The 144,179-nt window shown below is 38.4% G+C and overlaps 9 protein-coding genes and 4 long non-coding RNA genes across 16 annotated transcripts; 7 read left to right on the top strand and 6 right to left on the bottom strand.

Annotated features, from left to right (window-relative positions):
• The first annotated feature begins 7,987 nt into the window (after positions 1-7,987).
• Positions 7,988-16,794, top strand: LOC146463001 (peroxidasin-like). Its single transcript, XM_085084943.1, has 8 exons — positions 7,988-8,107; positions 9,307-9,352; positions 10,016-10,592; positions 11,426-11,651; positions 12,687-12,868; positions 13,627-13,928; positions 14,472-15,025; positions 15,421-16,794. The coding sequence occupies exons 2-8, from the start codon at positions 9,339-9,341 to the stop codon at positions 15,438-15,440; spliced, it is 1,875 nt and encodes a 624-aa protein (XP_084941069.1). The 5' UTR covers positions 7,988-8,107; positions 9,307-9,338; the 3' UTR covers positions 15,441-16,794.
• A 10,694-nt stretch (positions 16,795-27,488) lies between these two features.
• On the top strand, positions 27,489-39,966 carry LOC146463000 (peroxidasin-like). Its single transcript, XM_085084952.1, has 8 exons — positions 27,489-27,599; positions 29,350-29,393; positions 30,444-31,035; positions 32,349-32,574; positions 32,972-33,153; positions 35,076-35,371; positions 36,946-37,511; positions 38,836-39,966. Exons 2-8 carry the CDS (start codon positions 29,380-29,382, stop codon positions 38,895-38,897), a joined length of 1,938 nt encoding a protein of 645 aa, XP_084941078.1. The 5' UTR covers positions 27,489-27,599; positions 29,350-29,379; the 3' UTR covers positions 38,898-39,966.
• A 6,525-nt stretch (positions 39,967-46,491) lies between these two features.
• LOC146462999 (salivary peroxidase/catechol oxidase-like) lies at positions 46,492-48,252 on the top strand. The gene is made up of 2 exons (XM_085084991.1): positions 46,492-46,936; positions 47,771-48,252. Exons 1-2 carry the CDS (start codon positions 46,492-46,494, stop codon positions 48,250-48,252), a joined length of 927 nt encoding a protein of 308 aa, XP_084941117.1.
• Positions 48,253-55,118: 6,866 nt separating this feature from the next.
• On the top strand, positions 55,119-60,151 carry LOC146462998 (thyroid peroxidase-like). The gene is made up of 3 exons (XM_085084990.1): positions 55,119-55,455; positions 57,428-57,817; positions 58,119-60,151. Exons 1-3 carry the CDS (start codon positions 55,258-55,260, stop codon positions 58,665-58,667), a joined length of 1,137 nt encoding a protein of 378 aa, XP_084941116.1. The 5' UTR covers positions 55,119-55,257; the 3' UTR covers positions 58,668-60,151.
• Positions 60,152-66,029: 5,878 nt separating this feature from the next.
• LOC146462997 (uncharacterized) lies at positions 66,030-68,195 on the top strand. The gene is made up of 2 exons (XR_014857013.1): positions 66,030-66,324; positions 67,239-68,195. It is a non-coding gene; the product is annotated as an uncharacterized LOC146462997 (long non-coding RNA).
• A 14,383-nt stretch (positions 68,196-82,578) lies between these two features.
• Positions 82,579-98,109, top strand: LOC146462996 (immunomodulatory peroxidase-like). 2 transcript variants are annotated; one of them, XM_085084985.1, is made up of 8 exons: positions 82,579-82,693; positions 87,014-87,506; positions 88,238-89,007; positions 91,034-91,212; positions 91,710-92,029; positions 93,211-93,467; positions 94,597-94,930; positions 96,776-98,109. In XM_085084985.1, the coding sequence occupies exons 2-8, from the start codon at positions 87,019-87,021 to the stop codon at positions 96,801-96,803; spliced, it is 2,376 nt and encodes a 791-aa protein (XP_084941111.1). In that variant the 5' UTR covers positions 82,579-82,693; positions 87,014-87,018; the 3' UTR covers positions 96,804-98,109. The 2 variants fall into 2 exon arrangements, with proteins under 2 accessions (XP_084941111.1, XP_084941110.1); XM_085084984.1 differs by lacking the exon at positions 82,579-82,693 and having other exon boundaries at positions 87,004-87,506.
• On the bottom strand, positions 89,875-111,446 carry LOC146462993 (uncharacterized). 3 transcript variants are annotated; one of them, XR_014857017.1, is made up of 4 exons: positions 111,371-111,446; positions 111,033-111,272; positions 96,000-96,048; positions 90,008-90,096 (listed from the first exon to the last, which is right to left on the bottom strand). It is a non-coding gene; the product is annotated as an uncharacterized LOC146462993 (long non-coding RNA). The 3 variants fall into 3 exon arrangements; XR_014857015.1 differs by lacking the exons at positions 111,033-111,272; positions 111,371-111,446 and adding an exon at positions 96,715-96,871 and having other exon boundaries at positions 89,875-90,096; XR_014857016.1 differs by lacking the exon at positions 90,008-90,096 and having other exon boundaries at positions 94,937-96,048.
• Positions 100,824-103,258, bottom strand: LOC146462995 (low density lipoprotein receptor adapter protein 1-like). Its single transcript, XM_085084948.1, has one exon. The coding sequence runs from the start codon at positions 102,574-102,576 to the stop codon at positions 101,581-101,583; it is 996 nt and encodes a 331-aa protein (XP_084941074.1). The 5' UTR covers positions 102,577-103,258; the 3' UTR covers positions 100,824-101,580.
• On the bottom strand, positions 105,316-107,210 carry LOC146462994 (uncharacterized). The gene has a single exon (XM_085084977.1). It carries the CDS (start codon positions 107,123-107,125, stop codon positions 106,031-106,033), a length of 1,095 nt encoding a protein of 364 aa, XP_084941103.1. The 5' UTR covers positions 107,126-107,210; the 3' UTR covers positions 105,316-106,030.
• Positions 111,447-111,975: 529 nt separating the features above from the next.
• On the bottom strand, positions 111,976-124,843 carry LOC146462992 (DGAT1/2-independent enzyme synthesizing storage lipids-like). The gene is made up of 8 exons (XM_085084951.1): positions 123,826-124,843; positions 120,794-120,961; positions 118,659-118,732; positions 117,641-117,763; positions 116,853-116,916; positions 116,132-116,207; positions 115,214-115,277; positions 111,976-114,321 (listed from the first exon to the last, which is right to left on the bottom strand). Exons 1-8 carry the CDS (start codon positions 124,034-124,036, stop codon positions 114,220-114,222), a joined length of 882 nt encoding a protein of 293 aa, XP_084941077.1. The 5' UTR covers positions 124,037-124,843; the 3' UTR covers positions 111,976-114,219.
• Positions 124,844-128,712: 3,869 nt separating this feature from the next.
• Positions 128,713-133,638, top strand: LOC146462991 (uncharacterized). Its single transcript, XM_085084944.1, has one exon. It carries the CDS (start codon positions 129,305-129,307, stop codon positions 130,916-130,918), a length of 1,614 nt encoding a protein of 537 aa, XP_084941070.1. The 5' UTR covers positions 128,713-129,304; the 3' UTR covers positions 130,919-133,638.
• Positions 133,639-136,734: 3,096 nt separating this feature from the next.
• LOC146462990 (uncharacterized) lies at positions 136,735-139,716 on the bottom strand. Its single transcript, XR_014857009.1, has 3 exons — positions 139,324-139,716; positions 137,475-137,686; positions 136,735-136,951 (listed from the first exon to the last, which is right to left on the bottom strand). It is a non-coding gene; the product is annotated as an uncharacterized LOC146462990 (long non-coding RNA).
• Positions 139,717-139,993: 277 nt separating this feature from the next.
• Positions 139,994-142,347, bottom strand: LOC146462989 (uncharacterized). The gene is made up of 3 exons (XR_014857010.1): positions 142,219-142,347; positions 140,938-141,236; positions 139,994-140,229 (listed from the first exon to the last, which is right to left on the bottom strand). It is a non-coding gene; the product is annotated as an uncharacterized LOC146462989 (long non-coding RNA).
• Positions 142,348-144,179: the final 1,832 nt, after the last annotated feature.

The raw sequence follows: 144,179 nt of genomic DNA, 5'->3' as shown, positions 1-144,179 counted from the left end.
CCCGCGTGAATACAAGCAAATGTGCGTGGGGCTACTACCTTTTATGTGACACGGAAAGCAGCTGAGAGAAAATTCACTAAAGATAAAAAAGTCCTTTCCTGTCTGAGTACATTTGAACGGGTAGAAAAAAATTAAATTTCTCCGCGCGCGATCCTGGCCGTTAACACGCATGCGCGTACGCGCGTATGGCGTAATTCTTTTCTAAAAATAGATTTTTTTGGTACAACACATGGGGACAGGCCCACAAGTCAAAATGGCATCTCGTTACGGTCTCCATCCCTGATTATGGCTCCTGGTAAATGACACTTGATAGAAAATCCGCCTCTGCTGAGGGAGATCTACAAAGACCCTTCCTTACTTACTTTCGTACAGAAAAGGGAGATCTTTGAAAGACGTACTCGTAAGAGCAAATTAACTTTGAAGGTCATATTCTTCCTATCTCGACAAGTAGGAGCCGTGTTTGGCCTGTCTTTATTATTTTACCAAACAAGCTCTTCCATGTCAGAATTCATCTTTCCCACCATTTTGAATCTTGCTGAGTAAAAACAACAGCCGCTGACCACGAAAATCTACTTTCTCATTTCAGCTTTAATTAAGTTCGACTTCAGTTAGGTTCGACGTCTGAACCAGCTGCCGAACTTAATTATTTGGGTCGACCTTAATAGGTATTAGGTTCGGCTCATGTAAAGTTCGACGTATGAACCGGGCCTGAAATCGACTAGTTGATTAATTATTTTGATAGTACCTTTCGATATCTGACTGCGATTGTAGTCAGTTTCGTCTGTTGTGATTGTTTAAAATTCTGATGCAGCTTTTAATAGTATATTCCCGAAATTGATTTAGAAGTCGAAGTTTAGAAAACAGATCCTGATCAGTTGCCGAGAAGGGACAATAAATCAACTTCAAATCAATGTTGATTCTTGGATGAAAATTACTCCCGTTGTTACTAACAAATGACAAGAACCAAAGATCCCTGAGAACATGTCTTTACAAAATTTAAATTTAACACCCCGCAAGTTTACAAATAATGAGACGACGTCCCTCGAAAATAAAAATTATGTCTCTGCTCGTCCTCTATGATTCTCAACACACGTGCGAAATTGGAATTCGAATATAAAGTAAGAGCATTCAGTTTCCTGTATGAATTAATTCGTGAGGAATGGTTTTTGTTTTTCTAATGAGAATAATGCTGCTGAATGCAAACATTTTCAAAACACAAACACTCCCGGGAACAATGTCAAGTAGAGTAACGTCATTATGTGGTAAATTAAGTCGCAGTCCCGCGACATTTTTTTAAAGGAAAAACCGGGCATGTATATGTTTCCCCGAAAAAAGTGGTTTTCAAAAATTTTAGACAAGTTTTATTCTTAATATCGGTTTGTACACGTATCAAACTCTTAAAACCGAGAAAAAAAAATTTGTTTCATAACACATTAATACATTAACACCGAAACTGTGGTCAGAATAAAAGGTTCGGATAATGGGAGATATTGATGGGAGATATTATTTATGTTGGTTAAGCACTCTTGTTAGAGATTCAAACAAAGAACCATATTTATTAAAATAAGTTAAATCTAGTGACCAATGCTATTTTGATCATCTTATTACGTCACGCATTGCGTCATTTCAGCCTATAACCAAATTGTGGTCAGAAAAAAAAAGGTTTGGAAAAATGGGAGATATTATCAGTTATGTTGGCTAAGAGTTATTGATAGGGCTTCAAAAAAAAAAAAAAATTTATTAAAGTAAGGTAAATAGTAGTGACCAATGCTATTTTGATCATCGTCATTTCAACAAAACGAGAACGTTATTGAGGCGTTATAGGAAGAACGACCAATATTAGACAAAACCACTTTGGTTATATCAGTTGTGAACTAAGTATCGATAGCTCTCCCAGGTGGGTCTATAATTAACTTGCTCAGTTAAGTCAATCGCAAAACAAAGAAAGTATAAGTGAGTAGACAGTATATTTTTTATGATTATAGTTTTTACCTTGTACGCGTATTGTGAAGTACTCTTACTTATGAAGCGAAGTGAAATAAAGCTTATGTTATGTTACGTTTATGTTAGTAATTCGGCTAGACTGAAGAACTGTGGTTCAGTGACCACACATAAATTTTTGAACTCGACTTTCGGTGGACTGGAGAAATTTCAAAACTGGTTAACGGAAATATTTCCGTTAGCTGCGTGGCACTCGTACTTGTAAATAGTCAAAGGTAAAATATAGTTCTCGAATACGAGTGTTGAGTGCCATTATGTTGAAATAATTCCAGACGTTTCGGGCTTAGCCCTTCATCAGTGGAAAAGTCATGGAGAAATTTCATTTTGAGTAAAGGTGTAATTTGATGGCTGATTCGAATTAATATGCCAAAAGCAGCGACTACCTACCTAAAGGCATCTAATTCCCAAAAGAAACGGTCTTTTAAGACGCTTAAAAGCGTACGCAGCTTGTATAACAAAACCAGTGTACATGTAGGTATGAAGTTAATAGATGAATGTTATGTTGAAACAATGGAAACTGTCATAGCGAAAAGCATAGCACAAATTTCGCAGGGAGATCGTTTCACGTCATGTTCGATTTTATCTGGAATGGATTGATTCCGTATGTATGTTTAAGCTTGCCAAAATGTCAGTATGAAGTAAAGTTGTTGAATTTGAAAGTTATGAGGTTTATTTCTCTTGGAAACGTCAGTATCAGGAAAAGGAATTACCGACTTAATCCCATCTCAGTTCATTCAGCTAAATATCAATAAATTTGCTGAATACCAATCATGACTATTAAAATAAAATTTCAGTTGACGAATATTCTGAAAACAGTCGAACCTGTATTAAGCAGTCATCCTCGGGGAATGGCTAAGAGACCGCTTAATACAGGTTGTACAGAATACGCGTCAAACACAATAAAAATGGTTTTGTTAACATTTGACTGATATAACCGGCTTTTGTGAACAGTTTATTCTCAAAAGCACCCACGAAATCACTCACTTGGCTCAGTAAAAAACTGCAGCGATAAAATGGTATGACAAAGAAGAACATGGTGTAGAAACGGACTAATCAGAATCATTGATACCAAGATCCTACAGTTAGGATTACAGGTCGAGCTAGAAATTCAAATGCCTGGCAGGCTGTTTGTTAACATTAATTCGAGACAGTGGTTTCCTTTTAAGAAAGTGGCCGTTTAAATGTACAATTCAAGACAACAGAAACAGTCCTTTTAGACCAAGACCGCTTGCCGACTACATCCTGCTCACAAAATTTATCAGTTTGTGTCAACAAGGTTGTATGGGGCTCTGGGGCTCTTTCAATCAGGTCAATGCAATAATAGATCAGAGTTGAGAGTTGTAATCAAGGGCACCATGCGTGATAATAACCATGTTTGTTTGAGTTACGATAATATTCTATTTTTATTTCCGCTGATCTAAGAGCTCGTTAATACGGAATAAGGGAAATGAAGCTATGATTATGAGATATAACGACGACTTACTTCGACTGTGACATACAGCCATATCCTTGTGCGGTCTGCTACAGCCGTGTTTCTTCATGAAGCCCTGAGGCATCCAACACCTAGCTCGTTTCACGAGTTATCATCTCCGGTTTTAATTTCGCCTCAGAAATTTAGATGTAGTAGCTTTTAGTCGTGAAGAAAATTAATTCCGCCTTTTATTTTCGAGGGGACGAGAAATCAGGCTGCTCAGCTGGGATAATGCCTGAGGTATTTTGTCTAAGGAAATAACACAGTATTGTAGCCGGACCTGACCTCGCCGCCAACCGACGACCCATCTGATGTAAAGTCCGACGACCACTTTCGCCGCCGGCGCCACCACTAAGAGAACGAGAACTTTACTAGTAGCGTTGCCAAAGGTCTTTAACAGATTACCAAACGGTTTGAGCTGACTCCTTTCTTATAAACTGACTTCTAGTAAGAAAAACTTTAATATTTCGCTTTGCATCTAGATCAGTGTAACTTTTATCTTCCAAAAATTCACACTTAAGGTGGGGGTAAACGTAAATTTGGATGTAATTTTAAGAGGTTTAAAGAAGGGATGAAAGAAAGAAAATTATTTTTGGACCAACAGACAGTTGCCCCCAACCCAAGAGCACACCAGGTTGGTAGGGGATTGTTTGGGTGTCCACATATCAATTTTTAACTTCAAATTCTATTTTTTAAACTACATCAAATCTTAGCTATTTCTTATTTCTCCCATTTTGACTCCTTTTGAGAAAAACTATCTCCTTCAAAAAATACCTAAAAATCCCCCCAAAATTTACAAAATGCCTCAAAACGTTGATTTGTGTTATGAGCTAAGGGTTTTTGTATTGCTTGAAACGCGAGATATTTCCGTTAAACCGATTTTAAGCAGCGTGAAAACGGCTTTCAGGCGTACCCGTGCCTTAATATGACGGATTCAATTTACGATTTCTTCGGACCAAACTCTGGCGCTTGAAAAGAGTACAATTCATTAATTTTAGCTAACTTTGTTTTTCAGTAAGTAGTTTGAATTGTGTGCGTATGTGTGTACGGTTTGTAGTTCTTGTAGTCTAATCTATTTTTAGCAATAATAGCCAATGACGCAAATGTCAAATGCTGATCATCCATTTGGTTTAACCTACAGTAAAAAACACGCGAGTAAGAACCTTAGTTTTAAGAACCTGTTAGGCTAAAATTTCTAATTTAGGCATCCTTTAAATAAGAACCTGTTAAGCTTTAAATCTAAATCAGGTTCTTATTCTACAGAAGTTATTTTAAAGAATTAGAACTTATAAGTAAAATAAACTCTCAGGGATTAGTTATAGCATACATGGGGAGCAGGGTTGGCGCAGTTGTTGAGCACTCGCCTTCCACCAATGTGGCCCGGGTTCGATTCCCGGACTTGGCGTCATAAGTGGGCTGAGTTTGTTGGTTCTCTACTCTGCACCGAGAGGTTTTTCTCCGGGTACTCCGGTTTTCCCCTCTCCTCAAAAACCAACATCTGATTTGATTTGATTTGTAATTATTTGATTTGTGAATATTAGCTTTCTTGGATTGTAAAGCGCCTTTGATCATTTAGATGTTAAAGGGCGCTATATTTTTATAGTAAATTCAAAACTACTTGATACCACTATATAACAATACTGTGTCAGTAGAGACTGGACTGTTCAAAGTGCCATGTTGTTTTCGCACTGTACTGGAGAGTACATGTATATTGTTATCAAGAAAATAAGAACCTGTTTATGAACCTATATAGCCTACATTTCTGTTAAGCACCACAGTTTATATAAGAACCTGTTGAGCCTAACTTGAAAAAATAAAGGTTCTTAATCGTGGGATTCAGTACTGTGTTCTGGATGACTTATTACTTAAATCATGGTCTTAGTATAAAATTTGTAAGAAGGCCATATGCAACGTGTAAGTTTCAAGTACAAGCTGGGAAGACTTGTCGGCTTAACTTGACGTTCTAAACCGAAAAGCGGATTTCACGCACCTATTGTGCACGTGAACAACTTTACATACACTAGCTCCCAAAAAAAAAAAACACTGAAAAACACACACAACTGACTGACGTACACTCTGTTTTTTTTTATAGGAACGTCTAATTTTGGAGCCATGGCTGAACGTTCTTATATGTTTTTTGCGATTTGAGGCTGAAAACGTTCTTAAGATGTTTTTAAATTACACGGTATACACTACATGTATTCAGTAAATCAATGCGGACGTGCTGAGATATGGAATCAAGAACTGCTGATTATGACAAACCGAGATGTGTGTCACCATTGTTAAAGTTATACAAAACATTGCCTTAAGTACTTTAGCTAAGTTACATTTGTTACCTTGATTTTATATACAGATTAGCAAGATAAAAACGTTCTTAATCGAGTCTCAGCCCGAGGAAAGTTCTTAATACGTTCTTAAAATTTTGGTTAATCTCAGCCTCAACGTTCTTACAAAAAAGGTTCTTATAAAAAAAACAGAGTGTATTGAAACAAGCCATTTAATGAACCGCTATTCCCCTATATAGTCCGCTAAAAACAACTACAGTTACAAAGAGTGACCATGCATGCATGTTTCACGGGTAAATGCAATATCCAGACATTTACTGACTACAATACAACAATTATTTACTCTCAGTTTGTTTGCAAAGCAATATTCTGTTTATTTCATGACGTCACCGTACAGCTCCATGAGGTCACAGAAAGCCAAAACGCATTATTGATAATATTGGCAATTAGCCATGTTAGCAATGTCAGCTTAAAAATGGTGTTTTGTTAATATACATGTTTTAAAACATATCGGATGATATGATAATGATGTTGGATACATCAACCCGTCGAATAACGTTACTCTTAATTTTTCTTGTTTTTAAAAAACATATCATTGCATTTGAGCTAAATCTCTTCGTATACAGTGGATCTAATTGCACCGACAATTTAAACAGTTCTTGTTATTATGGGCTTCTTAACACACACCCCACACACACAAAAAACCAGTAAAATACAAAATCCAGTGCCTAAAAACTTCCCAGATGAACTATAATATACTAGCAAGCAATAATCAGACGCAGGCACGTGGTATAACTTTGAAAGTCTGTCGTATCTTCGGTATTACACCGGTAGTCACTAATTTTTTCACGACCATAAAATTCAATGCTAATGTTACTTATAACAAGGTACCTTAAAATGTTTGCAGACTTTGGACGTTCTCTGAAACTTGACGTATTGGCAATTTCACCGTTTTTTAGAAACAAAGAAGGAAAATTAAGTCCTGTTCGTCATAAAACAAACAAAACATTCGACGTTTTATGGAATTTGTCCGGTTCCAGCAATATTACCCAGCTATTAATTTCCCTTTAATTCGACTTGAAACTAACAGGAAAAATTAAGCCGCCTTGTTTCGTCATGAGAAACAATATTGCTTTCAAGAGTTCTCTCCGACGTGCGTCAGAATCTGAACTGAAATACTCCGCTGCCGCCATAAATAAATGCAGATATCAGCCTCAAGATTACACTGAATGAGTTTGTTATGTAAAAACTTTGCCGTTAATCATTGACACGTGCCGGGAGACTTCAGTACCACACTTGATAATATTGGCAATTAGCCATGTTAGCAATGTCAGCTTAAAAATGGTGTTTTGTTAATATACATGTTTTAAAACATATCGGATGATATGATAATGATGTTGGATACATCAACCCGTCGAATAACGTTACTCTTAATTTTTCTTGTTTTTAAAAAACATATCATTGCATTTGAGCTAACTGATCTCTTCGTATACAGTGGATCTAATTGCACCGACAATTTAAACAGTTCTTGTTATTGTGGGCTTCTTAACACACACCCCCCCCCCCCCCCCCACACAAAAAACCAGTAAAATACAAAATCCAGTGCCTAAAAACTTCCCAGATGAACTATAATATACTAGCAAGCAAGAATCAGACGCAGGCACGTGGTATAACTTTGAAAGTCTGTCGTATCTTCGGTATTACACCGGTAGTCACTAATTTTTTCACGACCATAAAACTCAATGCTAATGTTACTTATAACAAGGTACCTTAAGATGTTTGCAGACTTTGGACGTCCTCTGAAACTTGACGTATTGGCAATTTCACCGTTTTTTAGAAACAAAGAAGGAAAATTAAGTCCTGTTCGTCATAAAACAAACAAAACATTCGACGTTTTATGGAATTTGTCCGGTTCCAGCAATATTACCCAGCTATTAATTTCCCTTTAATTCGACTTGAAACTAACAGGAAAAATTAAGCCGCCTTGTTTCGTCATGAGAAACAATATTGCTTTCAAGAGTTCTCTCCGACGTGCGTCAGACTGAATCTGAAAATACTCCGCTGCCGCCATAAATAAATGCAGATATCAGCCTCAAGATTACAAATGAGTTTGTTATGTAAAAACTTTGCCGTTAATCATTGACACGTGCCGAGAGACTTTGTACCCACACTTGCACCATCTGAATAACATCAGCCGCTAACAAACCGTATAAAAAGGAGCAACTTTACTTCGGTTTCTTCATTGCGGCCAAGAAGGCTCTCCGCGAAAGGCATACTGCACACCGGCCAGCTCAGGAAATCGTTTTCGTCGTGTGTTGGATTCTCGACTCAAATCTACAGCTTTGTTAAGGTACAGGCTTTTTTCTTTTACATTCGAAGTATATATCGCCCATCAGTCTCACTTTATTTTTCTAAGATGAGTTTAAACTGCGGTTTTCAGCAGTTAATCCAAGTTTTCATGTTGTTATTTATTAGACTGAGCTTCTTTATTTTCCTGTTTTAAACGCGTAACGATGAACATACGTTAGCCAAAGAATGACAGAAAAGGCCTTCCCTGTTTTCATCTTTAGAAACGAGGTGGTTTTTAAGTTGCAAGCGAAGTTCTTCTTCAAGCGAAGACAATTTAAATATCTTTTTTAAGTGTGTAGCTCTTTTTGGAACCTTTCTTTAACAAACCATTGCCATTACTTCAAGTACATTTTATGTGTATACCGAGCTATGTCATTTCACTGTAACCTGCTATAACTTTAAATGTTCAAAGTTTGCTGTACGGGACGAACTTTGTGTGTGAGCTACAAGATAAAGTAAAGTTATCGGTCTGTTGTAAACCTTCACTTAAGATTAAAGACATGTTAAAAACATATTAATGGCGACGATCATGAAGTACCTGGCTGGTCAAAATTCACTTTTATCCGGATTTGAGTTTACTAAATCGATGTACTCAAAAAGTTTCAGCCAAACTTTCAGTTTAAAATGAAGTATGTAGAATTTGATTGGCTCTCTGTCTATGTTTACTGTTGGAATGTGCGATACTCGGAGAAACGATTCACCTAATGGCTCCCTTAAACTTTTTAGCGAATCAAAAAACCTACCGAAACTCAGTCACAGACTCACAAACTAAAATATATCATATTTTAGCTGTCAAAGTAAAAACCTTATCTATAACAGTCTTTTTCTCATTTTTTGCGTTGACGGCAGTTAAATGAGACAGTTTTTTCTTAGGGTGCGTTCGATCGACCCTTCTGATTTAGGAATAGAGATACATACAATGATTACTATAGAAATCCCTCATTTGAGGTTTTTGTAGTCGCTCGAGTAAAAAATCGCTTTTACATTATCGTGACTGTCAGCGAAAGTTTGCAGAAATGGCTTCCCAAATTTACTTAAAAAGATAAATCAAACAACTACTTTCTAATATTCTTATTCTGGAATACGGTTAATCGAACGCAACCTTAGCTGGGCTAATATTCTTATTCTGGAATACGGTCGATCGAACGCAACCTTAGCTGGGCTTTCTAACGGCATTTTAATCTTATATCATTCAACCAGGTGTAAAGTGAGAGGGGATAACCACGAACAGCATGAAGGCAACAAGGTTTGCGGAACTCTTTACTTTCTAGTAATCCATATTTATTAAATTGCCAATTAATATTTCTCGTGTTTGTACTCCTGAGGCCAGATCACACGAAGCCCTTCCAAGTGAACATGTATATTGAGGATTGTTTCTTAATAACAATAGACTTTTGTAACATATACTGAACAGTATACCGCTCATTGCAATACCGAATGAATGCAAAATATTGATTCTGTGTGTATTTTTACACTTACTATAATATTAATGCTTCGTATTAACTAAATCTGACCTTTTTCTGGTTTTCCTAATTCTTTAGCATTACCTGACAATTCAATTTTAACTGCAAACCGCGAAATTTCAGTCAACTCATGCATGTTTTATCGTGTTGGCATTCGTGAGAAGAGATTATTTTTTACTGTCATTGATTTCTGCCTGTTCCTGGCAGTACTAACAAAACGTCTGAAGAAGAGCTTAAAGCCCCTTTCTTTTAAAAGGATGGTTTACGTTTTATTTTTTTAAACTCCCATTTCGTGTAGTCAAGGATATTCATTGTTACGGGGAATCTCTGTTCAGAGCTTCTTTTAATGCCCTGTAACAACCCATGCAGTTGGAAATTGGCTGTCCAGTTTAGTAGTCTAGTGAAGGGAGAATTGACTTGGTTTTTCACTTGTTTTCCTTGTTTAGCTTTCTTCTCCGTATTGCAGTAATTCTTGCTGCGTATGAAGTGCATCAGGCCAGTTCTACAGCTTTCCGGGATTTATTGAACACGCTCAAATTGAAAAACTGTGATGCCTTTAATAAACGCTTACTATGTGCCCAGCTGCCGTACCGCACGTTTGATGGCACATGCAATAACCTTTGTAACATAAATCGTGGAGGCATCTTTCAACCACTGGAACGTTTGGACACCCTGAAGAAACCTACTGCTTACGAACCGGGTTTCAAACCTCGACGTTCTGTCACAGGCAAAGAACTCCCAAACGCGAGGAGAGTAAGCGTGGGGGCGTTTAGATCCGACAATGGAAACATCAACGGGGCTCCAGATTTTACCCACCTGGTTATGACGTGGGGACAATTTCTAGATCACGACATCACCTTGACTGAGATGGAGGAAGCAGAATGTGGTAGCAATGTTAAGCCGTGCCCACAAAGACCAGGATGCATTGGAATCGATATCCTCAAAGGAAATGAACTCGGAGTTGACAAAACTTTTCAGTGTATTCCTCTTAGGAGGTCATTCCAAAACAAGTTTGGCAATCAGGTTGGTTGTGTTATGTTACAAATTGTAGATTGAAATAGTAATAATTTTTTCAACGCATGGCACTTCTTTAAAATTACATGACCAGGTTTTAGCGCGACCTTCAGAATACTAGTAGAAAAAGATCATTGTGAAAAAACCTGAGTAACTGGTTATTTTTCCTAAAGGGAAGGGAGAGTTGGGAAGAGAGGAAGGGTTTTCGTTTCGTCCCCATCCCCCCTCGCCCCTTCCCGAAAAGCCCCCGGTCAATTGGGTATAACACTGGATAAGCCAACCTTAAAGTTTGCAATCATCGATTTAATATGATCATTTATTATTCTGGCCCAAACAAAAGCTCCTACAGTTCCTTACATTAACACTTCGTTAATCTCACTAACCTGTTAATGCAACAAATTTTCTTCTATACGTTGATATCAACACTCGAAATGCCTGGTGGTTCAAATGAAAAAGCTAAGGAACATTGTCTTCTTTTTACTGTATTTGATAACAGCTCTAAAAATTGCGGTTGTCTTCCAATTTATGCTACCATCCTCTGTTATTGTTGTTGTAACTGCTATCTTTGGCTTTCTGAAATTTTTGAAGCCAACATGCACCCAATCCGTTAACACGACCAAACATGATTGAGAGACCCAACCTTTGTCGAATTCATGGCGTACGTTTTTTTCCCCAAGAGGGAGTGGATAGTATGATATATGTATATATACATATATCCATGTGCATGGGTGAGACCAATATTGGCAGTTATTTCAAATTTAGGTCGGTTTTACACAATTTCTTTTTCTTTTGTTATATTTGAAAATAAAACATTCCTGCATCATATCATTTTTCTTTATCAGATAAACATAATAACTTCCTATATTGATGCATCAAACGTGTATGGATCGACCAAGGAGTTAGCTAACAGGCTTCGTGCCAAAGGGGGCCTTTTGGATGTTCGTTTCTTCAATAACTCTAGAGATCAGCCTGTTCTTCCACCGGATGATGAAACTTTCTGCAGATCTGTTAACCGGGAAGAGGAACCTTGCTTTCTAGCTGGTGACGTTCGAGCAAACGAAAATCACGGTAAGCCGCGATAGCGGGGGCGGATTGATATCTGCATGTGTTTTGATCGGGGCCAGATTAACAAAGGCCTTCCAAAGTTAAAGTGCTTCTTACCCCCAAATGTCTTCCTCTTTGCACCTGTTGGAAACATATTGCGCTATTTGGCGCCTTTTACAGCCAAAACTTGACTTTTTATAGACTGTAAAAGTTACGAAATCTAGCTGCCATCATCTGTCCCGTGACCAAGCTAGTAAGAGGCATGGGTCTATTCCTTACTTGACGTCACAAACTGATTAGCATTGTATTAAGTCTTTGTGAAAATGCATGCAAAGCAGTTTGTGACGTCATGTAAGGAATAGACCCATGCCCCTTACTAGCTCGGTCATGGGACAGATGATGGATAGATTTCGTAACTTTTACAGCCTATAAAATGTCAAGATTTAGTTGAAAAAAGGCGCAAAAAGGCCCAATGCGTTTCGAACAGGTGCAAAGATTTATTTAAGCCAAAACAAATTTGGGGGTTAGGTGCACTTTAAGATGTACCCAATATATGTATTGTTTACTCACAATAGTCTGCTGGTATTCTATTTTCAAGAAAGGATACTTAGGACAAATCTTAACTTAGGAGGGTGCTTCCTGAACTGTAAGACGTTTGAGAATCTTCATTTAATCTCCTCTTTTAAGCTGACGCAAATTCACTGGTTTAGTGATATTTATCGGAGTAAATGGCAAATTCTTTTCTTCTTTGCTGTTCGAGAACTAAAGAATACAAAATACAAAACCAAACCGATACATTTTTAAAACAACTAAAAGAAAACCAAAAAATCCCACTTTTAGTACTGTCATACGAAATACATTGACACGACATCCTCAGTCTTCTTATTGTTATTATTATTATTATTATTATTATTATTATTATTATTATTATTATTATTATTAGATCATGTGAAAGAGTTCGTGTTTCTGTTACCAGTTACCCGGTTTGCAAAAGCTAGATACAAATGGGTTGTTGTCCTTTGTAACTGCCAACTAACGGTGCTTCTTCCCCATTGGCAGCTCTGACGACAATGCATGTTGTTTGGGTTCGCGAACACAATCGTATAGTCACAGTTCTGCGTACACTGAATCCCCACTGGAGTGACGAGAAGCTGTTCCAGGAGGCGCGTAAGATTGTAGGTGCTGAGATGCAACACATTACCTACAATGAGTGGCTTACAGTGTTCTTCAGTAAGAGTGTGGTAAGATCTGTGATATTCTTACATTAAATTGACTCATGCAATTTATTCTATGAAACTGATAACGTTTAGAGCGGTTTCCAACTGAGTGTCGTAAAACCAAAACCAAAGTAATTGCTCGGGCTATTCGCAAGAGATGTGAAAAAAACACTGACGAGCCAATCAGAATTCGAAGCAAATACATGTAACTGGCACCAGCTGCGGGAAAACGAGCACAGCAAAAACACGATTGGTTTTGCTTCTCACTGGTTGAGAAGTAGCGTGAGTCTTTCTAACCAATCACAGCGCGTGGTAAAGCAAAACCAAACCAAACGCGAAAATTTCTTTCGACACTCAATTGAAAACCGCTCTAAATTGTAGTCTAAAGGAATTTGCGAGAGATTTCTTTGTTGCAAATTTATAGGCGAGCTACCTGCATAAGATCTAAATAAAAATTTATTCTACAGGGTTGGAGAAGGGGACACAAAAAAGTTATGTTCGGAGAGATATTGGGAAGGTTGAATCTTACACATTCACAAAGTATAACTTTACCAGAATAGTTCCCCTCAGAGACCCGGGGAGAGATACCGAGATATAGCAAGAGAAGATCCTCTCCTGGATATAGAGAAAGAGAGAAAAACAACAACAACAAGCAACAGACAGACAAACAGACAGACAGGCAGAACTTAATCGAGCAAATCAGAGTAATATACTCAACATTTCACGATTAACCACTGATCCGGTACTTAACCATTTCTGTCACTCTTTATTCTTTTCTATAGTTACAAAGAGAAGGCCTTTTGTTGGAGCCAAAGGGGAAGTTTTATACCCAATACGACCCTACAGCGAGTTCACAAATGCTCAACAGCTTCTCTACGGCTGCACTGCGAATGGGCCATACTCTGGTTCGGAACAGATTTGACCTGCGCGACCAAAATTTCAGACGAGGAGGCTTTGGTCGAACGGGATTTGCAATTCCTACTGCAGATTTTTATATTCCAGCCCCATTTTTCGAGGAAGGAAACAACCCATTTGGAGGAATTTTGCTAGGGCTGGTTCTTTTCAGAGCTCAACAAATTGATAGGTCAGTATTTAATAGGAGCAGACAAAAAAATTACAGGCCAATTTAAAAAAAGAGAGAGAGAAAAGTGAGAGAGCGAGTACAATGTAACTGAGTGTGTAACTCTTTATTTACCCTCGATGTCTCAACCAGTAACCCTTGGTAACTGTGCTTTTCATGGAATTGAACCGAGCATTAAATTAAACACGCGAGGAAGTATATGAAATGTTAGAGCGGTTTCCAAATTAAAGTAATTAAGTGTCGTAAAACCAAACCCAAAGTAATTACCCTGGCCAATTTCAACAGATATGATGTAAAAAACACAATGAGCCAATAAGGATTCGAAGCAAATACATGTAGCTGGCCATGGCGCCAAGCGCGGGAAAACGCGTTCGGTGAAAACACGATTGGTTTTTGTTTGAATTCCGATTGGTTGAGAAATAGGCGAGAGTTTTGTAAACCAATCACAGAGAGTAGTAATGCAAAATCGAAGCAAACTGGCAAAATTACTTTAGACACTCAATTGAAAACCGCGCTAGCCTTACGAATGCCTTAATGTCTTTACAGGGTATTTGTTGACGCCATAAGAGAGAGACTTAATTTTGAGGGACCGGAATTTAATGGAACATTCGGCGATCTACCTGCCATAAATATTCAGCGTGGCCGAGACCATGGTTTGCCAGGATACATCAAATACAGAGAGGCTTTCGGAAGAAAGCCAGCTAAAAGCTTTGATGACCTTGCAGACACCATACTTATTGACGACCGGAGAAGACTTGAACAAATTTACAACGGTAAAGTTGAGGATGTGGACTTATTCACGGCCGGCATTGTTGAGATCCCTGATAAAGGAAGCACGTTTGGTCCCACCTTCACTGGTATTCTAACGAAGCAGTTCCAAAATATTCGTGAGGGCGACCGCTTCTGGTACGAAAGAGAACCAGTCTTCACACTCCCTCAACTGAAGGAGATAAAAAAAGCGACAATCTCTCGAATAATATGTGACAACGCAGATGGTGTATCCAGAATTCAGAGGGATGGGTTCCGTCCGGCAACCTCCGGCAACCCAAGGGTTTCCTGCCAAGATTTGGAATTCGTCGACTTGCTTGCCTTTAAAGAAGGTAACACTACATTTCTTTAATTAAACAAAATGCAATAGGCTGGAATTAGCCGACGCGCTGGCCACACAGGGAATCCTTTTCCGTTTTCTTCAGTTTCTCTAGTGCACGCCATCCTGTTACGAAAAGTCACTTTTAGCAGGGAAGGCAATTTTTAAGCGATAGCAGGACACAGGAGCTATGTTTTTGAAAAGAAAATTTTAAATGAGTCATTTTCAGTTGCACCAGTTGTTTTTTCAACAACTTCTAGATTATAACTGGCGATGATGCGTGCACTAAATGATAAAACCATTGACCTGTCTAAATCGAATTCTCGCAATTTTCAGAGTGGGGGGGGAGGGTTAAACAAAAAGCGGTGTACCGTTATTAATAGTATGCTATAACGTTTTGTTTTCTAGGTTCTGGTGAATCAGATTGAGCCGTGGAAGGTGGTGTGCTGAATGCTTCTGTTGGTGCCTAGAACCTGTAGGGACATACAAGCTGATTTTACCATTTACCATTTACCATTTCAAGACGCATTTAATTCTGTAATCGTTTTCACCTAAGCCGCTTTAATCTTGTATACTTTGCACATTAAGATTTACAAACAGCAATATATAATTTTATCGTTATTCCTGGCTGCTACTGGCCATTGTAAGTTTACAGCTGATGTGAAAAAAGAAAATGAAATGAAATTTGATCAAATCTGTGGCCTACCCGCCATTTCAGCTTTCTTGGCCTGTTAGCAGTTGTCAATGGTTTTGTAACAATGCTCGGGGTCATTGAGATTGAAGATAGTGTAGTTCTAGAGAGCTCTGGCTATTGTTTAACAATTGGTTCATACGTAAGCGTGCGTATATCGAGTCATGATGCCGAATGCTCCTGGCAAGTTTGGATAGCACAAAAGAAGCGTAAGCTTCTTGAGAGTTTTCCACACTTTCAAAAGTGCATCATAACTCAATATACACACAGCTGACTGCGTAAGCCAACACACCGTACGGAAAAAAAGACGGCTTTTGTACATTTTACCACAATACCTTGCAAACCTAACATAGGTAATAGGCATAGAAAGCCTTATTTATTTATTTTTTTCGAAATTCGTTCCTGTAATAGCAACATTGTGTGCGTTAGAATTGAAGTACGTTTTTGTACGTCTTTAGGAGCGTTTTTATGGCTTTTGTACGCTAAGAAAACCGAGATAGTTAAATGTACCGATCGTCATATTTTTCGGTACGGTGAATAGGCCATATCCGAGCTGCTGTGAACTTCACTATAACATATCAAAACGAGTTTTGTTTGCATATGAATGAAAACTAATTTTCATAACAAAAAATTTGCACTTAGCCTCGCTTTCATGAGGCTCAAAGCAACTCGGAAATGGTCTATTGTTTTATGGCGTTGCCAGTGCAGACTGAAATGAGCGCAGACCTACGGCGAACAACTTGTTAAAAGCAGGGGGAAAAGTCGAAAAAAGAAAAACATTCACACAAAGTAACTGCTATGAAATGAAAAAGGTTTGAGCTTCTTTTGTGAGATAGGTTTTTTGTGCTTATAACATTTAATTCTTTGTCCATTTTCTCGCCCTAGCTAGTCCATCAGCGCAAGAAAAAATATTCTGTCAAACAAGAAACAGGTCCGCTCACTGTTCGCTTACGCTATCAGCGTCGTTCAACAAGATTATAATGTGCGCTTACGTGTTTTAAATTTCATTTTTTAGATTCGCTAGTTATGTAACAAGTTATATTAATCAAGTAACGTTTATGCTGTTTGAAATAAATTTGCTGAGAAAATAACTGTCTCCAGTCAGTTTGACTTTGCCTGAACACGTGACACTTGAATTTCTTAAGATCTAATTCACATTTCAGTTTGCGTTCATTCAAATCATTACAGCTAAAACTCTTTGTCAGAAATGTAGGTTAACAATAAGTTTCTCACACACGCCAGAGTACGTACCACTGCAACTGAAATGACAGATAATTAGGTGGTATAATAAGACCGTATACATCACGAATATTTAACAATTATTCCACGAGCGCGCGTTGGATATGAGATGATAGATAGCCAACGAGGAGCGTAGCGCCGAGTCGGCTATAATTATCTCACATCCAACAAGCGCGAGGGGAATAATTGTTTTATTGAAAACAATCGAGAAATGTTGCTAGATCCTACTGATTTTGCTTTGCAAGAACAACCAGAAGACAATTTAATGGTCGCTATTTCTTGGGCATAATGGCTCATATAATGGCTCATTATGGCATAATGGCTCATATACCATGGCTACTAAGCCAATTAAATCTTTGGAATTGCATTATACAATGATTAGGACTGTGTAGTGACCAGTACACGTTTACACACTAGCGACATAATGGCATAACGAAAAGATAAGTTTTATCTCTATGTTGTCATGTTTCAGTGCTACGTAATTATGTTATGTTGTCAAACTTGTATCATGGCCATCGCCCAGAATGCCGCGACACATCCGACATAAATTTTCATTTGCATTTGCGTGACTTCGCCCTTATATTATGAGTAGCGAGGAAGTGCGAAGGAAAGCGAAGACTGAGGTCATAAGGACCTGAAAAGAGGTGGTGGCTATGGCGATGAATTGATTGGCCATATGCTACAAATGAAGAAAGATGAGATCCCGCGTTCCGCCGTCGACTGCAGCTCCAGCTTTCAATGGAATCGTTAAAATAATGGTAGAGTTTTGTTTACAATAACCCTACTAGTGCACAGAAACTAGTATTATTTTTATATTTGGCTGCGGATGGCTAGGATGGAATTAAATTGCAACTTGAAAAAAATCGGCCAACCTTTTCAAATTTTTCCTGTGTATTTTAGAAAGGTTTCGGCTAAAAAATGCATTGACGTTAAAAAACTTGACGTTAAAAAACAGGTTCTTTGTCAAATATTTGAGCATTTTTGATAAAAAAAGGCAAAATCGTCGTGACAGTAAAAGGTCACCCTCCATTAAGCGGTCAGTTATTAAAGTCCGTAAAATAACATCCCTCAATTACTGTAATATTGGCCTCCATTGAGCGGTCACCTGTATTAAGCGGTCCCGGTCACCCCGCTTTGCCAAGTCTCAACAAGTTGTTTCCATTGTCTTCACCTGTATTAAACGGCCATGTTCTGAAAAAGAAACCAATCAAATATGGTAACAAATAACCTGCCGGGCGACCTGTAATCCTGAATGTAGGATCATGGTATCAATGATTCTGATTAGTCCGTTTCTATACCATGTTTTCGTTTGTCATACCATTTTATCGCTGCAGTGTCTTAACCAAGTAAGCGATTTTGTCGGAGCTTTTGTGCAGTTCGCTACTATAAGGGAGTGTTCACTACTGATCAGCAGGAGTGGAGGAGGGGGGGGGGGGGGGGGGAGAGAGAGCTGGTGAATGTGCATGTGAAAAGCCAATGTAAATTTTTTCGTACTCCCCTTGACAATATAGGAAAACTTTCTCTCCCCCCCCCCCTCCCCTGTTAAGATCATTCATAAATTTTTGCACACCTCGCCCCCTCTCCCCCTTCCCCACCCACCCACTGCATAAGAATTACTCTAGATCATAAACGTATTACTACCATCATCATTTGGGAATGCCGAGAAGTCTTTGAATTATAATTATTCTTGACTATTATAACCCTCTTCAAACTTTTGTATATCATAATATAAAGTGAATGTATGAAAATGTATACATTTTAATTGCAGAAGAAAGAATGGATAAGTGAATGATCACCGCAGCTATATACACAACTTAAGCAGTACGTTGCGAAAAGAAAGCCTGAAAAAAAAAATCAGGCTTGAATGTATTCATAATATAACTAAGAAGGGTATTGCAATAATGGCTTCTGTAGCAACACGTTTAACTTATATGATCTCAATGTCTTTAAGAGGTGCTCGGAGCTCCACACAAGTGCGCTAGTAAGGCGATCAGAAGACGATAAACAGTGTTCGTAAAGTCTCGAAAGAGTTGGAATCGCTCCAAAGCTCTTTGGACATCTTCGGATGATACTCGACACACTGTTCGTCTGATAAGAGGGACATCTTTGATACGTCGACACAGAATGAGAAGTAAAAATTAAACGCGATGCAGCATTGATAGCTGAGAAATGGCCGAAAGTTTAGTTGATAGCGGAGAAGCGGTTTAATTTTGACTGATAGCTGAGATTTCAGCACCCGCATTCAGATCCTTTAACCAGAAATTAACAAAGATAAGTCGTATATAGCGCAAGCAAGTGTGGATGAATAATTTTGACTTTCATTAATTTTTTGCTGATACATTTATCTTTTACAGAAAAGGAATGCTACCAACAAATTAAAGCAATTGCAATCAAAATCTTTTAATTGTTGTGAGAGTATAACAGCTGCCGCCAATCATTATCCACTGATGTTGACTAAGAATTCTAAATTGTGTTGTTAGACCAAATCGGTCACTTTCTTACAAGCTCTTCTTTAAAATGTGACCAAAATTCTATTTTAATCATCTCATTACGTCAACTCCATGTCGTTAACCTATAACGAGAAAGCCTAAACAGGAAATGATGTCACATAAAACCGATAAGTACAGTACAGTAAAATCCCGTAAGCCCCCGGCTTGCCTGTAATAAACTTTTGAAAGGTTTATATGCCGCCATTGATGCTTCAGCGTATTACATAATTGAAAACAGACTCAAATAAATATTATTTATTTTACCTCGAGATATCTTGTTCACCTTGTATTTATTACTGATAAGTAACTGAATAAGAAAATGGAATAATTTAAAACAAAATGCAAGGTAAGGCGAGGGAACTGTGTAATCTGACCAGGAGAACTCGTGGAATGGTGCGTTTAAATGGCGTCAATCGGAAATTCATGAGAATTAAAATAACGATAATCAACAAACCCTCACATATATTGAGGATTTAGGTTCACTTTATAGTGCAAAATGCAAATGTATACTATTATAAAGTACAATCAGTTGTTCATCGGCAAGGGCTACCACAAAGAAAATACAGAGTGAGCAATAACTGTTCTGTTTTTGTCCGCTCAAAACGGATCAGCGTATTGTCCAACTCTTTCTGGTCCGTTACTGCAAAACATCTCTTAATCAGTTTCGGTTTCTAGCTAGAGAACATTTCCTCTTCGTTGCAGAAGTATTATAATAGCTTACGATTAAAGCATGGAGACAATTTTTTAAAACAATTTTTAAATTTTTTAATTTTTTAATAATTTCTTAACAAGGTCACGTACTAGTGAGCAGCACACAGCAACAAAATCTTGTTGACTCAAGGTTTATTCTCCGACCGGTTTCGTCTGATAACCACAGACTTCATCAGGAAGTTTGGAACAATATTATTTATACATAACTTTTACAATACAAATCACGTTCCCGTAAGGGTGTGAACAACAAAACACCCACAAGAAATACGTGCAGGATATGACTCACTAAAATCCTACGTAATTTTGTGGCTCACTGATTTAACGTTAAATCTGTGAGCCCAGACGAAACCGGTCGGAGAATAAACCTTGCGTCAACAAGATTTCGTTGCTGTGTGCTGCTCACTAGTGCCTTGTTAGAAAATAACTGTACATGTCAGGACAAAATCGGATATCTTCGGATTTCTAAAAAAAAAAATATAGTATAGCAGAGACACTACACTGCGAAATTTCAACAATATCGTTTAAAAAAATGTACAAAAAAGCCGCTGTCTGACTCGATTCTAGTTAGATAATAGTTGAAATCGTTTTATGTACTTTCCTCTCCAAAAATTAAGTGTGGGAGAAGGCTGCTTAACTATTAAAATTAACGTGACTCGTTCCCTTTTAAACTTTTCAGGAACCCCATGAATTTCGTGAACTTTTAAAATATATTTCAAAATGAATTTCAACCGACACATTAATTCATCTCCAAGCGGGCATGTCAAATCGCAAGCGTATACCAAGAGAAGGCTAAAAGGTTTACTTATACCCGCTATGTATAATATACTGTATAATATACTTTGTTACGTGGTCATAGCAGTTAATTACTAGTAAGCCCAGTTTGTTTGCTGTTTTCTTTTTAAAATGGTATAGCGACTGGATCATCCAATCATATTTAAAAAAGCTGCATTTACACATGTAACTAGTGAGAAACGGGTTGGGAGGGAAGGGTAGTAGGGGCACCAATTGCAAAGAGAACATATTTTTAACCTTGGTAAGTTTTGCACAATGGACGGAAACTGGGTATATGCTGACAGAGCTGTTTTGGTCTGCAAAAATGAAAAAAAATTTAGGGCTTCGGCTCGAATGTGGGAATATGAACAACCTTATATTTTAATTTGTAATGGTAGTAACCTTGTTATGTTAACGTTAGCTTATGTTTTGCGTAATGGACTGATACGGGGTATAATGGAAACACTGAGACGTTTTGGTCTGCCGGGAAGGGAAACGATTTCAGTGCTTTGGCTCGAAGCTGGGAATATGAACAATCTTATATTTTAATTTGAAATGGTAGTAAGCTTTTGAGTTGGTAATTATCATAATAGGTATTTCATGCAAATGACATGTTGTGTAAAATTGATTGTTGTATTTCTAAATCAGTCGGATAACTGGTAAGTATTGCTTTTTTCATTTGTCGATACATCAGTGACGTGATGAAATAAACAGAATATTGCTTATCTCCATTCAAAGCTAATTCTAGAAAAACAATTTTATTCAAGTGTCTGGACATTTAAACCTGCTAATGGAACTAATTGTTGATTTGTAATGCTTAACTGAACGCGGAATTTGATCATCCTTCTAGCACGTATTAGAAATTGCGTCAGCTCCTCGACTTCTTCGGGTAATAGTTTGTTTGTTCTCTGTCTATCAATCTGCATGTTCTAGGTTTGGTGAATGGTCCAGCTAATAAACTTTTTAGGGCCTCTACAGACGAGGCAAATTGTCATCGACGACTTTTTTCAATCGACATCTATTAGTGTTCGGAAATGCGTTTCCACTCACGAAAAGTTAAGTTGTCGATAACTTGTATGTTTTGAGGGAGCCTGCATGGAAACTTGCTTGTTATGCGAAAGTGTACATCCGCGTGCATGTCGCTGCAAAAAGACTTTAGTAATCGATGACTTACTCACAGACCGAAGAAAGTGGCAGAAGTGGGTTGTCGATAACAAAACTACCGCGTGTGTTATCGACAAATGAAATAGTTTTCCTTTATGAAAAGGAAAACAACTTAATTTGTTGTCGACGACTTTATTTTTAACCATATGTAGTCGATAACTTGATTCACACATGAAAACGAGATGTCGATATCTTTTTGCGGTTATCGACAACTAAAAAGTTATCCGTTTGCCTCCGGCTTCTGTGGAGGCCCTTAATTTTTTGATTGAGATGGGCTTGGACTGAGATGATTGTTATATAACTTGGTATTCCACCGCTTTATCACAATATTTCAGATTGTTTTATGAAAACAATGTGGTCAGTCCAATACTTTATAAAAGGTTTAATTCCCCCCAGCTTTGAGAATACAAAAGATACTGATCATATTAGTAACTATAATAAGAACGGGACTGTTCAAGCGCAAAAGAGTAAAAGTACTGAGCAAACGGCGGCCTTTTGTGGTGACCATAAGGACGTGTAATAGTTTGTTTGTTTTCTGTTTATCAGCGTGTATTTCCCAGCTAATGAAACAAAACAGTGATTGGCTCGATGATAGTTATATAATTTGGTATTCTACCGTTTCACTATCACAATATTTTAGAATATTGTCAGAATATTGTCAGTCCAATACCGTTTAATAGGTTTCCCCCAAGCTTCGAAACTTTACAAAAGATACTTATCATATTAGTAACTCATGATAATAAGAACCTTACCGTTTAAGCACGAAAGATTAGAAATACTGAACAAAGAGCGGCCATTTTTGTGACCATAGAGTCCGGCAAAGATTGCAGTCCGGCTCTGTTCACAAAATGACTGATGTCGGCAGTGCTTGTTTTAGGCATGTAGCTAGTGTCGCCAGGGCAATAAAAAATGTTGTTGGTGTTGTGCATTGATGTTTTTCTAATTTAAAGTTGTGGATGGAGCCACAAAGAGATACTTTCGAGCACAGCCCGGCAAAGAAATATGTTCCCGTGACTGCTCTCATTAATTGCTGTGGCGAAAAAGTTGTGGGAGCTAATAACGACCAGTACTTCCTGCAGAACGAAGGCCAAACGCTTAGTTGATATACAAAAATTGAGGAAAAATTTTACCGTTAAATGTAAGCAGTAACAAACAATATCAATCTATAAATACAAAAGAAAGGCACAAAAACAACATCAATGTTTGTTTTGTCACTGATTGAAAGCACGACGAGAATATGATTGAGAAATTGAAAGGATTACAAAACATTTCAAAACTTTCAACGTGGCTTACTGGCATGAAGTCAGTAAAAGAAAGAAGCAACTTCTATGAAAACATAAATGGATAACAGGTTTAGTCTCTAAAGAAACTGCATGTGTTGCTGCGTCGGTGGGGAGTGGAAACGAATGCTTGGTTTTATCAACAGAGTTGATGAGATAATTTGGCTGGCCACCGTAACGAGATTCTAGTGCTGACGATTCGAGCGTTAGCCCTTCGTCAGAGCGAATCCTCTGACGACCGGCTAACTCGAAACAAATGTAAGTATTCGAATCTCTTTAAGGTGGCCATTATCCTTATCAAGGATAGATGAAACTAACCATTCTCTTTCATTCTTCAAAACAATTCGTGTTTGAATCTAATTTCTACGCAATCATCGCGGCCTCGTTCACAAGAAAGTGTTTTCAAAAATTTTCTTTTCTCAAGAGTATGAGTTTTCATATGAGAACGGACAGAAGTTCTTCACGTATGCGCCCCATTTTTGTGTTAACTTTCCATTCAACCTTTCCACACCAAAACGGATCACATCACATGCAGGTTCATCTAAAGGCTGGTTTCCATATGATCGCGGATCGCAGATCGCAGATCGCAATAAGGTCTGCGATTGTCTGCGATCATATGGAAACTACTTCTGCGATCGTCTGCGATCCTGCGATCGCGATCGCAGACGATCGCAGAAGATAAAACCATGTTCTATCTAAAGGCTGGTTTCCATATGATCGCAGACGATCGCAGACCTTATTGCGTTCTGCGATCTGCGATCTGCGATCCACGATCATATGGAAACGAGCCTTAACTTTCCTCCCTTCATAAAACGAATGTACAAGATTTTATTGAAATAATTCTGATTTGTTTATGCCGCGGTACGCAGCACTCTTTTGTATTTATCAGTTTTCGAGGTGACCTCTTTATATAAGCCCGATGTTTTCTTGAGGTCTCCTCGTCATATCTTTACTGCTACTGTTGTATTAGATTATTATGTTTTATGGCAAATAAAGAAAAAGAATTACTGTATTATTGCATATTTAACATTATAACATAGCGCGCGTGCTTTCTAATCTAATTCCTATTGGCGTCATCATGGTACATTTCTCAACATACGCACAGCCGTGCGTCCATCCGATGACGTGTGCAAGTCAGATGGAAAAGCATGCGCGTGCTAGAGTTGCTTTCTGTTGCTTTCGGCTACACTTCGAGCAACTCTTACGCTACTCTGGTGCTCTCCAAACTTCCCGCGTGCATCCATAACTCGATATACGCACGCTAAGCATGAAGCAAGTCTTAAAGTTTGAGAGTCTTGATTTTTTAAAATAGCGATGTTACCCAACCGCAAATCACATCACACATCAAATTTATCTACCCACCCACTCACCCACTCACTGTTCGCAAAGAGTAGGGGACGTAGTTCCCTGCGTTGTGGTCTGGTCTTTGTGTGTATACTCTCATGGTTGGGTGGGGGAAATGCTCGGAGATATTAGCTGCATAAGCTACTCTTAAAATAAAGGTGATGTGATGTGTGATGTGAAATAATTTTACGAGCTCGCGTTGGATACAAGATAACAGATCTAGCTACAATCGTCACGTATATCCAACAAAGCGAGTGGAATAATTGTTTTATTGAAAACAACCGCGAAAAATCGCTAAATCTAGCTGATTTCCCACTGACGCGAACTCTTACCATATTTAGTTCAGTTGGAGGGCATGTTAAAATCAGTGGCTCACATACTATGAACGCTCAACCAATCAAAACGCTAGAACTGAGTTATCCAATGAACCAGTTTTTAATAAATACCAGTATGCATGACCGTCATGAATTAAGACGTTGCAAAGAACTTAATTTTCTCGGAAGTTCACCAAGTTGCTGCTGCATCTTAAAAATTCTATCTTCCGTCAGCCGGAAGACCAGAGATGGAACGGAGTGAAATACATGTGTCATTCCACTTAAACATAATTCTCTTCGCTTAACTAGGAATATTTATAATTAGGCTTCATTTGTGCGGAGTAACTCATGGAGCACTCCCAAACTCGGCTCATAAATACAAGGTTGTAATCCATCTATCTCTAAAACTAACGAATGCTTGGTATTATCAACAGAGTTGATGAGATATATAGCCACCGTAAAGAGATTCGAGTGCTAACGTTTCGAGCGTTAGTCCTTCAGTCTTATAAGGGCTCCAAGTGTGTTAGTATATTGGACACCTCATCATCAGCCATCAAAATGAAAACATTAAAGTAACGACAAAAGCAAACCAAGATTAAGCCAGAAATACGGCTTTCTAAAATCTGTAACGAAAAAAAAATATTGAATGAAATTCGAGGATTTTTTTTAGATAAAAATATTTATTGGAATATAATGATCGGTGTTGCAGTGTGCCTAACACGAAAATTAAGCAAATATAGCTTTTCAATCTATAATACCAGGATAATTTTTCTTGATGATAAGATAAAACCGGATCGCCGATATTTTGTTAAGTGACAACTTAACTTATCAGAGCCAAAAAGCGAGCAAAAGATATCCTAATTACTGACTTAGTAAAGGAATTCATATATACAAACTACAAAATAATACCACTCCTTCATTTTTTTTCTTTATGGCCATGAAAACCCTATTATGCTCCACTTCTTCCTTCCCTAGAGGGCAAAAGACAGTTGAGAACACACTTTCTAGAGAGCGAGACTCAAAATAAAAGTGAGAGGTTTATTCTAAATCATATTAAAGTTTGAAATCACGACAAACGTCTGTAAAACTGTCTAGTAAACAGACCAGCTGAAACATTACAATATAGCGTTGTGGATCGCAAATATGGTGTCATTTATAGATTGCTTTAAATATTTTCTTTGAATTTAAAGTCCGTTTTAAGAGTTTTGTGTACAAATATCATGAGTTCAGCCACTAAGGCTTCATAACATATCAGGAAAATAAAAAAACAAGAATTAAGGAACCACAGTGTAATGAGTTGTCACACGTTGGGAACTGGTAGTACACAACGTGATAAAGGTAAACATCATTCACCCCGGGAGAGAAATGTTAAAACGCATTTTGGTATCGTCAAAACTGCTAATGATACTCGAATATTGTGATAAGTTCTGGGCAAAGCATTGTTGAAACGGAAGTTCATTTGTTTCTACAGTAACAATGAAGTATTTCAACAAGAAAATTAACGATAGTAAAACAGCATGACGTTTCGACGACTTCATGTCGTCATTGTCAAATGAGTAAAATGGAAATAACGGAAAGGCATAATTATAGGTATAGAACGTGAGAAAATAAATTAGCATGAAAGTATTCAGGTAAAGAGTTTCGCGCGAATGGAATCCGCTTGCGTGTTCAGTTTCGGTCTTTTGTTCTTGATCCACAGCATTTCGTAGACCAAACATTCAAATTTGTCACGGCATTTCTTTATGACTTTTAAGTAGTCCAAATTAAGGCACGGAACGTCATCCTTGGCCAACCTTCGTCATCATTTCACTGTCATTTACCGCGTATTACACCAAATGTCCTTGAAATAGATATATTTTGTGAAGTAATATTAACCACCGGTAGCATTGTGCACGATACAGGAAGTTATCAACAACTGAATTCATAAGAAGTAAGAGTATTGCAACTGAAGCTAAAGTATCACCCGCGAGAAGTATACACACTAAATATAAGAAAACCAATAAACAGAAAATGAAACGCTTGTTTAATTGTTTTGTAATATAAAATCACAAAGACTTTTACCGTTCTAATTTATCCTTCGTGACCCTATGCTCACAGCCATAAACCCTATTATATTGTTGATGTGAAAAAGAACAAAGAACCCTGAGACATTAACCCTTCTCTGTAATACATCGTTTCATCGTTTCAGCAATATCGATTTCCCTTTTGTTTTGAGACCGGCAAAGAAAATTAATCTGTACTTTCGTCATAAAACAAACAAAACAAACAATATTGTTTTGAGGTTATAAACCGCTCCGTGTGAGTACCTGAAAATAAACAGAAACACAATTAGGAGTAGATATCCGCCTTAGAATTAAATTACATTTGTTATATTGCAACTAATTACCAGCACACGCGATAGGAGACTTTGCCCCAGCATTTGAGAATTTCATCCGCTCCTGGATGATATAAAAGAGGGAATGATGCTGATGTTTTTCACTACAGCCAGCAAGGCTCGCCAGGCCATAGCAGAGATTACCGCAGACTTGAAGGCATCGTTCCGTCTTGTCTTGGAATTTGGACTAAAATCTACAGCTTTGATAAGGTACGAAGTTTGTTTGGTTGTTGCTACATCTTTTTTTATCAGCACAGATTCTTAGTTTTCTTGTTCGTGCTTGATTTAAATGAATATTTTTCTGTCACTGTTGGTTATTTTTTATATTTTCCGCTGTATTTACTATCAACGCTAGCGTTCTAATTTGAAATTAATACATACGCGTTAATACTATTTTTGTATATGCACAATAGTTTTCAGTATCACGTTAAAAAAATATAAGTAAATAAAAAGTTCAAGCGGAAAAATTTTTCCCCGCTTTCCTTTAAAAGTTACGTTTGTTAATAAGACATAATAGTAATACCATGTTGTCCTGAAGCAAATGACTAACTCTAGAAGTATCTCTATAACTGTGGAGTAGTCCGGTATTTTGCGCTTCAGCCAAAAGTGTGGCGATCAACTCTTGATCGCTACTAAGTGACACTTGATTTTTGCTGTGTCCTGCAAGAGGAACACTGCCACTTTCAATCCCACCAGTGGTGATGAACCGTTTTCTTTTGTTTTGTTTATTTTTTGTTGTTTTTCTTTTTTTTTTGGTGATAAATCAGTTATCTATTTACGAATTTATTTTGCCACACACAAGTTACAAAAAGTACCAAGCGGGAAAGGAAAACTAAAGAGAAGGTGGCGAGGAAACCTTAGGAGAAACTGTAGCGGCTTATGTTGACGTTTGCTCAGCTAGTGAACAATTTTAAGGGAACACCTTACAAACTGCAATGGCGTGACTGCTGCAAGCGATGTGCGTCAACAAGACTGGCATTTCAACCACGCGGAGCGGCAGCGCTCCTGTTGTCTTTATTCAACAGAAATCAGCGCCAGACGATGCTAACCTAACCATGCTAACGTTCTAACCATGCTAATCTTTTAGTTATCAAACGCAAGTCCTCGTATAATCTTAGATCCAACTCAGCCACCTAGGGCTAAAATGCTGGCAACCCTTGGTGAGCGTACATTTCTGGCGGTTGCGCCACATCTGTGGAACGAGCTCCCATTGCAATTACGCACTATTGGATCTGTAGAAACTTTTGAGAATTCAATTAAGACTTCCGACCTTGGGCAATCTTTTCAGTAGTTGTGGTCAACGGCACGAATTTATACAGCTTATTCCAACTGTAATATATCATTATATTTGAATTGGTCGAGATTTTAGTATTTAGAGACATTGATTGTAAAGCGCTATTGATCTGTCATTGTGAATAGCCTTTTAAGAAAAAAATTATTATTATTATTATCATTATCATTATGCGCAGTAAAACTATCTGTATGCACAGTAAAAGAAAGCACCACAGGGCGCGTAGCGTAACCTGTGAGCCAAGCGAAACTTAAAATAGCACGTGAATAAATCAATAAATTATATATACATATATAAAAAATATTATTATTATTATTATTATTATTATTATTATTATTATTATTATTATTATTATTATCATCATTATTATTATTATTATTATTATTATTATTATTATTATTATTTTAATTAACCTGTAACTGGGTTCGCTAAAAGTTACTAAGAAATTACAGCAAATACATTGTTCACATAAAATAACTAAAGAGGGGCTGGTAACTATTTTTTCTCCTCTGGAAAAACGTAAGGTAGTGACCGTCGACAGCACTGGCTTAATTTTGTAAAATAGCAATCTTATGGCAGTTGCAGAGTAGGAATTGAGGAAAAGTAGCACAGAATGTGATGAATATCGAGAGAACTTGCCTCTTAGTTTACTTTCTATTAACTCAACAGGTGTGAAGTGAGAAGCGATCCAAGAGGAAAATGAAAGCAACGAGGTAAATATCTTCTTTGATTTTTAAACCTGTCAAAACTCTTAAATTTATTCTCAACTGACTCTCAAACCGATCGCAGTATAGGACAGGACTACGTAATACCTTTTGTTTAGCACTTATGTCGAGAAAAGCACCAAACCCTGAATTTTTTGTACTTCATATATCAGTTCATGTTTGACAGAATTATGTGTATTTTTCGTGAGATTTAAGGATAGGGGACACCTTGTGATGTCTATCATACAGTTCATAAATCTCATTAGCGTGCATTTCTGGACAAGTTGAGCTTGTTGAACGGTCACACGTTTTTCAAACTTTACCATGCGCTTTATAGTTGGAACCCCGTTCACACAAATAACTGGCGCTGAACGACAGAGGTTTAAAGGAACTATGTCACCCTAGACGCATGCGCGCGTTGATGAGAAGCACTTTGAAATCGTTGACCCAACTTCTTCAAATAACGTCGGAGAGTTCAAGAAGCTGTTTTCATCTGTTTGAATCGCGCTTTTCTTCGGAAAGTTCACTGAATATTTTATTTACAAACGCCTTTCAGTAATTACAGAAGCTGTTCTTTGAGACAGTTTTGAAAGCTTACTGAATGGCGGAAAAACAAAAATCCCGCAATGAGTTGTATGTAAATTAGTCTCAACCGGGCTCTACTTCGCATGTGCCCCAGCTGAGATAGTCTCTTTTAGCTCTGAGTGATGATTATCAATTTCGGCGCTCGAATGGTCGATTGGAAAAATTACCAAAAAGCAATAAAAGGCTATTTGACCTCTGCCAAACAATCATGTCCATGCTTTGTTATATTTTGTTAAGTTCTGCTCTTTCATGTCATGTTATGTTATCAGTTGTATCATGCCATGCCATGTTATGTTAGTCTATGTTGAGTAATGTTATGTCGTGTTGTTGTGCTGTGTTATTTTGTTTTATGTTCTTTTCAATGTCATTTTAAACTAAGTTATGTTTTATCTTTCTTTATCTGCAATAGTTGGAAACGGTGGTTATTAATGAAGGGAGCACTGACTTGGTTCTTCATTTGTTTTCTCTATTTAGCTTCCTTCTCGGAATTCTAGTGATTATTGGTGCGCATGAGGTGCGTCAAGTGTCTTCTACATCCAGAGATTTGCTAGAAACGCTTCGGTTACCAGATAGTCATAACTGTGACGCCTTCAATGCTCGGGTGGCGTGCGCCCTGATGCCATACCGCACGTTTGATGGCACATGCAATAACCTGTGTAATATCACTCGTGGAGCAATCTTTCATCCATTGCAACGTTTGGAAACCCTAGAAGAACCCACTGCTTATGAACCAGGCTTCGAACCTCGAAATAGATCTTTTTCACACGGACCACTTCCTAATGCCAGAACAGTAAGCCGGGGAGTGTTTGAATCCAATAGTACTCAGAATATCAACAATAATGCTCCAGATTTCACTCACCTGACAATGACCTGGGGACAGTTCTTAGATCACGACATCACCTTAACTGAGGTGGAAGAAGCAGAGTGTGGCACCAACGACGAAGTCTGCCCAATAAGACCTGAATGCATTGGGATCAATATCCTCCCCGGGGATGAACTTGAAGTCAACCAAACCTTTAAGTGCATTCCTACTCCGAGGTCATTCAGAGACAAAAATGGTGAACAGGTCAGTTGACTTCACTTTGTCTTTTTCTACCAGCAGCCATCTTTTATCAAAATCAAAAACTTTATCGGTAATCAAGTGTATTTAACAATTAATAGTCATTATTCCACGAGCGCGCGTTGCATATGAGATGATAGATAACAAACGAGGCACGAAGCGCCGAGTTAGCTCTATATATAATCAAGAAATATTGCTAGATATTGCTGATTTCGCTTTGCAAGTACAACCAGAAGACAATTTAATGGTCGCTCAATTTCTCGGGCATGGTATAATGGCTCATATACCATATATACATATACTTTATTCGCCCCAAGAAACCTTACGCTAAGCCAATCAAATCCCTGGAGTTTTTAATCTATATGAGATTTGAGGGCGTGTGTATTGGGTTGGACCGGTCATAGAAGGGCAAAGAAGCGTCAACCTCTAGCTTTCTCTTGGAACCGTTCAGCCTCAATTCATTCATAAAACACTTCATATGAGGAGACCGACACGATTATTTTTAAAAGTGAAATATATGAAAATCACATGATAATTTGAACTATGGATGAAAGAATTGATAAAAGAGAGAGCACTGCAGTTATACACCAACTTAAAGGGAAAGTATCACGCAAATTTGCTGTCATTTCAAAACCCAAAAATGTTTGTCTGTCAGCAGAAACAACGACATAATTGTCAAGTTTGGTTATAAACTTTCACCTCAGTGCAATAAAACTGTCGTTTAGTGCCTCTGGCCAGAGACAGAGTAGGTCGAAATGGATTGAAACTTGAAAAATTTTAGGCTAATGTTTTTCAAGTTCTCGCATTTTTGTTTCTAAAATGCCGCTAGAACAGATCACTAGTTGTTCCTTTCAAGAATTGAGTTGATGTCTCTCGTCATTCTAGAATTATGTGGCAGCTGGTTGAAGATCTCATTTCATCATTTTTAACAAAAGATGTAAAAAAAACCCATGATACCCATGAACCCTTTAAGCAGCAAGGAAAAAAAGCCTACACAGGATTCGAACCCATGACCTCTGAAACAGTTTGTACGGTGATGTACCTACTGCGCCTTCCAGCTAAATGGGAACTGGTTATATTGTAAAATCGTAGTTTACCTGAGAAGACGTTAAGAGTTAACATTTGAGCTGTGTGCATGAAAGAATGATAAACGAGAGACAATCGCAGTTATGTGCCCAACTTTGTTATAAAGCAGCTGCTAAGAGAAGGCCTGAAATATAGTAACAATTGTTTTTGCTTGATATCCGCACTTAGAAAACAACGTGCTTTTAAATTATGCTGCCTTTTAAACCTAACTCGTTTCAATTTTTCCATGACAGATAAACATAATAACTTCTTATATCGATGGGTCACAAGTGTACGGGTCTACCCTCGAAGTAGCAAACAGGCTTCGTGGCCCATCTGGACTTTTAGATGTTCGCCCATTCAGAGACTTTGGTAATGACGAGGTTCTTCCGCCTGATGATGAAACGTTCTGCAGATCTGTTAGAAGGGAAACGGAACCTTGCTTCCTTGCTGGTGACATTAGATCGAATGAAAATCACGGTAAGAGATATTACTCTCGATGACTGTCTCCAACTAATAATACTGCCCCAATGTTTCATCGGATTGTCAACCCTGACTTTGTAAACGGATCTTTAAAAGCAAACAAACAACAACAGTATACCACAGTCCAACCCAAAGGGCTCTGCTGGTCTCGGAGTGACTGTAAAAAGCAGGGTGTTCAGGATCCACAACAAAACTTCGGCGTTCAGGTGGTACCGGCCAGGGAACCCGTGAACCGGTGAAAAATATTGTCGCTTCTTATTTCCCTAACCTTTTCGTTTTTGTCTAATGGGACGTTATTTTGACACTGGGTATTACAGTTTCATTTTAAGGGTTTCAATAAAAGTTCTTTTCAGAGGTACCATCTTATAATCTGAGTGATCCTTTTTATTGGCAGCTTTGACCACGATGCACGTTGTATGGGTTCGCGAGCACAATCGTATAGTTAGAGCTTTGCGGTCGTTGAATCCGCAATGGAGTGACGAAACACTGTTCCAAGTGGCGCGTAAAATCGTGGGCGCTGAGCTACAACATATCACCTACAATGAGTGGCTTACAGTGTTTTTCGATGAAGATTTGGTAAGATCTCTGACGTGACAAGTGTCTTTATATTCAATAGATTCACACAGGAGAGATGCGTGTTATACAAGAATCCTTTGCGGCCTTAGAATTGGCAAGATGTCAGAGATGTCTGTTATTTTTAACTTCAAATTCTATGTAATTAATGCGCTAACCCGAGGAAAGTAATCAAGCTTTTTGGACATGATTACCGCATCGCTTATTTTCTGAGTTACTTGTTCAAGTAATTAGCTAAGGAAGTAAATATATTGGTGTTTCAATGTCCATAACTTCATTCATCCTTGAACTTGGATACATTGGAGTGCTCTCAGAAATTTATATTTAATAATAAAGAGAATTTAAAAGTTAATTCTTTGGCAAAATGACAGCTCAAAATTTTGTAACACTTGAAAACTAATGCCTTTCTTCTTAGAAGGGGCAAATATGTCATAAACAAAGCTCAAAAAGTGTCAGCTAGCATTTTAGGGAACCAACAACAGCCGACTAAATACTTAATTGAAAGCCGCCCTAGAAGCAAGAGTAGTAGTTGCTATTGCACATTGTCGTAGCTAAACTTCGACCTTTGACAGTTTTTGAGAATTTTTAAAATCTCTTCGGAAACTGCCGATCCTCCAATGTAAAGAATTTCCACTTTAAGGGGTAAACCTCAGAAAAATATTATTAGTATTTATTTTACTTATAATTGTTTCCTAAATTGCCATGTATGCCAGTAAGAGTAAGTATGCCATCAAGAGAGGATGAAGGTACCTTCATCCTCTCTTGATGCCATTTATACTGATGTTATAGATAAACCTGTTGAACAGGGGCACCCAATGGATCGTTTCGGTAAAGTATCTGTTCGGAAGGCCCTTATCCCCTACGCTTTTCTAAAGAGAATTTTCACCTCGAACTTTCGTGGTATGGGAAATTCAAGGCCTGGTGTTTTCGGATTGATAAGAATGTCGTTTCGGGTACCGAAAAAAGGTCAGCTAAGATTTTCGGAACGGAAATAAAATTTAAGGTTTTCGGGAAAGGGACAAACGATGACCTAGTAATTTCGAAAAGACTCAAGTTGCCCTAGAATGACCGAACAGATAAAAATATTATAGCGCGGCCTAAAATGAATCTACAGAGCTTTAAAGGCACTCCAGATAGCCTGAAATAGCGTTTCAAAGGATCTGAGAGAAAACTGTCTTTAGGTGCCCCTGTTGAAAGTCCTGAACTAGTGAATTGAAAAAGAAACCATTTTTTCAGAAACGGCATTTTCAAGTAACATAATGTATTTGGCAGCTTTCTTCAGTTGATATCCTTTTAGAATTGATCCATGAGAATTCGCGTTCCATAGTTCCTGCGATTTGACTGGATGGTTGAAGTCTTTGGAGAAATTAGAACCTCTCAGAAAGATGTGGAGCAAATTGTGTAAAACTTAGCAAGGTGACCTTGTACCCCAAAAAGGGATACTGCCTGATGTAAATGAACTGATTACGATTGTAGTAGTGAAAGATGTAAAGACTGAGAAGATCATTCAAATCATAGTTAATTGAGGGACTGGTTATGAAACTTTGGCATGACAACAATGGTGCTGAAATTTATGTTGGAGGAGCCTCGACCGAGCACAATTCCTCGTTTTAACGTTCACATCTCAGCTGAATATCTTAACAGGAACGTTTTTGTTGGTCAGTTGTTCCAACATATTTCACAATCTATTGTGGAATGTGCACAGTCAAGGCCAACCTTGTTCCCAGGGTCTCTCTTATTCACGTCCCACGGAGGTGAACGGGAGAGATCCTCGAAGCGAGGTTGGGTCAAGGCCAAAATGCCAACAGAAACGTATAAAAGCAAACAAGTTTGTCAGGCTTCATAATCATTGCCCTTTATGAACTATTTTTGAGCCTTGTTCAAGAAGTTAATCAATATAAATTGTATCTACCTTTCCATTTCAGAGAAGGAGATCAGGCTTGCTGTTAGAGGAAGACGGCCAGTTCTTTGAAGGGTATGACCCAAGGGAAAACGCAGAGATGATAAACAGCTTCTCCACAGCTGCCCTGCGAATGGGCCACTCTCTTGTTCGAAACGAGTTTATCCTGAGGGATACGTTATTCAGGTCAAGAGGATTTCCCGAGCCTGAAATACCTGTAAAGGATTTCTATGACCCGGCACCATTTTTCAGAGAGGGAAACAACGCGTTCGGAGGAATTGTGAATGGTTTGGTGCTGGCAAGGGCCCGCCAAGTTGATCAGTAAGTACCAGACGAAGAAGTTTGCGATTAACTGATACCTACTAAGAAATTTGAAAACGATACTGTTCTTCTTTTGCGTGCATGTGTTTGTGAGAGTGTGCGAGTGCGGTGTGGTTTGTTGTTGGTGTTGTTGCGTATGTCAGTTCATTCAGGGGGGAAGCGTTTTAGTTGTTTTCTCATATCAAGAGAGGATGACCATCCTCTCTTGCTCATATCTAAACCATCTCCAAAGTCAGAAATGTCTTTGCACAACCACGGACTGGCAGTTTTCTACCTTTGCTCTATTCATTTTCCATTTCTCGTTCTTATATTTTGATTTTGAGGATTTTCGAAAGCTGATAATACTCATGCTTGAGCGGAGCAACAGAGAAAAAGCTCAAATTTTCATGGAACATGTGTTCATAACAGTGACTGCCGACATTAATAAGCTGAAAAGTCGCCAGTAGAGGACGGTGTCTCCTATTAAATTAATAAAGAGGTATTTTTGCGCATTTTAAGCAAAAATTATTCTAAAAAGCTTTCAATACAAGACATTGTTAGGAATCTTTTCAAACTGAAGCCAAATTATCTCTTGAAAATGCTTTCTTTTTTTAACGCGCGAAACAAGTATGAATATGACACGATATTCGTATAGTTAGTTGTTTGTGCTTTAAGAAAGCAGTTTTCTAACGCACGCGCGCTGATCTTGTTAAAGTTTTTGTTATTTTTTTCTTTGCTCTGATTTATCTGAAAAACCTACGTTGGAAAATAAATTTCTTATTAGATATTGGTGTATAGAACTCGTTGTTTGTGTTTTGACTCGCTCCGTGGGCTCGTCAAAATACGGCACACTAACTCTTGAAAATACAATATACAACGATACTGCACACACCAAAACATTTTATTAACCGTTGCTAAGGTCTTGTTTTCTCGCATAGTCATAAACCGCGCAAAATCATGTACCTTTGAAGTAGTAAGCACCATCCTTTATAAAACAGTTCTCGGACAATCAGGAGATGCACAGAATGAATAGGCAGAAGGAAAAGGAGGTTCCGTCCTTAAATTGATACAGACGAATTGCAAAATACGAAGGGAAAACGAAACGGTGAATGACAAAGTGGGTTCGAGCACTTGCCCCAACAAGTATGGTCCGGGTTCGATTCCCTCTGACTGCCGTCATATGTGGGTTGAGTTCGGAGTACCCAAGAGATTTTTCTTCGGGTACTCAGGTTTTTCCCTCTCCTCAAAGACCAACATTTCCAACATTGACACTTAATCAAGTAATTATTATTATATTTTGAAAAGATGTCCTCAAAACGCGAGCGAGGGTAGCGGCGATTTAATGGAATGGAAGGCAACAGGAGGAGCGCCTAGCTGTGGTTAGGATAGCCCTACTTTTGAAAAATGAAATGTGCGTCTGGCTAAGAACGTTTTACCACATAAAAGGTTAACAATTGTTGCTGACAGCAATAATAATGATAAATGCATTGATTACAATAAAGATCACGCTATTAACAACGACGACGATAATGATAAGGTAATAATATTGATAACGACGATGAAAACGACAATAATATTATTTGTATTATTTGCAGTATCTTTGCTCCAGCCTTACGAGAATTCCTCAATTTTGACGGACCTGGGTTTAATGGTTCTTTCGGCGATCTGATGGCCCTAAATATAAATCGTGGCCGAGACCATGGTTTGCCACCATACGTCAAATTCCGAGAGGCTTGCGGAGCAAGAGCAGCCCACAGGTTCTCCGACCTTAGTGACACAACTTCTCAGGAGGCGATAAACAGGTTAAAGAACGTTTACAACAGTGTAAAGGACATCGACTTATTTGCCGGAGCCATGAATGAGGATCCCACCCAAGGAAGCGTGTTGGGTTTCACCTTCACGTGCATTATGACACTTCAGTTCGGGAAACTTCGCAAAGCTGACCGCTTCTTTTACGAGAGACGTCATGACTTAGGATTCACTCTCTCCCAGCTGACCGAAATACGTAAAGTATCAATGGGCCGAGTGTTGTGCGACAACGTCGATCTTACGGAATTCGTTCCACAAAAAGCTTTCGAAGTGCAACTGACTGCACAAGGTCGTCGGAGATTCATTAGCTGCGGTAGTCTACCTGTTATGAACTTGGCAGTGTTTGGAGAAGGTATGAGTCCTTTCTATCCAATAACTGTATCACAATTATGTGAACGCAACTTTGTTAAGAAAAAATAAAATAAACCTTTAGAAATATTTAGAGCGGGAGCAGAAACGTCTTTTCTCTTAGTGATTTGCATACTAGACTCTATGCAACTGGTATGGCATTCACGGTTTGCTATTGTCAGTGATCATGAAGGTTAATATTTTTCGGTCCATCACAAAACACATGCATAAAATAAGAAGACATCCTGAGAAGATAGTGTGTTTGAGGTATTACGGATATACATACAGTAATAGCTTAGTCAAATTATTAATAGAGACATATATGGGGAAAAGTGAGATTAGACTTCCCAGGCCTATGTCATGTATTTGATGGCTTAAGGACAAAGGACGTTATAAGAGCCGTGTGAATTGGTTCATTTTAAAGGGTTTAAGTATGAATGGGTTCTCTAAACAATTAGTTTTTCTTTCGAGGAACACGAAAGTATTGTGGCATTAAGTGGGTTGTCAAAGTAGATCCAACAACTTTAATGTGACGCAATGATGGCGAACAAGAAAACAGCGATAGACTTGCTCTTTCATTTTCTATTAGCTAAGATTGCATTCTAAGTAATTAAAAAAAAAAAAAGCTGTAACAACGGAGTGATCTGGCTGAAGAAGCACGTTTCAACAGGACGTGCAACAAAACGATTCGCTGAAACAGCTGGAATGTGGTGACTGAAGAACGGGTTCTACTATAATAATAAACAATTATTTCACGAACGCACTTTGGATATGAGATGATAGACAGCGTTGGCGATAGTCATCCCATATCTGCCAAGCTTGATTGGAATAAATGTTTTATTAAAAACAACCAAGAACTATTCCTAGATCTTGCTGATTCCATTTTACAAGAAGGACCAAAGGACTGTTTAATGGTCGCTTTTTCTCGAGCTCATGGTAATGGTTCTTATTAAAAACTGAATCATTGTATAAGAATGAGGGATTTGATTGGCTTAGCGGCCATGGTATATGAGCCATTATACCATGGCCGAGAAATGGCGGCCATTAAATTGTCTGCTGGTTATTCTTGCACAGCGAAATCAGTTAGATCTAGCAATATTTCTTGATTGTTTTTAATAAAACAATTATTCCACTTGCGCTTGTTGGATATGGGATGATTATAGCCAACTCGGCGCTACGCGCCTCGTTGGCTATCTATCATCTCATATCCAACGCGCGCTCGTGGAATAATTGTTAAATATACCATAGCCGCTAAACCAATCAAAACTATGGAATTATATAGTTTTTAATGATATGCTATAATGTTATGGTCTATTTTCCCTTCATAGAGTCTGGAGCTGGTGAATCAGAGGCCGGAGAAGGTGAATCGAATGCTCCTGTTGGCGCCTAGACATTGGGACACACTAGCTTATTCTAGGTCTAACAAATTTGTGCATCACATTTCACTGACAGCTGCGAGTAATAATTAATTTTACAGATAGGAATCTAATCTTCTCAAAGCTAATGTATAACTCGTTGCTTGTGTGGCTATTGGACTCATTACTTACATAGCTTGTGTAGCTGGTGGGGTTTTCCGCGTTCAAATACGAAATTTTGATAGCCTTCAGAACAGGCATCAATGTTTTGGGTTTTTCAGGCAAGGGGAGAAGAGCACCAGGCTAACGCAGAGCTACGTGAAGGGAACGCCCCCCCCTGTCGCGCGTGACTCGCGCTTGCCTCCGCTCGCCTGAAAAACGCAAAAAATAACGCCTGTTCTGCAGGCCGTAACATTTTGACGGCGTAAACCATGAAGAAATCGCCTCCTCCCCATTCCGCTCACCGTCAAACTTCGCCCTGGCTCAAATAGTCCCACCAGCTACGCAGACTATCACTAACACTATTTTCGTCGGTATTTTCAGTTATTCTCAGTGGTTTGAATTTCATTCAGAGGTGACTGAAATTTGACCATCACATCTAGCTTTTCGTCTAGAGGACCCGTGCAACCTAACCAAATCAACTTTGTCAGTAGTGCACCAGCAACAAGCCACTGCACTTTTATTTCCCCTGTGATGTAAGCCAGTGTACAACTTTCTGGTCGCCATTTTGAAAACGTACCGAATGTGGTTGTTTTAGGGTTTGGAGATTCAAATCGTCAGCTTTGATCGGAAAAGACCATTTCGTTAGTTTAAAAATGTTAACCCATGTCACTAGAAAAGGATTAAGTTTAGTTTTCTAATCACTGTCGAAAAATGTAAAATGTAATGACGGAAATTCAAACATCTGTCTTAAAGGCTGCGGACAGCCAAAATTGTGGAAAAGCTTCGCATTTGGTGCTATTATATCAGTATTTCCTAAACGTAGAAGTTTTCTTTAATTTTTACCAGGGTTATCATATATTCCTGTATACTTTTGTTATTTCAAACAGTAATAATCAATGTAACATTTTATGTTGTTTGAAATAAAGTTAAAAAATTAATTTCAAAACAGAGCATCACTTTCCTTTAAAAAAATTAAATGGGTCATTGGGACAACAAGAAACAGATTAAAGTTTCGTTGTTGGATTTTTTCAGCTTCAGTTAATTAGCTCATATTTTTTTCAAACTAATATTAAAATCTCATAATTAATAACAATGCGTATATATAAAGAAACGAGCATGAGCGCGCGTTGGATATGAGATGGCAGATAACCAACGAGGCGCGTTGCACCGAGTTGGCTATAATTATCTCATATCCAACAAGTGTGAGTGGAATAATTGTTTTATTAAAAACAATCAAGTAATATCAGGGGCACCCAACGACAGTTTTCTCTCAGATCCTTTAAAACGCTATTCCAGGCTATCTAGAGTGCCTTTAAAGCTCTGTAGGTTCATTTTAGGCCGCGCTATAATATTGTTATCTGTTCGGTCATTCTAAGGGAACTTGAGTCTTTTCGAAATTACTAGGTCATCGTTTGTCCTTCCCCGAAAACCTTAGGTCTTTTTTCCGTTCCGAAAATCTTAGCTGACCTTTTTTCGCTACCCCAAACGACATTTTTATCAATCCGAAAATACAAGGCCTTAATTTTTCCATACCACGAAATTTGGAGGTGAAAATTCCCTTTCGAAAAGTGTAGAGGATTAAGGGCCTTCCAAACAGATGCTTCACCGAAACGATCCGTTGGGTGCCCGTGTAATATTGTTAGGTTTTGCTGATTTTGCTTTGCAAGAACAACCATGAGAGAAATTAATGGTGGCTATTTTCAGGGCATGGTATAATGGACGCCAAGTCAATCAAATTGCTCGAATTGCATTATACAATGATCCATTATATGTGGCCTTGTTAACGCCATTACCGACCGCAAAGTCTACTCTTCAAAACCAGTCAGAATTCACAATTTGGGGAGAAAAGCAAAGACGGGGTTTTGAGCCTTTTGTCGCTCGTCAGTTATAATTAAAATTGGCACAAATATCAGTTATCAGTAAAATATCAAGCTGATGAGTTAAAATTTAAACCATTAGTCAGTTGTCTGTACAATTACCCCTGACAGACGCTCCATTGATGGCGTTGTTTGGTGTTCTACCAAAGGAATCAGCCTGACTCTTCTTACGAAAATGCCTTTGGCTCGTGTTTACTTGACTATTCCCAGTCCCCTATTTTTCCGTAGGATTGTCGTGAACTGCCCGCGTCTTGGTTTATAATCGTCAACGCAACGTTCCCCTCCCCCCAACTCCCACCCCATCCTGTCCCTCGGAGAGATCGGGGTCAAACATAAAAAAAATAAGAAACGGCCATTACAGTTAAGATTTTTACTTCGAGAGCTCAGTGATTGTAAAGTTTTTGAGTCTGTGATTTTACTGAATCCTTTTTACGATGTACTAAGAAAGTTTCAAGTTTTTAAAATAAATAAAGTGCTGTGTAATGTGGAAACCATCGGCGCTCTGCGCTTTTGTTTTCTATTTGAATGTACGACATTCGGAAAATCGATCCATCTGATGGTTCTTGAAACTTTTGTTGTAAAATGATTTGGTTAACTTATAGGCTCACCAAAAACGTATCACCTTTGAGCTCTCACCATGAAAATATTATCTTTAACGTTTGATGATTCAAGAAACACAACCGAAAGTACTCTACTTTACTCGAGTTGGTGCACGTCTTACTAGAAAGCAGAGATAATAAATTGATTGGGGAAAAGGAAAAACGTACATGCTCTAAGAATTCATGAAATGCTCTTTGCAGTTGAAATGAACGATGAATTAATAATAAAAATAATAAAATGCATTCTCGACTGGGTTGGTGCACGTATTTTTAAAAAACAGTGAAGATCAGTTATTAGCCGGGAAAAGGATAAAAGTGCATCCTTTAAGAATTAAACAAGTGCTCTTTGCTGTTGAAATGGGCGATGCTTTTTATGCAACCCAAAAAATAAAATACACACTCCGATCGGGTTGGTACATGTCTTTTTTAAAAAAACAGAGAAGATTAATTAATTGGAGAAAACGAACAAGTGCATGCGTTGAGAATTCACAAAATGCTCTGTGATTTTTTTAAATGGACGATGAGTTTGACGCAACCAAAAGTAAAAAGGAATTTCTTCGAAGGTTGGTTCACTACTTTTTAGATGACACTCGAGATAATTAGTAAGAGATCCTTTTTAATCCAGCTATTAGCATCTGAGCACTTGCTATTCCTCTTAAGTTGGGAATCGAAAAGGTTTGAAGCTATACACATTTATCTACAGCCTACCTAGGGTACTTACAAAACACATCTACAGAAAAAAAGAGGTAAAGAACTGAGAAAGAAACCGTAAAGAAGCTAATATTTTTTTCTGCTTCTCTTTCTACAGTCCAGTAATCTAGTTGTTGTCACCTCGCTTTGGATGAAAATCTCAACTTCACTGAGCATATTATGAACAAAATAAGAAAACTAAACCTTGTTGACATTTTAATTAATAACAGCAATTGCTGTGATCTTTGTAGTCATTAGAATCATTCGGTTTAGTTTTTAAATTTTAATTTTATCTTGTACATAAGCTATACAGGATGTCCCATATTCGTTAATTTTAATCACTTTCTTGTAAATATCTAACTTTTACTAGTTAAGTACGATATTTTATTAGTGTCCTCAATTAGTCTACCTAGGCTAAATATGTCTACACTTTAATAAAGGTTTTACTTACTTACTTACTTTCGCAATTTCCATGGCATTGAGAGGAGACGGAAGAACCTCTTTTGCTCTACTTTGTGACAGCATCGCTCTGTTTCTCAGCATAGATCATTTTCTCAGGCAAAAATTCATGCAGTTTTCCTTTTTCTATAATTACTTAATTTCTTCTGCTTTCTAAAAAATTCGTGTACCAGCCTGAGTAGAGCGTGCATTTTGCTTTTCTGGCATAAAAATAATCGCTCTGTTTCACAGCAAACAGCATTTTGTCAGTTGAAAGATCATGTTATTTTCCCTTTTCCTAATTACTTTATTTCATATATTGGCTTTTGCAAAAGCCGTGTACTAATCGCCGTGGGGAGTGCCTTTTACTTTCCTGAATTAAAATATATATAATCGCTCTATGTCTCAGCAAAGGGCTGGAGCATTTTGTCAGTTTAAAGATCATGTCATTTTTCTTTTTCCTTAATTACCTCGAAAACGCCGTGAACCAGCCTCCGTAGAGCATGCGTTTTGCTTTCCTGGCATAAAAATACTCGCTCCGTTTCACAGCAAATAGCATTTTGTCATTTAAGGTCACTGATGTAATTTTCCCTTTTGCCTGATCACTTTATTTCTCTGGCTTTCGAGAAAGCCGTGAACCAGCCTCCGTAGAACGTTCGTTTTGCTTTTCTACAATAAAAATAATCAGGATAATCGCTCCGTAAGAATGGTCGACTCAACACCATATCTTTTCTGGAATCATTTTTTTTTTTCATTTTAGCATAAATTTCTAGCTAATCACCGCGTGGTGATACATAGTGCCAAATTGTTGGTTGCCAGTTTATCGAACTCTCGACTAATGTTTTTACAGGTCATACAGACGAGAAACTGCTTGACAAAAAACAAACAAAAAAAAAAAAAAAACAAAACGCCAAAGTGACTTCTTCAGAGAAAAGGCCGACCATCTTAAATTACAGCGGTTACCAATAACACGCGACCTATCGCCTTCAAAAGACTCCGATAAAGTTGCGTTTTGGTGGACGTCAATCATAGAAAAGCCGTTGAAATTATTTTGAATTCGGAGACCATTTCAAGGTAACAGAACCAAGAAATTGAAAGTTTTATCCGCTGACAGATGGTAAACTTTATGAAAGTTTATTTCCAAGCAAGATTATCTAAAAAAATGGGCATTGTTTAGACGAAGCAGTTTTTTTTATGAAACATTTGAAATCGCTACACCTGATAATAAATCAGCGATGCGTGCAAGTGAGTATATTATCACGTGCAGTGAAAATTGAACTTTTTAATTCAAAAATACCTTTTATTTGCGCTTGATCTGGCTCGAGAATCAATTTAAATAAAGTTTACTTTCTCTTAGTGAGGTAAAATTGTTAGTTTCTTGCCGGGTTACCTTGCAATCTTGTCAGAATTCAAAATAATTTCAACGGTTTTTGTTTGATTGACGTCCACCAAAAAGCAACTTTATCCGACTCTTTTGAATGCCGTAGGTCGCGTGTTTTTTGGTAACCGCTGTAAAAGCAAACTTGAGTAATACACAGGCAAGTGAAAACTAACGATATAATGTTCTGACGTTTCGGCGACGTCATGACTCCATTCTCAAGAAATGAATAACACAAGCGAGGTAAACAGAGTAAGATCTTAGTTTTGCATGACGTCATGACGTCGCCGAATGTTGAAAGCTGCAAATTATATAACGGCTTTTTTGAAACATGTATTTATATAGCGTCGTTTGTTGGCACTGAGTTATATTTTATATACGGTGTTTTTTTGTTATACTACTAGCCTTTTTTATATAAGGGTCTGTGCCCAGCTACTGATAATGATCCCACGTAGTGTAACGTTAGTTTTTTGTTTACTTACTCCTTCTAAGTTATTATATTTTTATTGTTCACATTTTTTTTAATTTATGTAATGTTTCACATTGTAAGCTATGGGTGCATTCGATTGACCCTCTTCCGGAATAGTAGTAAATACAATGATACGGCAAGAAATCCCTCATAAGTGGACGTTTTTGGAGTTATTGGAGTTCAAAAGCGCTCTTAAGTCCATGTGTCTGCGAAAGTTTGCAGTTCTAAATGTCTTCCCAAATGTACTTAAAGAACGAAATCTAATAGCTATTCCGCTTATTCTTATCCTGGAATACAGTAATCGAACGCGACCTATATTTGAATTAAAGAGAATCTTTTAAAAAATGACTATATCGGCCAAGAGTCTTCCAGGCCGGGCCACCATCTTTTGCTAGCAAATTGATACAGTCCTTGCTTGCTGATAATCTTGGTGTATCAATTTAGAGCGGGTACCAACAAACGTCCTAATTATGAATAGAGTTTCATTTTGGAACTATCAAACGATACCGTCTGCGGCGCGAATTTAATGCAATAAATATTATTTACACAATTAATATACAACCAGGCAGCTGCAAAGCTTCGTTTAAAAAGAGCTACAATGATGAGTATCGGTTTGCAATTAAAAGACAATACGGACTTGATCGGCTCGGGCGGACATCGTTTGAGAATGAAGGATATACCTGACCATTGAGGCTTATAGACATTGATCAGTGAAAATAAAATTGATAACCGACCTGCAGTTAGTTATCAGAGAAATCAAATCCACACTAAAGAAGGTATGTTGCCTTTTTGAAATTATTTCTTGTAGAATCACACCCTGGCCAGTTTGTGGAACCGATCCCGTTACTTTGGGAACTTAATATTAGCATACAAGGAAAGAGAAAGCTCGGTTTAAGTCGTTCATGTTCTCGAGATTTTTTCAAGCCTTTTTAAAATACGTTCACGATATTTAGAGACTGGAATGCAAGTTAAATAAGTTGAAACGGCGTTTATAATTTTTTGACCGTTCCTCTCTTGTTAAAATGATCAACAAGTATATAAAACTGAGAAGCCAAACTAACAGGGTCATTCTGGTTCCTAGGTTCAAACAAATCGTCTTCCATTGACCTCTTGATGGTCGGCAGAGGCAATCAAAGAAACTTTTGATAGACAAGTCATTTTTAAGTGTGTACACTAAAGGCTGATTCACACGTACCAATTTATAATTATCGGCCCTATTAGGAGGTCCAATCACATGGGCCAATTTACACATTACAATTTGTCGGCCAATTTCTTTTTCTGTTGGTGTAGCGACGGGGTGAAAAAAATCTGTAGCACTGTCACAGATTTTGTAAATCGGGCCGCTTTTCCGGCGTCCGCTCACTTGTTTTCTTTGTCAAATTGGGCCAAATCGGCCTGGTCAATGGGTACTTGTATATTAGCCTTAAAGAAGACGAGATGACCTTCCATCGAGAACAGTTTTGTCTCCTAATCATGTACACAAAGAAACTCGTTACAACGACAGTCTATATTGATTTAGTCTGATTGGTTTATTTTTAATTTAGTGAAGAAATATACCCCTAATAAAGAAAATCAAGGGGACAAGCGCAGTTTAAGGGGACAATCCTTTCCTTCTCAATTCAAACTAGCTTGAACCACCAGACGAAACGCCCCAGAGGCTTATTTTTACTTGCCTACGGTAGTTGTTACGGAGGTAACTGCTACAAGTTCCCTTCACACTGGATTGGCCTTTACACGGCATTCACGATTTCCGCGCGGATCTTTCTCACTTGTGTAAGGTATTATAAATCAATTCAATTCAACATATTGAGAGGCTTTGGGATCCAGATTAATTACTGGAATTCATTATTGTAATGTTTATCACCATAAGTAATCACCACAAAAATCGTGAACTTCATGGTATAATATCACGTTCCTGTTCAAGGTGCTATTGACGCAACCAAGATGATGAAGTGTTGTTGCTTGGCTGTGTCCCTACTTCTTTCAGTGATAGCTACAGTGACTGCGAAAAGAGAAATGGGCAAAAGGGAAATGAGTCTGAAAGCATATTTGGAGGCTCAGGAGCGGAAAGTCTTACCAGTTGAAGACAAAATACGGCAGAGAAACGACGGCACCCTCGAGACAAAACCGGAACAACACCAACTCAGAAAAGAGAGCAGCGAGAAAACTGGGCAGGTTACTCAAGAAGCAAACAGCAACGACGCCCCATACTGCGACAACACGTCCCGCTACCAAACCTTGGATGGTACGTGTAACAACCTTAACAACCCAGTCCTTGGCTCCGCTAACACTGCCTTCATTCGTTTACCGGGAGCTAAGCCAGATTATGCAGACGGCTTATCCACACCCAGACAGGCCAAGGACGGAAACGAACTTCCAAACGCTCGCCGTCTTAGCTTCAAATTGTTTACAAACAAAGAGCAGCCTTCCGCGATAATGAGTCACATGGCCATGACGTGGGGTGAGTTGCTCTGGTTTATTTTATTTTTTATTATTATTTTCACTGAGTAAATTTCAGTTTAAGACTCTTCGCGATGTAGTGTATAGCTAATGTCCTCCTACCAGAGAGGCCAAGATTGAAGACCCTGGCCGCTCATTTGCGGGAGCCGCGCCCGTTCTATAGAATACGAGTAATTGGTTTTATTATTCAACACATTGTAACACTGCCAAAATGTGGTCATGGTGCAATGGTGTACTGAATATTCGTCGTCCGTAGTCAACAGATATCCTGCGATATACGTAATTTCTTATGTCGGCGAGAAATAATGCAAAATAAAGATCATCTCCAGCTTTTCTGCAATGAAACTGTTCTTTCTTACCAATGTGTTGAATAATAAAGCAATTATCCTGCTCAATCTTGCGGAACATCCCCTGATTTTAGCCAACTCAGCCTACAGCCTCGTCGGCTAAGTAAGTTGGGTAAATAACTGCAAGGATCTTTCTTCTATTTAATTTTTCATCCGCAAGTTCAAACATGTTTCATATATTCAAATTTATTCATTTGTTTCTTTTGACACATTCATGGTCAGAAAAATATGTATGGGAGGGCAATACTTATTTCAGTTCCTCTCTTTACTTATAATTATAATTGTAAATATAGTTTTTACTCTTTTAGACTTATTTATGTATATATTTATAGTTCTTTCTCTTTAATGATATGTATTTTTGGTCACTTAATTTTTGTTACACAATTTTAATTTGAGGGCCACCAGTTATTCAGTTGAAGTACTGTCCCGTGTTACCCCCTTTAAATAAAGTTGATTGATTGATTGATTGATTGATTGACTTGTTACAGGTCAGTACCTGGACCATGATATCACACAAGCTGCTAGCCAGTCCGTTGACTGTAGTGGAACGTGTAATGACTTAACACGAGAATGCGCTGGCATTCCAATCCCAAATGACGATCCACACTTTCTCACAGTCGGCGTCGGCTGCATCTCCCTTAAAAGGGACGCCCCTGCGGCTCCATTGGGTCCGGCCACACCACGCGAGCACATCAACGTTTTAACCAGCTTTGTAGACGCATCTTTAGTGTATGGAAGCGACAGGAATACTTTAGACGTGCTAAGGGACACCACTAATGAAGAGGGACTCATGAAGGAGATACCCCACCCCTCTAGTTCGCTACTGCACGGATTGCTTCCGACAACGACCGAGGGGTTCTGCCGTAGTCCAGACTCGGTACATCAGCCATGTTTTCAGGCCGCTGATAAAAGAGCCAACGTAAATCCAGGTAACCGTTGTAAAATGCTTCAATCACAGACATATTTTTAAATACTTCCGGAAAGTGTTTTTATAATGGATAACTTTTCAGATAGAAGAGCCTTTATATAAACGAAAAGAGTGACCGAGTCATAGCTAGGGCAGCTTTGTTATGCCTTTTGTCGACCCTACTTAGCGTACATGAGGATTACGAAGGAAACTTGTACACGTTTTATTTACACAGTAAACGGCAAAGCACCACTGGTTGACCGTTGCCTTCTGCCGCACAGCAAACATTGCGGTGATCAGACAAACACATAATATGCGATTGCTTCAATATACAGAACGAGTAAAAATTCGCCAACTTTGCAATATGTAAATAAACAACTTATCTATTACAGATCAAAACCTCGCCGTTGTACAACGGCGAGGTAAATGCCTATGTATATAAAAGGCACTAACATCTCGCCGTTGTACAACGGCGAGGTAAATCCCTATGTATATAAAAGACACTAACATCTCGCCGTTGTACAACGGCGAGGTAAATCCCTATATAAAAGACGCTAACATCTCGCCGTTGTACAACGGCCAAGTGAATGCCTATGTATATAAAGGACACAAAAATCTCGCCGTTGTACAACGGCGACGTAAATGCCTATGTATATAAAGGACGCACTAACATCTCACCGTTGTACAACGGCGAGGTAAATGCCTATGAATATAAAGAACACTAAAATCTCTCCGTTGTACAACGGCGAGGTAAATGCCTATGTATATGAAGGACACAAAAATCTCGCCGTTGTACAACGACGAGGTAAATGCCTATGTATATAAAGGACACTAACATCTCGCCGTTGTACAACGGCGAAGTGAATGCCTATGTATATAAAGGACACTAACATCTCGCCGTTGTACAACGGCGAGGTAAATGCCTATGTATATAAAGGACGCACTAACATCTCGCCGTTGTACAACGGCGAGGTAAATGCCTATGTATATAAAGGACACTAAAATCTCGCCGTTGTACAACGGCGAGGTAAATGCCTATGAATATGAAGGACACTAACATCTCGCCGTTGTACAACGGCGAAGTGAATGACTATGTATATAAAGGACACAAAAATCTCGCCGTTGTACAACGAGGAGGTAAATGCCTATGTATATAAAGGACACTAACATCTCGCCGTTGTACAACGGCGAGGTAAATGCCTATGTATAAAAAGGACAATAACATCTCGCCGTTGCACAACGGCGAGGTAAATGCCTATGAATATAAAGGACACTAACATCTCACCGTTGTACAACGGCGAAATGAATCAGTGCTTCGGTATCAAAGGACACTAAAATGTCGCCGTTGTACGACGGCGAGGTAAATGCCTCTCTATTTAAAGGACACCAAAATCTCGCCGTTGTACAACGGCGGGGTAAATGCTTTGGTAAATGCCTATGTATATAAAGGACACTAACATCTCGCCGTTGTACAACGGCGAGGTAAATGCCTATGTATATAAAAGACTCTAACATCTCGCCGTTGTACAACGGCGAAGTGAATGCCTATGTATATAAAGGACACAAAAATCTCGCCGTTGTACAACGGCGAGGTAAATGCCTATGTATATAAAGGACGCACTAACATCTCGCCGTTGTACAACGGCGAAATGAATGCCTATGTATATAAAGGACACTAACATCTCGCCGTTGTACAACGGCGAGGTAAATGCCTATGTATATAAAGGACACTAACATCTCGCCGTTGTACAACGGCGAGGTAAATGCCTATGTATATAAAGGACACTAACATCTCGCCGTTGTACGACGGCGAGGTAAATGCCTATGTATATAAAGGACACTAACATCTCGCCGTTGTACAACGGCGAAGTGAATGCCTATGTATATAAAGGACACTAACATCTCGCCGTTGTACAACGGCGAGGTAAATGCCTATGTATATAAAGGACACTAACATCTCGCCGTTGTACAACGGCGAAAGGAATCAGTGCTTCGGTATCAAAGGACACTAAAATGTCGCCGTTGTACGACGGCGAGGTAAATGCCTATCTATTTAAAGGACACCAAAATCTCGCCGTTGTACAACGGCGGGGTAAATGCTTTGGTAAATGCCTATGTATATAAAAGACACTAACATCTCGCCGTTGTGCAACGGCAAGGTAAATGCCTATGTATATAAAGGACACAAAAATCTCGCCGTTGTACAACGGCGAGGTAAATGCCTATGTATATAAAGGACACTAAAATCTCGCCGTTGTACAACGGCGAGGTAAATGCCTATGTATATAAAGGACACTAACATCTCGCCGTTGTACGACGGCGAGGTAAATGCCTATGTATATAAAGGACACTAACATCTCGCCGTTGTACAACGGCGAAGTGAATGCCTATGTATATAAAGGACACAAAAATCTCGCCGTTGTACAACGGCGAGGTAAATGCCTATGTATATAAAGGACACTAACATCTCGCCGTTGTACAACGGCGAAGTGAATGCCTATGTATATAAAGGACACAAAAATCTCGCCGTTGTACAACGGCGAGGTAAATGCCTATGTATATAAAGGACACTAAAATCTCGCCGTTGTACAACGGCGAGGTAAATGCCTATGTATATAAAAGACACTAACATCTCGCCGTTGTACAACGGCGAGGTAAATGCCTATGTATATAAAGGACACTAACATCTCGCCGTTGTACAACGGCGAAGGGAATGCCTATGTATATAAAGGACACAAAAATCTCGCCGTTGTACAACGGCGAAATGAATGCTTCGGTATTAAAGGACACAAAAATCTCGCCGTTGTACAACGGCGAGGTAAATGCCTCTCTATTTAAAGGACACCAAAATCTCGCCGTTGTACAACGGCGGGGTAAATGCTTTGGTATATAAAGGACACTAAAATCTCGACGTTGTACAACGGCGAAGTGAATGCTTCTGTATATAAAGGACACTAACATTTCGCCCCCCGGGGGGGGGGGGGGGGGTTACTTCCTTATAAGAGGCTAATGGGGATGTGCTGCTGGATGGGGTCGCATTTTCACGACTGGATTGACTAGTCCAAAATTGAACTTTTGATAAGTTATTACCCCAATTTAAAAGCCTGAGGACAGTCATTCATACGTGAACTGCGGAATATTTTAAACTACATCGGAAACGCTGTTTTATTTATCTGTATAAATTATATAAATAAAAGTATCTACTGTTTTTTGTATTGCCTCATTCGTGAGATGCTATTCATACGCAAATTGAAACCAGAACTGAACGTGCAAACTGATTCAATTCGCGCTAAAGTATTTGTTTAACCATCTATCAATATGTTAATTTTCAGCTCTAGCCTATTTAAATATCCGCGTTCACAAACTGATTTTTTCTCTTGATAATGGAGTCAAGATGACTCCGAAACGTCGAGCCTTAAATCTCTCTGTAATTTTTGCATGTCTTTGCTTCAGCAAATCCCTTTTAATCAAAAGTTTTTCGTATTAACAGTTAAATTACTGGGGCGCTTATTCGAAGGCTAATTCGTACTTCATAATTTCGGCCTCAAAATGACATCACTTTTCATTCAAATAAGCAAAAGCTGTACCATGTAACAGAAAACTGTAACGTATCTGTCAGTGCAAACCCATATTTGTGAGTGTGTATGTGGGTTTTAAAAGTCATAAAAGTCAAACATCCTGGTCTTCTACGGATGTCAGCCATTCCTGGTCTCCGTCTTCGAGGTTATTCCAGGCAACAGTGGTGCCCTTTATCCAGTCCAGGTATTCGATAGTGCCATTGCCATTTTCACGGTTGAATTCAACTTCAACTTTACGTCCAATAAGAGCATTTCGTGGTGAACACAATGCAGAAATTCTATCAAATATGTGGCCGCCTTAGTGCTGCACAGATTTTAGTAAGCTTACTGGCCATAGGTTAGAGTCTACTTCATGCGTAATCCTAAAACGGACGACATTGCTAAGAATCAAGCATTTGTTGTGTATGGAGATAATGACAAGGCTTGCTATGTAGGACAACGGGTTATGTCAGGGAAATAGGATTCCTACCAACTAATTAGTCAATGGTCTACAAAATTTTTCCTCAAAAAAGAACATCTGATTCGTTGCCCCTGTAGGGATTTTAAATCCCCAGGAGGCGTCCGTGATTTGGCCGAAAGTCCCGAGGAGGCGCTCTTGATTTCAAAGCGTATGGCAAAACGACTGTCGATTTGCCTGATCAGGCTAAATGAAAAACATGTAATGGAACATGGGAAATCTTCGGGAAATCTTGCTTATGACTTTACTTCGCCGATGATCAACGGCGAGATATCGATGTCTTCTATTATACAGACGGTTGGCTTCGCCGATGATCAACGGCGAGATATCGATGTCTTCTATTATACAGACGGTTGGCTTCGCCGATGATCAACGGCGAGATACCGATGCCTTCTATTATACAGACGGTTGGCTTCGCCGATGATCAACGGCGAGAAATCGATGCCTTCTATTATACGGACGGTTCGCTTTGCCGTTGATCAACGGCCAGATATTGATGCCTTCTATTATACAGACGGTTGGCTTCGCCGATGATCAACGGCGAGATATCGATGCCTTCTATTATACAGACGGTTGGCTTCGCCGATGATCAACGGCGAGATACCGATGCCTTCTATTATGCAGACGGTTTATTTCGCCGTTGTACAACGGCGAGATTTCAGTCACTTTCATAAACAGAGGCATTCACTTCGCCGTTGTACAAAGGTGAAGTTTCGATCTGTAATATATAATTTTTTTTACTGTAATTTACATATTGCAAAGTTGGCGAATTTTTACCCGTTCTGTATATTGAAACAATCACATAATATGTGAAAGTATGTACACCCCAAACATTGGATCCAAACAAACCCGCTTAGCATCATTCACTCCACACCACTCTACGGTTTCTCATGTTTAAAACCATTGTTATATGAGGGTCTCAATGCAAGGGCTTTTGACGGTTGACGGTTACCAAGGGGAAATTTCTTCCTCTAGTTAAGGTTAATTATATTAACTTTTGTATTTTTTTTTTTTAATATTAACAATTGTTTTCTAGAGGTTGTTTTGTGGTCAGAGATACGTTATCGATGTATGTGCGTCATTAATATTTTCAAACCGGAAGTAATTTCAGACGAAAGTTAGTTGTGATGTCAATTTAGACGCAAATGTAAGTGGAAAAGACCATACAGTGAGTATAGTTGGGAAAGTGGAAACTGGTTTATTAGTTGGAACAATTCTTTGAGAGCCAGAATTCCGGGATAAGCAGCTGAAATTGTGATATTTGAAAGACCTTGAAACTGTACAGGCCCACAAATGATCCCCGGACCGGAAATGATCCCCAATTTGAACAGCAAATGATCCCCGGACGGGAAATGATCCCCGATCGCCTGACCATAAATATAGAATGGAATGGACTCAAATTTGGACAGTGGATTTAAATTTTATACACTTCGTTTTTTTTTTCCTTAATAACACCAGTCCAATATGCATGCAAATTTCACAACTTTAAAAATTTCAATGTAGCAGCTCAGTGCAACAGAACAATTAACTGTATATAAACTGAAACATACATGCCAGTTGTTCTCTCAGGAGTACTCTCCGCCGGAATTCTCTCGACAGCCGGAAATACGTCTACGTTCGCAGGCTATCAGGTGTGTCGCCTGTGAACAATAAGTAATTGGGTGCGTCGCCTTTGCTTCGAGAGCCGGCTAACTCCAATATATTTTTAATAGAAATTTCTTTAGAGGGAGATTTTGAACTCGGCCGTTCTTATCTTGGGTGTATCACCAGTAAAGGACGAGCAATCGGGTGTGTCGCCTTTGCTTTGCCGTGTTTAATACTTGCTGGCTGCACATCAACGATAACTTTATTTTACTCCGGATTTTTTAATTGTTCGGAGGTTTTTGACTGAACCGGAAATAATCGACTGCACGCAGTGAGTGAATGTTGCTTGCGTGAACTTTTTTTTTTACAGTGGGATGGGTGAGAATCGTATTGCACCGAAAATGTGGTTTTAAACTATCAACAGCACTCCCGTAAACAATAAAACCAGTTAAATTTGGTCGACGTCTTATAATAATCTCTACAGGGATCTTGCTCCATAAGATAGATCCTCTGTAATACCCACAACAAGCTACTGGCAAGCTGTTTCCACCGCTGAGTTGAGTTAGACAGAACTGACAGTTTGATATTTTGCCAGGAACCATTAACAAGCTAACTTTGTCCGAAATGTGCATGTGCTCGCTGAGCTGTCCTGAGGGATTTTACGTTCCAACAGACAAAACTGAAAATAGGAGAAAACAGGATTTGCATTCTACATCCGTCCTCCATCAGCAAATAGGCAGCGTACCACTGAGCTAATCAGATCCTGGTCATCTAACGGTGTTTTAAAACCAGTTAAATTTGGTTGACGTCTTATAATAATCTCTACAGGGATCTTGCTCCATAAGATAGATCTTCTGTAATATACAGGTTGCCTTTTGCAGCATCGGTTCTTGGTCTAGCGACCATTGTGGACTGCCCTCTATTTGGCGCGATCTTCACCACTGAAACGTGTTACATGTTTGGTCGAGACGACAAAAGAACAAACAGCAGAACAATGTTTCCAGGGCCGTACATAGCGATGGGGGGGGGGGGGGGGGGCAGAGGGGGCAGCTGCCCCCGCCAGGAAAACTCTTTTTCTTTTCTAACATAGTGTTTGAGTCATGATAGTTAAGACATAAAGCATCAGTGTTTTTTTTTTACGTTAAAAGGTCTTAGAGGCAGCTCTCCGCGTAGGGGTGACAACAAAACGTTCAATTAGAAAGCCTGTCTGTATACGGAAGACCCCTGTGAGGGGTGTGCGGAGTTTGCCGCCCCCCCCCCCCCCCGACAAAAAATCCTAGGTACGACCCTGGTTTCCAGCCCTAAAAAAACAATGCAGCTGCAGGTTATCAGGGTCCAGTGAAAATAGAGCTTTTGACAGGTGTAGGTCTACGGCTCTGTTTGGGTTGGAGACTTGTTCAGGGGTTTATCAGTTGAGTACCAAGTTTTGTCTTTCATTTAGGTTTGACAATGATGCACGTTATTGCGATTCGTGGGCACAACCGTATTGCCCGAAAACTTAAAGCTATAAATCAACACTGGAGCGGAGAAACAATATTCCAAGAGACGAGAAAGATCATGGCAGCCATTCATCAGCACATCACATACAATGAATATTTACCAGAAATTTTAGATTATAGATACGTAAGTATACGCTTCCTTCTTTTTGCCGAGACCTAAAAGTATACGCCAGTAATTTTTGATAACTCTTGACACAGTGTGAAAACACTCTAACTCTTCCACAACCCCTCACTGATTATTTGAAGAGAAGTTTCTCATGTAGTGCAGCTCAGTTGTGGGACAGTTTACCCCTATAATTATGCCAAGCAACTTTCTTGAACGATTTTAAGGCTAAATTGAATCCCCACAGTCTTAGCTAAGATTTTAAACACGACCTCCAAGAAAAGCAACATTTATTGTTTTAATTTTTTTCTTTTACTTTTATAATTGTAGTTAGGTAGATAGATAGTTAGTTGATAATGATAATTATGTAGCTGATGGAATTACCGTGTGTTAATAAAGTTATCGTATCGTATCGTATCGTATACCTAGGAAGCCTACTCCGGCACAGACGCTTGTTGTCTATCCCGTCCCAGGGGGGAGGGGGGGGGTGTTGGGAGTTCTTCCTATTGATAATGGACTATACGGGGAGACTGCTCTGAAAGAGGTACCTTTTTCAGGTTCGAGGTATATGAAATGGTAGGAATTTTACGGGTTGAAGTATAGAAAAGAATAGGGAAGAACATTATAAAGAAAACATAGGGGCAAGATAGGAGAAATTGTTCTTTGATATTGGGGATTAAAGGGTTAAGTGGGGACTTGACCTAAATTTGAATGAAATTTGAAGAGTTTTAAGAAGGAATAGAGGAAAGAATGATTTTTGAAACACTTCACTAAATCTTCAATATTTCTTATTTCTCTTAATTTTACCAATCCTTCTAGAAAAACTATCTCCTCCCAAATATACCCAAAAATCACCCAAAAATTCACCCCACGACATAGATTCACGGGATGAGCAGAGAGTTTTGGATCGCTTGAAACGTGAACGAGATACTTCCATTAAACCGACTTTAAACGGCGTGAAAACGGCTTTCAGGTTTACCCCCGCCTTAAAGTAAGAAAAAAAGGCCAGCTAGCATTATGGGAAAGCCAACAGTAGCTCGCAAATTCGGGGAATAAGATCCCCTTCCCTTAAATTTTTTGCGATTTGAGTTTTCAGATAAAAAAAACCCAACAGATCAAACTGTAGTCGATAGCACACACAAATATGCCCTTAGAAAGGTCATAGAACGATCTGCTTTAAAGGGGCAGTGTCACCTATTTTACGCGTAACTATGGATAGTCAAAAAACGTATTTGTTTCAATGGAATCGTCAAAATAATGGTTTAGTTTTGTTAACAATAACCCTACGAGTGCACAGAAACTACTATTAAATATGCTTGGCTGCTGATGGCTAGGATGGAAGTGGATTGCAACTTGAATAAATTGGCAGTTCTCTTGGTGTATTTTAGAGAAGTCGCTAAAGACTGGTTATGGTTTGTTTTTCCTGCGAGGAAAACGTTGATATTTTATTCTCGATGTTGTAAAAGCAATTTCATGTTACAAAAAAGATTCTTTGCGGTCAAATACTTGAGCAGTTTTGACCAAAATACAGCAAAATACACGTGACAGTGCTCCTTTAAAATTGAGTGTTGGAACCTCATGACCAGCAGGACCAGGTGGTGGATTTATATCACCGGCTATCAGGTTGAATGACACTGCCAACATAGATGATTCAGCCAGTGTAAGACATTTCATTGCTTTGTGAGAACCAGAAATCTGAACTGAAAATCTAAAAAATTGAAAACAGCTTCTTATTTTCTATAATCATATTAGTACATTACAGCTGTAGTGCAAGAATCCTATTTGAAGAAAAAAGCAGATTCTCATTACTGTAAAACTGAGGGGTTTTTTTTAAATAAAAAAGAGTGCAAGACATTATGGAAACAGAAAAAAGGCCAATAACCATCTTGTTTTGCAGCTGAGTTTTATTTGCTCTTCTCCAGAATTAAGAACCTATTTTAAGAACACAAGTAGTCTAAAATTGTGTTAACTACCATTTATATACTGAACTTATTTAGACTACTTCCCAAAAATGTAGGTTCTTAGTTGCAGGTTTTTACTGTATTCCTGCCATGGTATGTTCTTTCATTGCGAGACAAATAAACTTGAACTTGTTTTTCAGATTGAAAAATTCGGACTCAAGTTAGAGAACGATGGATTCTACCACGGCTACGACAGCAGCATCGACCCTTCAATAGGCAGTAGTTTCTCAGCTGCAGCTTACAGGTTTGGTCATAGTCAAATACGAGATCTGATGAGTCGATATGGCGAAAGATACACAAAGAAGCACGCTCCTGTCCACACAGACAACTTCTTTGACCCTGCGCCGATTTACGACTTGTCACAAGGAGGAGTGGATGGCCTCATCCGAGGACTTGCAAAAGACCACTCGCAAAAAATTGACGGGTGTGTACAAAACAAAGATACTGTATTTATAGTTTAAAAAGCAGCAATAACCATATTACATACCAATCGTGGAAAGATAGGTGAAAGGGTCTTATCAAAATGTTATCCAAAGTTTTTGCTTCCTCCATCCTTGAAGCTCGCTTCTAAATCAAACGGTGAGATCTGTGCGCATGAGAAACGTGCGGCCAAACCGCAGCGTCATACTGACAGGTACTCTTTAAAATAAGCAAGAACAAACTAGGCGTTCAACTGAAGGAAATAAAGTACGTGGGTTGAGAGAATAAAGAATATCAAATGTGATTTACCGGTAATTTTCTTGTTGTTACAGGAGTTTTGCGAAAGCCGTGCAAGAGAAGCTCATCCGGGGTCCTGGTGATGTCAGTGATCTAGCCGCCATCAACATTCAGCGAGGACGCGAGCGCGGCTTGCCAGGCTATAACATATTCCGCTCTTTCTGTGGCTTACAAAAGGCTACCTCGTTTGATCAATTTAAAGGCGAAATTCCCTCCGCCGACGTTGAGAAAATGGCGCAAATCTACCAGAACCCAGATGATGTAGACTTGTTTGTTGGAGGTCTCCTAGAAAACCACGAGGGCACTGGGGCTCTGGGACCAACCTTTGCTTGTCTAATTGCCGAACAGTTCCAGCGCCTGCGCAGTGGGGATCGTTTTTGGTATGAGAACAACGGCGAGGTTGGATTTACCGCTGACCAGCTCAACGAGTTAAGGAAGGTCTCCCTAGCACGCATGCTATGTGATAATAGCGATAGCATAAAGATAATTTCAAGAAGCGTTTTGTCGGTGAAGTCTGTTCAGGTGGATTGTACCGCTATACCGAGCATGGATCTCAATAAATGGAAGATTAAAAACTAACACTTCTATAAGCACTGGGATGTTACTAGAATGAATACTCCAAAATAATTTAAAGCTTAAGGTTGGAAACCTTCGGATGTTTACACAAGAGAAATCTTATTTCAAACTTAACAGTAAAAGAAGTTAAATCAAAATTGTGTACGCCTCAAACCCGGGTCATTTGCTTCATATCTACTATCCATATCCACTACACCAACGAGGGCCAGTTGAAGAAAATGGTGATTTTTAACTTATTTCAGAGAAAAAGTTAGCCATAACAACAAATGATAGCTATAATCGTTCAAATCCGTGCCTAGGCCTAGTAAATAGTGTAGATCTACGCTAAATCCCCAAAACGAATGATCTCTGACTAATGGAACTCTATTCACTCAGTTCTCTGCCCAGCAAATGGCTTTCTGTTCTCTTCTACGTCAGGGCTACTAAGATTAAGAATACTGCATTATGTAGAAACCATTAAGGTGTCCAGCCTTGGTTTGGAGCATTCATTCTAATAACAACCATAAGCACTGAGCAATGTGATGTGTTACACAAGGTGGTTTTCAGTAGGGCACGTTTTTAAGGGACGGAATAATAAACTAACTCAATAACTTAATCAGAAGCTTAATATTTGTCAGGTCGAAGATAATGAGATAATTACCGAAATAAATGGATGGTTGAACCGGATAACTAAGCTTATTTTTTAGAGAGAAAGGAACAAACACAGTGATGTATGAAACGTAACTTTATATGTTGATGGCCGTAATGGTTAGACATTCATCCTCGCTCCTCAAAACGTTCTTGTAAGCAAAAAGGTCCATAACTCAATTCTCTGTTCATGCAGGTTCCAGTTTGTTAAAAGTATTCCCCACAACGGCGGGGAGACTGGTACGAGTGAGGGATTATGGGATCGTTTAGGTAGGCGGATGGAAATTGCACTGATGAATAAGTACATTTCTTAGCAGTCGGTTGTAGGGGAAATTTACTCCTTTAGGAACTTTTTAACAAGTGCTGCATTGTTACTCAGAAAATGCCGATTAACTCGCAGTTTTTGGAATAGAGAATTGCGTTAGGGTAAAAAATTTCGTAAAAGCTCGCCCAGAATCCCTATCATTCTCGCGACATTTACTTACAGTAAATCAAATATCTTAGGTCTGTCATATTGCCCATTATTATTCAAATACGCATAGGTCATTGGTTGACATAAACGCAGGTTGTCCTCCGCAGGGAGGCTCATTGAGTTACTCAGGGCAGATCATAGAAACAATGAACCCAGAGGGCTATTGTGTTCGCTTTTGTTTGAGCTATTTGCCCCTTCTAATGCGAATTTACTGCTTTATAAACTACACAACTGTCGGGCAAAAAAGAAATGTGAGAGTTTGCTATTGAATCTTACAGAAAGAAAACAACTTGCGTGCCCTTAATCTACTCGCCGCGCATGAGCAAAATATGAGCAAATACTATTGTCCGCAAAACTGTTGTACTAAATGTGTGCTAACAGTGTCCCGTTGCACAAGTTATAATAATAATAATAATAATAATAATAATAATAATAATAATAATAATAATAATAGATAAATAAACATTCAGTGAGCATCGGTATGTTCTATTTTGGCCCTTGTAAAAATTTCGATGTGATCTCGCCATGATCGCCGTTATCTCTGTGAGATTTTTAGAGGGCATCGAGATCTCGGCGAAATTAGAATCTCGGCCGCCAAAGACGCAGCGAAATCCGTGTTGTCCGCTGTAAGGCAATCCGGACTCCAGAATCCAGGAAATATTTTGTTCTGGAATCCGGAATCCAACCAAATGGAATCCAGATTTGCGGAAAATCTCCATTAAAAAGATAAGAAATGACATCAAAGAATACTACCTTACAGCCGATTAAAATATTTCGACATCTAGCTAATCGTTACTCGTGTCTGGGGCGGGAATTACAACAGGTTTGTAAAAAAGATGATTCTTGCACGTTGATTGTTCATAAATCATAATGTTCCTTGGCGTGACGGCACACTTTACCTTTTTCAACGAAGGCGTTGTTCGATTGGTCCCTTTTCTTTTCCCTTTCGATTTATTGCGTGGCTGATCAAAAACGGCTCCATCTCTCAAGCCTTTGTTTTGGTCAAGAATTTCGCCCATTAATTGAACAATCACATCATCAGAAGAATGTTTTATTCCAGCCGCCAAGCTGTTGCCCTCGTTCCGGCTTAGATTCGCCGCTCTTATCAGCACAGTTTTCCGGAATAATTCTCCGTTTATAACCATGCGAAGCCATGTTTATAGTTGACGGGAATGTAACAGTAATCTGATCGCCCTAAACTTGAGCATTTACAAAAAGGTTTACCCTCCTAGAAAGGTAACCCTAGCAAGCCGATTGGGTTACCCTAGGCCTCCTCCTTGGGTGATCCAACCAACGAAAACGAGGAGGGATGGGGGAGAGAAAAGAGCCCCCCTCGTTTTCGTCCCCTCGCCCTCTCTTCGCGCGTCTCTCTAGGAGCCTGGAACAGGCTACACATGTAAACGAAACCGGGAAAAAACAATAGGAGGATTAAAGACGCTACGTCTATGTTCAATCTTTTATCCAAGCGACACAAGCGTCTGGAAGATATGATTCAATAACACAACCTGACTGGTTAAAAACTTTGTGGTGTGCTAATAAATTTAAATCTCCCTTATACTATAATTTACATTTTGATGTATGTAGTAAAGAAGCCTCGACTGTGTTCTGTTGTAAAGCACGCGGGAAGCGGCTAGAGCACGAAAGAAGTGTAGGAGCAAACACGAGACGTAGTCGAATGTTTCTACCTACTTCTTGAGTACTCTAGCCGCTTCTCAAGTGCATTAAAACAGAACAGAGCACAGTCGAGGCTTCTTTATTTGTTTTATGATAAAGAATCATTTTATTTCCCCACGTATTCACTCTCATTTTCAAAACAAACTTCATTTTCCAAAGGGACAAGTCGCGTCAGCGTGCATCTGTACTCTGATAAAGCATGCTAAAATAAGCCAATCACAATCGTTGTTTGAATGGCTCGAATAATTTGATTGGTTGAACAAGGCGAAAGCTGTCAAACATGTCAAAGCGAAGCATCAAAGTTAACAAACTTTGCATAGTTCGAATGTAACGCCAGCACTTCTTCATAGGATACTCTTATTAGGGTACTACTAACAAAGGCTTTAATACCGTATTTTCTCGATTAAACACCGGCTTCGTATAAACGCCGGGTCAAAACTGCCGATCTTTAAATAAACGCAGGGTGCGTTTAATCGGGGCCCCGGCGTTTGATCGGAGTCCCGGCGTTTATTAGGGGGCGAGGTCACAAGGACCGGTTACAAGTAAATAGTAACCTCTTGAACGGCACTGTTACGACATACCAAGTACGGTATGCCGTTTTGGTATTTTAATAAACGTTCAAAGGAAAAATACCGGCGTAACATAACTGGATAGTTGCTGCACAGCGAAATAAAATATAGTAATGTATCTGTGTTCGTGTTGTATTATTGACGCACTTTCTTTCTCGTGTTGTAGTGCTCACTGTCGTTTGAATCGCGAGGATCCCTCCAACGTTTGTTTATAAGTTGTTTCAGTCTTTTCATGAGTTGTCTTTTCTGGGAGGAAATTGTGCATTGCACAGTGATAGGGACTTCAAGGCCATCTTGTTTCAAATTGCTTGCTCGATAGTTTTTCTGTATCACTTTAGCTGAAATATTCCTTCCATGTTTGACGAAGAAGCGAAGAGTCGATGACAATTCGATAGCTATATGCCCGACATTTATCCTTTCGTTACCAGGTCCATGCTCACGATAAACAGCCATTGCACATGGGCCGCACTTGCTCGGGTAATCCAGGGAAAAATCGTCCAGAACTGACAAACTGCCCCTGGTTTCCGAGGATCGGTAATAATAAATCAACTCTTGAAAAGTGCAGGGATCACTTGTACAAACAGCAGCAAAGTGTAGCCGGATCTTTGTGTAGATCAGGATCAGCAATGTTGAATAAAACGTAAAATCACATCTCAACTTTTCATTTATATCGTCTTTAAATATTGTAACCGTTTATTTCCAATTTTTACTCAGCTTTTTGCCGCCCCTGAAGAAGGTTAGTATTGTCTAACCGAACTATTGGGCAATAAAATTATTTTAGCTGTCTGATCAGCCTTGCATTTAATATTACGTTTAATAATAAATCAACCTGGAAAATGGCTGAAAATCGCATTTTATTAATAAACGCCGAACCCCGATTAAACGCCGGGGGCGTTTAATCAAGAAAATATGGTAAGTCCACTGAGTCTAGTACCCTAATAACAATAATTATTTAGGTTTTTGGCAGGTCCTCCTCACACCACCATTTTTTGGCTGCCTCCAACCCTAATCCAACCCTCACTCAACTCCTAAGCCTAGGCCCATCCATCACAGGTCCATCACAGGATGGAAGAGTAAAATGTTCAGTAGAATCCGGTGGATTTGTGGCTCATGAAAATCTGGACGTTATTAACATGGCAATTCGAAAACAAACTGCTTAAAGCTTGTGGCTAGTATTAAACCAACTGCTGCGCTGTGTTTTGTGAATGAACAACAGTCGAATTTACGGGAGCAAGAGGAGTGCTCGAACTGTTCAGACACGGTTAGGTAAACTGGGGTGCTGTGACTGCTGTGGCCTCCCACTCAATGCTCCGGAGAGGATATCTGAACAAGCTGTTAGTTGACCACTTGAAGGGCGAGCGTTATAATTTCTGAGGCTTGCTTTAGTACAGCGAGCGGAGGTGGCCGTGATGGAACTTACGCGGAAAATGTTAGGATCTTAAAAGCTTATATGTGTGTATTCGCTAGCTAATTGAATTTTCTTTTTCTGTATTTTTTTTGTTTGATTTTTCTACATGAAAATATAGCTAACGAGCGTTTACTGTATCTTTTAACACCGTACAAAAGGTGGCCGAATACAGTTTCCTAGTGTTCAGGTGTTAGAAGACGTTATTGGAAACTATGTTCTTCTGGACGTCCAAAATTGGCAAGGTGTAACTAACTAAGAAGGAGTGTATTTTGGTACGTCTTGTTGAGCTAAAAACTGTTTCCATGGCAACGCAGCGAACTATCAAACGTCCATATTAAATACTAGATTTCCTTTATTTTAAGAAAATGCACTCATTAGTTTTTTTCCATTTAATTTGTATCCAGAAAAACTCACAAAACACTGACACAGTTGCACTACTTTCATGTAATTTTAACAGAGAGATCTCCTGTAAATATTCATTTTGCATTTTAATGTTTTATGAAGATACCCTCTGTTAGATTTAGGTTTCTCTTTGTAGGCGAGTTACGCTTTTAGGGAACTATTTTCATGCCAAATGAAAGAAAAGAAATAGAGTTCAGAAACGAGAAACTTAGTTATTTAAGAACAAAACTTTACTTTATTATCCATTTCACGTGAAATTGAGAGATCGCTTTATCGACCACCGTATTTGCGTACCACAACCCAAGCGCGCGCTTTAAAATATTGTCACCAACTGAAACCGGCGAAAACTGTATTCAGACACTTTAAGCTTATGACATTTTTACATCTTTCGTTCAAAAACTTGAGCTGCCCATTTTATGCTATCTTTGGTGTTTTTCGTCTCTGCCTTCGTTCTGCTTTCGTCAGTTTCGGCGGTTGACATGTTTGCAAATCTCTGTTTGTTTATGTTTCTATTTGGCTCTGTGTTTAATTTATATTGCATGGCTGTTGTATAAATGTTGCGTGCTAGGCTAAAGCTAAGTACACTCGTTGGAACAGCTGCGAGTTTTTTGAACGGCTTCATAAACATTCCTGGAAAAGTGTGTGTCAATAGAGTTCGTAACTATTATGCTTTTGTGAACGTTGGAAATTGTCATACGAAAAAACACCGCATACTAATGAGGAGTGTTTTGTCAGCTGATAAAGCACCGCACACTAATAAGGAGGAGGTTTATCAAGTAAAGTCACTGCACGTGATGTATTATCGACCATTTGACAGGATAAGAAAATTCGTCTTTACAGGTCAGTTTAAGAAACAACTAATGTTGACTATTCCATAAGGTTTATATCTACAACCGAGGTTCTCAGCTGTTCTCAGGGAACGCACTCCCTAATCTTTGATTATTACTAGTTTTATGGTTACAGTGTCTTGTGATCGAAAACTGTTTCTGATTCAGTTTTCCGTCCACCATCGTCGTAAATCGCTCCTTTTTTGGAGAGAGAGATTCTTCCCTAAGACTGATTGAATTCGAGCGCTGCGTGCTAAGTCATTTGTTAATAAAAAACGCCAGAAGAGAAAATAATCTTTATTTAATTAAGGAAAACGGACTTTTCTTTGTCATAAATTGGAATTAAATTTGCCACGTTAACTAGTGATTTAAGGCTGGCGGTTTTAGTATTCCCTCAGGTTAATTCTCCTTTATGCAGCGTTTCTGTTTTGGTTTCAATAGAAAGTAAAAATTTCCATAAAGTAATCTTAAGAAAAAGATAAATATTTTCAGTTAAAAAAGTGTGTGTCAATAGAGTACATAACAATTATGCTTTTGTGAACGACGAGAAAAACGCCGCAAACTGATGAGGGGTGTTTTATCAGTTGATAAAATACCGCATACTAATGAGGAGTGTTCAGTATCAGCTGATAAAATACCGCATAGTAATAAGGAGGAGGTTTGTCGATATAAAGTCACTGAAAGAGATGAAAGAAGTACCTGGCTCAAATACAGAACATAGCATTACGCAAAGGATCTTGATCCAGTAAGGTTACGATAAGAAAATCCGTCTTTACAGGTCAGTATAACAAACAACTAATGTTGACTACGTCATAAACGTAAACAGTGCTATTCCGTAAGGTTTATATCTCCGTGCTTCAATTTACAACCGAGGTTCTCAGCCTATTCTCAGGAAACGCACTCCCAAATCTTTGATTATTACTAGTTTTATGAGTGCGCTCGACACCTTATATTGTAGAAATTCAGCTATGGTGGACCCTTTCCAGAGTCGTTTCAGGGGCCGACTTATTTCGTTTTGTAACAAACAGTAATCAAAGATTATACGAGTGTTTTCGACTCCTCAAATTTTATAAATTCGTCTATGGTGGACCTTTTCTTGCTCGTTTCAACTGGACGTATTTCATGTAATGTTATGGTGCTAAAATTATCATGTTTACGGAACATTTAAAGTTTTTTCTCCAAATTCTGCCGCAGCTAGCCTAGCCTCGTGCACAGAGCCGCCAGCTTACCGAGAAAAAGCCTACATTGACGGCATGCACTGGCTACGTCTAGCCAAGTTTTAATCTCGTACCCCGATCTCAGTCGTCGGTTCGGGAATGTCGAAATGTGAGATCTGGTAAAGTTCGATACAACGCCATTTCTGGTTGGTTACCAAAATTAAGAATGCCTCATTCTAATCTGCTCTGTGATTGGCTCTTTCCTTCTGTGTTTGGTTTTCGCTCAGTTCGGGGAAGAAACAAAAACACGGAAAAGTTTTCGCTCCGATTAAGATTGTCATGCGACGTTTTAATACATACATGCCCTTTGTGTGGGGAGAGAACAGTGAGAAATTGTTTTTTCGGAAGACAACAGCGACTTTAGCCGAAAAGAGTTTGCAGTAACGTTCAAACGGCCTTGCCAAATTACACAAGTTTCCAACACGATGGATGTAAGCTTGCTTACTTTTGGGGATAAAATGGAGGTAGGTCATATATTTTTTTTTTGGTATTTCTTGACAAAAAATGATTTTTTTTAAAATGATTATTTATTTAGTAAACGCAAATTAATTTCCCCAAAATACTTTACCTTGAGTTCCTGAACACGCGCGCCGCATTTGCTAGCATATTTTCAGTTTTTGTCTTCTGCTAAAAGACTATTTTCCTTCTATAAATTGAACTGGACTTTGAGTAAGAGACTTCATAATATAATATTAGTCCTTTCAGACCAGTGTGCTTATTCCTTCAAGATCCATACAACATCTCTCATAGGACTTTGGAGAAATTGATAGAGTGTCCACACAATATTATTATTCATCTGCTGGTGAGATCAATATCCCTCCCACCCCTCAGCTAAGAGAAATGAAAAATGTCCGACTTATGACCGCCAAAATAATAGTAATGAAACCCGTACTACAACAGAGAACACCTTGTCTGAACCGATTAGGGCTCTTTATGTAAGTGTAGTTAGTTTAATTTTATCCCCTTTCTCCCACCTACTGAGTTAAAAAAAATTTGGATCCAAAATATAAAACTAGCCTTCCTCTGAAATAAAAATGGGGACATTGGTTTACATGTCTGCACCACCTAATGTTTTGCAGGTCTATGCTTGTGATAGGCTTTAGAAAAGAAGTAGTTTTAAAAGGAGGACATGCCTCTTTGGATTTGACATCACTTATAGTTTTTAGAATCTTTTTGCCATTGTTCTTTTCTTCAAGATAGGGGAATTTCTCCATTATTTTATCATTAGTATGGAGTCCTTGAAGTACTAAACACACTTCATTTACTACTTCCATTGTTAATCCTTAGCACATTCTCTGATACAAATAGTTATCACTGGCCTCAGTTTCTCCTTTATTTCTTGTTAACTCTGCCTTAATTTCTTCCACCTGATTTCTAGGGAGAAGCAAGTTCCTAAAGTTCCTATCAGTGATGTGAATATCTTCAAGGGCTAAAACAGCTGGACACAGCTCAACACATAATTAAGAGCAATGACAGTCATTTCAGACAACAGATATCACAACAGCTGCATTTCTTACACAAAAGCCAAAACCAAAGTGGTTATAAGCAAAAATTTTCTCCTGCACAGATTTCTGGGGTATTTACACTAATCTGTCATGATGGGTTGCATTTCTTCAATATTTGCACCGATATGATTGTTGTTAAAGTAAAGTTTTGATGTAGCAGGCTTCCCATCTCTTCCACTTTCTTGGAAAAAACTTTCCATGGTTTGCGGAAGACCAAAATGAATAAATTATTATCCTTCCAACACAATGAGAATCAAACCCCATTCCCAAAGATTGTGGCAAATAATATTCATTGTCAGTCTGTAGAGAATGAGACTGAGCCAAAAGTGCATTTTGAGGAATTTGGGGAGTAAGGTAGAACTGGTGATCCCCAAGCTTTCCACCCAAAAAGGCACCCCCAAATCCACACAGTACTAATGATGAGTAAATGATAGGCTGACAGGCTTAATTTTTGACATTGGTGGTGATAAGTTCATCTGCTATGGGCGAAAATATGTAATCAAACTGGTCAACATTACTTTGTGTTAAGATAGGAGGGCCTTTGTAGTACTCCATAAATCTTTCATATTCAAACTTTGTATGATTGCAGTTTGGTTGTTTTTCTGTTGCTGTTGTGTTCATGATAACAATCTTCGCTGTAGGGAATACTGAGGAAAGTGTTCCTCGTTTGCTGTACTCTGAAGTTGTGCCCCCTGAACAAAGATGCAATTAATTAAGAAAAAACTGTAGTCATTCACTGGGATGTTGTTATTCTTTCCATTAGAATAAGACAATATAATTACCAGAAAATGGATAATGAGAAGGCTGAATAAAAAGGGATTCTCAAGTAACTAAGCCCTTTTTGACGCATGGGGTGGTGGAAGGACGAAGCATAAAATAAGCTGCGATAATCACCAACAATATGGCTCTGTATTTATTAGCTTTTAACCTTTAAACCTCAGTGTCAACATACAGTTTCTCCTTACTGGTCTCTACATGTCCATTTTTCATAGTAGCATTATAGGGAGGTTGTTGAAATATCAAGAAATTTCACCACTGGTGATCTCATGACCTCTCCTTGATTGTGTATTGATAAATATTAGGAGAAATTTTGATACTGATCACTACTGGGGCTTAAAGGTTCAAGGTTCACTGTTCTGATATTTTTTGTGTACTTGTGTGAAAAGTCCTTGAACATAATTTTGTGTTGCTGGTCTTAATATTAAGAAAAGTTAGGACCTGACATGGGTGCAAATATCAATACAAGAAAATTTTTTTTGCTCAAGGAATTGGCATCAACAAGGAATTTTCATCCAAGACAGACACTGTTTTCAAAGTTTCTTTTCCCCACCACTTCTCTGCAGTGGGTTTGTGTCTGACAGTTTGATTAAATGTTGTTTCCTGGCTATGGAAGGCCATAGTTAAGGAATACTTAGGAATTCATGGTTACTGAAGATCAGCTTACTTTGAGAGCTGTTGTTTTGCTGCAGAAATGGGTGACAGTTCATTAGAACACACAGACATGCACAGGCAAACAAATAGTGGAAATATTTTTTTTTCTATTTATCTGCCATTTGCTACTTTTATGAGCCCAAAAGACCTTCACACCTTCCTATTATTATTGTTATTATTTTTTTTTTGCTCAAATCAAGGATCCCATCAGCGGTGAGTGTCCAAGCACCAAGATAGCTGCTTTGGACATAAAGAACCTTGTATTATTGTTAGTGTATCATCCTCTATGCATGTACAAATAATGCAATGCTCAGTACAACAATGATTATTTAAGCAGCTCATTGTGCCTTGCAAATCAAATGCAGATAATGACCTTTGTTCTTCATATCAAGAGTCAAATATTATGGGACTTGTGTATTATGTGGTTCTAATTTTCGAGTCTGTGGACTCCTACATGTATGTGTAAAATTATAACCTTTATTAACTTGTCATCAAAGAAGCAGTCGAGGGGGCATGTCCCCTAAACTTAACATAAATTTCAGGTGAAAACTTTTCAAGTGTTATGTGATAAAGGTGAATCAAGAACCACTGAAATGGAAAGCTCATCACTACCAAATAAAACTCTAATGGGAAACTCATAGGGACTTGCTCTGTTTACTCACATGTTGCAAGTAACCAAACATTCTTCAGATCCCAAATCCAGATGTGGTACCTCCATTTCCCAAAAGAAATTCAAACTTCCATTTTTGAGAAAAAAAAAACCCTTTAAAACAGCAAGGGTGTACTCGGTATTTTAATGTTGGACATAATTGGGCGCCTACCATTTACACCGACAGGTCTTTCTGGTTTGCTGGTATATAACCAAGACAGTAGCATGGTGTTAGGGCTAGGATGGTTCATGGTTCATTTATTTCACACTATTTACACAACATTAACATAGAAAGAAAAGTATTACAATAAATGATTACAAGATAAAAATAAATACAGTACAAATTATAAAATGTGTGTGGTGGTCAAAGTAGCAAAGGCTTTCTAGCTGACCACCACCTACTTTTAAGTAAACAAAGAAATGACACGGAGCTTTATTGAGATATTAGAAAATGTAGGAAATGTTTGTAGAGCCTAGGATGTACAAGAGAGATTTACATTTGTGTAAATTAAGGTATGTTCGAGATATACTGAACCGAGCAAGAAATCTAAACAGGACAAGCTTAATAAAAGAAGAACAAAACAATAAATAAATAAACACAAAAAAAAAAAAAGCAAAAAAACAACATACAAACAAACAAACAACAACAACAACAAACAAAAAGAAAGGAAAAGGACAACACATCATCAGCAGCAACAGCAGCGACAACAAAGATCAAAATATAAGCAGACAATTATTATTATTATTATTATTATTATTATTATTATTATTTTTAACTCTATTATTATTATTAGATAGTTACATACTATTATATTTGATCATTAAACAGAACATATATTATTTGATTGACAAGAGATCAGGTGGGCCTTATAAAGTTTCTTAAACCTGTTAAAAGTTTTTTTTTTTTTTTAATGCCATGGGGACAGTTTCCCATATGACAGAAGCAGAGTACTTAAAAGTAAATTTGCCTATGTTAGTTCTTACTTGTGGTCGGTGGAAATTAAGCTTGGCAGAATTTCTGGTGTTATAGGAATGGACAGTTGTTGTAGGTAGGAGGAGGCCCTGTTTAGCTGGTTCATATAAAATTATATTATTACAGTGACCTTGAGTTGTGTCCTTTGGCCTGTAAAAGAAACCTGCCGCATTTACACAATCCATTTGGTTTGGAAATTTAAACCATTAACTTATGGAAGAAGGAGAATTTGTGTGACCAAATCAGCTGAAAGACTACAAAGAGAAGAAATAATTTTTACGTATCACTGGTAGACCACAATTTCTGAAACTTTGCAAATGAAAATATGACATGAACCATTTGACTTTCCAATGCGAAATTTAACACCAAGATGCCAATCAGTAACTCTATTGTGCCTCATCTACAACAACGACCACAAAATTTTTCTGATAAAGCTTCGACAACAAAAACTCTCTGCACTGTCTGTTGCTACCTTTACCTTGGGGTGCACAAAAATTATGTGACATTTCCCTCCCTGTAAATTACAGTATCTTCAATACAGTTACCATCTAAGGCGAAAACTGGTACAGCTTACTCCGGTTGACTTAAGTCTTTTTAATTGATCGTCGATAAGCACGTTGATCTTGAGTGGAGAAAGCACAGTTACGATGGATTTGTTCTTGGAACAGTTTTCATTACAAAGATGGTCTAGATGGTCACAAAGGGTAGGAACTAATCTTAGTAAAAAAGTGATTTACCGCGCTTGTTGATTGCAATCTCTCCTGTTGCCTTTTTCGTTTTGGCTTAAGTTTCAAGTTTTGATGTCCTCTCGACCGAAGAACGTTCCGAAGAGCACCCTCGAAAGCGAAAACCTCACCAGGAATGATCACAGTTACGAGCAGCACGGTGGACAAAGGATGATGGGCAGGCCCGTATTCCGGGCCTCAAATCGAACTTTACCAGATCTCCCCTCCGCCTGACCGTAGGAGATCTGGGTACGAGATTAGCCAAGTTTATCATGCTGTAATTTCCGTAAAAATATAGGACCAAAATGCACAGACAGAAATGCAAACTAAACTTAATTCGAAGAGAGTTATCTTAATTTCTAGTATTATATGGAACAACAGTGTCTTGTGATCGAAAACTGTTTCTGATTCAGTTTTCCATCATCTTCGTAAATCGCTCCTTTTTTGGAGAGATTCTCAGTATGTTCTCTAAGACTTATTGAAGAGAAAATCAAGAGATGAAAGAGAAATTAATCTATATTTAAGGAAAACGGACTTTTCTCTGTCATAAATTGGAGTTAAATTTGCCATATTAACTAGCGATTTGAGGTTGGCGGTTTAAGTATTCTTTCAGGTTAATTCTGCGTCAGTGTTTGTGTTTTGGTTTCAGTAGAAAGTAAAAATTTCCATCAAGTAATACTTGATGGAAATGTTTTAATTTATTTTTTTTATTTTTTTTTTTTTAGAAAAAGATAAATATTTTCAGCCATTTACTTTCCGTGGACAATTTTGCATAGTAGTATATTTAATTAGAAACCTTACCTAAGAGATGATGATTAGACAATTCTGTTAATGGAAAAAGTAAAAAAAAATGGAGGTAAATTGCATGTGAACATCAAAAGCTGTTGTTTGCAATTTTTGGTTCCTTGTTATTGTTAATTCTGCAATTATTGGAGCAAGAATGACCTTCCTCAACAATCGGATGTCGGATCAGTGGTCTTCACAGACCGCTCATCTTTACAGACACACCTTATTTGTTTTGGATAAAAATTGTGCATAAAACGAACCGTAACGATTGAAAGACGTACTTTAACAGCAAAATCCACTATTGAAAAAGGTTAACGGAAAAAAAGTATGCAAAGATAGTGGTTGACACCAGAAACTAAAATTGGAATCCAGCCATTTTTCAATCGGAATCCAGACAGTGGAATCCCGAATCCACTGCGTAGAATCCGGAATCCAAGACTTTCTTGGATTACCTTATACGGGGTATATAGTGGCGAGATTTCGCAGGTCGTCGTAAATTTTTACAGGGGAATAAATTTATAGAAGAAAAGGAGGGGGGTGAATAGGTCTACGGTTCGGCGGATTTCGTAAATATTTAGCCCTGATTCTGGATTCAGAACGAAATTTTAACGGATCTGCGGATCCTATGATCACAGCGGATTGCGGTTTTATCCAGTTTTGGGGCCCGGATTTTGGATTTTGGTTGTTAAGAAGTTCAAGTTTGCTCTTTTTTCTCGTATCTGCGAGATTTTGTCTCAGTACAGACATTGGTTACATAAATATTTCGTTGATAGTCATCCTCAGCGCTAAAACACAATATCACGCAAGGCAACTCCAACAACTGAAGTCGCTTTGAATCTCGCGTATCATCTAACTTGCGGATTCGGATTAAGTTGATTTTTCGAGCGGATCGACGGATTCAGCTATTAATTTTAGCGGATCGGCGGATTTACATACCCCTATTCACCCCCCTCGAAAAGGGTCAGCGAGTGGACTGTTTTGCCATACAAGTTCATAAACAGAAGTGTCTCCAATCATTTGAAGACGAAATTTGAGATCACAGGAGTCAACATAAGGACGAGTGATATAAAACAGAAGTGGATTGATCGGGGATTCAATGAGCTCTGAAAAGAGCTCCCGATCCAGCGCACTTATGTCTTCCTTGTTCATCATCACTCCTCGCTTTGAAAACTCGTCAAGCCGAGCTGATTTATGAAATTTCAAAGTTGACTGGCCACTGATCAATTTAACGACTGAGTGATTTCCTGAATACGCATTGTAATGCTTCGGCAGCCATTTTTATGCATTCGTGTGCTTCGAGCAATGGCTTACTCAGCAAAGACGCGCCATATTTGAACGCACTGGGGAGAGTGCCTAAACTACGGTGGGGAGCGGAGTGTTCAATGTACCTTGACTAGGGCCCCCCTCGGTAGTTGAAGCACTCTCCCCAGGTTGCGCTCGCATTTACACGCGGGATTTCGATACGTACGAGTCTCGAAAATTTAACAGAAAAATAGTGGACTGTGAACAGTCTAGGAGTCTATAGAAAAGCAAAAAATGCTTGAACTTAAAGATGATCCCTATGGAAATTGGAAGTATGGTCAACTGCACCTTACAGAACTACATTATCATTATAATACAGTGTAGTCTTAAGAATGTTCTTCTCACCATTTTATTTAGTTGCACCCATCGCTTTATTATTAATATTATTATCATTATTATTACTATTATTATTATTATTATTATCATTAGTGTTATTATTATTATTAGTATTATTATTAGTATTAGTATTAGTATTAGTATTATCATCATCATTATTATTATTATTATTATTATTATTATTATTATTATTATTATTATTATTATTATTATTAGTATTAGTATTAGTATTAGTATTAGTATTAGTATTAGTATTAGTATTATCATCATTATTATTATTATTATTATTATTATTATTATTTTAGCTATAATTAAAACCTTCAAATATACCTTACAACACTGACAACAAGGGTCTCCCCTGGTGTATCTAAAAAGCCGTAAGCCAAGTGTGCTCTAAAGTTTGGCATGAATATCACTTATGGTTTATGATTATAAACAACATGGCTACAGTTGCCAGAAACCTCTTTTTTCGTGGATGATTGAGCAAATGCAGAACGTGACGCATTTGCATATTTTGTGAGACAGACACAACATGATATCGTTGATATACGTCCATGTTGTGAACGATGCATTGTGTATCAAGTTCTTTTGTTTGGTGTTCATGGCAAAGTTGTTGTTTATTACAAAAACAAGATGATAAAGAACGCTACAAGTCATTGATTGAATTGAATAACTTGTGCATATGAACTCGCCTTCATTCATTCGATGGATCTTTACTACTTAAAATAGGCTGAGTAAGTCAAATGACTTTGTTATTAAATTTTGAGACAATAAGTTCAATGATATCAGGTCAACCCTGATTCCCTAGAAAAAAATTCGGTTTGACCTGACACTCAAGCGTGGAAAGTGCAGTTAGACCGACAGCGCTCGGCGCGGCCATAATTCCTCCCGATCTCTATTCATGCCAGTGTGAACTACTACAAACTGCCTATAACACTCACTTAAATCCGATGGTGGATCAGTTGTATAGAATAACTGAATGCAAAGAACTACTTATTCGTAAAAAACGAAATGTTGTCACTGTATGTAACCACTAAATTAGTAGTTATTTCGGGCGCCTTTGAGCGACAGATCACACCAAACAATATATTGGTTTTGAAACACAATCAATTAATTACCCTGATATTTGATTAACGGGGGATATTGGTGGCGTCACGCACGTGCAGACGCGGAAAAAATTAAATCAGCTATTTGATATTTTTCCGTTTTCAGCACAATAGATGTTAAGTAAAACCTTGGAAATAAGCACGAAAGAATAAAGCAAAATGAACTGCGGGTCTATTTTCAAATTTTCGTGGATTCTTTTTTTTGCGGCTCAGGGTTGGAGCAGGTCGGCCATTTTATTACGAGAGCACTTACGGATTAGTAAGAATTACACGTTTAATTGTTCTTTAAAGCCGCTATCTGAGTGTGCCTCTTTTTTTAGTTGGCTATGCTATTCTGATGAGCCATAACAAGAGCGAAACCGCTGTCCATTTGGCTGCCCAAGGATACACACTTAAAAGACTGTACGCATGAGTGAATGGCCTCTAGTGCATGTACTGTTGGCAGTGCCTTGTCGCTTAACATCAACACGTTTTCATATTGTTTCCAACTTGGTGCAACAAATGCGTTAAATAAAGCAGTGAAAATGAGTCCAAGCCATCACTTGTTCTTACTTTATTTGCGTTCTATTATGTTGCTAAATCATCTTATAGCGAGTAAAAATAAGTAATTAAATTGTTAAATTGTTGATGTAATAAACACTTCTCTGGGTGTGATGATATAGCGGTTCTCGGCGGCGTCGGGAATGTTGAAAGACAAGAAGCTTTCATTGCCATCGTCTTTCTCTTCCCAGGGGTAGATATGTTTAAAAGCGAAACGGTTACGAAATGTTGCATGCGGAGGTAATCCTGCATAAAAAGAAAACTAGTTTCCCATACAGGAAGGAGTAGTACAATGTTCCTAACCGCTTAACGCTACGCTACTAAGGGGTCAATCGGTTCACGTGATCTGCTATATCGGACAAGACTTCCACTGTTTTACAAATTTTAAAAAGATACTGAATGGACTCGTGACTTTGATTAATTGCTTATTGTTTTATATTTCAAACATTCTAGGAATTTTAGATATAAAACGACCATTTTCAATTTCACAGACATGTTTCGGCGGAAAGTTCTGCCTTCTTCAGAGAAAAGGGCAGAAGATACAAATTTGAATATATCTATTTATATTCAAATTTGCATCTTCTGAAACATTTGCCTACTGAATAAGGCAGAAGCTTTTGCCGAAATATGTCTGTGAAATTAAAAATCGTCGTTTTATACCTGAACCTCATTGCATGTGACTTTCCTGCTGTCTTGAGACCTTTTGGTAATATTCTAGGAATTCCAGCACGGTAGAAACGTCACAATTAGTCAGCAACTGAGATTAATACGCCCTCCTACACAATTAAATGACTCTCGCTTTAGCAAGCATTAAAACTGAAGAAAAAAAAATGACAGTGACTCCGGTTTAACTCCAGTGAACATTAAAGATGAGAAGACTTCAGATTGACCAAAGTGGAATATGTCAATAGAAATATTAAAAGAACCAGGCATACAAAACCACACGTGAAAAATTGAGAGCCGATTAATTGGTGGTCAAACGTTTTGTCATATATCCCACACAATCCGTCAGTGATTTTTAAGTGACGTCAGCGTGTGGTGGGCTGCCGGCTGCAGTATTACATAACCTCTAGACGTCAGTTATCGTAAAAAAAATCCCACTCTTTCACACAGATTATCATTTATCACGGCAATTAACAATATAAATCAGGGCCAGATATCGAAGAACCATTGACACGGTTGGAAAGAGAGTCTTGTCGAAGATAGCAGTCTCGTTCAGTCTGAAGATTTTATAGACGTTTGTACGGAGACGAGCAAATTTTGCTCGTGCACGATTCCGGCGATACAAGCCTGCAGAAATTGTTTGAATTTGCGGAACTACATTATCGCTATTTTAAAATATAACTTTCTCAAACTTCATTTGGCCTTTTCACTAATTTCAATAACACTAACAATAGGGCTTCGTTGGAAAACATGTACGTGATTAAAATACAAAAAGTGTTTATTGCAAAGTTCCGTCACGTTAGTGATAAATTTAACCAAAAAATATAATCAAATCGATAAATTACAGTTAAAAATCGCCCTGAGTGGATAATGTAGGAAGCTTCTTTTTGAACTTTGAGGATAAAGGCTCTCTGTTATTATTATTATTATTATTATTATTATTATTATTAGTAGTAGTAGTAGTAGTAGTAGTAGTAGTAGTAGTAGTAGTAGTAGTAGTAGTAGTAGTAGTAGTAGTAGTAGTAGTAGTAGTAGTAGTAGTAGTAGTAGTAGTAGTAGTAGTAGTAGTAGTAGTAGTAGTAGTAGTATCATTATTATTATATTATTACTTCTGAAGTTCGTAATGAAAGTTTTCAACGCTGGTATGATGGTACTTCTCGCTGTCCGACGTCTCTCATGCCTCAATCTCCGACAGAGAACACGTTCCTCAATATACAGACTATCGGAAACACTACCAACTTCTGCAACATCTTGATCTTGGCTTTGATTCCGAGCTGTTCCAAAAATGCTTTCAGCTTTTTCGGCAAAAACGGAAATTATATTTCGATACGTTAAGACCTTCTTCCATGAGAAAATCAAAGAATACATACCGGAAGGTGGGAATTTTTTACAAACTAGTTTTTAAAAATGGTGACATAACCAAAAATAACTGCGAGGATCTTTCTTCTATTTGATAACAACATCAGTCAAAATCACGTTCTACAAGCATTTTCGCCTGCATGGACAGCTCAACAATACGGTATGAAAAAGGCTTTGAAAGTTTGTGTGTACTTTATAAAAATGTATTTTAAAATGAAGAAATAACGGAAAAACGTGTACGCGTAGACGGTGCAGTTGTGTTTCTACGAAAACTCGGTCAGAAAAGAAATGACCAATTCTGAAGAGGAGTAAAAAGGTGTGCAAGGTGTACTCCGATCTTCACCAAAAAAAAAAACCCACAACAACGACAACAAAAAGAGAGAAGGAGCGATTTATTTTGTTTTCTCTCATAAAATGTGGCTTTGTCCTAAATTATAGGCAATCTGCTTAAAATAACGATATGGATCGTTTATACATGAAAAATAAATGCGCTAAAGTTTGCGCCTTCTTCGGACACGCGAAAGGTCGTCATCTCGGAATCTATAATCTCCCTCGCAGCCGTTTTTAGTGTCGTCACGCAACGCTCCTCCCCACTAGTGGTTAGTGAGAAGGAGCGTTGCGTGACGACACTAAAAACACTAAAAACGGCTGCGAGGGAGACTACGGAATCAAGGGCTATCCCGCAATATTATGAATTAAGGGACCGATCGTTTATTACGTCCTAGGGGGGGGGCGGTGGTTTTCTAAAACATCGAGTGTTTGAAAATTTTACCCCCCCAAAATTTTTTTAAACAAAAGTTCTACCCCCCACTACAATGACAGTTTGAAAATTTTACCCCCCCCCCCCCCCCCCCCAATGGTTGGCCTTGTGGTTGAATTGTTGAGAGGTTCCTGGGCACAACGCTTGGTTACATGCGAGTCGCTAGCTCTCTGAATCTGAACTGGCAAGAGAAACAATCAGAAGTTAGGCGAAATTCGAGTAAGGAAATGTACCTTAGAATATCTCTTGAATGTCTTGATAATGACGATGTTTTGTTATTGCTGGAGTCTATTCTTCACTCGTCAAAAGAAGGTACACAGAAGGTCAAAGCAGCTCGGGGTTTGAGAGCAGTACAGGAGCATTCGATGTATGGATGTGGATATATGGATTTTGAAGAAGCCTACCATCTCTATTCGTCTTTTAGTCAATTTTTTTGCCCAGATAAACAAGCCTTCACAGATAAACTGCTTGATGAAATACACGGTTTGCATGTCCATGTCATTACTCAACCTATTACGTGCAAGATCTTTGTCGCTCTGAAGAATAGTAGCGATATGGAGAAGTTTCTAGTCGATTTTACCAACTCTATGATTGATGAGAATGATTGCTAAATACATTTAGTTGGTACCTTTTGTATGTCTTAAAATTTTACCCCCCTCACTTTTCGTACAAGGTAAAAAATTACCCCCCCAAAAAGAGCTCATTTAAAAAAATTAGCCCCCCCTCAAAAAACACCGCCTCCCCCTAGGACGTAATAAACGATCGGTCCCTAATCAGTCTTGCCGTTCTTCTTTTTAATGGCAACTAACATCACTGTCAGTCTACGAAGCAAATTGAGTTCATTGCATGCAAAAGAGTTGGCTTCATCACTGTAATGATCAAAACAATCGAAACACGTACTGACGTATCCACAGTATCTACACTGAACAAATCTGAGAAGGTGCAGACTGTGAAGTTTATTAAGAGATATTTTGAAGTTCATTGAAAGAATGATTTTTAATTGACTTTCAAAATATATTCACGTTTACTTTTGTTGTGTCTTTTTTGTCGCTCGATGATTTTGATTAATTAACTTAACTTCGTTTCAGGGTTCCAAATACAGTAAAATGTTATATTAGACATGATCACTAGCTAGCCGTTCTCACATCTGATCAGATTGAAGTTTCTCTCCTCTACAGCTTTCAGTGCATGCAATCTTTCTTTTTACTATTCCGAGCACACAAATGCATTACGCAAAGTAAAAAAACATTAATTCATCACACTTGCTGCATGAGCATTAAACCTAACGCACTATATCCTTCATTTTGTAATTGACGAGTCATTCTTTATTTGTTATGCAGCTCCCACTCACGTTTCGTAAGCTTCTTAGTCACGTTCGAGCAAGTCTTGACCTGAAACCCTGTAAAACTTCGTTCAAAGAGAAGAGAAGAGAAGAGAAGATAAGATCAGAATGTAAAGCCAACTTATTTTAGTTCGGAATTGGTAGCACCCTTTGTAGCTTAAACTACGCGAATTTTGTCAGAGAATTTTGACAAAATGTCAGAGTATTTTTTCTTTCTTTTTACCTTCAGTTACGCTCCGTCGATAACGCATAAAGCAAAAGTCAGTAACCTTGACAACAAAGAAAACAAATCCGGTCCGCACTTACGCAGGCTTATATTCTAACAAAGAACGCTAAAGTGGGCAATTTCTTTTTGAAAACTGATCGCAGTTCCACGAACTAAATTATCAGTGTTTACTTGTACCTCTGTACATAATTAGTTGTTTTCTTTTGGCTATTTTGCCAGTTGAGTTTTACATTCCTTCAGTAGCTGCCTTGCTCTTCAGAATCCCGACTGATTAAGAGCATAACTACCAAAGCCGTCGGATGCAGCCAATTAATTTTTTAGACCCTGAGGCACTTGGAAGAGGAAAGCGGAAAAAGAGAGAACGAACTAAACATTAACAGACCAACCTCTCTTAAGCCAGAACCACATTTCAGTTTCGAAGGAAAGAGCTCTCTTATAAAGCGGCCAGGCAATCACAACAGGTTTCACCTCCCCCGGTTTGGCTCCGTTTGAAAAATTCTAGCATTGAAGTGCACGTGTTCGGTTAACATTAATTGCTGTAAGGGATTTTTGTTAGAAGCAGAACTGCACTTAAAAATTTCGCTTGAGTGAGGTCAAACCACAATTATAATGAAAGACCCACGAGGTGTCAAATTTGTCGTCAAAGCATGCACCGCACTATTCGCCCTCCAAGCTGAAATAAATAAACGGTTTTCACCAAAGGTGTTGTATTGTGCTTATAGCTAAAGATCGGCCAACGGACTTCGGGGTGCAGTAAAGGTAAAGCTTAATGTTATGCCACTTGAGGAAGTTTACAAACTGTAAAATCGATGACGCTTTTCTGCCCGGAAAACGTGCCTCCCTTTTAAGGGGTTAGCTTTGGAGCGATCCCACGTACCTTAAGTGAAAAACTACTGCATTAATTTCAACGAACATTTATTTGGCAACGGTTTTAACAGATTAAGCTCATTCAGTTTGTTTTTAAGTGCTCAAGGGTAAAATATTTAAAACAATTATGGCTTTTAATTGCGGTATTTCAAGTGTTGTTGAAACAGGAAAAAATTCCGGACAACCAGCGGCGCTTTTATGGAACAAATACAGTGTAGCCGGCTTTGTAATTTTAGCATGACCGTAAAAGCGATACATTCTCGTTAGACGGATGTTCTAAAATTCATTTGACTCAGAGCTCTATTTTTTTTCCCTTCTTCCCGTTACTGAAGTTTATAGGAAGGAAGGGGGTGGAGAATAGACAAAAACATGAGCCCTTTGAATTGCGTCGTCCTATTGATAAGTTAAATCTTTTGCACTGAAAAAATATATATTTAAAATCTTTTGTTCATGGCGTTTGTTTGGTACATAACTAATCACTTCTGTAGTAAAAACAAAAAGAGAAAGAAAAAAGTTTGACTCCAACACAATGGGCCTGTGTAGTGTGTTTGTTCGAATCACTTATTCAAGATGTATCGACCACTCAATAAAGATAGCAATCAGGCTCAAATTGTATAATCAGCCATCAAATATTGGTAAGTGGAAGGCTGAATAGAACACGCCAGAGTCGAAACATTCAAGTTAATATCCAATAGCTACAAAACAGTAAAGAGTATCTTTAGTCAATTGAGTTTGTGAACAAAACAATACGCGTGGGCTGCTCTTTACAGCAGCACACCAAGGCTGATATCGACGATTGTAAAACAGATATGAAAATCAACATAAACCTAAACAATATCATTGTGAATAAAACCGGTCTACTGAAAGGAGTATCTATTGTCAATTGAGGTGTTTAGCTGTTTTTGTGAGCAAACGAATACCCGTGCACTAATCTTTTCAGCAGCACATCAAGGCTGATATCGACGTAATCCAAAACCAACGTAATCCTAAATAATATTGAACAAAACCGGCCCACTCAGAAACTAAGCAGTATCTTTTGTCAGTTGAGGTGTTTGGCTGGTTTGCCTGTGTGAGCAAAAGAAAAAAACTTGCTAAATGTGCACTAATATTTACAGCAGCATGCCAAGTGGATATTGACGTTTTGATATAGATGTGAAAACAAGACATTAACGGGACGATATTCGAACAAAACCGGCCTCAGATTGATGCTAGCAGTCCCTGATAAGTCGCGATAATCCAACATTTTGTACGGAGGAAAAATGACGTGATTTCTACTCACTTGATATTGAAGGACTCCAACTAAAAATTATTCAATTATTCATGTAACTTTTTCCGTTTTCACTACTGATTTACGCAAGTACCACTCAACCAAAACGCCCCAACGTTTAAAGACCTTATTAGAATTTTAGAATACTCAAATGTAATTACATTTATGGATTCCGACACGAAACTAATTTAACTAAAATTTAAAGGAAAACTACCCAACCGCTTTACTTAAAGTTAAAATCCAGGATTGCATTATTTAAAACTGGGTCAAAAAATGACATGGGCATGAACTGGACAATCAAAACATTGCCTGATCTAAAAGAATTCCAAAAGGCTGCCACAATCAAGCTGTTTTAGTACGTCAACAACGCACTTTCATCGCGGAAAAACTAGCCAACTAGAACAACCACAAAAAGACGACAAACAAACATTAAAATGCCCCCGCAGAAAATGGCACCATGGCTTTGATAACATTCTATATTGCAGAGGTTTTAACGAAAATTTAGGAAAAGCGTCAAGGAAATGGCTTAGACATTAGAAAAGTTAATAACTACTTTTTGATTGTGAGTGGAGGAGGCTAACTTGCTTTATAACCGGACCATGACAAATTGTATCCGTCTTATATCATGCATACAGCTGGTTATTTTCGTAGTGATAAACAGAAGCTATGATTTATTTGTACAAAGACATGTCCGAGGGTTTAAGATGTGTTGGCACAAAAACAGTAAAGGAAGTTGGTATTTAAAAACAAAAAACTATTTTTACCTTTAACAAATTGCGTGCCACCGATTGAGCATGCATTATTGGCTTGCATCATTCTCACGTAATTGCTCTATTCAATTTGTTATGTGGGTACTACAATGAGCCGACTATAATGGCCCAAAATTTTCCGGGTTCCAGGTATAAATTTCGCAGCTGAAAGCCAGTTGGGCTAAAAACAGTGGCTAAATCAACGGAGACGCATTCAGTGTACGGTGTTCTCTTCGAAGGTTTGCAGGTAAGATTAGACTAAACCAGGCTGTTCTTGTTGCACGATACAATCAACGCGTACTTAAATACACATTTGTTGCCAGGACTGAAGGAAAAGCGCGCGTAACTTTTATTTTTTCCCGTTAAAAACGAGCTTTTTAGCAACAGGAAAAGTTCCGAGTCATCGAATCTACTTAAATGCGAATTTCGTGATTTTGCCATTTCAGTTTGCTGGAGACAACCATCCGACTTTTTTACTTTGAGTGAACTTAAAATAGTTCTAAGCACAAATTTAAAGAATTTCAGGACGAAAAAAGTGGAGAGTTCGCAGCTCGAGAGCTCGCTAAAGATATCCGTAGTAACGAAGGCAGCGCCTGCTACAACTGCCTCACGCGAGTAAATGTTCAGCGTAAAATCCTTGACAACACGAAATATGTGATTTTAGAAAAACTAAAACTTAAACCATCATCATTTTTAGGGAAAGGAGTCCACCAAGTTGTTAAGGACGTTTCGGGCTTAGCTCCTCTCCAGAAGTTTTGTTCATACTGCCGGGAACAGGCGTAAATTATTGACAGTAAAAAATTACCTCTGCCCACAATTGTCAAGACGATAACAGAATTAACTGAAATCTCGCGGTTTGCAGTAAAAACTGAATTGTCAGGTAATGCTAAAAAGTTAGGAAAACTAGAAAAAGGCCAGAACTAATTATTATGAAACACTAATATTATAATATTATAGTGCTAATATTATAGTAAACATGAAAATACACAAAGAATCAATATTTTGCATTCATTCGGCATTGCAATTAAAAGTACTGTTATAAATTTCGTTTCCAATGTTAAAGAGGCTGTATTTAGAGCTTCGCAGCAATTATCAATGTTTTATTGATAGTTCGAGCGCGGACATAGGTCGTTCTGAGCTAGTGGCAATTTGAGCAATATATACTGATCTGACAAGCCAAACTACAGAATAAAGTAGGCAAATCGTTACATGTCGCTTTGGATTAAAATGTGTCCTGTGTAGTTTCGAGTAATGTTAGGCCGATATCAAGGTCGGAGTTAATTGCTAAAAGTAAATTAAAGGGCAAGTTTCACCCAGCAACTCATTTTCAAACTGACTCGAAGTTTGGCATAAAAATCAATCCAGACCTACTATGAATGTACGTCTCAATAACGCACAAGCATAGCCTTTTTCTGAAAACCAATCGTTCAGACCTTATCACCCTTAGAATGTATCAACTCCACAAAATCACCAAAGCGCTTCAGAAATGGCATTCGTGAGGTGAGCGGTAGACACTGTGAACAAAAGTCAAATGAACCCCAGTCGGGGAGGGGACAAGGTGTTTTAATCATTTCAAGGTTTCTTACAAGAACTACCCGGTGGGGCCAAAATTGTCACATCCCAGCCTTAATTAAGGCTTTGTCCTCGCGCGCAATGACGTGTGACCATTAATTCAAATGAAACGCGTTGAATCGCGCTTTTATGTGATGCTGTTTGTTTCATTCAGAACACACTCTAGATTAAAAGGTGCTTTAGAATGCAGCATTAACGGCCACTAGTTTTTCCGTAACAGTCTAGGTACTGTATCGAAGTTACCTCAGTACTGAATATTGGCAGTTTAAACTCGGCTGTCAGCACTCTCTTGATATGCTCACTTGACAGCAGCCTAGCATGACAAGATGGAAAATAGTTCGTCAAACATTACTTACCTTACGAACAGCATTTCCGTATCACTTTCAACAACCATTCTTTTGCTTTGCGTCCATGAATTTCCCCCAGTCAACCTATTATTTCCCAGAAAAGTTAACCGAGGAAAAGGGTGCGCAATATCAGCCGAGATCAACATGACGTAACAACTACGTCATGTCCCTGGTAACAGATAGACATCATTACCCGATATTGTAGAATTGATTTTTAATTATCCTGCGTCAAAATGAACCTAAAATACTTTAGGCGAAATTCCGAGTAGATTGATACTACTATTTTGAGTCTTATTGTCACTCTGGCTCACGGCGGAAACAAATTTTAAAAATAATTGCTGATAAACGAAACGAACTAAAGAGGTTTAAGATTTTAAAAGGAATTCATGTGACTTCGTGTCACTTAAGGGACGTCTGCATGGTGGAAGGGAGCGATGCCGTCACTTCGAGTTGACTAATAGTTTTTTTTATATATAAGGACGTCTAATTTTGGGACTTAGGGTGAAAGTTCTTATGTTTCAGATGTCAGTTTGAGCCTGAAAATGTTTTTGCCATGTTTTAAGGGACACTGTTACAGAGATTTAGCTGGATGTCGGTCAAAACTAAGGAAATATTTGACAAAGAACCTTCTCTTCAATAGAAAACTGCTCTTAGAGTACCGTGAGAAATATATTAAGTGATTTCACCAAGGAAGTTTCAAGTTTTCAAGTTCAAGTTTCAAGTTTATTTAAAAATGTTTAACATAAAATTCCAAGACAACACTAACCCGCAAGTAGCTAGAACTAATCTAGGCGGGTAGTGAAAAGACTAATTTACAAGAATTAATTACAGTTTACAGAAATCTATATACAATTTGTCAGTGAGCCATACAAACATTGAAAAAAGGAGAAAGAAAAGAAAAGAAGTGAACATATGAAGAAGAAGAAGAAGAAGAAGAAGAAGAAGAAGAAGAAGAAGAAGAAGAAGAAGAAGAAGAAGAAGAAGAAGAAGAAGAAACTATTAATAAGTTTAAGAATAAACTATTAATAAACTTTATCTAGTGGTTTCTCCAAAATACACTGTAAGAACTTAGTGCAATCCATTTCCATCCTAGCCATCCGCAGCCAAAAATAATTTGTATTATTTTTGCGCACAAGTAGGGTTATTGTTAACAAAACTGAATCATTATTTTAACATTTCCACCTATACAAATATATTTTCTTGTTATTCAAAATGACACTAAAAATGGGTAACATTGCCTCTTTAAGTTCACGTGCGACCATGCATTACCAAAGGACAGTGATGCGTACAAGATTTAGCTGATTTGGGATAATTGACCTGTATAGACTTTTAAAGTCTTACATTTTATTTAACCGGTATTTCATTCAATAAGAGGAATGGTAAATTAAAATAAAAACGCTCTCAACCTGGCTGTTCTTAAAATCTCGACTTTTCTTAGCCGCAACATTCTCACAAAAAAAGCAAACAAACAAACAAAACAAAACAAAAAAACGGTCTTTTAAAATAAAAAAAAAGTGGAATATAATTTTTATATTTAACCTGTCGCGCTCACAACGGAATACGTAACACCATTCCTTTTTGTAACCACATTACACGCGATAAAAGCTCTATCATTTTCTATTGTTATTACTTCTAGTTTGGTGGGAACGGACCCTCATGTAAATCTTTTTTTATTATTTTTAGCCTTTCACAACACCACCATTTACAATAATAAACACTACATAGACTACTTATAATAATTACGATATTGACGTAACGACACTTACTATTTGTACTGACTATAACCCCAGTATACTTTCAATATTAACAGTACTGATTACAAAGCTCACAAATGACATACAATACTTATACGTACACTGCTGATGGACTCTACTACCAATATTTACAATACTTACAAAGTTCTGCATGTCTAATTAGCTTGCACGAAGACTAATAAATGCAATAATAAAGTTTTGATATTACCTGACGGGCTGACAAACGCTATGTATTACAAGAAGTGATTAACGATAAACAACCAACACAATGCAGAAAAAGGAAAGCTAAGGGCTCACGGAATCCTGGACGTGAGGCGGCACTGTGGATAATTTATTTTTTTTAGTAGAATTTTAAACGCTAGGAAGCTGAGAGGTTCATTTTCCTTGGAAGCGGTGTAGATATAGAAACGTGCCACTATCAAGCAAAAATTAAAAGTGCGATTATCATCATGTATCTGATCATCGTTGTGATTGGATCTTAATTCCTCTTTAAATACTATTGCAAAATTATTATGCAGTGTAAAACGTAAAAAGGCTAATCATGAACCACATAGGGCGCACAGCGTAAGCTATGCGGAACTAAACTGCTCTATAAAATTATTTCATACCTGCAAAATTACTAAAAATCTAACTCCAAATAACTTGGCGATAAAACGATGCAAAAAAAAGTAAAATAGAAAAAAAATTAAAATGAGAAAATAATTTGAGTGGAAAGGCGCGCTTCATTTATCGAATCAAAACCACTTATTATGTATTATTATTGTTATTATTATTATTATTATTATTATTATTATTATTATTATTATTATTATTATCATAATCATCATCGTTAAGTTCACAGGGTTTTAATTTAAAACTCAATAGATAAATAGTCTTTATTCACTATGTTTTCAGGCAACATGGCAAGCCGCTTAATATGTAGCTTAATACTTTGCTTGGCCCTTGGCATGGCATCGACATACATCATCGAGGACAGCTACCAAGATAAAACCACAATGGAAGACATGGAAAGAGCCCAACTCGAGAAACTGGCGAGTAATATGCTCAAACAGGCGGACAAAGACACAACCCACTTGGCCAAAGAGGAAGAACTGCATCTGCATGAAGACATTCAAGAAGACGCGCATTCCTTTCTCGAAGAGGTGGCTAAAAACCTCACCATTGAATGCAACACCACCCATGTAAAGAAAATCTCTCATGAGAAAGAGAAACGAGAAGCCTGTAAAAAGTATTATCAGGCCTATCAGCACGGTGATAAAAGTACCGCAAGTGACGAAAAGTTGAACAAGGCAATGAAGAGTGAAGTATGCGCTGCCTGTGTCTTGGAAAAAATGTGTGCAAGGAGAGACGTTCGAGACGAATTAGGAATTGGCGCGAACTTGAATGAGTAAGTACACTATGATATCTTTTTTAGGGGGGGGGGGGGGGGGATACAGTGGTTTCAACTACGTTAAGAATATATAGGCTGCTCACATTTGCCTTCACCAAAAATTGGATACAACTCAAAATATAAAAGTTTGAACGAGCCTTCTTTGTACGAAAAGATAAGACACAAGATTATCGAAGCAGTTTTGTCGAGCTTATCACTGAAAACCCTTAGAAGAATGTATAGAATGCGAAGGAAAAAAAGGGAAACGAAACTACAGTACTGCTTTGTAATACCGTTCCAACTTAACAATGGAGTAAAGTTCCCTTCAAGGGGAAAAATACTACTAAATGACACAATTTCTATGTCATTTCGTTTCAAAGCCAGTACTGAAGTAGCCCTTACATTATAAGGCATGTCCACATTTGTGCGTTTTTTAAAGATTCCTGTTTCAAAAGGTGCCAATGTTAATTTTTTCCAAAAGGTTACATCTTCAAAGGTATTCGTACAGAAGATCAGTGAAAACAGAAATAAGATTTTCTATTTTGAAAGGGAAACTCACTGATTTATGTCGACAGGGCCTCAACGATTCAAATAAAAGCTTTTCAGAAGTACTTTCCTGAGATGATTCAATTTTTGTTTTTTTCGGTATTGTCAACACGATAAATGCGGAATAAAAAGGACAAGGAATACGTGCTTAACAGTTTATCTTATCGAGTTTCCATTGTCTAATATATACTGTCTTCGTACAGGAGACAACAAGAAAGGATATGCAAACGGAGAGTTCTTAGAATGGGGATTCAAGTTGAAGAAGGAGAGGTACGGAACATAACATGTGATCCAAACGCCAGATTTCGTACAATCGATGGAACGTGTAACAACCTCAGAAATCCTTTATGGGGAGCAGCTGACACTGAGTTTCTACGACTCTTACCGTCTGATTATGGCGACTGCATCTCCTCACTTCGTGCAGCCAGGAGTGGCAACCCGCTTCCAAACGCGCGGAACGTAAGTCTGCTCGTCCATGGCAGGGATTCAGGCTCAAACCGCGCAGATTCCCCATTACTGAGCTATTTAGCTATGAACTGGGGACAGTTCATGGACCATGACCTTTCGCTGGCAGAAGCACAGGGCATTGACTGTGAAGAAGAAGAAGAAAATCCAGAATGTATCAACATTCATATTCCCGAGGGCGATGAAGCATTTAGATCCAGGTACATCGATTTTATTGAATTGGAGAGAGATGCCCCAAGTAACCCATCATCGAACTGCCAACTGCAAGTCCGAGAGCACCCTAACACAATAACCGCTTACATCGACGCATCGAACGTCTATGGTTCAGACGACGAGCTTGCGATTTCAATTCGCGCCCCAGGTGGATTGATGAAAACTATGAAGCACCCGATGGGCTGTCCCTTGAAAGATCTGCTGCCTCCCCAGCCTCCTGAAATATTCTGTCCATCAAAGGATCCCAACAGACAATGCTTCTTGTCAGGAGATGAGAGAAACAACGAGAATCAAGGTGAGTCAAATCAAAAGCAAACTCAAACTCTAAATATACATTCCTGCAAATCAAAAGCGACATCATACTTCTCGCTGTACCTGAAAAAGATTGGTACATTTTCAGCAGAATGGGTAGCCTCCCACGCAATCGTTTTTAGGGAAGAGGTGAAGAGGTGAAGTTTGTAACACAACTTTCCAAAAGGTGACTACGTGGGAGGCTATAGAATGTATAGCAAATAGTTATCAGTGTAAGGCAACGGCTCCACCCCTGGTAACTTAGTTAGAAATTGACCTTAGGCATATAGCAGTGACTTTATTTTAAATGAAAAATAAAAGCACGTAACTTATCCTTGTACTTTTAAAAGGGACACTGTCACCTAAGCACATGGGCCAACTCCTCAAATCGAAACTTGAGTTCAGGCTGAATTTTTCAAGTTTGAAGTGCCAATTTCAAAATGTCGTCGACTAGTGGCGGAGAAGAGATCGAGCTGGGAAAGATGTCATAAGAGAATATTTAGGAATGAAAGTATATTTAGTCGTGCTTTGAGGTATAAACACATCTCACAAGATACTGATTTGCAGGAATTTGTGGCCGGTGATTGACATCGCTAGCGCTTGCGCAATTTGTGAGAACGTGTACACGGTGTGTACGCGGTAAATGAGGCTTTGCTCCTCATTTGTCCCCTTCACAATTCTTTCCTGACTTTAAGTTGTTTACTGTGGTAAAGAAGACAGTTAGGGGAAACGAATTTAACAAAGATTCGAAGGTTACCAGCGAAATTACTCGAGAATCGCACTTCAAACCGATGGTAACTGAGTGGAATAGGACAAAATGTTTGGTCAATTTGTTTGGCTCTTGACCTCCAAATCGTCGTTTGCAGATAGATCTACAGTCCCTTAGCGATCAAATAGTGTATTGAGCGTTTAGCAATCCGTTGAGATATTTTGAAGAAAACAATATTTGTGCGAAAGGTTAGCACGGCTAGCACAGTGTACTAAAAATATACTTACACTGAACCCGCTGAACTAAATCATCGCCTTCACAGATGAATTCTCTATTTTCGGAGCTTTCAAATGGCGTCTCAAACTTAACAATCTTTTGAGATATCTTGGAGAAAAAATATTTATGTCAGACGTTTGCAATGAACCGCGAATGTAACTACTAACGTCTCAAAATCGGTCCCCGTTGCGTAACAACAACAATTTATTCGGTATTCCCACATGAGTACATGGTATAACCAATAAAAAAATAGAGCTAATATAGTTTAATCCAATCACAATGAACCAAATGGTAAGTGAAACGGCATGATTATTGCCCTTTTTAACGTCGCCTTTGCCCTCCAAATCTTCGCATAGGAATGAAATTACATTCTTTTAGCTTTCAAATTACCTACTAACCTTAGCAATTTGTGGAGACTATAAGGGAAAATAATTTATTTGAGTCTCATATATGTGAGAGGTTAGCAAATCATTTGTGTCAATACCGACACTGTATGAGTACCGGCGCTGGATCGTGTTGCAACCCAACGGTGACTGACTGAAACACGGCGTAGTTTCTGGGATGTTTCACTTCTCTTGACCTCCAAACCATCGATTGCCGAGTAAATCCTTTCGGCGACTAACATAAAAACGCAGTTCTAGAGAGTTTAAGAGGGAGAGCAGTACTGCGCATGGTATTGATAGGAGGGAAATGTCAGTCTAGCTCTGTCCATATAAGCTCCGGCAACGCAAGTGAAGTCATTCGTAGTGATTATCGCGACCCAACGAGTAGCGAGCGTTTGCATTGCATGTAATCATTTCCTTTTAGGAATTTCACGTGCGCTGGTCTTAGCAATAAAGACCCTGAAACCCACAGTGAGTTGTTGTGTATTTTAGCACATTTACCAATAACCTTTCATTTTCTTGCCTTCCGGAATAGACCCATTTACAGGCTCTTGTTTGGACAAGGAGTTTGCTCCCGCAAGCTACTTGGCTATATACTATTTTCACTCGGTTATAATAATCCTTGATTTTCATTTTTGTGATTGTGATTTCTGATCCAACAGGTCTCAATTCTGTCCATACGTTATTCGTGCGACACCACAACCGAATCGCTAAGTATTTTGGCCAAATGACCAAATGGAGCGGCGAAAGGATTTATCAAGAGACTAGAAAAATTGTCGGGGCACAGCTGCAAGTGATAACGTACGGCGAGTTCCTGACACTGATTCTGAGTGAAGAGACAGTAAGTTTCCTCAAATAAAACAGATATATTTAATTTGCACTTGCAAACATGAACAACAGACAATAAATGATTTCATATCACGACTTTGCACTCTAACTTTAGCTGTGGGCGGCCATTACGTTCCTTTCTCGTACTGGCTTTTTCTTCTGGTGTACCGCATTCGCAACTTTTCCCAAATCTCCTGGCAAATTCGACCTTCACGAAACAGGCATCGAACAACTGACCGCCTACTAAAATTTCCTTTGCAAAACTACCCTTCAAATGTAAAAGAGATTGAAAGCAGTATCCCACGGTGTGATCCGGCGGGGATTGATTGATAAGTTTATTCAATGTCACTTCAAGGTTTAATTTGGCTGCAGCCGTGCCATTTTCGCGATCGAATGTATTTCCCCTCGCTCTTGGAATTACAGTTGTGCCGTACTGTTCACAATATTATATCTAGGAGATCCCAGCTGGTTTTGATAAACTTTTCTTCTTTTCTTTTTGCCCAAATTCAGAGAGAGAGGTTTGGTCTCAATTTGCTTAAGGGAACAGAATATTTTAATGGTTACAACAAGAGAGTGAACAGTCAAATAAGCAACGCCTTCTCTGTGGCTGGTTACCGCTTCGGTCACAGCTTGGTTCGAAACCAGTTTGACCGGTTATCTCAAAGCTCATTCGAACACAAATGCAACCAGTGCCATGGCAAGGATACAAAGTTCCTCCCCATACCAGTACTTGATTTTGGTAACCCACAATACTTATACGACAAAGGTAACGGGGGAGTTGACAGCATTACAAGAGGCTTGCTTAAAACACCGGCGTCCAAGGCTGATGGGTAAGTTAACACCGCTATTTAAAAAAAAAAAAACAAGACTCTCAAACCTTGCCGTTTTACTAATTTTAAGTTGCTGTGTACAGCAGTGTCAATCGTTTAACGTTACCTGCCTACATAAAAATTTTATGTTATTGTGATTTTTGTACCTTTGTGAAATTTTGCTTGTCGAAGCCAAGAAAGTGTTACTCAACATCATAGTGATAAGGAAAAATCTCATTTGCATTTACTTTCAACACACTTCTACATTCGCGACTACAAAGCTAGTTTCGTCAATAGACCTCGTCAGTTGGTAGCCACAGTTTTTATTGAAATTTAAATTTTAATTGAAAACTGTGGCTACCAACTGACGATGCCTATTGTCGAAACTAGTTTTGTAGTCGCGAATGTAAAAGTGTGTTGAAAGTAAATGCAAATGAGATTTTTCCTTATCACTATGATGATATTTGTATCTAATCGTACCTTTTCTGGTACGCTTCGATGGCGTATCAGGAGAGTTTGGTCGAGCCATGGTTCTATCTTGGCGAGACGCAATCGAGCCAAAATACTCAAGTGCCGAAGTGTACCAAAAAGGTGCGATAAGGTATTTACCGTACCCAAATTCAGCCAAAAATCCTCCACAAACTCGCCGGCCCTGTTCAAGCTACGCTTGTCAGGTACGTAGTGCAAATTGTGTTGACCTGCTTCTATTGTAACGTTTCTGGTCTTCAGCACTTTATCAAGTTCCTCTTTCTGACTCTTTCATTTTCAGAATTTTCAAAATCCAAATTTAGCGAAAACTTTGGGAACTCCGACTCCATTGTTTCGGTACTTGTCGGCAAACATCGTGTAGTTGATGGGCGCCTTCTAGTTTAGTTTTGATGGGAAAATTTTTACTCTTTTTTCGACCGGAAAACACCAGCTAAATCTGAAATTACGAGGTTTCTATTTTATTGGAAAAATCTCTTTTCAGGACAGTAGACTAGGCTTCTGATTGGCTAATTGCGAATTTGGGTACAGTAAAGGAAAATATCAGTTTGCGTCACTTTACCCAAATACTACTACAACTATTCATAAATGAAATCCCATGGGCCTTAGTCGATAAAAGTTTTGGCTGTCGCTTCTAACTAGAGTAACCAAAAATGTTCAACAGAAGCAATTATCTGGAAAAGGGGTCACGTTTTTATGCTCTTTTTTTTTTTTAGGGAATTTTCCGCTTCTGTACAAGAAAACCTAGCCCGAGGCGAGGGCGATATAGCTGATCTTATCGCCATCAACATTAAAAGAGGTCATGACCGTGGACTTCCCTCGTACGCGGCATTTCGTAACAGCAGACTTTGTAACCTGACAAGGGTTAGATCGTTCGACGATTTTGTAACAGTTGCTGGCATTCCCGAAGCATTCGTTGAAAAGATGAGGTCTCAATATGAATCATTCCAGGATGTGGATCTTTTCTCTGCAGGTGCTAATTTAGTAATTTTTAATAGTCGTAAGGTTGAGCAATTTATCGCGTTTAAAGCGGTTTATAGTTGACTGTCGAAAGTAATTGCTTGTCTGGTTTGCAATTGGTCTTGCTTTACAACGCTCTATGATTGGTTGAAAAAACTCGCGCCAAATTTGTTAACTGGAAGCAAAACTAAAACTAATCGTAGTTAAGTCGCATGTGTTTTCCCGCGCTTGGCACCAGTTACACATGCATTTGCTTCGAATCAGTTCTGATTGGTCCATTGCGCTGTTTGGTTTTTGGATGATGGACTTGCGGTGACGTCTGTGATTGGCTAGAGTAATTATTTTGGCTTTAGTTTTACGACACTCAACTACCTCCAAAAGTAGTATTCGGGCACCGTTCCGGGGCACGGGCACTGGTGTGAACAGGATTTTGTCACTTCCACGTTTTTTCCTCATGCCTCCTTACGATACAGCAAACAAAATGGCGGGCGCTAAATTGACGAAGAAGAACACGATTGCTCCTTGGGCACCAAGGAGTCTGAACAACGTCCTTTTTAGTGCCCGGGCACAGAGCTCTGGCACGGGCACCTAGTCTGAACAGGGCCTTATATCCAAATTTACGAGATGTCGCTGGCTATTCGAAAATCAAGGATTGCTGACCTTAATTCGCAGTTTGAGCCAGATATATACCCATCTGAAAACAAAGGAATTATTATTATTTTTTTTTTACGAAATTTTTCAACTTCTGTTTTAGATTTTCTTAAAAGCTAATCCAAAATTCTGAGGCGATTAAGGCCTCTCAAACAGAAAGGAACCGTTGGGTGCATCTAATAAATAGCGCCATTAGCAGTTAAACATACATCGGAACCATCTTGTGTTCGTATAGCGTAATAAACAGGGCACAACACGGCACTGCTATTCCATTTGAAAGCGACACCTTATCCACAGACACGACAATTACAACAGATTATGTAAATAAAAACAAATATGGGAGACGTAAGACGGCCTCATGAAGTGACAAAAAAACCCCTTGGAAAACAGCCTGTCAGTAGTTAATGCAAACTGGCTAAGATCTTCATATACCAGAACCCGCCCGTTCATGTCGGGTCAGTCGTGACCACCAATTGTTGTTGTCTTCCTAGGAATGCTTGAGCCGCGAGACCCACGTGGCGGAGTCCTTGGTTCCACTTTTCAGTGTATACTAGGTGAGCAGTTCGGACGTCTCTTCAAGGGAGACCGCCTCTGGCATGAAAATGCACCCAACGCTGCTATGAACACGGATAGGACAGCCTTCACACGTTGCCAGTTAAGAGAACTCCGAAAGACACTCCTATCCAGGATAATCTGCGACAACGGCGATGAGATAACTGCTGTTCAGAGGCGTGCTTTAGAGCAGAGTGACATAAAGGTTCCTTGCAACAAGCTGCCAAAGGTGAACTATGAGCCATGGTTGCCCAACTACCAGTGTGATATTAGGTAAGTGATAAGCTGTCGCTGACATAAATTTAACTCGTTAGAGATCCTCCCAACACCGGATCTCTAAGGCTAGGGCTTGAGAAAGATGGTCCAATATCGTTGGAATCACATCATCATCATCATCATCATCATCATCATCATCATCACCATCATCATTTATTTGCATTATTAAATAAAAAGAAATGATTCAATTTACAATAATGGCGAGGAGACCTCAAGAAACCACCAGGCTTATAAGAGAGGCCACCTCGACTGTCATTAATAAATAGAAAATATGGTGCTGCGTAAGTTCGGCTTGGTCATTCATGATTTTATGGATAAAACTGCGACATTTTTGCCTTAAAGGTGAAAAAAATAGATGAAGAAGTAACTGATATTAGGAGAGAGATCCATATTTTGGGACCTTGGAGCATCTTACATCTTAGCGAATGACAAAGGCCCTTCTCACTATTGAGTCTGGTAGGCTGCATGGTGGGATGTTCCTGTAGAAATGGTTCCAAAATTTGAATTTATAGAATTTTTATCACGCTAGTTATCAACCAATTGTATTTGGTAAACACTGAAAAATTGGCAAAAAAAAAAACCCGTTGGGATCAGCTACAGGTTTATTTCCCAGTGAAATTAGCCGGAATTGCGGTCAAAATTTTCAGGGTATCACTCCTTTAAAAGGAAGTTTTGGTTTCAAGTAACACGTTAAAGGGGAAGTATCACGCAAACTTGCTGTCATTTCAAAACACAAAAATGTTTGTTTGTCAGCAGAAGCAACGAAATAATTGTCAAGTTTGTTATAGATTATCACTCCAGTGCCATAAATTAAAACTGTCGGTTAGTGCCTCTGGCCAGAGACAGAGTAGGCCGGTTATGGATTGAAACTTGAAAAATGTTAGGCTAATGTTTTTTCAAGTTCTCGCATTTGTTTCCAAAATGCGTTAGAACAGATCACGAGTTGTTCCTTTCAAGAATTGAGTTGATTTCTTTCCTCTCGTAATTCTAGAATTATATGGCAGCTGATTGAAGGTCTTATTTCATCATTTTTAACAAAAGATATCAAAAACCCCATGATACTTACCCTTTAATTTCGTACGACACGCAGCTCCTAGAGCAGCTCACAGGATTGCCTGAAAAAGACAATAACTGACAAATGAACAAAACATCAGAAACAATGGACAATTAAACAATAGGGTTGCATGATATACAGGTCCTTCGGATGATGATGATGATGATGATGATGATGATGATGATGATGATGATGATGATGGTGGTGGTGGTGGTCTAGACGTACGGGAAACAAATGTGTCCGTTTTACTTTACTTTATTTTGCTGAGAAATACGACTGGAGTTCAACGTATATAGGCGCCGATGGCTGCCGCTATCATTCCATTGGTTGGTCCCAACCCCTTTTGATGATTGTGAAACAGGATAAAGTGAATGAACAAACTTGAGATAGTCCTCTTTGAGTGGTTACTGCCAGAGATTTGTTACGCCCCTAGTGGTTGTTTTTAGTCCCACAAGAGTGATCAGTGATAGTGCTGTAAGCCGGGGCCTGCGTGCTCTTTGCAGTTTCGTAGTGAGAGTAGTATGGCTCCCTCTCTAGTACTCTCAGCACCCCATTACTATTTCTACCATTAGTTTTCATATGCTCATTTACACCTTGATGGAGAGACAATGTAGACGAGAGTGTATTGAATAGAGAGGATTCACAATAGCAGAATATCCACTGCATAAGGGTTCTGGTTCAATATACCAGGAAGGCTTCGCAAACACTTCTACTTTACGAAATGTACCTGGCCTAAAAGTTGTCTTAATGAACACATGCACAATCCTTTTTTTTCCTGTCTGTTGCAGTGCTGATGAAGGCGATGCTGAATGGTAAACTGAAAGAAGTAATGAGGACACCGAGAGGAAGATATGAACACGTCTTTCACAAACTTGATAACACATGGATTTGTAAACGTTTTTTTTTTTTTCTAGCTTGCACGCAGTAGTAGTTGTAATTGGGTAAAATAGCAGGGTGAATGAGTCATTAAACTTAAAACTAAAAGATGTTGTACCAGAAGTTCTAATACAAAGAGGACCGGCCTTGATGCAAGCTCTCTTTGTTAACAAACTTACCAACTGAAAAAGTAGGCAAAAAATTGAACGCGCTATTTTATTTGCGTTTGCTATCGAAAGAATTCCCACAACGAACGGAACCCTGGTAGGTTTGTTTTAAGCTTTGGGACTTTTGGATGAACATTCCGTTTTGATTTAATTGTTACGTATCAAAGTAGTTCCAGGACATTTATACTTGACCTGGGGTGGCTCCCTTAGCAATATCCATTTTACTTGAGACATTGGTGCAGAAAGCATAGTTGTTAAAAATTCTTCAAGACTCGCACACCTGGGAAAGCTGAGTTGCCGTTACCGTCCTGCCCACATTGAACTGACTTCATGGGAGGTCGTTTTGAACCTGGTGGACACATAACTTACTCTAGCGAGGATGAATGTCGCCAAAAGTGCCCTCGGCTTCTTCAGGCCAGTAAGCGAGTCTTTTAATTTTAGGTGTATTTTGACATTTTCAACCAGATTGTATCCCAAGTGTCGAAATAGACACAAAAGGCGTAATTAGGAAAGCACCAGTAGAATGAAGCCATATAATCGATTCCATAGCTATCGTTTGTACATGGTAAGCAGACTGCGAGAACCTTGTCTTCCAATATTGATCACCATAGGAAACAGAGTTCCAGGCGCGCGGAACTGATAGGCGTGTCTTTGCAACTACTTAATAAGATAAGAACCCATTACTCGGAATATACAACTACCATGCTAGGCCGTTGCTACAGCGTTTTCACAGATAAGTCTATTTTTAGTCACCTATGGAAACACTATTTAAATTCCGTATCGCATGAGAATTATGCAAAGCTTGAGACTGGCTAGAGAGGCTCCCCGACATGGGAGATCGGATTTGTGTGAACTTCAATCTAAAAATATATAGGTCGGTGAAAGCGTTGTGACATGACAAATAGCTGTCGTTTGCTCCTAGTAATGAACTCCTCATTGTTTCTCTCATAAGTGATCCATAGGTGGTCAGAGGTATACATACATTACATAATACCTAGTAACTGCCCGCAGTGTAATATGTTACGAAAATCAGGTAAATAAATAACTTGAAAAAATAAAATTGATTGAGTAGAGTCTCATTGGAGCGTTTCGTTTCTCTCTTCAATCTTGCATTGCATATTTACACAAACAGAAAATAAAGGCGTCCAATAGGTTAAATTGAATAGTCTCTTATTAATATTTCATCCACGGACTGAAAAGTTACAAACACACAGTAGAGTTCAGGCATTACCTTTTACAGCACATTTAACAGCCCCACAATTGCTAGCGAAATCCGCCGTTGAAACGAAACCTCGCTCGCTTATATCTCGAAAGCTCTTGTCGTATAAACATAAAACTTGGCATTCAAGTTTTTTTACCAATTTATTTTTTTAATGAGGAAATCGTCGGAATCTAGAAACATTACTTTATCCCCCAGTGCTACCTTGATAAATCTGAATAGTCACACGTTAGAAGTCCGATAATCAGAAGTTACAACCACCCAGGGAGTCTGGTGAGCTTATTTTCTCTTGATATGCTTTTTATTTTTATTTACTTTTTTTTATCAGTCTTAAACTGAGAACGTCTAATTTGGGCTTTTTTATTTTTGGCAATTTGAGCCTGAAAACGTTCTTAAGATGTTTTTAAGTTAAGTATACAATCTCATTGGTATATCAAACAACTTACGTGATGGCGCAATGGTCGCACAAGAAGATAACAAAGTGATAATGAAAGTTTAGTGTAAATGGAACTAATTTCCGTTCCGTTTGTTGCGAAAATTTGTTCGTTTGATCCGCGCGGGTAATTTGTTTTTCAACCAGCAGTATAGAACCGAAAATTTTGACTATATGGAAAGTGCCCCTGGGGCCTGTTTCTCGAAAGTCCCGGTAACTTACCGGGCCCGACAAATGTCTTTGGCGAAAAATGTTACTTAACAGAAGTCAATTTTTTTTAGCTTTGAATACCAAATTTCAAAATCTTATAATTCTATAAACACATTGGCCAAGTACCATGTCCGTAATCACAGTGTAATCGGCGAAAAAAACATTTAAAAATATACTTACCGGGCTCGGTAACTTACGGGGACTTTCGAGAAACGGGTCCCTGGTCCCAACTGTGTCTACCTTGAAAGGAACTGAACGTAATTTAGTTTTTAGGCATTAGCTCGCGACCGAACTAAAGGATTACATGGATTATTAGTTCCTCGCTTACCATCACTCACAACAGTATTCACTGCGTTCTTTCACCAGAAAATCTGTACGGATAAGAACTCGTTTACCTCAGAAAGGTTCGCCTTCTTCTTGCAAGACAGTTTCCGGTCTTTCAAATACTAGATAGCCTTTAAAAGTAAGAGTAATGAGAGGATCTTCGACCTCGACCACTCGAGGCAAGCAACCATCTTTTATTCCAACTCTTAAATTTATTTTTGTGGCGCTCTCTCATGATTGAGGCACATATTTAGCACGGCTGTGAAAACTAAAAGCCTGTCAGTGAAAACACGAGACGTGCATGCAAATGGACAGGAATTTCCTTTCCGAACGTCCCAACCGAGAACTCAAAAGTTTCGTTTCTCCCGGAAAATTTCCACTGGGACGACCCATGAAGATTTACATCCCAACCCGAATTTTCGGACATATTTTATCAGGGGTAAACAACCCGTTTTCATTTCAGATTAGCGCAGGAAGCAGACTGCATACCCTATTTTATACCAAACTGGTTCGCTCAGCTCCAAATCCCTTCCCTTGCAGTCGCGTACCGCAGATTCTCGAATTAGCGCCCGGGGCGCTTATTTAGATTTCTGGGTCGAGAAGGGGGAGCTAATTCGAAAGGGGGGCGCTCATTTGTAGCAGGCGCTTATTTCGCTTTTTTAAATGTCGCCCTCAGACTAATTTTTTTTTCTTTATTTCAAGTAAACACGACCTGTAACAAAAAGGAAGAAAACTGAAACGAATCTGTAAGGAAAAACACAAATCTGTGTGTTTTACTTTAAAATTGTCTAAGATGTGTACTGTTTGCATGGTTTATTCATTAAAGATGGCTGTACTACATATCCAGTATGTTCTTTAATTTTTTCCCCTGGGGAGGGGTGGGTCGGGGGGGGGCGCTTATTAACATTTTTAGCCTCAAGGGGTCGCTAATTCGTAGGGGGCGCTTGTTTGAAGGGGGCGCTAATTCGAGCATTTACGGTATATAGCTTAGTAGCTTCGTACTGACGTATGCCTCAGAAGGCGGGAGGTTAACCACGCCTCTCCCATCCGTTCTCTGCACAATATCTTACTAAGATATTGTCGTGATCACTTTCACGTATTTTAAGTATCATGACAGTCCATTTAACAAAGTTGAGCTTACAGTTCAACGCATTTTAATGACTAATCACCGATGAGATGTCAGGTCAAACCTGGTGAAAAAAAAAAGCGGTATAAGAAAATCTCATTATGCTGATTATTTCCCATTCAGACTAATCCCTCTTTACCGCATTTTTTAAGTGAAAAATACGTGAAGCACAGTTCATACGGGGTCAGTTGAAAAATAAAAATTCCACAATTTTAGCCTCTAGATGGGCGCTTGTGAAGCCCTAATCGTTTATGTTTACGTATTTTTCAGTGGAGCAGAACATTTTGAGAACGACTGTATAGGTATATAGATCTGCATAAAATATGTAATGAACATCTGCATACAATAATACATACATACATTCATCTACATAAAATAATGAACTGATTTTGGTTCCATTTGGTAGTATATACGGGTCAGACAAAATATTGTTGAACGAAAAGGCTTAATCATTAAAGAGGAGAGGACTTCAAATGCAGCCTTGGCGCACACCTCTACTGTATTGAAAAGATCGCGTTTGACTATTTCCAATTCTAACAGAACACGTAGAATTCGAGTATAAACTTTGATAACTTTATAAACTGAGTTTCCTATGAGTACTACGGTATATCTATATAGTCGTGATGACTATATGAGAATGACTATGAGTGCTACGCTATTTCTCTTGAGGCGGGAAGAAACGTTTGGAGGCCGTTAGTTAGCCTCATTATTGAGCTTTTTTACCCCCGAAAATCTGTCCAGTATAACCGGAGTCCTAACCTTTTTCTTTGTAAGCAGTCTGTTCGACATCTGTTAGCATTCCAAAGTAATAAACCTAAGAGTGTTTAATCAATCAATCAATCAATCAATCAATCAATCAATCATTTTTTTCAGTTTACACCATCATAAATTACAACAGAGTACTCGAAAAGTGACAGGAGTCCAAAAGAAGCAGAGCTTGTAACGTGGAGCCCAGGAATAATAACAAAAGTGTAAAAATACATGATTAGCTTGAAATAAATAAATAGTTATCGTTCACGGAGGGAAAAATGAAATAAAATATTTAAAATCAATAATCATTAACCATTGTAATCAAAACAATCATTTTAACAGTAGTATTTTATAAAATTTGGTGTGTGAAAAAATGACTTAAAGTCATACATAAAAATTGCTCAGAATCAATTATGCTAGTAAAAAGACTAGATACTGTCAGTTAAGTTAATGTAAGGTCATGAATGCAGTCTTCAAACTAAGCTAAGTCAGCCATAACGAATAGGATGGCTGTCGGCGACATTCAAGGTACTCGATCGCATCCTCAGCTCGGCGAATTCAGTAAACTCCGCGTCTTCTATCTCAGCATCCACGTCGTTGTTGGGCCCGGAAGCGCGAGTATTCGAGGTGGCAGCTAGAGACGGCTTTGTTTTGCCAAACTGGGTAGGATCCGAGACACTCCGGATACGACTGTTACAATCCGCCACTTGCAGCAGAGTTTTGTTTTGAATGGGCTGTGTACGTGGAAGGGCCAGGATTCTTTCCTGACTTGGATCAAAGTCGTTCAGAATCGGAGAAAATGATTCTTTTCGCAAAGGCATTACGCTGTTACATTGAAACTGTTCACTTTGTTGCGAACTTCCTTTTGTAGGCTTCATCTCATACCCAGCTTCCACCAAGCCGTCAAAATAAGTGTTATCGCTTTCGTTGCTGCTGTCGGGGAAGCTGCCACCGTCTCCTCCTTTCCCGTTTAGCGCAGCTCGGGTCAGAGACGCTTGGTAGCATTCGTAGTTGATAATGAAAGCCAGCGATAGCGCCTTGTAAGCTTCTATTGCCTTGGTTTTGCTTTCGCAGGTAAACACAAAAGCTTTGAAAGGATTCTCAGGTTTGTCGCGGGCAACAAACACAAATGCTCTGTCGTAGATGTTGTCGATGTTACAAAATGTTATTTTAGAAATAGGGAAACTGGCGACCAGCTTGCCCTCATCGCTGACGCCGAGGTTCTTCGAACACACTGCCACTATTAGTTCTCTCAGCGTTTGTCTGTTGGCGTTTTTCCTGTGCAGGTCAAATACTTGAGCTACGGGTTTTGCAGTATTCCCGCCGCCTGTTCCGTTCATGCCCGCTACTTCCGTGGATCCAATATAGTACACTGTAAATCTAACGCCGGCTATGATACGGTCTCTCTCATCCATATCACTGCCTGTGATCTGGTGGTGTTCTTTGCGAGCAAAACGTGGGCTTGCTTTTAGTTTCAAAAACATTCCTTAACTTAAAATTTCCGCTGTGCTTCAGACGGGTTGACCGATGACCCTCTGAACTGGTGGAACGAGTGAGCCCGGACAAATCTCACGCATGTAACAAGAGATTTTTGGGCTATCCAAACGTTTAGGCTTTGAGATGCACTGGCGATGCGCCAAGGTAAACGATACAGCTACGGTGCTGTTGAACAGAAAAACGCTGGGGAAAAGCTTCGGAGACCACTCAAACTTGCTGCGTGGCACTCGTTGCGGGATGCCAATAAGATACAGGGTCGTTATGAACCCAGCGTAGCGCGTTACGGACGACCGGGGTAATTCTGGTAATTCAGTAGTTCGGTGATTGTACAAGCTGCTGTTCTGCAAGCCTTTCAACTAAAATTAGTTTTACAGCCGAGCAACTAGGACAGCTGATAACACTAACAGTTGGTTATAGGATATTGCGCTGGAAATGTACAAATATTGTATACTACTTCCTGGATAAAACCATGTTTACGGAAAGTCGATCAGAAGGGGAAAATCTAAGGACGGCCGTATTAAACAACTTTATAACGCAATAACGATCGAAACTTTCGCGCTACGCTAACAAGCTGCGCCCGACTGATCTAAGTAATATTCCAAAACACCTCACGAGCACGTCTGAATAAACATTCAGTATCGACCATCAATTCACATTTAAAGATTGCCAATTTCCTAGAACACTAAACTGAAAATTCTTTTTCGCGGATTTTTAAGAGCTTGAGTTCCTTTTTAAGATAACAGAGAAATAAATAGTCGTAGTTCTTGAGCATACGATAACCACAAAAAAAAAAGACTACAACAACAACAATAACAACAACAACAAAAACAACATACATTGCCGACCCTACATTAAGTGTTGCTCTCGGTAGTTATATTGTTGTTAGGAAGCATGCAAAATATACAAAGATTTATTTGCTTTAATCAGAGCCAGTTTTCTTTCCTTGCTGTGCCTTGAGCACTCACACAACGACCTTCTGCTCCTCGATAAGGACGGAAAGCTCTGACTATTTTTTCCCTAACACAGTGAGCACATCGTGAGCCACCATAAGCACTGCTAACAGTATTTTGAGGCTTGGATAAAGGCATCAGCTTTTTTGGCTGGAGTGCTGGCAACCCTAGGAGGTTAGTTTTGCAGTCCTCACATCTTGGAACCTTGCCTGTTTTTTGGTGTAGAGATAAACCAACTTGCCTCCAGGAGGACAAGAAGTGACGATCCGAAGCTCTTTCGTCTAAAGCAGGGGTTTCGTTAACTACCATGTGAACCGGGTGGTCCGGGAACTACCGGACGTTGCACGCCAATTTTTTGTGTGAAAATCGGTTTGTTTTACATTCATTGATCAAAGATACAGTTGCCTATTTTGCTTACTTATGTAACGCATACAATCGGAAAAAAAGAGATAATTCATATTTAATAAAATCATATATCATCATTCCCCATCCCCCCTCACCCCTTCCCCCTCCCCTTCCCCCCTCCCCTCTCATCTGTAAACCATATCCGGGATTATCCCACACTCTTTCCGATTGGAAGCCGTTTTGGAATCTACTAAAAAACGGACAACTACGCACAAACTGTTGATTATAATTCCCAAATCAAATATTCCACTTTCTTTTGAGCATTTTTTTTTAATGCCTTAAAAAAAATCTACCCGGCTAACCAATTCCGGTCCAGGGAATGCAGGAAATTGCATTTTAGAGAGTCCAATTTTAGGGAGTCCCCTAGAATTTCGTGCCTCCGGCACTCAACGTTCGCCCTTTGGCGCTCAAGTCGGAAGTCCACCCGTGTAAGCTCTGAATCCGGTACTTTAAAATGCTACCGAAAACCCTGCTAAAGTCAAAATTTCATCATCTTAATTATGACCTTTAAATAGAATTGGGCCCGACCCTGAATTGCGGAAAAATCACATTGCCGAAACCTTAAACGTAAGATAGAGTAAAGTCGAACTTGAGCCTGAGTGGCCCCCACGGACGGAGCTTAAACCGGTTTCTGTGGCATAAATCAACTAGCAGTACAGGTGCAGTGCTAGCTGGATGGGATGCTAGTCCCTCACAGGGTTACCCCCACAGTATGTCACCGGTAGGCATTTATACACCTGGGTGAAGCGAGACAATATTGATCAAAGTTTCCTGTGTCATGTTACGGTACATCTTTCAGTAAAAATAGATTTCACTCAGTTTAGGAAATATCGGAGCCTTTCAAGTAAAACACATAGGTGTTGAACACCTGCTGTTCTTTCGAATAGGAAATGAGCTTCAGTTTGTAAAGGCGCGAAAACTAATTTCTTTAGAATTTCCTCCATTTGCCAAGCTTACGCAAGTGAAATTGCGTTGTCGAAATACTATTGGTTACAGGTCTTATATGACAAATGTTCTTTATACAGTAAAAGCTTTTCAGTTCTGCCTGTGAGAGAATGAATCAAGATCTGCAATAAACGCTATGTTCCTATGAAGATCTGGTCCACTTGATGTAAAAGATCCTGGTAGGTAGCAGGGCACCTCTCGCTTAGCCACAGAGCTAAAATCTCCCAAAAGCTCCTGCAACGAAGAAACGAAGAGACCAACCAAGCTCCGAATCACCGACATGACCGACCCTCCGATCGTGCAAGCGAAAGATCGAAAGTCCGAAGCGCTTACCAATAGACCGCCCAGCTCCCCAGCAACGTACATAAGTGCAAATATTGGGTAATCATTTTTGTAGACTCGATTTATATGGAAGGAAACTTCTCATAATATAATTGGTTTTTCATTTGAATCGACAACGTTTTCCCTACTGTCACGATTTTATACCATATATGGTTCAGTCTTCTCTTCAACTTCTTTATAAAAATAGCCAAGCCCCGACGCGACTTGCAAAGGTTAAAAAAAAATAATGTCACATGAATTTGACACTTCAACAAGAGTACTTAAAATGCTTATCTCGCAGTGTCATGCAAAACGTGTCACCTGGGGGTCGTCTGAAGGCTTAGCGAGTGAAATAAGGCTAAAAGAAACCACTCTAACAACCACTACAAACAGAATTCTAGGAAAGGAAAACGGCAAGTGTGAGCAAGGACAGAGATTAAAAAAAAAGTCTGGATCCTCGCAGTTTCTTGCGCGTTATGACGCTTATGTTGGTTGGCGTCGCTTTTGTTAAGATGAACCCAGATGACCTGTATTTGAATGGAACAATTCCATATGATATTTTATTTAAGGTGCTAATTATTTCACGTCCTTACGGGTTAATTTTCTCGCATTTTTGAAGTGCATAATGAAACCCTCTTCAAAAGAATAGAGGAACTGAATACAGTACTTACAACATTGGATATCCTTCACCTTCAAGCGTTGGCAGACTAATCCTTACTTGTTTACTTTAAAGTCTTAAATTCTGTCTCACATTTACTTTACATTAAATAGTTTGTTAGCATTCCTAAATACAATAAACAAAAAAAAAATAATAGAGATTTTAGTAAATTGGAGGGCAAGCTTTCTGAAAGTCTCCCCAAATATTCGGGATGCCAAAACGCTGGATATCTTCCCGAACACTTCCGGGATGCCCCTCGTAAACCACCGCCGAAGAACTCGATCGGCATTTCGATCTCAGCTCGGCGAATTCAGTAAACTCTGGGTCATCCACCTCAACAGCCACGTTGTTCTTCGGTGCCGCGGTTTGAGGTGCGGGTGTAACTGTTAAAAGAGGTGATGGAATACGGCTTGGGTTAGTCGTTTTTCCAAACTGTGTAGGATCCGAGAAGCTCCTTACATGCCTGCGACAATCGGCGACTTGTAGCAGGCTTTTGTTTTGAATGGGCCGTGCTGGTGGTGGAGTTGAGATTCTCTCTAGAGTAGGCCGGAATCCATTCACAACAGGCGGGCAAGAATCTTTTCGCAAAGGCATTGCATCGCTGCAGTGTAATAATAGTTCACCCTTCTTCGAATTTCCCTGTGCTGACTCTATTTCACACCCAGCTTCAGTCACGCCGTTGAAAAACGTGTTTTCCGGTTCGCGGCTGTTGAGGGCGCTGCCACCTTCTCCTGCTTTCCCGTTTAGTGCAGCTCGGGTCAGAGATGCTTGGTAGCATTCGTAGTTGATAATGAAAGCCAGCGATAGCGCCTTGAAAGCTTCCTTTGCCTTGGTTTTGCTTTCGCAGGTAAAAACAAACGCTTTGAAAGGATTCTCCGGTTTGTCACGAGCAACAAACACAAATGCCTTCTCGTAGAAGATGTCGATGTTACAGAATGTTATTTTAGAAATAGGGAAACTGGCGACCAGCTTACCACGAGCCTCATCGCTGACGGTAACATTCTTCGAGCACAAGGTCAATACCATTTTCTTATGAGTTTTTCCGTTAGCGCTTTTTCTCTGCTGGTCAAATACCTGAGCCACGGGTTTTTCAGTCTTTCCGCTGCCCGTTCCGTTCGCGCAGGCCACTTCTGTGGATCCAATGTAGCGCACAATGAACTGAACGCCGGCTATTATGCGGTCCTTGTCATCTGCCTCGCTGCCTGTTATCTGCTGGTGTCCTTTACGGGCAAAAATCGGGCTTGGTTTCGAAAACATCTTGTCACTTGCACGTTCTGCCTTCGGGTGCAGTAGTATGTAGCTGATGACGCTAATCGAATGAATAAGATTCACCGCGTGCTCATCGACCTTTTATATTGACAAGATAAGTACTTTGTTTTTATTTCCGGCTGAAATTACGTAATGTGAAAGAAATGACATGCGCAAGGCTGCTGTCAAGATTAATGCTCAATACGATCAAATGATTACCATTGACGACAAACGCTCTCGATCTTTAATGCTAAGTTAAAAAGTACATCAACTGGCGATAAGCAACCATCGAAAGAAGCAAAGTTCATGGAGAAATGAACTGACCAAAGTCTAAAGAAATGGTTTCTATTGTGTGCAATACAACGAGTGATATATAAAAAAAATTGTGTCAATTAAAAATATGATAAACACGCGTCGACAGAGAATCCCGTGGGTGTCTCATGCGTCAAATCACGCCACAAACGTGACAAAGACGTCAAACCCGCAATTTTTATGTCCCTTTACGTGAAATGGGTATCCGCCAAATTCATGTGAAAACTGCTCTTAATAAAAGGCACAGTTCTCAGAAAGTAGACAATGTACTAGACAGAACAAAACTACTGAGAGATTTGTAAACAGTCCAGTCAGTCTAAGAAAATGAAAGGCAATACTCGTCATCGCTTTTTTTCTATTTCGTTTTCTAGGAAAGATCGAACCTTTGTATTTTTTTTCTCAGAAAGATCCCCTTTCGCGATAAGGTTTCTAGGAAAGATCGCGTCCCTTGTGGGCCTCTTTATTTTTAATTGGATTTTTTCATCAGTTTTCTATTATAGGAAAGGTCGAAGGTTCGACGATTTTAATATATTTTACCGATGAATGTATACTTGTGTATGACAAGCGTGTACTTGAAGAAAGCGATCGAAGGAGGGATGGAGAAAATCGGCTTTATGTCGTAGAAAAATATCCTCGCGACAGGAGCTCATTAGGAAAGATTGAAGGTGCATGTCATCGTCAACAAAAAGCACACGTAACCCCGTGCAACCGAGGAAATGATGATTTAATTTGCGTCTTTCTTTCTGACCTTTGAATTAATGGATGTAGGCGAACAATGGTATTTATTATTTTCTTGCACTAGCAGAAAGTATAGAATACAGCAATGGGCCTGTATAGAACAGGAAACTCGATGAAATGATGCTCTGTGTGCTGTGGCTTGAACCTTGCACGGTATTTTCCGTGATCAGGTCGGAGCCTTTGTTCCAAAAGACGTAGCTGGTGATCTTAAAAATCGTCCGGCTTCGAACAGCCATTTTACGTGCACAATGTCATGACCAGAAATTCGTTTTTTTTTTTTTTTATTATTATTTTGAAATCTAAACCCTGAAAGCTTTACAATATTAAGAAACAGATCGGGCTGGTTTATCAAAAGCTACAAGCAACTAGAGAATAAAATTTAAAAATACTTCTAGGGTCCAAAAGCTCTTCGAAAGTTTTGAGAAACGGGCGCCTGAGCACAAGTTGAAGGTCAATAGTCAAACTTTATTGCTAAGCCGGACAGAGGAACTCCTAAAGTTCCAATCACATTACGGCACTTATGCAATTAGAAGTTTTTCCTTACAGTTTTTTTTAATAAGAACCTTTTTGTAAGATTGTTGAGGCTGAAGTTTTAAACCAAAATTTTAAGAACATGCTAAGAAAATAACCCAGAGTCACTTAAGAAAGCTTTTATTTTAACCATTCGTTTTCTAAAATGAGATACAGGTAAAATAAAATTTTAACCTTTGGTCTTTGCAGTCCAATTAACCCAAATGCCAAGAGTTGGTGGGCGCGATATATCGGCGCTGAAAACCGCACAAGCATGTACGCGGCATGCAACTTAACACATTACAGGAAATAACGCTCTTCAGATCGTTCCTGGTCTCACGTGAGCTTAAAACCGCGGATAAACGATCCAACATTGTTTTACAAAATTGATAATGTTAAAGGAGTGGTTAAATGTCATTTAACATCACTCTAAGCATTCATCATGTAACACGGGGTTTCATAAGACGATCCAACATTGTTCAATATTGGAAGGTTTAGCTGCGGCGTAAATACCGTTTCAGGCTTAAATTGCCCAAAAAATAAGAACGTTCAACGTCAACCCCCAAATTAGGTGTTCTTATAAAAAAGAGCGTACTCGAAGGATTTCGTTTGACAGCAATTGTTAACGCCATGAGAATTTTGACCTTGAACGATACTTTGTGCCCTTGTCAAAGGTTTTTATAAAAGGGAATAAGAAGTTTGGATACAGACGTCATTCACACAAACACGAAACGCACGACAAGTCAGGATCGAGTGTGAATACCACACATACAGCGATTAAAACGGAATATGGAGGTTTCTAGAAAGGTGCTTCTGCTGACCGAACAACTGGAAAGAGATACCCATCGATTAGCAGATCCCGTAAAGGCCCAGGCGTTGACTTGCGGTACTTTTGTGTAATTTTGTCAATCAACGCAAGACTGGCTGGTTTTAGTAATGGATTGTATTCTTAGTACAACATTTTGTTTCAACCGCGCCTAGTTTTAGATTTCATCCTCCTCGTGGTCGCGCAATCAACGATGGTTGTCCTCATAGCCCAACTAGAGTGTTTTTGTCTGGGTTGTACACAATCGGCTTTGATGTAAAGACTGTGAGATTAATGTGTGCTTTGGAAATAATCTTGGCACAGCACTTGGGAATTCAAAATAGCTATTTGTGGGCTTTTGGGTATTCAGAATATTTGGTAGACATGGCTGGCAGCTGAAAACTGAGGAAAATTCCTGATGAGCTCTCATTCTTATTTGTCAGTTGATGAAATCAAGCATATCAAATGCAGAAGATAACCCGAGTTATTTTTTCCGGCCTGTGCGTGTGGTTATGAAATCAGATGTAACGTTGGTAGATTCAGGTATCTGTGCTCAGTAAATGGCAGGGGCACCCAACGGATCGTTTCGGTAAAGTATCTGTTCGGAAGGCCCTTAATCCCCTACACTTTTCTAAAGAGAATTTTCACCTCGAACTTTCGTGCTATGGGAAATTTAAGGCCTGGTGTTTTCGGACTGATAAAAATGTCGTTTCGGGTACCGAAAAAAGGTCAGCTAAGGTTTTCGGATAGGAAATAAGACTTGAGGTTTTCGGGAAAGGGACAAACGATGACCTAGTAATTTCGAAAAGACTCAAGTTCCCCTAGAATGACCGAACAGATAAAAATATTATAGCGCGGCCTAAAATGAACCTACAGAGCTTTAAAGGCACTCCAGATAGCCTGAAATAGCGTTTCAAAGGATCTGAGGGAAAACTGTCGTTGGGTGCCCCTGAAATGGTACACCGCTAAAAACAAACAACAACAACAACAACAAAGTAAAAGAAAGGGTAGCCCTTTCATAAACCGTCCAAATGGTACCTCTTTCACATAACTACCTGTTGGGTATTTTCGATGCATTTCACAGGCCCTTTTAAATAAGGCAGTTTTACCTAGCCTTTTCTATACTCCGGGTATACTTCAACTCGTGAAATTTTAAACACGGTCTCCAAGAAAAGCAGCATTTCTTTTACTTTTATATAGTAACTGAGTTAGGTAGATAGATAGTTAGTTGATAGTGATAATTATGTAGCTGAAGGAATTGCCGTGTCTAAATAAAGTTAACGTTTGAACGTATCGTATCGTATACATCCAGCCTGGTGCCCCTTTCATGCGGAGCTTCCCCGTATAGTCCATTATAGGGCGTACGCACCCCCCCCCCCCCCTCCCCGGGGCCTGGAAAGATGCGCCTGTGACCCTTGTGACCTCTCTACCCAAGGGAGAGCCTTGAAAAACAATCACAACACCATTTTACAGGCATTTTAGAATTATTCCTCCACTTTTGATAGTGAAGCCTAACGTTTTTTAAGTATGTAAAGAAAGATTAATTCTCACCTTGAAGTTGTCTCCGCTAGAAGCTTTTTAAAATTCTCTTTCATAACATAACTTTCCTGCGGAATTCTACTCCAGTTTCACACAGCGCCTTTTAAACGAATAAATCCGGCCATTTAAGCCTTAAAATTGAATGGCATCGCCAGAAAAAAAAACCCTGGATAGCCCGGCTGACTAAAGACACAACTCGCCGTGTCGTTTGAAGAACCAGGTTTCTGCGTGTGTTGAGCAGTTTTCTGTGACCTAAAGACAAGCAAAGAATGACTTCTACATAACAAACCATCTAAAATGAGGGAATATGAAAGTCTGAAATAGAAAGGAATTACTTCAACGGAAAATACCTCTGAATCTTTTCACCATCAGCAAAAACAATATACAGCACGTACGATAGCAAGGTCGATAAAACACGCTTCTCGCAGGGGGTGCCAAGTCTTAAAAACCGCGGGAAATCAATCTCGTACCATGCCACCACGTGCACTTAACCGCGGTCAAAGGTTACAAAAATAAAGTCGGTTTAGAGCTTTTTTTCTTTGTGATTAAATATGTGTGAGTCTGTGAATTTACTAAATCATTTTACGATTTACTAAATAAGTTTCAAGAACCATCGGGTGAATTATTTTGTTTTTAATTTATGTTTATTTATTTATTTATTTATTTTCCGGATGGCACACCATCATTTGAACAGAAAGCATAAAATGATTCAACAAACTCACAAAATCACACAAAATCTTATCTTTAATGGAACTTTTGTTATTTGTACGTTTGACGCAGTCAACATATCGGCACTGACATGAATTTCAGGATCTTGGATTTATGGCGAGGATATGGCGCACAAATTTCAGATTTCAATTTTCTTCTCTGACAGTAGTTGTTTGTTTGCTTGTTGTTATCATTACTTTTAATGCCATATTTGCTATTTGCTTTAGTTCAGCACACAACAACAGTGAAAAAATAATAATCACTTTATTAAAAAAGCAACAAACTCAATAACTCTACAAAAATCCAATTTTGAAATAAATTAACTATTGAGGATATTTTTGAATTTGTTAAAGTACAAATATATTGTAAGAATTGTGACCAGACCATGCATGTTCTTATAATTCTTACTAATAATCAAGCCACCACTGATTTTCACTGGAGGGCCATGCAAGGAATTATTTTTAAATGAAGGGTCTCCTGGACAAGCTTCAACCATCACATTTTTCTGGCTAAAAGGTCTGAAAAACGCTTCAAACGTGCCCAGTTTTAGCATTCGATGCAGTTGTGTACCCATATTTGCTTTTTGATTTCATTAGAATTAAACTGCATTTAATTAAGGCAGCAGCAAAACTCCTTATAAATTTGCCTTTAACAATGTACTAGAGTTTAATTAGTGGCAACAGGCAGCAGTGCTGGCTAAAACTAGAGCATTTTTCTGAAGTTTTGGCCAAAAAGGTGATTAATATGCCCCCTTTGCAGGAAACTCTTCAAATAAATCAAATCCCACCAGACTTGTGGGAACATCACAGGATGGCCTCTACTGCAAATACAACTCAATGTGTTATTCCAGAAAATATCCATACTTCCAACCCCCTAGAGACACTGTAACAAGGATTGTTTTGTGTGCTTTGTTTGAACTCTTCCCCATCCTACTGAAAATTCCAGTTGAACTTTATATTTTCCTTTAAACGTTTTGGCTTTTGAAATACCCCCTCCCCCATTGAATTTCCAATGACCCTCTTTGAGGTACGAGGTAGGACTGGGTATGACTATTTTCTGGAGCATGGATGTGCCTTTTGTGTCATCAACTGATATAAATAAATTTCAAGAAATTTTTATACTACAAGCTAGGACTGTATGATATAATATATTATTAATAGTACATTAAACCAGTATTTCTTCTCAAATTATTTAAATTTGATAATTTCCTTAGTTCATTCCCTAAGTTTCATAAATGCTAATTTATTAATAAATTCAGTTCCCGCAAACACCAAATAGAATATATGTTATATTTAATTCAAATTTGTTTTTTGTATCAAAAATACTGTATAAATTTGTCATATTATTTTATAAATATAATTTCAACTATACAGTCAAGCTAGCAATATTGAATTCCCCCTCCAATAAATTTGCTGATAAAAGCACTATAATTAGAAATTATTATTAATTTTGCGAATGTTTTTTCATATTTTTTAATTTATTATATACAAGATAGGTTTTCACAAAACTGGCTATATAGTGCTTTCTTATAGATCTCTTTTCCTGAATAAAGTGCTGCTGCTGCACTTACAAGTACAGTGTTTTAAAAATAAAATCTATAAATTATTTAATTGCAAATTTTAACAAGTAAATTAAATACTGTTCAAGATCCTTGTCTGTTTTATGAAACATGTGTTAATTTGGTATCACATTCTACCTTGTATTTCATGGAGTGCATTGTGGACACGTTGGATGTCTGTATAAATATCTTTTAGTCCCGCTTAAGTACTAGATCTTGAAACCTAGGGTGCGTTTTTTTGGGAGAATCTGAAAACGGATTTGTGATCTCAGATCATTAGGATCTTGCTGCATCAAAGGAACCGACGAATCCACTCCGGACAAGGATCTGTCAGTTCCTTTAGGATTCCCCCCAAAAAACGCACCCCCATGGAAAGTGAGCTGTTTCAGTAATCACCCCAATGCTCTAGAATAATTGCCTGATTGTATTAGAACTTCAAAGTCCTAGAGTTAAACCCTTTAATCTTAACATTCTTTCTACATTTAATACATTGTTATATGATTTGATTAGTTTTTCATTAATTGCCTTATAGTTAGAGGTTTTGTTAGAATGTTTTAAGTAGTTATGTAAAGCACCTTTTAGTAGAATTGGCACTTATATATAAATAAAGATTATTATAATTTTATTAAAACATGTTACAGTTGTGTCTTTCAATAACATTTGACCTCTATGCATTAATCCAAACAAATCAATGTTTCAATGTACTACTTCTGATTGCTGACATCAAATGAGACAAAACAATTTCCTTAAAATGAGTTCATAAGGTCACACCCATGGGCTGTAATTGGGTCAGATTTCAGAGCATTTTGTTCAATAACATTTTTTTCCCCAGACGTCAGTGCTTTTAACTGAAGAGTTCAGATGCCAGCTGTCATTGAAAGGCACAGTAATTATAATATTAAGTTAAATTTATTAAATTTGCATATTTTGAGGTCACTGTTGTTTAGTGGCTTGCCATCTTGCTCGCAGTGCTGTGATGATACTCCCAGGCAGCTGTTGATGTGCCTCTATCATTTCTTGGATTTCCCTTTGAACCTGTAAGGCATACACTTCATGTAACATACATGTAGTTATAAGAAATGCAACCCATTCACAATTTAAGACCATAAAATAAATAAATAAAATAGATCATTTTCTTTAAGTGTCAAATGTATTTAGCACAGCTGCAGTAATTGGGGACACTTTCCAGATCGAAATGTTGGCTTTGGAGGAAAGGGGAGAACCAGAGCACCTGGAAAAACCTCTCAGAGCAAGGACAAGAACCAACAACAACCAACTCAACTGACAACCAACAAGTCAACCAATGGTTTTGGGGGGAGGCAAGTGATCTCACCACTGCGGCATTTCTGCTCCCCAGAGAGCATGACAAAACTAATTGTTGAATAGTCAGTTCTGAGTACTATTGTATGGTTAAGTACTACAGCTGTAAGCACTAACTAAATTATGTTATCAGTATAACCATATGTTTTACACTTTGTACTGCCAGGCACGTTCTTTTTGGTTAGTTAGAGCACTTGCAAGCGTTCTCTTGCCTTGCCACATTTGCTGTAATTTAATGTGGGCAATTACTATTTACATGTTTTTTGTTACCATAAGTATTATTTATAAGAAATGGGCAAGATACAGGAAGAAGACTTTAAACCAGAAAAGTCCATTTAAATATAACAAATAATAATACAAGTAAATGGAATGAGTACTGAAATTTTACAAATTAAGTTATCATCAGAGCAACAAATATACACAAGAATAGTAAGAGATATTTTTAAAGAAACCATAAATTCATACACTAAAATAGGAATTCAAAGGCAAATTAAAGGAAATATCAAGTATGGAGAACTGGAAGGAAATTTATTAATAGTAAGGTTAGGTATTTATAGACAGCAGGACGTAATTTTATATAATTTTACACTGTCTAAACAATGCTTACCTTGCCAGCTAGTTCATCACAAGTCAATTTAGGGTCATAACAAACAGGCTCTCCTATGAAGGTTCTAGAAAACAATGAAAACTACTATTATTATAAAATGCCCTTATTCTGGTTGATTGCCTGTTTCAGTCATATTTCTACTTACAGGAACCTGAGACATTGCAAAACAAATTTTATCTGAGTTTATAAGCCTATTAATTAAACAGTCTTAGCTGGCAATCAGTTAATAATAATAATAATAATAATAATAATAATAATAATAATAATAATAATAATAACAATAACAATAACAATAATAATAATAATAATAATAATAATAATAATAATAACAATAATAATAATAATAATAATAATAATAATAATAATAATAATAATAATAATAATAATGGTTTATTAACAGATCCACTGGGTGGCTCTTCCCTGTTACTCACAACAGTGACTCAAAATGCATTAACTGAGCAGAGCATTAGCTCCCGGATACTACTGGTGCTTCAAGGGTTAATATAATAATACCAGGGGCCTGTTTCTCGAAAGTCCCCAGAAACTTATTGGGCCCGATAAGTATATTTTAAAATATTTTTTGGCCAATTACGCAGTGATTACAGACAAGGTTCTTGGCCAATGCTTGCATAGAATTAAAAGATTTTAAAATTTAGTATTCAAAGCTAACAAAAGTTGATTTCTGTCAAGAAACAATTATCACCAAAGACACTTATCGGGGCCAGGTAAGTGTCCGGCACTTTCAAGAAATGGGCCCCAAACCAGTAACAAAAATTTTACATGTACTTTCAATCAACTCATTAATGTTCAGAGAAGGACTATACCATCACAGGTAATGGGTATGTTACTACATACATGCAGCTTGTAAGTAATTTCCTTCATAATGCCAGAGGCCTCAGACCTTTATTCAGTTCCTACCTTAACTTGACTGGAAATCCTCCATACAGGGGTACCAAAGGTAATTTAGTCCATTCATACAATTTGCGGAACCACTCTGCAACAAGACCAAAAAAAAATTTGGCCCAAACAAATTAATTGAGAAAGTTCCTACTCATGATTCAACTGCACCATCTCACTCAAATGCTGGTAGGGATACCGTGTCCTAGGCTCACAAGAATTGGCAAGCACTGTTGCTGTGTACCTCTTGCACATATAGCCTGCAAACGCAGACTTATTTCCGGTTATCACTTCTCTCAGTGGAGTGAAGCGACAGCCTGAAATACGTCTGCATTTGCAGGATATCTTGCACAGTACTTTTGTATTTTATCTATTTCTTCCATTTACCAACTTATTTTAATTACTCATTTTATTAATATTGGTCTTTTGTCGCTTCTCTCGGTGGAGTGAAACGACAGCCGGAAATATGTCTACATTTGCAGGATATCTTGTACAGTACTTTTGCATTTTATCTATTTCTTCCATTTACCAACAGTACTTATTTAACTCATTTTTATATAATAAAATGATTTTCTGCCTTCAAATTTATTGTAAATTGTAGTGTTCTGGAGAAGCTAATAAAATGTAATTCCTAAAATAAAACTAATTAAAAACAATTAAGAACAATAGTGCACCCTGTGGGTTTCAAGCAGCCTAGAGGATTTCAGTAGCAGCAGTTTACTGTAACTGACAAATTACTTACTGCGTCCTATCTGAACAGAGCGGATAGCTTCTCTGATATTTTGAGTGTATACTGGGTAAATGGGCTAAAAGCAGAGAAAAATAGAGGGCAGGTATTAGTATTTTAACTCCTAGGAGATGGAACTTGCAAAGCCCATGAACTACTCACCAGGATTTTGTTTCTTATAAGGGAGGACTGACCAAGCCTGTATTTGCCGTATTTACAGAGTTTCAAAATCTGTTGAAATCCTTAATGTGCCCCCAGTAATCACTATGATTAATATATAATATAATGATTATAAAATTGTTCTTCATCCTACATGTGGTAAAATAATAATCATCATAATCATGATCATTATCGTTATCATCATCATCTCCATTAACATCATCCTGGTACCACTGTGCATAGCCTGCACAACATTATTTTTTATGTTTTACTGAGGAGACAAGAACAGAGCATGAGTCATGCACCAGTGACTCGTACTCTGCGCTCGCCTCACGCTTGCCTCTGCTCACCTGAAAATTGCAAAAAAAACACCTGTCTGCAGGCTACCCTGTGTAGTTCCAGAAAATACCCATACTCCTCTCACAGATGGGATTGGAAATTCCTCTCCTTCTTAATCATCATCATCATTATTATTTATGCTCTGCTGAATGACCAGGCAAAATTACCTTTGTTAATGTCTTTAGAGGAAAATACCCTGGACTTCACTGCAGCTAGTACTACTTAATCTGTTATATTGCCCACTATTTGTATTAATTACTATCCACTGCAGCCTTCAATTTGTAAACATCCGTCCCTCAACTCACCACTTTGGCTTCCAGTGCCACTTTTGCAAACCCGCGCCTTCCATTCCAAATCATGGTGTAATATTCATCAGAAAATAAGGCCTCTCTGACTCCTCCTGGAGAAATGGCCAACAACTCACCATTCTAAAAAGGAACAAGGCATTAACGAATTCTAACATAGAAATAAAAAACTCACATACTTGTGTGACACTTGGAAGACTGAACCTCGCAAGTCCACGAGTGGATTTAGGGGAGAGGACCTGGCTGCACCCCCGCCCCCCCCTTCACCCCCCCAACCCCTTTGGTATTTTTAAAAGTTTTTTTATTTTCAAGTGGTATTATGCAAATATCAATCCTTTTAAAAAAAATCCTCATAAAAGTACTTCTGTCTTCCAAAGCCTTAATATTTGGTCTCAAATGCTCCCAGAATGATGTAAAGCAGAATCTCCACAAATGCGAATTTTTCATTTGGGGGTTGGAGCGGGAGGTGGTCGGTTCTTGTGCTCTGGCCACAATTTCTTCTGCCCCCTCGTTCTGGATTTTCTGGATACGCCCCTAAAGTCCTCCAAGTAAGATGTATCATGTAGAATTGGATCTAACAGTTCTTGGAAACTGTGGTTTAGGGGTATGCAGTTCCTATTTCTGAAATGCCCAGAAATGGAGATTATTAAATAATTATTATATTTTTGTTTACTTGGCCCTTCTCCTCACCCTGCCGAGGGAACTAGAAGTCATATCTGTGGTCACCCTTCTCGTTAATGGCTCTTATACATGCATGTAGCTTTTAAATTTAGCATCAATAAGTTAAACCTGCAGAATAGATCTCATAAAATTATTTAAAAGTAAGTCTTTTTGATTTTATGAACCATTAGTTGTCAGACTGATTTGCTTAATATGTATTAACTAATTAAGTTTCTTTCTCTTACTGGAATAACATTTTGTATAGAACTTATTCATTTTGTCTTGAAGTGCAACTGCTTAATAAGCTCTCAATTTTTAAGTATTTTTACCACTGTTTGAGCAAGTGAAGATGACAAACCTTAAGAATCTGTACACATTGTTCTCTGGAACGTCCTTCAACAGCTCCACAAACTTCAAGAAGCAACTGCATTCCTTCATAAAGTAATAACAAATTGCCTCTTATTATTAACATCTTACAGAACATTGTAACATAGTTACACAGTAATAATACATTACCATAAATACCGCAGGTGATAAAATTAAATTTACTTATCAAAATTAAAGGGGGGCCTGGAAAAAGGCCCTATTCAGGGCTGCAAATAACGGCCGGTCAACGGACAATGTCCGGTCAAAATTGGGTATTGACCGGACAAATCCTTGGATTGATGGACATCTTGTCCGGTCCTTTACCGACTTGTTCAGAGAGATTTTAATTTTTAACTATTTGATAATCACGAGGGACAATGTTCATGTTTCCGAAAGAAAGAAAGAAAAAACGAATATAAAACTAGACAAATTAGTGGTCGAGAAATTCCAGGTAGTGGCAATTTTCCACGATGTCATCAAGCCCTGTCGCGACCGCAAATCATGGTGTCTTCCGTTATTTTATTTACTTTAAGTGTTCCCAATTAGTAGAGGGTTTTACCTTTGGCTAGAAACCATGATTGACTCTTAAATAAAGTGATTGATTGTTTGATTGACTGAATGATCGGAAAGCAACCTCACGAAGAATAATCTCGCTGCATCAAGAATACTCCACGTAGCATTTGTTGCAAAGTGCGAAAAGCGAACAAACCATACGTTACTTCCGGCACACCCTGCAAAACATGCTTGGTTACTAACTAAAAGCTTTCTGGTGATTTCATCACTTGATGCAACTCAAAAATGAAGCGTATAACACAAAAAGTGGAAGAATAGTGTTGTCTTATAGGGATTCTTAACAGAAGAAAGGCATTTAATACAATTACGTATGGTGCTGCCGAATTTCGAAACCCTAAGACGATATGAATTAAAGTTAAGTGTTTCTTGTTTATGTTTACATTTCAGTTAGCTTCTTTTTTCAAATTAATTAAGAGATCGATTGAACCCTTCAGTTTTCATATATTCTGCAGCACATTTCACTTAAAGTTCAGTTGTAGAAATGAAGTGGTGGTTGTCAAAGTGTAATATTTAATTATAAGTGATTTTGCCAGATGTAAGGAAGAATGGACAATTGCGGTAGTATCTTGCGTAACCGTTCCACGTACTGAATGCGAGGCTGCTTCTGCAGTAATTGTAGTAAAACTATTAACTTTTAATTTTTATTGCCAAACCGACTTGGATTCAGTTGTTTTTTAGTTATAAAAGGATTACTGTGCAATCTGGGTTCACCATCGCAAAAGTTACGACTGTTAAAATTTGACCGACCAAAAACGGGTAGTGTCCGAGCAAAAACATGTTTGACCGGACAATGTGACTGGCGCCTACCCGTTAGTTATTTGCACCCCTGCTATTGTAAGTGACTTCTGATAAATTGCTAGATTCTCCTTCCAAATTGCCTTGTATTCGCTTGTGAAACAAAAGGAGAATTTAACCTTACATCAAAAGTCACTTAGGGCCATGTTATGTGCACCTTTCAATTGATCTAATTGCATTTATTTTGCTGTAAAACTTTAGGCCAGCTAGATGTATAAATTATTTGTGAATGACTATATATGCAGTAAATCTTAATTTAAGCTTGGTCAGCAGCAATCACTACAAAAGTGTTACAAGATTTGCATTATTTTGAATTAAAAACTGACATCAAAGCTGCCAATTACAGCAGACCTCAGGCATCCATAGCAACTAAAATCGGCCCATGCCCATGAAATTATCTCAACTGTACAGAATTAATACCAAAGCCTAGCGTTTTGTAGATGTTTGAATAAAATCAACCAATATGATGTTTGTACTGTAATAAAATTATTCAGCCCGAAACAATAAACATAACTGTGAGGCTCTGGGAAATAAACCCATATAAACTCTAGAATTTATTCACCGGAGCCTTGAAGTGATGTTATAATTACAGGCTGAATTTTTATTAATATATCGAAATTAGCGTTAATCGGTTTTTGAACAACTGGGCTCTAGTCTGACTACACAGTTTTGTTTAACTGTATGAACAAAATGTCAAGTTGTCAGACATACTGTATGCCCTTTCAAAAATGAAAAATTATTTGCAGCTACTGAACCAACCTGGTATTTGAAATAGAAATGTAGCAGCTACATTTCTGAGCCTTCTCTTTTTACAAAGTATAAGTCTAGCGAGAATGTAATACATGTCCAGAGGTAATGCTCCATGATAATATATCAATAATGCTGGACCTTCAGCTGGTAGCTTTTCCACTCCAATCAATTCATAGCCTGTAGACAGGACAAAATGTACTAATAAGTACTATCAGTTTCTTAACAAGCTAAAAATAAAAATATCTGAGGGAAATAATAAAGTTATGGTCCGTATCTCTTCTGAGACATGGTTGATTATACAGTGAAGTAATAGACAAGAAATAAAACTGAATTTAACAATTATTGCACGAATGCGCGTTGGATATGAGATGATAGATAGCCAACGAGGCGCGCATCACCGAGTTAGCTATAATCATCTCATATCCAACAAGCGTGAGTGGAATAATTGTTTTATTAAAAACAATCAAGAAATATTGCTGGATTTTACTGATTTCACTTTGCAAGAACAATTAGAAGACATTACTTAATGGTCTCTGTTACTCGGGCATGGTATAATGCCTTACATACCATGGCTGCTAAGCCAATCAAATCGCTCATATTGCATTATACAACGATCCAGTTTTTAATAATTTCTATTAGACCATTCCTTGGATGAAATCTATGCAAAACCCTTGCTTTTAAAGGTTTCAATGGAATGTGCATTTGACATTACTTATAACAGGCCATCTGATAGGGTGCGATAAAAAGTCTAAAATTGTGTGATATTTTCAGGGTAGATTGTGCGATAAGAAAGGACTATTATGCGGTAAATCATGCAAATTGTGCCATTTTTCCCTCAACTATTTTAAGCTTGTTTTCTCAGGATTCTGAGAAAGTAACCACGTTTATGCTTCTCTAGCGACGATTTTTTCATATAGGGACAAAAAATAAGCAATTATGAGTGAACTGGGATATAAAAATTTAATTATGACACATACAGTACCGTGCAAATGTAAGTTGACAGTCCCTTGAAACTCGAACTTCGTGACTAGATCCTCGAAACTCGAAAGGTTCGAGTATCCAGGCACGAGTCGAGTGCATCAACTTTCAAGGCAGGGAAACAAAGAACTTTTTTGTTATAAATAAATTGATTGATTAATAAATTCAATTATCATTAATCATTAATTGATTAACGATATTAATAATTCTGAGACATAAATAATTGCAAAAAATTATCATAATTTTTACTGTCAGTATTAATTTTTATGGTCAGGATTCAGAAATCAATACCACTTTTTATAAGGCAGAAAAATGTCATAAATGTCATAAATTTCTGTGTTTTCACAATGGTCAAGAGCTCAAGGTGATATTTGAAATAAAATAATCTTTTTCGGGGCAAATCACTTGAAAATGGAACTCCCACAACCTAAAGGAAATATAAACTGGTGTGCAAGACCCCCCAGGGGGGTACTCCCCTATATGGGCTATACGGGGACGTGCTGCTGGATAGGGTATGGTTTTTGGCCCCTCTGCCCTGAACAGGGTATATAATTTCAAGCCAGTCTGTCCTGGACCCGTCCTAGACAGGGTATGGTTGCAAGACTGTCGTCGAGTATTTGGCAATCCGAAATCAGAGGCGTTACTCTGCATTCATTTTAGTGAACAATGCTTCACGTCAATTGAGTTTCCACTTAAGGTTCACGGCTGTTAATGCGAATTTTTGGGATTTTTCGCCATCACTTCTCGGAAGTGTATCATTTTATCTGTTGTGATTGATATTCGCGTTTCAATGCGTGGAACATCACGTCTGGTAAGTGACAGTGGGCCTTCAATGTCATTACTATTGCCAACAAACACTTGTGTAACACAAGAGCTAAATGTTGTCCTTTGTCCTAAATAGGGTCTTAAAATAGAGGGCGTTGTCCTACACAGGGTAGGTATTTAAGGTTATTTTTGTCCTAAACAGGGTCAGGGTTTCAAACCCCCAGCGGCACCCCTATACCCAAACATGGGTCAAGTGCCCCTCATCCCCGGAGGCAAGACCTTGATGGAATGTGCCTTTTTTTTTTTTTTACAGGCATTTTTAAAGCTTAAAGGTTCTGGGTGTTTGGGTGTCATCCTCTGTATTTAACCCTATTAACTTTACATTATCTGGTCCATCTATGTCATTTATACACCAAGGCACAGTAATACAACAGAACTTTCAGTCATGAGACCAAGATTGGATTACATACGTTTTGTTCTTCAATTACGTGACAGATTCATAAACAGGAAACGGTCACAGCTCATGGCCAACTTTAATAGGTCAAATATTAAAATCTACAGATCCCCAACAAAATTTTGCGCTTTATCGTAATTCAAAAAACGACAACACGATCGTGTAGACTCAATGAAAAAATCTTAAAAATCCTTACGCAAATCTTGAAATAAGCTTAAATCTATATGAAAAAAAAAGGAAAAGAAAGGATTTAAGGGTCATGTAAATAGTTCTGAGGGTTATGTAACGACTATCCATCACCGGATTCACCGTGGGAGGTGTATGAGGATTTCCTGTACTCATTGTATTTCACGATCACGCAGGCGGGCTTTTGTCATGCATGCAAGAAAAGCGTTTTATATGTGAAGTAATTTTTTTTCCACGTGAAAGCTAAGGTACTTGACTTCGAATAAATGTTAGGACACACGCATGCTGCTGTTTTTGGTACAATTCATTTAAGCAAAGATGTAAACATTTTAATTTAAAAAACAGTAACCTTTTGTATCCGATTTCTCGAGCCGATTATTAGCAGGCGGGCATGCAGTCAAGGAAAATATTCCATCGCGCACACAGTAATAAAGCGCAGAAGACGCGGAGATTTAACAAATTTCATTTAACAAGGAGAGGACCATTGCAAGTACTGACCGGGCCGCGCGGGAGATCTTCCAATAATCCAGCTCCTCAAAAAATAACGAAAACAACGCGAAAGATTAAAAAAAATACAATTTTTTTCGTTTACACCGTGGATTTGGCTCATTGGCCCTTAATTATCAACCCAAAACCTGGAGAAAAATAAAACACTTACCGTGCCAAAGTGTACCGTGGGCATCAAAAAACGCGGCCACAGTCTGTTGCGCGCCGTCCCAAAAATTGTCCGCATACGCATCGTAAATTTGGCGCCGTCTTTTGCGGTAAACGTGGAGAAAAACGGCACTGCCGTACATCATAATAGGAAGAACTACGGGATAGACGAAGACCACGACAAACGGTGAAAGAAGGATCATTAACCAGTCCATCTTGCGCGGGGTCAGCTCTGAGCAGAGCAAACGATCAAGATTTACCGGTACGCAAGCATAACAGGAGTTCGACGAATACGTCGTTTACCATGTCACAAAGTGTATGGAAAGGGCGCGTTGTTTTCAAATTGCTAGTGTAAAATCAACTGGCATTGTGGACTACGGACTGCGGATTACGGGATTAGGGACGAACTGGGTATAAAACACGGACTAATGTCCAGGCTGTAGTTCGTAGTCTAGACTGGGTATGTATGAATTTCTATGAAACATGGACTAGGGTATAAGACACTAAAAACATGTACAGAACTGTGGACTTCGGACTGGGTATAAAACACGGACTGAGGTATAAAACGCAGTGACTGGGTATAAAATAATGAGAATCGACACTGTAAACATAAAATCTTGCTTTATCTCAGCAAAACACCACTATTTTAGTGGAGGCACGCGCGGAGCCCCATAGCTAAGAGAAATTGGTAAACGCATCTATGGGCCCGGACTCACTAGGCGAATTTTTGTTTATTTTGCAAATTCAAATATTTGTCATCAGTTCCGTTCTACCAGTGCGCACGGTGCGCATTTCCACCAAAATTTTGTCAAGTCGTACCAAACTTCAATGGCACCGTCGTCCTGCTTCTGAGCTGGACAAATTTTTGTCAAAGATTAAAACTGTCAGATTTTTCAATTTGCATGCGTTAATATGAATGAAAATGTCAACCAAGTAAATTTGATCTTGTTTTCAAAGAGTCTATACAGGCAGAAGCCTGCCAAAATATTCCCTTTTTGCGCAGCAATCGAGCTGTGAAGATGGAGAACGGTGAAGACTATAACGACCATTATTCTTACCTAGAGATGTTGAATGCGACTCCATACAACTACAATATGGCTCACAGGTCTTTGTTCCAGTTGCACTTACAAGTAAGCAATCGTGGATCGGCACTTTAAACAAACTGCCCGAGTACAAGTACCGCTGCTGCTCAAAACGAAATCGCGGCAAGTCAAGACTACGAGAAGCTAAAAGAAGGTGCTCGATTTCAACGATATTGATACTTTAAACGGTTGACAAATACTTTGGTGCTTTCAAGTGCATACGCGTTTACCAAATTCAAAATTTGGTGGAGAGAAAATTTGTCGAGATTTTTGGCAGAGCCAGACAAATTTTGTCAACCCAGTGCGTACGGTTTGGTAAGGTTATGACGACACTTCCGTCCGTACGTCCGTACGCAGCACTACGGGAAAATTCAATTGTGTGAAGCTGCGCTCCGACCCGCGTTTGTTTCGCGGGAAGTTGCATCGCCAACTGCTTTTAAGAGAAACAAAAAGAAAATTTGAAGACAACAAAATATAAAGTCAATTTATGTGACCAACAGCAGGAGAAACAGCAAGACGACTAGCGGTAGGAGAAACAAATCGACCGGCACATCCGTCAGAATCTTGAAGTGAAATCATTTTACTCCGATCCGCCGCAACCGGAAACGTCGCATTTTTCCTCTTGAAGCGAAACGTTTCGCTCACGTAACGTTGTAAAACGAACGAAAAAATCAGCAATGGAAAAAAAGGACTGGTTGTTCATGGGATTTTGTTGACAAAACTTTGCTGGTTTGCTGTTTTTGCAAGATATTGTTTTCCTGCTAACTTCAGAGTAGTCGTTTGAACTCATTTTTTTTCGGTCCATGTTCATTATTTCCCCAGTTGGCGTTTTATTTCGTGATCACGTTCAATTTTGCCGTTCAACAGCGGAAGAAAGAGCAAGGCGACTAGCGCCGGTAGAAACAAAAGAGGGGGCACTTCAAAAACAGTGGCCGAATCTTGAACAGAAATAATTTTACTTCGATATCGCACGACGAAACGTTTGTTACACTGTAAAAGCGAATGTAAAATTAAAGTGTGATTTCATTTTTATCAAAACAAAACATTAATTTTATTCGCTTGTTTGTGCGAATTTTTCAAAGATCGTTGTTTGGTTTATTTCTGTACTGGTTGCTATGAATTATCACAGGTTTTTTCTTTTACTCCAGGATATATTTGAAGTCTGTTTTATCGTAAGTCTAGCCATTTTCTCTGAGGTCTACGTAGACGGTGACAGTGACAGCGCGCGTTGACTGTTCGCAGACCGCTTCGCCTCGATCATCTTTAATAAAAACTAAAAATAATGGCCGTTTTTATGCTAGAGACGTTATAGTCGTCTGAGACGTTAAAGTCGTCTCGAGACGACTTTAACGTCTAGTATAAAAACGGTAAATAAGACAGACGCATTTAACGTCTGACGACTTTAACGTCGTTAGCTAAGTGCGTCGCACTTAACAGACGACTTTAACGTCTCACACTTTAAATGCGTCTAGTATAAAAACGGGACGCCCTTACTCAGGGGACGCAGTTAGCCCTGACTCGTTCACAGACGACTGGCACGAGTTAGCGTTTATTCCTGAAAAAAAGGAAAAAATTCAGAAAAAAATTTCTGTTAGGTCGAATACCTTTATGCGTTCCGTTCTTATACCAGACGGCTTTAACGTCTCAGACGTTAAATGCATCAAGACGGCTTTAACGTCTCTAGCATAAAAACGGCCAATAAGAAAAACAGAAAAAATAAATGTCATTTGGAATCCATTGAACAAAACTCTATGCAAATATCACTTTGAGCGTGAAGAAGACTATCGTAACTCGATAAATAACCGATCACGTCCTGAATATTTACCTACACTAGTGTACATAACTTAATATTTTGATATTTTTTTGGACCCCTGCCCACTCACATAATCATGTGGCTTTGAATAGGAAGTCAGCTTTTTGTGTTTATGAGGATACCTTACTCACCTGTATAACAGGAAGTATATGTATTCGCATGAGGCCGAGTACAGTAGAATTAAGGATTACTCTCCATGTAGTTTTCGAGCGCATTTTAAAAGTTTCGCAAATTGCGCGACGAGGGCAATTTGTAAAGTCATAATAATAATAATAATAATAATAATAATAATAATAATAATAATAATAATAATAATAATAATAATAATAATAATAATAATAATATTTATCCAGGGAACCCACTCGCATTGACGGTTTTCAGTGGGGCCCTGCAAATTAAAAATGAAATAAAAAATAAAATTACCTAAAAATTATTTCACAAGATCAAACGAATTTAAAAATAGCTAAAAAAATCATCATTCACAAACTTTTAAGCTTTGCCTTAAAAAGGGGCAATGATTTGATGTTTTTAAAGTCATTGTCTAAGCTGTTCCAGTCCTTAGAGGCTTGATAAATAAAAGTTTCCTTGCCCCAATTGGTACGCACGCGAGGAAGGTGTAAATCATTACTTCTACGAGTTAGATAAGAATGAAAACTACTATTGCGTCTGACGTCAAATTTATAGCAGATTTGTTAGCTGAAAAGACTGAAAATACAAGTAAAAATTAATCGTTAATTCTACGAGGAATCGTTGAAATTACACTTTTGTAACAGAGGGCACGAGGAAATTAAGTAAAATAGTCAGTAAAACACTCACCCGTATTAAAGCAAGCAAACAAACAAATTATTTAATTTTTTGTAGCGTACAAAACAAACAAAACTGACGAGAATTAAGAGTTACCATTATAGACATTAATAGAGAATACAAGTTCAATTCAAGAGCAAACTAACAACGAGAAAACCAAATGTTAGGCATCAATTGTTATTGTTCACCTGTGCTGTGAAGGTCGCATGAAAATTACACGAACATAGATCGATAAAAATAGCAAACGGTGGATCCAAAGAAGGAATTTTCGGAGTAATTTCTTGCACGGAATTTAACTTGCTTCTTTCTCCCATTAAAAGGACACTGATTTCAGTTTCTCAATCAAACAAATATCGATCCGATTCAAGTTTTTAGCTTTTGGCACAAATATTAAATCTTTTGCTGTTTCTTGTAAGACACACGAAAATTGACCTTCAGGAATTTCCTTTCTAGCTGCAGCACTTGATTTCCATGTATTTTTGGCACAAATAACTCCTCAAAGAATTCGTTGTTTTTGGACACAATGAAGAAACCAACAAAATGTTTAACTGGCGGGTCATCCAATCAGCAGCGAGTATTTTCGCCCCTCAACCAAACAGGAGTAAGTTATTTTGCCCTTGGTGAAAGAAAAATTAAAACAAAATACCTTCTGTTATAACAAATCAGCATTCAGTAATTTTGCACTCTGCATTGTTATTTTTGATGAGCAGTTTGCAGCATATGCACTAAAAATATATAACTGCAGAAAGGACGAGGAACTTGAAAGGTTATTACGTTCATACAACAGGGATACAATAAACAGACTTCTATAAATGCTATTAAAAAAGGAATTGTGGAACTCCGCTTATAAGCCTGGTTCCCACTTGTGCAAAAAGCACAAGCATAGGTTGTAAGCTTGCGACGTTCCCACATGTGAAAGAAGCACAAGAAAATAAGGCATACGCAAGCGCGGTAACGTTGGAGGAGATCTGGAAACTGATTCAAGATGGCGGAATCATCTTGCTTATGCTTGTGCTTACCTCACGCCAGTTCCCACTTGTGAAATAAGCACAAGCGTGAGATAAGCACAAGTTTATTTTTCTTGCACTTATGCTTATGCTTAACTAATGCTTATTTCATGCCGTTCCCACACGATTTTTCCTTAGCATAACATGCTTATGCTTGTGCTTATCTCACGAGAGGGAACCATGCAGGCTTTAGGCTTGGCTAAATATATATATTAATACGCAAGATCGCGCTGAAGATCTCGTATTTTAGATTTTTTAGCTTTTGGCCAGCCAGGCTTTAAAAGTATTTCTAATAATTATCTTCATTCAAGCAAATTTTAATCGCTAACACTCTGCTTAACAGTGACTCAGTTCATTAGCAAATGTGCTTTTTTCAAAAATTGTCACATTTCAAAAGCAACGCGATATTACTTGTTAGATCTGCAGTCCATGGATGAAGCTGTTCCAGTCGCAATTATTCTTATGCGCCCAAAAACTGTTTGTTCGAAAACCGATTGAAGTAGTAGCGCCATTATATATATTTTTAAAAACATTTTTCTTTCTTCGTGCCGGGTAAAAGAGCCCTGCCTACAAAGTAAGACTGGTTACACTATGTGATGCCCTACACCAGGTGGTCATTGTATATTTGCCGCTGACATAGAGGAAATGTAAATCCTCGACATGCCTTCGACATTCCTCACCAAAACGAACCGAAAGCACAAAGACCGAAACCGCTCCCAGAAACGAATGGATCGCCGCCTTTAATGTGTTATTACAGCAACCAAAGTAACGAGTAAAATGTCGACGACAAAAGTCAAAGATCCCATTCTTGACAATCTGATTTGGAGTGAAATCGAGTACCCACTGGAAAAATTTGTTGATACCTTTATTCTGCCACAAATCGTCAAGGTGACGGAAGGGTACTACGGCCCGACAGAAGACTCCTGCATCGGAGCTGAGCAAATACTCACATTGCACTCTGTGAAAACCACGGAGAGAGTCTTAGCCCGTGACAGGAAGAAAAGGGAGTTGAACATTCCTTTGAACTGCTCACAGAAAGTTGAACTCCGTCCTGCCGATTTCCGAGGCATTTATGAAACGGTCGAAGAAATCAGTAGAATTCCGACCAAGTTTGTGCGAGTTACTCAAGGCTATTATGGCCTGGACGAGGATTCGGTGTGCGTAAATCCCGGCGATAAGCTTGAGGTTATTCATGTTGAACACGGCAATGAAGGAAAGGAGGGAAGTGTTCTGTTTCACAACGAAGAACGCAGTCCCATCCGATTGCCTTTCAGCGTGTCTGCTGGCTTCCAGGCCTTGCTCGATGGACGAGAGTATTACCTGAAGGAACTGATCGATAAGTCACCAAAGCTGCCATTGTACTTTCAGTTCACTGATCCGCCATCCATAACTCGACGATCAAGCGAGCAGGTGTTTAACACCTCACTTGGAGTTCTGTCACTAGAAAAGGAGCCATACAAAGATTCAACTGTGATTTGCACAACCAAGGAGGGTGATGTTAGAACGGTGGTAAGCTGCCCTAAGGGCTTGCCAATTAGGGTTAATGCGGCTCATGGTGCTTTATCAGGTGACAAGGACTACGTCCGCGTTTGCCGTATTTTCCATGATGGTGTGAGCCTTACAAAGATTGAGAGCATGGAGATTCAGAATATATATGCATCAAGAGACACTATTAGAGAATACGAGTACTTGGTAGATGTGATACCACCACCGCCAGTCCCTCAACGTGACAGTTCATCAGTTGACTCCGTGACTTTGAACCATCAGGCTCCCACAACAGGTACCTCCGAATCCCCAGATTCTGATGACAGCAGCCATGATTATACATATATCGATGATGATGACTTGCCCCGTCCTCCCAATAGTGAGCCAAAATCACAGTCAACTAGTCATGCTTTGCAAGGACTGACTCATCTGAATAAAAATTCCAATGAAACAATACCTAATGATCATGATGCTGACAGTGAATACCTATACCTTCCAACAGCTGCCAATTCTCTGCCATCACAACTTGAGAGTAGCAAAACCATAGCAGAAACACAAGAGCCAGTTGCTCCTCCACGCAAAAAAACAGTGGGTGACAATAAGCCAAAGCCACCACCACCACCTGTGAAACCAAAGCCAGTGGCCAAAAGAACACAATCTGCACCTCAGCAGAAAGCAAAAGATTTCAAAGTACCTGATGATCTGTCTCAGCTGAAAATAAGTGAAGTGTCCCAGTTCTTGAGCCATTTCAACTTTGGCGATTTCGTTGAAGTGTTTGCTGAAAATGAAGTGGATGGGGCCCTGCTAATCAGCCTGGAGGAAGAAGATCTGAAGTCGCTAGGGATGAATTCATTCCATTGCAAGAAGGTGAAAAAGCTCATTGGAGGATGGAGGCCAAGAGAATAGACACACTGAGCCAATTGAGAAATTACTTTGGTTGGAGGTTGTATTCGTATGATACATACATGATAGTCAATCATTACCTGTGGCCCAAACTGAACTCATTTGAAGCAGTCTGAATTTTGCAGACAAATTTCAATAAGCTTAGTTTTTGGCAAGGCCTTTCAACTACCAGTATGTACATGTATATAGCAGCTTTTACCGTGCTAGCTTTATGTTTTATAAGTTGTTATGATAGACAAGGCAGGGTGCCTGTGATGGTTTTATTTGGGGCAGCATTCACCAGCGAAGATCCTAACAGTGCTGCAAAACATCTATTCTCTCAAGATTTTTTTTATGGGAAATTTTGGAGATTTTGTGTTATATGTAAATTAATATACAGTCTGTCATCTTCATTAAGACATGCATTTGTGGGTCAAACAGTATTGCACATGCTCACAAATGTGTGGCTGCCTGTTATTGTTACTGCGCATACGTTCCGTTCATGTCGAGATACTCGGGTTTCCTATGGGTGGTGCCTACTAAGACAGGAATATTTTTGCGCGGTTTAAAAACATACAGAGAAAGCAGAAGTTGGCAAATGCTTTTTGTATCTCAAAAGAAAATTGGGGGTAACCATCCATTTTTCAGAGATAATTAAGCTTCAATTTAGGAAAAGATCCCATACATTGTGTTGTATTTTGGCGCTTTTTAGAGATATTGTTACTTATTTATTATTAACTCTGAGAAATGTGTGGTTTCCCCCAATTTTGTTTTTGGATTCCAATAGGCCTTGCTATGATCGGCTTTTCCTGCATAGTCATAAACTGCACAAAAATACTTTGGTATTAGTAGGCACCATCCTTAATTAAGTTCCAAAATAACTGACTCCTTAAATTAATAATTCTAATATATTGTTGTTGAAGACTCAGGTGTTTTGTATGATTATTTGACACTGCAAAGAATGATGTCAGTTAAAAACTTAGTTTCATGTATAGATTTTAATTTTTTTTTGTTCAAATTAAGAGAGTGATCAAGCGTTTGAAATACATGTATGATCTTAAAAAAAGGGTACAGGACTACAACAGCCAAAAGCTGAAAACTTATTAAGTCCAGTTGTGTTTTCTAATATTTTTTTATTGATCCAGGATTTAGGTTCATCAGGGTTTTCTAAAGTCAGGGAATTTTGCATCAAGTCAAGAGAACTTCTAAATCCTAACCAAAGTCATTGAAAAGTCAGAGAATGTGATTTTCTTTGCTAGCCGCTGGGTTTGCAAACAACTTTTTTCTTTGGCAAAGGTCATTCCACACCCTGCTGGCAGAGGTTTCTATCTGGCAAGTCTTTTACCATGTATGAAGTCATTCGCGTTGACTAGTATTTCGTGTTGTCAGCTTACGAGAAACTAGAGACGTGAACGACTTTGTACATGCTAATTCAACTTGCCAGAAAGAAACCTCTGCTAGCAGGGTAGTCATTGCAAAAAATATCTACAAAGGAGCTGATTTCTGAGGCTTTGTCACTGGCTTTATTGCCTAAGGATCAGTGAAAATTGGTTGGTGATCAGGGAATAGTCAGTGATTTTTTTAATATTATAATAATTATTATTATGGTGTGTGGCAACCCTGTTCAAGGTCAGCAAAAGTTTTTTAGACTGAAGATAAATAATTTTGCAAAGTCTTAAATTAACCCTTTTTCCACTATGACCTTGTGAAGTATGATTTATAGACAATTTACCAAATCTCATCATAAAGAGAAAATTGTCATATAATTGTGTTTACTTGTCTGACCAGATAATTGAACCCTAAGGGTTAAGGAACATCATTTGCTTGCAACTTATTAAATAATTAATACAGTCAGCCATGCCAGATGTAACCAAAAAGGGGTTTGTTGCATATTATGTGCAATTCCAGAAAAAATTCCATACCAACCCCTTGGAAGGTCATCAGAAATTCCTAGGGGGAGGGGGGTCTTAAAAGTCAAATTTTAGAAGTAAAGTATGAAGCTAAACTGGAATTTTTGGGGGGTGGGGGTGCAAAACCAAAACAAACCTTCCATTGGAGGGAGTATGGATATTTTCTGGAACTGTACAATGATAGAACAGGAAATTCTGGAATAAATACCACTTAGGCTTAAAATTCATCAGGAACACCCAACAACCAGAATGCTCAAAGCAGGATATAAGCTTAGGTTTTAAGAGTGGTTTGCAGTTATAATTAGTTAGTTAGTTTGTCCTACATCCCATCTTCAGTGCTATTTTGGAGTTCTTGAAAATTCCATTTGCACTTGGGGTATTTATTGAGAAATATCAGACACAGTGACCAAGTTTTGAAACCTACACATAAGTTAATTTCTCTTGGTCCCATCAAAACATCTTAAAGTACACTGTAGCTGTAGCAAATAATTGCTAAATGTCATTAAGTTAATATTTATTAGTTATTAGTAACATTCTGTAGATAGTATTGCTTTTAACAAGTCTTTCATAAATTATAGTAATTTTGTAGACTTAATTTTAGGTATTTCAATAAATATTGATAGTGCAAGCCGTGTGTTGTTCCATCAAAGGTAACCCAAGCTTTGCAAGCTTTTATCTCGACGTTTGGAATGCGTCTACACATATATGGTAATCTGAGCGTCACAGTGATTGCGTAATAGTGAAATTGTAAAAGGTTTTGTATGGGAGAAAAACATTTCCTATTTAAGAAGGCAAAACTGTGATTGATTTTTGAATAAATGTTACTCATCTGAACTCCTTTGCATGGCTACTTGTGTCTTGTGCCCTTTTTAGAGTTGATTCAAGGCGATTCCAAGGAGTTTCAGTTTCACTGTTTTTACTTATATATTAATACCAATGTAGATTGTGCTTAATCCAGTGGTTTCATCAGACAAGACATACATTCTCTCTCTTGTCATGTTATTAAATGGATACCAGGGAAACTCAGGAATAAAATAATCCCTGATACTAGGTAAACATTTAATGAACTAGCACCCCTTTCAAGGTACAGTGTATCCTATGCAGACGCTCTTTGGGCTTGTCACACATTCCTTCCCCATGGGGGAGGAATGTGTGACCATGGGGAAGGAATGTGTGACAAGCCCAAAAAGTGAGAAGTTACACTAAGTACTATAATTACCTGTGTTTAATTATCCAGTTGAAATGTGATCCGTCAAATGAAAAAATGTTTAAAGTTGGCCAGGTCTAAGAAAATGTCAAGTGCCAACATTAGGGCACAGGACCAGATGGGCCATTGCTTTTGAGAATAGTCAGTAGTTATAAAAGTTTATTGCTGAATATTTTTAGTGACTGGTTAGCCTCACAATAAATATTGTAACAGCCGTTAAGAAGATAGAAGACACTTATTTAAAACAGGGTAATCCTTCAGTAATTTTATGAACAAAATTACCGTAAACAACGGAAGCCCTCACACCTAATTACAATATTAAAAAAATTCAGGAAATACTAAAAAGATCACACACATCAATTTATAATTAATTGATTATGCATCAATTTCATCTTTTATAAACATGCCAACTTTTTACAATACTTGTTAATGGCACCAAGTGCAAACGATTCGTTAACTACTTCATCCATTCAACATTCACATTCTCCTCACTGTTCTCCATAAATTTGCTTTGGTACTGGTTAGGAGACTTTGTTTCAATATCAAGACAAGTTTGATCTTTGGTGACCATTTCCTTCATTCTTGCGATCTGCGTATTTTATGAAGCAACACTAAGGAGAAATTAACAGCTACCCTGGTGTCTTTCTTCAGAGAATCGACCACCTTCTCCAATCACATTGGTCAATAAAAATCTCTGATAATAATAATAGTAATAGTAATAATAATAATAATAATAATAATAATAATAATAATAATAGTAATAATAACAATAACAATAATAATCTTTATTTGACTGATAAGGAATGGTAATTGAACTGAGTGAAGTGCAATTTGGTCTGAAATCATACACATGATTTCAAAATCGAACGAGTGCGCAGCGCGAGTTTGATTTGAAATCCCAAGTATGATTTCAGACGAAAATTGCTCGACACAAAGTTCAATTACCACTTTATTACACATATATAATATTAATATTCTATTTTTGTTACTTCATTTCCATTTTGATGGGCTAAATAAAGGATGCGATTTAGAGCAAGAAATGGTGCAATTTGGGAATAAATCGCACTGTTGAGAGCCAATCAGATTGCAAGGATCACCAGTGATTTCAAAATGGGTGTAATAAAGATACATATCAAGTGTTACATAGTGAATAAAAAACCAAAGGTGCAAAAATTAACATTTTTATGTCTATAAATTACTAATATATAGATTATAATTAAAACTAAGTCCATTAATAAACAAGTTTTTAAAGCGCTCAGTATTGCAGTATGGAAAAGTAGGTTTGACCCTTCTAAGCCTAAGTGTAGCTGGATTGATTCTAGGAAGTGATTGAAATAAGGGGTGATCTTTGTCCTTGCGTAATTTGTTCAAAAAGCAGTTATCTGACTTTTCCAGCCAATTTAATATGGAAACGGGCAAGTTGCGTCAATCATTTTCATCTTTGCTTTGCATGTGTGTAGACGCATGACTTACAAAAAAATTATCTCTGCACTTTTATCCATCGGTGAAAGTGGTTTCTTGTATTGATTAACTTTGACAAGTTCTTATAAACATCCCTTTCTTAATAGTTTTGTCTCTCTGGTAAAAGTTTTGTGAAAATGTTTGCTTGGCAATCTGATGCGTACAACTAACTTGTATGCATAGTACAGCACATACACTTTGGCTGCCATTGTCAACAAAACTTTAGTAGCAGCTTTCTTCTTTACCAGAAACTTGAAGTCATTAGCCACTTACTTTTCTTTAAATAAGCAACCTAACCAAAAGAGCAGTGCTTGAAATTAGTGGTCGTCTGGTCGTCGGAGACGACCAAAACGTTTACCGGGCAACCAATTTTTAATAAAATTAAGAGGCTGGTTGCCTGGGGAAATAACAACAAACAACCCAGCCAAAAGTAGCAAATAAATTAATCATAAACAGCACCCGACTTACTTGACGGTTTTGTTTTGTCAATGTCCGATAGTGTGAAGTTAATAATAATTAATTTGCCTCAGCTAAGCGTGTTTTGGATATCTGTAAATTTTACAAAACATTGCCAGGTATGAAAATATAAGAGGGAAACACAAAGTTTCATGTCTGGTGGGGTCCAAGATCAAAGACGCCATTTTGAATATGTCAGACTTCCACAAAAACCATTGCCGCACACTAAGAACAATAGGATTACACGGCATGTAAATAAAGATAGGATCATTACCATAATTGTTCTCAAATTCCTTATTTTGGTTTTGATTTTTTTATGTCTTCAACTAGCAGTACAGAATACAAGTATTTTCTTTCACAGAGTGAAAATGTGGCGTTTTTTGACTGGTGTAAAGCCGCCTCCTCAAAAGAAAGCAAAATTGAGCGAGACAGATGCAGGGTATGAGAAAGAAAAGAGAAGACAAAAATGAATGTTTTTTTGAGTAGGGCACTTAAATGGGTAGTTTTTCTAATGGACAACCAAGGATTCATCAGGGCAACCAAATCCACAGGTTTGGTTGCCTGGCTTTTGAAATAGGGACAACCTGGATTTTTTTTTTTAATTTCGAGCACTGAAAGAGGAACCAAAGCTTGACTGGTTTCTTTTATGTTCATAACTGAACTGCTTCAAGCAGAGTATTAATTGTGTTCATAAAGAAAGAAATCAGTCATCAATCACTTGTTCAACTTTGAGTGGGTACCACTTTGGAAGGTATCTCTTCTGGAGGTCAAATCCCATTAAAAATAACAGACACTCAACAGTCCTGTCAGGCAGGAAATTGTACAATTCCATTTATTTCAAACACATTTCACCAAAAAGTATCAGAGTTCAACACGCAACCTTAGCACACCAAACACATTATTAATAGTTAAAATACCTTTACAGGGCGTGAGGAAAACATTGACAATGGTGCTAACAAGTACCAGTTAAAAAATCATACAAAAAATACAACTTCAATGCAAGCATTTCAAGGCAGTGGGTATCTGAAAAGAAAAGAAAGTGAGTTTTTTTAAATCGCATGTATGTACATAATTTCCAGAACAAAGTCAACAAATCCCTGATCCAAAATTTTGACAGATAAATCAAAATAATATCGTAAAAACCCTGGCATTTGACTTGACCAGCATCATTTATCGTACAGTGCAAGTTGCATAACTCATGGATGCATGAATTATCCACCCATATGATTACCCTCTCCCTAGGAGAACCCTTAAACAATTTTCAGTGTTGATGGCAAAATATATGAACATGAAAAAATGATGAAAAGAAAAAAGTAAGTCAATCAATTGTGGTTCACTTTCTTTGAAAATTCACTTGATATCATCCTCTTGGTGGTACAAGCATACAACCATTTCATATATGTAACAAATTATTAGGCATAACGAAAAGTAAAAAGAAATCATAATGTCCAAATATACATGTGTCCCTACAACAAAGCCCTGTCAAATTACAAGAAATGATCACAGCTACATGTAGTTTTTCAACTCCACAGTATAAGAACCATACCTCCTAATCAAGAGGTTCCATCTCTGCTTCCATTTCTTTTGCCACTTTCTCAGCATCATAGGTCTTGTAAAATTCTTCATACTTCTGTCTCTTGGGAAGAGCATAGCCATACCTCCATACACATCCACCGATCATACCAATCACCATAGACCTCATGATTGCATTCCTAAGGTGTCTCTGCACAAACCCACGTAGAACTGGAGGTGCCATTACTTGGTGGGAAAGTGGAGTAGGACAGTGCATTAAAACCAAATATGTGTAAGGTCCAGTTCAGACACTGTATTTCATATGAGCAAAATCGAATTTGGATTTAGACCGACCCAAATCAATAACCTTATTATAGGAAATTAACAATGCACGTTGACAACGCAAAGAAAATTTACGTTACACTAAATTAACGTGAATTTTTCAAAAATTAGGTTTACATGCATTAAATCAACTCAAATTTTTCGATAAGCATCTTGCTTTATTTACTGCGATTTTCATAATTCTGCAAACTCGCACTTTACATTTCTGAATGTGAAACCGCGTTTTGGCTTCCGTCAATAAAACCTTCCAAGACAAGTGCATGGATGTTTCTAAGTTTTTTTTAAAGCCAGAAATTTGGTTGTGAAGCCTAACTAGACCCTAGCAATTCAAAAGATCTTTTGAACTCGATTTTAAACGAAGATGTCCTGTCAGATAGTGACTCTGAAGAGCCAATAGAGGAGTCATGAACTAATAAGGTTTTGCAATGAAATAAGGGTGCTTTAAAATAACAATGTTGTAAAATAGCGTGCATTAAATTTACATTGACATTACTTAAGATACATTAAATTAACATGAATTTTGTAAAATCACGTTAATAAAGTGCATTGTTAATTTCCTATAATAAGGTAATCCTGGTTGAATTGATTCGGATGCCGAACTTAATTCAGCCAAAATTAATTCACTGAAGTATACTATGACTGAAGCAAATTTGAAGATTGGTAATAATAACTGATGCATTTGATTTGGCTCATGTGAAGTTTGGTATCTGAATAAAAACCAGTTGACAGACGTTATTCCCAGTTGAGCCAATCCGAATAAGATCAGCCATTTCGAATCGATTCATGAAAAAAATAAAAAATAAAACAAACAAACAAACAAACAAAAATCAACTATCAAAGATGATTTGAACAGGCTCAAAGTGAATGACAGTCAGCGGTGCATGATAGTTGGCAGTCAAACAAGAGCACAAGTTTCAGCTACCATCAACCATCACCACCTAACATGCACAGTTTAGCCAGGGCTTAAGCCAAGAGAGAACTGAGAAGCGAAAGAGACACCACGCCATCAACATAATTTACACCTTTCTGACTTACATAAATTTTCTTCTTAATTTCCTACGCATCTTTTTCTTTCACAACGACCTACTGGACCACTTTAGCAGCACTTCTCTAAACGTGTTCCTCTATTCTGTAGTTGTTCCTCAACCAGTTCTGTTACACGTTATTTCCATCCTTAGTTTATTGACCGGTGCCCATGATCTGTCTCGCAATTATCAAAAGCTCGGACCAAAATTTATTAATTTAACATTTTTCACCGCTCGCGAACTCATCATAACTTTCTGTGATACAATTTTCCAATCATGGACGTTCTTGATCTGTGATCTGCGCATCGAAAGTAGCCAACTATACCGTTGAAAAATACTTAGCCAGTAAACTGCGGTAACATATTGGACGTCCCTAACCATCGGCCGATGCAGCAGAGCCCAAATATAAGTCCACATTAGAGATCACAAACGGACCAGAAAAATAACTTTGAGTGCACCAAAATATCACTAAACGACAAATTGATTGATTAGAATAACACTTTAAATCTAACATACCTGAAAAGCCACAGAACACTGTACAAAATCTTCGAAATCCCACCGCAAGGACAAGCAAAGTTCGTGTATCGTCAACTGCGCGTAGATTTTGTGGGTAAGTCTGCTGACCAGCGCGCCTAACCTCGTCCCCAGGGCCTTATCGGCGTTGCTTCTCAAAATTACAAGGAGTTGTCGAAAAAATAGCGAAATCCCATTAAAAAAATATTGAAAGGCCTTAAGGGGGCACAAAAAGGTGGAGGTCTGTAAAAGCCAAGGACAAAAACCTTCATGATTGTTACAATAGTTGACAACAAACATGATCAAATTGGGTGGCATCGAAAAAAGTTAAAAATTAAAAAAATAACGATTCGTTTGTACTGGAAACATTTTAAACTTAAGCCGCCGTTACACGTTGAAACTTTTAGCTGAAACTTGTGTGCAACGGCGCTGCGAAATAAGTTTCAGCAGGCGTTGCGCCGTGTAACATGGTCGGTTTCGTGAAACTTTTTCGAACTTCCGTTGCGAGACAAGTTTCACGAAAAGTAGAACCGCTTTCTACTTCTGCAACGGCTTGCAACGGTCTCAGTGGTGAAAAAACAAGAGTTTCACCGTGTAACACCACTTCGTGAAACTGGTCTCGTTCGCCGTTGCACACAAGTTTCAGCTAAAAGTTTCAACGTGTAACGGCGGCTTTACTTTAATTGTCAGTTTAAGCTACAAGGAAAAATTTAACATCTGAGCAATCCAGCGGGGTCCTAAAAGTCAGAGATCCATCTTGTTAGGAATCCAAAATACAACGATCAGTATAATGTATCTATATACTGAAGAGATCGAGAGTACGTTCCACTTGAAGTTCAAGACTGGCCAAGACTCGATCCCTCCACGCAGCTTTGTGATTAGATATAAATTTGCATCATGAAAAATTACCTGCAACAATGGAAAAAAATTAAATCGACATTGAATTCAGTCAGTTTATCAGGAAGTAATGTCTGTTTTGGAAAGATTACTGAAGTCACAATATGATAAATGAAAACTAAAATATGGAACAGCTGGAACAGTTAGATTGAAACACCGAACTTGCTCACGAGTCTGACCAGCATGGCGAACTTGCCGCGGGCCTTTACTTTATCGATTCTCCCTGCAGAAATGCGTTTTTTAGCAACAATAATACCAAAATTAAAAATAATAATTAACGAAAATAACGCTCAGTTTCAGTTATCCTTCGGCTTTTGCCGAAACCTTTCACTTTATTGAAAGCGTGATAACCTGTGCTAATTTTTCTATCTTGCCATCAGTGGCCCGGCTTTGCATGCCTGGGAGCAAGGACAATTTCAGCTAATTCAGGGCTCTAATTATAAGCTGGTGTTACTCCAGGCCTATGCGTAAAGCAGACCGAACTGAATTAACTGGATATTCTTGAAAGCAATGGTGAATGCCACGTTGCGCTATATTGCATCTCGTAACCTAGCTTACAGAAGGACTTATGTAAGAACTTACGGTGAGCGCTTTCCACTGATTTTGGCCAAACATTTCGGTTCACTGAAGTTTCGGGAAATTAAGGTTTCCGACTGGGACAGTATTTTCTGGTTGACTTCAATTCCCTTTTCTAATTTTAATAAAATTCTGAACACTTACCACAACAGATAAATGTAAAAGACGCAGTCTGGATAATCCCTAGCTAAGTGGTCATCTCCATTTCCATCTCCTTGGCTGCTTTTTCGGCGTCAAAGTTCTTATAGTAGTCTATATATTTCTGTTTTCTTGGCCAAGCAATAAAGTACTTGTAGCAGAACCCTCCGACCATTGCTGCTCCTACGGCTCGCATGATTGCATTTCTCAGATGGCGCTGGACAAATCCGCGAAGTTTAGGTGGTGCCATGATCTATAGGACAATTTCTCAAAAGGTAGTGATATTGTTGTAGGAACGCTGTAACCTGAAAGACGCGAAGGCACGAATTAATAGTATTCCGAGTGGTCTCGTTAGATCTAGTACGGATTATTTAGCTCCCCCTCATACAAATTGGTCAAAATTATATCTTACTGTATTACTTTTTAGAGTGTCCACAAGTGCTGGCGTAGATCGATCCTAGCTCCTGTAGTTCATTTAAGTTTGCAAAAAATACGGGCCACGAGCAGGTATTGCTCAGAATTGCTTTCATTTGTCAGAATCACTGAATGGTCATATCTTCGTTCCCAAACCTGTCCACGGAAGTTGGAACCCTCGATCGATTAATTCCAAAGCCATCGTAACCGGCTGGGTAGGGCGAAATGACAATTTTATTTTATTTTAGCGACTTTGTGTATAAACAATATCTTCATTACAAAATAGTGAGCTGAGAGATGATCGGATATATTTTACAATCAGTGACAGAGACTCCGAGCTCTCTTATTCACATGAACTTAGTTTAATGGCCTACTGGCTCCCGGGAGTCTCCTGTAGCTCGGTGGTAGAGCATCGGACCGAACACAGTAGTTATCGCATGACTATAGTGGGAGTCTGGGAGAACTCGGATTTGATTCTTTTTCCGAATATGTCTGTGTAACTGAATAAAAACCACATCTATCAGTTATTTACCATGCATGCTTCGAAATGTAACATCACAATTCATCACTGATGAAAGATATCTTAGAGTCTAGGGAAGAGAAACCGATGGAGGCCAGAAACAACATGGTGGAGGATGGAGAAATCTGAACTGAGAAGGGAATGAGCTTTACGTGGGGCGAAGGAAGGAAGGAAGGAAGGTAGCAAAAAATCGAGACAAATGGTAGGAGATGGTTGCGGCTTATGTTTCATCGGGGACAACGAGGAATGATTGAGTAAAACTGAAACAAAAAGTCATTGCTCACGGTCTAAGTTCAGTAGCTTCCCATGCTTAAATAAAATCGATCCGGTTACCTTCCTTCGCTTAGATTTACCTTTGTAATTCTCCAGCGAACTTCACCACTGTCACAGGCTAGGCTAACGCTTGGATCATGAAAATACTTGAATGCCTGCCTTGTTGATGAAAAGGGGTACCATGAAAAGGAAGATCGAAAGGACCGAAAATATTCAAAATAAAGCTGGGGCGAGTCATTCAAGTGCATGCATTACTACAGGCCAATCAGAAGCCCTGTTTTAGAGTTGTACTTCAACGATTTTTGACAGATATCTTCATTTGGAGCTAAATATGACAGCTGGCATGCGGAATCAGTCGATACAACGTGTATGGGGTCACGTCCGTGAAAAGATAAATCTAGTTATATTTTCTGAGAAAAACAAACTTCCTGCTTTCCCAGAATTAGAAGTGTTGAAAAAATCGAAAGATTTTACGCGAGTGGTGTGCTAATTTAACGCGATTTATCTGCAGCTTTACGTTTTAACGTACAAAGTACAGTTACAACTTACAGCAAGTTCTGTTTTAACAACTTTGCAGCTAACAATTGATTTAATTTGGCTTTTGTTGTTGCGACTGTAAAATTGGTCGCTTATCCATGCGTCTGGTAAACAATATCGGGGGAATATCGGTAATTTTTCTTGTAGTTCGTTAGTTCTTGTGAACCTCATGGAATCAGGGTATTAAAGGAAGGGCCAGATTTTTTCAGTAAAGTACACCTTTGTTCAAAAACAACTGATCACGAGAGTCTTATGAATTAACACATGGTGCCGGGATCGGCTCACCGCCGGATTTAGTAGGTGAGAACAGATCTTGCTCGAGCTAGTGTTATCAAGCTGGAGAAGGAAAAATCTCAATTGCAAGTGCTTTGTAGATTCCAGAAAGATTTTTGAAGCTGTGTTGTCTTTCCGCAGCGCAACTTAAGTCAAATTTTCAGTTCTTTTGCATCAATACTAAATCGCCAATCATCTAGTGTAAACATAAAAGTCGTAAAACTAGTTCTACATTACTGATTGACTGAAAGGCTTTCAGCTATAACGGCCCAACGTTTATCGATCACTCTCCTAAATTAGTGTTATTTGTCAGTGAGAAATCTTTAAAATATGATGGTTGAAAGTATTTTTAACTTGTTCAAGATCTTTAAAATCAGCCTAACTTGACCTGTCGATCAAGTAACGCCATTGAGCAGTAAGCTGTGATATGTCGTGAGCGCCTGTTAGTTTTTGAATTACTCCGAACAGTTTCTATAACTCGGATTTATACGTTGGTAGAAAAAAATAACTAGACATACCAACCTTTTTTGGTTATTAGAACTCAGCGGAAACTTGCAACAGCGGAAAAATATTAATTATGGATTGAACCAGGCTTCTACGAATTTTACATTCTATTTACTAGTCTCAAACTGTAACTTATTTTTATGGTTACGCCGGTATTGGCTAGAAGGAACTGGAAGTGTAAACATTGTGGCTTCTCACTGTCAACTAGTATCGAACTGAATTGGGTCTATTTCGATACCAGAAGAAATAACGATACCGGTGGAACCTCAATTTCAGTAACGAACATCTATATAACGAACTCCTCGGAAATAGGAACGACATTCTTCTTTTTATAAACGCCCATATAAGTGCTCGAAGCTTTGCTTTCTGGTATAATATTTGTGTTGAGAGCATGAAATTTCTTTTAAGCAACTATCGGAGAGAAAAATGGACAAATTGGCGTCTAGTGTGTTTAAACAGGCCAGAACACAACAAGGAAAGATGAAGTAAAGGTAAGAGGGTTTTATTTTGAATTATTTTCATTTTTTCTCTGGCGACTCAGTCCAGCGAGACTCTTAATGATATCATGGCTTTATCGAAGCACTCACAACTTCATCAGGCCACTCAACCATCTGCAGATTTCACTTGTAAATGCCCCGAAATTTGGCTCTTAAGTGCACATAAAATAAAGATAAATACATTTTACTTGATTACTCTAGATATGTAAAGTATGTGCCACTACGATCTA

Source organism: Pavona decussata, unplaced genomic scaffold (genome assembly GCF_977016875.1).
Source record: "Pavona decussata unplaced genomic scaffold, jaPavDecu1.1 SCAFFOLD_182, whole genome shotgun sequence".
NCBI classification, from domain to species: Eukaryota; Metazoa; Cnidaria; class Anthozoa; order Scleractinia; family Agariciidae; genus Pavona; species Pavona decussata.
Note: the sequence above shows the minus strand (reverse complement) of the source record. Positions and strands in the feature narration are given on the sequence as shown.

Coding starts and splice junctions, on each gene's coding strand:
- LOC146463001 (XM_085084943.1), top strand. Junction 10,593..11,425: donor AAAACAAGTTTGGCAATCAG/GTTGGTTGTGTT, acceptor TTTCTTTATCAG/ATAAACATAATAACTTCCTA. Junction 12,869..13,626: donor TGTTCTTCAGTAAGAGTGTG/GTAAGATCTGTG, acceptor TCTTTTCTATAG/TTACAAAGAGAAGGCCTTTT.
- LOC146463000 (XM_085084952.1), top strand. Junction 35,372..36,945: donor AGGGCCCGCCAAGTTGATCA/GTAAGTACCAGA, acceptor TATTATTTGCAG/TATCTTTGCTCCAGCCTTAC. Junction 37,512..38,835: donor CTTGGCAGTGTTTGGAGAAG/GTATGAGTCCTT, acceptor TTCCCTTCATAG/AGTCTGGAGCTGGTGAATCA.
- LOC146462999 (XM_085084991.1), top strand. CDS start 46,492: ATGGGCAAAAGGGAAATGAGTCTGAAAGCATATTTGGAGGCTCAGGAG. Junction 46,937..47,770: donor TCACATGGCCATGACGTGGG/GTGAGTTGCTCT, acceptor GACTTGTTACAG/GTCAGTACCTGGACCATGAT.
- LOC146462998 (XM_085084990.1), top strand. CDS start 55,258: ATGATGCACGTTATTGCGATTCGTGGGCACAACCGTATTGCCCGAAAA. Junction 55,456..57,427: donor GTATACGCTTCCTTCTTTTT/GCCGAGACCTAA, acceptor CCAAAAATGTAG/GTTCTTAGTTGCAGGTTTTT. Junction 57,818..58,118: donor GTGTACAAAACAAAGATACT/GTATTTATAGTT, acceptor TTTTCTTGTTGT/TACAGGAGTTTTGCGAAAGC.
- LOC146462996 (XM_085084984.1), top strand. CDS start 87,004: ATGTTTTCAGGCAACATGGCAAGCCGCTTAATATGTAGCTTAATACTT. Junction 87,507..88,237: donor ATTGGCGCGAACTTGAATGA/GTAAGTACACTA, acceptor GTCTTCGTACAG/GAGACAACAAGAAAGGATAT. Junction 89,008..91,033: donor GAGAAACAACGAGAATCAAG/GTGAGTCAAATC, acceptor CTGATCCAACAG/GTCTCAATTCTGTCCATACG.
- LOC146462995 (XM_085084948.1), bottom strand. CDS start 102,576: ATGTTTTTGAAACTAAAAGCAAGCCCACGTTTTGCTCGCAAAGAACAC.
- LOC146462994 (XM_085084977.1), bottom strand. CDS start 107,125: ATGTTTTCGAAACCAAGCCCGATTTTTGCCCGTAAAGGACACCAGCAG.
- LOC146462992 (XM_085084951.1), bottom strand. CDS start 124,036: ATGGACTGGTTAATGATCCTTCTTTCACCGTTTGTCGTGGTCTTCGTC. Junction 117,764..118,658: donor AATGTGTACAGATTCTTAAG/GTTTGTCATCTT, acceptor GTTCCTTTTTAG/AATGGTGAGTTGTTGGCCAT. Junction 116,917..117,640: donor TGGCACTGGAAGCCAAAGTG/GTGAGTTGAGGG, acceptor CTCTGCTTTTAG/CCCATTTACCCAGTATACAC.
- LOC146462991 (XM_085084944.1), top strand. CDS start 129,305: ATGTCGACGACAAAAGTCAAAGATCCCATTCTTGACAATCTGATTTGG.